Raw genomic sequence first — 144,179 nt, 5'->3', positions numbered from 1 at the left:
TAGCTAAGGACGTGAGGGTTTATGTTTCCTCCTGCTAGGTGAGCGCCCATGGTAAGGCTCCTAGACACCTGCCCAGAGGGAAATTGCAACCCCTACCTATTCCACAACGACCGTGGTCCCACCTATTGGTGGATTTCGTGACGGATCCTCCCCCCTCACAAGGGAACACCACGATCCTGGTCGTTGTGGATCAGTTTTCTAAGTCCTGTTGCCTCATTCCTCTGCCCGGTCTCCCTACAGACGGCACTATGGGGTACCTGAGGATATAGTGTCTGATCGGGGTTCCCAGTTCACCTCGAGGGTTTGGAGGGCGTTCATGGAACGTCTGGGAGTCTCGGTCAGCCTGACCTCAGGGTTTCACCCCGAAAGTAACGGGCAGGTGGAGAGAGTCAACCAGGAGGTGGGTAGGTTTCTGAGGTCGTATTGCCAGGACCGGCGGGGGGAGTGGTCGGTTTTCCTCCCCGGGGCAGAGATGGCCCAAAACTCACTCCGCCACTCCTCCACTAACCTTACTCCATTCCAGTGTGTATTAGGTTATCAGCCGGTTCTGGCACCTTGGCATCAGAGCCAGATCGAGGCACCTGTGGTGGATGAATGGTTTCGGCACTCGCAGGAGACCTGGAACGCTGCCCATGTGCGCCTGCGGCGGGCCATCGGGCGACAGAAGGCGAGCGCCGATCGCCACCGCAGTGAGGCTCCGGTGTATGCACCGGGGGACCGGGTCTGGCTCTCGACCCGAAACCTGCCCCTTCGCCTGCCCTGCCGGAAGCTGGGTTGGCGGTTTGTGAGGCCATTCAAAGTCCTGAGGAGATTGAACGAGGTATGTTATAGGTTACAGCTTCCTCCTGAGTATCGTATTAACCCCTCATTCCATGTGTCTCTCCTCAGGCCGGTGGTAGCTGGTCCACTCCAGGAGTCTGAGATACGGGAGGTTCCTCCGCCCCCACTGGACATCGAGGGGGCACCGGCGTACTTGGTTCGTTCCATCTTAGATTCGAGGCGTCGGGTGGGAGGCCTGCAGTATCTCGTGGAGTGGGAGGGGTACGGTCCGGAGGAGCGGTGCTGGGTCCCTAGGAGGGACATCCTCGTTCCCTCCATGTTGAAGGATTTCCACCGCAGTCATATGACTCGCCTCGCGCCGCGTCCTCCTGGCCGTCCCCGAGGCCGGTGTCGATGCACGGCTGGAGCCGCGCGTCAGGGGGTGTACTGTCATGGATTCTGCCGAGGCTGCCCCTCCTCCTTGCTCGGGCAGGCTTCGGCGTTCGTCGTCACCGGAATACTAGCTGCTGCCGATCTATGTTCTATGTTTCTATGTTGCACCTGTTGTCTAATTGTTACACACCTGTTGCCCATTATGTGAATACTCCTTCCCTATTTAACCCATTGGCTCCCAATGTGTTTTGTGCATGTTTGTTTTTTCATTTCGTGTGTCGTTGGTGAGCGGGTTAGTTCCTCCCTGTGTGGAGGTATTCTGTATTGTTGTCTTTACTTATTTCAGTAAAGTACGTTTCTGAGAGTTCTGTGTCCTGCGCCTGACTTCGATCCACCACATTACACTGACACTCGTGACAGTAACTCGAGGTCAGTTGTAACAGCCACATTACTCACTTTAGAAACCACTTAGAAAGCTGTGCTAATGCTTTTTTAGTGTATCTACATGCCTATGAGTTTTATTATTGACCTGTAAAATATTTTTTATGTATCTAAACATATAATTTGTATCTGTAAGATGGGGTCGTTTGATTGGTATAGTAGATGACAATAATTGTTATTGTGTTTTTATTTATTTACTGCATATTTGGATTTCTGTAACTTTCAAAGTTAATCAAATTAATTTGTGACATTACAAGTTTGCCACTTTACAAGTTTTGTATTTTGTATTATTATTGTTAAGTATTATTAATAATATTATTATTCATATTATTATTAATAGAATACATGGGACATAAAAGGTTCCTACAGGAACCTTAAAACCCTAGAAAGTTATTTGAGGTAAAAGGTTCCTCAGAGGAATTGTTCCTGGAGGCACCTTTAGGGGTTCCGCCTGTGTTGCAATCTGAGGAGCCCCTAAAGGTGCCTCCAGGAAACGTTTCTTTTTACAGTGTACATCCCATGTGATTGAGATCATGGATGTTATCCCTGATATTCTCTCACACTGTGTGTTCTCTGTCCCATGTTGCCTGTAAGAATGGCATGATATAGCACTATGATGACAAATTACATTCACCTGGCCTCCTCAGTACAAATGAGAGAGAGGGATGGGGCCTTTACCTACAGTATACAGTGCATTCGGAAAGTATTCAGACCTATTGACTTTTTCCACATTTTGTTACATTACAGTCTTATTCTAAAATAGATTAAATTGTTTTTTTCCCTCATCAATCTACACACAATACCCCATAATGACAAAGCAAAAACTGGTTTTTAGAAATGTTTGCACATTTACTACAAATCAAAAACTGAAATATCACATTTACATACACTCCCAGTCAAAAGTTTGGACACACCTATTCATTCAAGGGTTTTTCTTCATTTAAAAAAATGTTTTACATTGTAGAAAAATAGAGAAGACATCAAAACTATGAAATAACACATATGGAATCATGTAGTAACCAAAAAAGTGTTAAACAAATCAAAATATATTTTATATTGGAGCTTCTTCAAATAGCCACCCTTTGCCTTGATAACAGCTTTGCACAGTCTTGGCATTCTCTCAATCAGCTTCATGAGGAAGTCACCTGGAATGCATTTCAATTAACAGGTGTGCCTTCTTAAAAGTTAATTTGTGGAATTTATTTCCTTCTTAATGCGTTTGAGCAAATCAGTTGTGTTGTCACGGAAGAATACTGTACCAAGTTAGCTAGCTGAATAAACTAAGTTAGTCTATTCCTAGAAAACATTGAACCGCTGTAGTTTACAACAAGTATAGTTTCTGAGGTGGATGTTGGGAGAGTTTTATATTTGGGTGTTTCAGTGAAACGTAAGTGAGGGAGGCCCCGCTCTCTCCTTTCCCAGATGTTTAGTTCATTTCATTCCGATCTCCTTTGCATTATTGTAGCCATTTTCTGCAGCTTGTCAACTATGCCTCTGTCTATCCCTGTTCTCTCCTCTCCGCACAGGCTATACAAACGCCTCACACCGCGTGGCTGCTGCCTCTCTAACCTGGTGGTCCCTGCACGCACCACCCACGTGGAGTTCCAGGTCTCAGGCAGCCTCTGGAACTGCCGTTCTGCTGCCAACAAGGCAGAGTTCATCTCAGCCTATGCTACCCTCCAGTCCCTCGACTTCTTGGCGCTGACGGAAACATGGATTACCACTGAAAACACTGCTACTCCTACTGCTCTCTCCTCGTCTGACCATGTGTTCTCGCATACCCCGAGAGCATCTGGTCAGCGGGGTGGTGGCACAGGAATCCTCATCTCTCCCAAGTGGACATTCTCTCTTTTTCCCCTGACCCATCTGTCTATCTCCTCATTTGAATTCCATGCTGTCACTAGCCCATTCAAGCTTAACATCCTTGTCATTTATCGCCCTCCAGGTTCCCTTGGAGAGTTCATCAATGAGCTTGACGCCTTGATAAGTTCCTTTCCTGAGGATGGCTCACCCCTCACAGTTCTGGGTGACTTCAACCTCCCTACGTCTACTTTTGACTCATTTCTCTCTGCCTCCTTCTTTCCACTCCTCTCCTCTTTTGACCTCACCCTTTCACCGCCCCCCCCCTACTCACAAGGCAGGCAATACGCTTGACCTCATCTTTACTAGATGCTGTTCTTCTACTAATCTCACTGCAACTCCCCTCCATGTCTCCGACCACTACTTTGTATCCTTTTCTCTCTCGCTCTCCTCCAACACTACTCAGTCTGCCCCTACTCAGATGGTAATGCGCCGTCGCAACCTTCGCTCTCTCTCTCCCGCTACTCTCTCCTCTTCCATCCTATCATCTCTTCCCTCTGCTCAATCCTTCTCCCTCCAATCTCCTGATTCTGCCTCCTCAACCCTCCTCTCCTCCCTTTCTGCATCCTTTGACTCTCTATGTCCCCTATCCTCCCGGCCGGCTCGGTCCTCCCCTCCTGCTCCGTGGCATGATGACTCATTGCGAGCTCACAGAACAGGGCTCCGGGCAGCCGAGCGGAAATGGAGGAAAACTAGACTCCCTGCGGACCTGGCATCTTTTCACTCCCTCCTCTCTACATTTTCTTCATCTGATTCTGCTGCTAAAGCCACTTTCTACCACTCTAAATTCCAAGCATCTGCCTCTAACCATAGGAAGTTCTTTGCCACATTCTCCTCCCTGCTGAATCCTTCTCTCCCCCCCCCCCCTCCTCACTCTCTGTGGATGACTTCGTCAAACATTTTGAAAAGAAGGTTTGTTAAGTCAAATGACACTGCTGGTCCTGCTCACACTGCCCTACCCTATGCTTTGACTTCTTTCTCCCCTCTCTCTCCAGATAAAATCTTGCGACTTGTGACGGCCGGCCGCCCAACAACCTGCCCGCTTGACCCTATCCCCTCCTCTCTTCTCCAGAACATCTCCAGTGACGTTCTCCCTTACCTCACCTCGCTCATCAACTCATCCTTGACCGCTGGCTATGTCCCTTCCGTCTTCAAGAGAGCGAGAGTTGCACCCCTTCTCAAAAAACCAACACTCGATCCCTCTGATGTCAACAACTACAGACCAGTATCCCTTCTTTCTTTTCTCTCCAAAACTCTTGAGCGTGCCGTCTTTAGCCAACTCTCTTGCTAATTCTCTCAGAATGACCTTCTTGATCCAAACCAGTCAGGTTTCAAGACTGGTCATTCAACTGAGACTGCTCTTCTCTGTGTCACGGAGGCTCTCCGCACTGCTAAAGCTAACTCTCTCTCATCTGCTCTTGTCCTTCTAGACCTGTCTGCTGCCTTTGATACTGTGAACCATCAGATCCTCCTCTCCACCCTCTCCGAGCTGGGCATCTCCGGCGTGGCTCACTCTTGGATTGCGTCCTACCTGACCGGTCGCTCCTACCAAGTGGCGTGGCGAGAATCTGTCTCCGCACCATGTGCTCTCACCACTGGTGTCCCCCAGGGCTCAGTTCTAGGCCCTCTCCTATTCTCGCTATACACTAAGTCACTTGGCTCTGTCATATCCTCACATGGCCTCTCCTATCATTGCTACGCAGACGACACACAACTAATCTTCTCCTTTCCCCCTTCTGATAACCAGGTGGCGAATCGCATCTCTGCATGTCTGGCAGACATATCAGTGTGGATGACGGATCACCACCTCAAGCTGAACCTCGGCAAGACGGAGCTGCTCTTCCTCCCGGGGAAGGACTGCCCGTTCCATGATCTCGCCATCACGGTTGACAACTCCGTTGTGTCCTCCTCCCAGAGTGCGAAGAGCCTTGGCGTGACCCTGGACAACACCCTGTCGTTGTCCGCTAACATCAAGGCGGTGACCCGATCCTGTAGGTTCATGCTCTACAACATTCGGAGAGTACGGCCCTGCCTTACACAGGAAGCGGCACAGGTCCTAATCCAGGCACTTGTCATCTCCCGTCTGGATTACTGCAACTCGCTGTTGGCTGGGCTCCCTGCATGTGCCATTAAACCCCTACAACTCATCCAGAATGCCGCAGCCCGTCTGGTGTTCAACCTTCCCAAGTTCTCTCACGTCACCCCGCTCCTCCGCACACTCCACTGGCTTCCAGTTGAAGCTCGCATCTGCTACAAGACCATGGTGCTTGCCCACGGAGCTGTGAGGGGAACGGCACCTCCGTACCTTCAGGCTCTGATCAGTCCCTACACCCAAACGAGGGCATTGTGTTCATCCACCTCTGGCCTGCTGGCCCCCCTACCTCTGCGGAAGCACAGTTCCCGCTCAGCCCAGTCAAAACTGTTCGCTGCTCTGGCACCCCAATGGTGGAACAAGCTCCCTCACGACGTCCGGACAGCGGAGTCACTCACCACCTTCCGGAGACACTTGAAACCCCATATCTTTAAGGAATACCTGGGATAGGATAAAGTAATCATTCTACCCACCTTACCCCATCCCCCAAAATAATTAAAAAATTAATTAATTAAATAAATTACATATTGTAAAGTGGTTACCCACTGGCTATAAGGTGAATGCACCATTTTGTAAGTCGCTCTGGATAAATGACGTAAATGTAAATGTGGAAGGGTATACAGAAGATAGCCCTATTTGGTAAAAGACCAAGTCCATATTATGGCAAGAACAGCTCAAATAAGCAAAGAGAAACGACAGTCCATCATTACTTTAAGACATGAAGGTCAGTCAATACTGAACATTTCAAGAACTTTGAAAGTTTCTTCAAGTGCAGTTGCAAAACCCATCAAGAGCTATGATGAAACTGGCTCTCATGAGGACTGCCACAAGAATGGAAGACCAAGAGTTACCTCTGCTGCAGAGGATAAGTTAATTAGAGTTACCAGCCTCAGATATTGCAGCCCAAATAAATGCTTCACAGAGTTCAAGTCACAGACACATCTCAACATCAACTGTTCAGAGGGGACTGGGTGAATCAGGCCTCCATGGTCGTATTTCTGCAAAGAAACCACTACTAAAGGACACCAACAAGAAGAAGAGACCTGCTTGGGCCAAGAAACATGAGCAATGGACATTAGACCGATGGAAATGTGTCCTTTGGTCTGGAGTCCAAATTGGAGATTTTTGGTTACAACCGCCGTGTCTTTGTGAGACGGTGTGTGGGTGAACGGATGATCTCTGCATGTGTTTTTCCCACCGTAAAGCATGGAGGAGGAGGTGTTATGGTGTGGGGGTGCTTTGCTGGTGACACTGTCTGTGATTTATTTAGAATTCAAGGCACACTTAACCAGCATGGCTACCACAGCATTCTGCAGCGATACGCCATCCCATCTGGTTTGGGCTTAGTGGGACTATCATTTGTTTTTCAACAGGACAATGACACAACACACCTCCAGGCTGTGTAAGGGCTATTTTACCAAGAAGGAGAGTGATGGAGTGCTGCATCAGATGACCTGGCCTCCACAATCCCCCGACCTCAACCCAATTGAGATGGTTTGGGATGAGTCGGACGGCAGAGTGAAGGAAAAGCAGCCAACAAGTGCTCAGCATATGTGGGAACTCCTTCAAGACTGTTGGAAAAGCATTCCAGGTGAAGCTGGTTGAGAGAATGCCAAGAGTGTGCAAAGCTGTCATCAAGGGAAAGGGTGGCTATTTGAAGAATCTCAAATAGAAACTATATTTTGATTTGTTTAACACTTTTTTGTTTACTACATGATTCCATATGTGTTATTTCATAGTTTTGATGTCTTCACTATTATTCTACAATGTAAAATATAGTCAAAATAAAGAAAAATCCTTGAATGAGTAGGTGTGTCCAAACTTTTGACTGGTAGTGTAAGTATTCAGACCCTTTACTCAGTACTTTGTTGAAGCACCTTTGTCAGTGATTACAGTCTTGAGTCTTCTTGGTTATGACGCTACACGCTTGGCACACCTGTATTTGGGAAGTTTCTCCCATTCTTCTCTGCAGATCCTCGCAAGAACTGTCAGGTTGGATGGGGAGCGTCGCTGCACAGCTATTGTCAGGTCTCTTCAGAGATGTTCGATCTGGTTTAAGTCCGGGCTCTTGCTGGGCCACTCATGGACATTTAGAGACTTGTACCGAAGCCACTCGTACATTGTCTTGGCTGTGTGCTTAGGGTCGTTGTCCTGTTGGAAGGTGTACCTTTGCCCCAGTCTGAGGTCCTGAGCACTTTGGATTAGGTTTTCAACAAGGATCTCTCTGTACTTTGCTCCGTTCATCTTTCCCTCGATCCTGACTGGTCTCCCATTCTCTGCCGCTAAAAAACTTCCCCACAGCATTATGCTGCCACCACCATGCTTCACCGTAGGGATGGTGCCAGGTTTCCTCCAGACGTGACACTAGGCATTCAGGCCAAATAGTTCAATCTTGGCTTCATCAGACCAGGGTTTTGTTAACCTTACTCAGATATGTGCTTTGACACAATCCTGTCTTGTAGCTCTACGGACAATTCCTTCGACCTCATGGCTTGGTTTTTACTCTGACATGCACTGTCAACCTTGGGACCTTATATAGACATGTGTGTGCCTTTCCAAATCATGTCCAATCAATTGGATGTACCACAGGTGGACTCCAATCAAGTTGTAGAAACAGCTCTAGGATGATCAATGGAAACAGGATGCACCTTAGCCCAATTTCAAGTATCATAGCAAAGGGTCTGAATACTTATGTATATAAGGTATTTCTGTTTTGTTTTTTTGTTGCAAAAAAAACAAACAAAAAAAACCTGCTTTTGCTTTGTTATTATGGGGTATTGTTTGTAGATTGATAAATCTTTTTATTTATTTAATCTATTTTAGAATAAGGCTGTAACGTAACAAAATGTGGAAAAAGGGAAGGGGTCTGAATACTTTCTGAATGCACTGTATACCCCCATAGGAAATTGGAATGGATGTTAGTTTTTCATATGGGATTAAAGGACCTTTACTCTGTGTTTCCTAAAGATAACAAAGGCCTTACGGTCCATCATCGGTGCCAGTCGTGATGGATGAGGAAGGTCCATTTCTGGAGCTATTACGGTGCTGTGTCTCTATACTGTTCCCTCCTCTCCTCAGTGGTGGTGTGGTCCTGAGGATGTCACTGTCTGCTGAGGGAGAGGGGATGTCATCATCCAAACTCAGTAACCAGAGAACCATGTCCGTAGCCAGCGTGCCCATGCATAGTTGGCTAGTTTGACATGGAGCTGGCTGCAGGTTATTTCTTTATTTTTTATTTCACCTTTATTTAACCAGGTAAGCCTGTTGAGAACAAGTTCTCATTTACAACTGCGACCTGGCCAAGATAAAGCAAAGCAGTGCGATAAAAACAACAACACAGAGTTACATATGGGGTAAAACAAAACATAAAGTCAAAAATACAACAGAAAATATATATAGAGTGTGTGCAAATGTAGCAAGTTATGGGGGTAAGGCAATAAATAGGCCATAGTGCAAATAATTACAATTAGTATTAACACTGGAATGATAGATGTGCAAGAGATGATGTGCAAATAGAGATACTGGGGTGCAAATGAGCAAAATAAATAACAATATGGGGATGAGGTAGTTGAGTGGGCTAATTTCAGAAGGGCTGTGTACAGGTGCAGTTATCGGTAAGGTGCTCTGACAACTGATGCTTAAAGTTAGTGAGGGAGATAAGCGTCTCCAGCTTCAGAGATTTTTGCAGTTCATTCCAGTCATTGGCAGCAGAGAACTGGAAGGAATGGCAGCCAAAGGAGGTGTTGGCTTTGGGGATGACCAGTGAGATATACCTGCTGGAGCGCATACTACGGGTGGGTGTTGCTATGGTGACAAATGAGCTAAGATAAGGCGGAGATTTGCCTAGCAGTGATTTATAGATGGCCTGGAGCCAGTGGGTTTGGCAACGAATATGTATTGAGGACCAGCCAACAAGAGCGTACAGGTCACAGTGGTGGGTAGTATATGGGGCTTTGGTGACAAAACGGATGGCACTGTGATAGACTACATCCTATTTGCTGAGTAGAGTGTTGGAGGCTATTTTGTAAATGACATCGCCGAAGTCAAGGATTGGTAGGATAGTCAGTTTTATGAGGGCATGTTTGGCAGCATGAGTGAAGGAGGCTTTGTTGCGAAATAGGAAGCCGATTCTAGATGTAACTTTAGATTGGAGATGCTTAATGTGAGTCTGGAAGGAGAGTTTACAGTCTAACCAGACACCTAGGCATTTGTAGTTGTCCACATACTCTCGGTCAGACCCGTCGAGAGTAGTGATTCTAGTCGGGTGGGCGGGTGCCAGCAGTTTTCGATTGAAGAGCATGCATTTAGTTTTACTAGTGTTTAAGAGCAGTTGGAGGCTACGGAAGGAGTGTTGTATGGCATTGAAGCTCGTTTGGAGGTTTGTTAACACAGTGTCCAATGAAGGGCCAGATGTATACAAAATGGTGTCGTCTGCGTAGAGGTGGATCTGAGAGTCACCAGCAGCAAGAGCGACATCATTGATATACACAGAGAAAAGAGTCGGCCCAAGAATTGAACCCTGTGGCACCCCCATAGAGACTGCCAGAGGTCCAGACAACAGGCCCTCCGATTTGACACATTGAACTCTATCTGAGAAGTAGTTGGTGAACCAGGCGAGGCAGTCATTTGAGAAACCAAGGCTATTTAGTCTGCCAATAAGAATGCGGTGGTTGACAGAGTCGAAAGCCTTGGCCAGGTCAATGAAGACGGCTGTACAGTACTGTCTATTATCGATCGCGGTTATAATATCGTTTAGGACCTTGAGCGTGACTGAGGTGCACCCATGACCAGCTCGAAAACCGGATTGCATAGCGGAGAAGCTACGGTGGGTTTGAAATGGTCAGTGATCTGTTTGTTAACTTGGCTTTCAAAATTTTTCGAAAGGCAGGGCAGGATGGATATTGGTCTGTAACAGTTTGGATCTAGAGTGTCACCCCCTTTGAAGAGGGGGATGACCGCGGCAGCTTTCCAATCTCTGGGGATCTCAGACGTTACGAAAGAGAGGTTGAACAGGCTAGTAGTAGGGGTTGCGACAATTTCTGCGGCTATTTTTAGAAAGAAAGGGTCCAGATTGTCTAGCCCAGATGATTTGTAGGGGTCCAGATTTTGCAGCTCTTTCAGAACATCAGCTGTCTGAATTTGTGTGAAGGAGAAGTGGGGGGGGGCATGGGCAAGTTGCAGCGGAGGGTGCAGAGCTGGTGGCCGGGGTTGTGGTAGCCAGGTGGAAAGCAAGCCCAGCCGTAGCAAAATGCTTGTTGAAATTCTCGATTATTGTAGATTTATCAGTAATACCTCCGGACCATCTGCTACAGCCCGGAACGTCTGCTCTGCTGTACTTCAGCATGCAGCAAAGAACATTTGGCCTAACAGGATGTTGTCTGCACTGCTTGTCCTACAACTCTGTCTACATCTGTCTGTAGTCAGACCAGTGGCGAGAGAGACATCCACAGTCTATAGCTGGAGGTCTGACCCCACACAGCCCAGGGATGGATGCCTAACTGCGGGTCCAGTCCGGGAAACTCCACCCTGGGGCATTCCTCTGTAAGGGTTGGTGTGAGGTGTGACCCAGGTGCGGTGCAGGATATACAGTAGGCAGTAGACAGAGATGGTGAAACAAGGATCTTTACTGGTGGTCCCGAAGCCAGAATACAAAATAACGGACTTATCACGATAAAAGAAAGGCCAAGACAATAAGTCTCCAAAAACTGTCTGATAGCAAAAATACGAAATACTACCTAAGACTGAAACAAATAACGAAACAGGGAGAACACTTCTCAAGTACCTGTTCATAGGTCTCTGATCAGACACTGCATAGTACTGTTGGACATAGAGACACTATCAGAGAAAACTGAGCAAGGGAACACAGGGAAGTGAGGGCATAAATACACAGGCAAACAGGTAGACACAGGTGACACCAATAAGAGAATGATTAGTCCAGACTGTGAGTGAGGAGGTGCCTTAGGTTGTCGGAGGATGACACCTAGTGGGTCGCTCCGGAACTGCGACCCCTCCTGTAACATCCTCAGGTTCTGACTGGAATGTTGGAACCTCCCACAGGAGTACAGCTCCCAGTTTGCGGCCCATAGAAGTTGAATTATATTTATATTTCTATGGTGCAGCATGCATGGTGGAATGGGTGTTTGTTCTGAAATATTCAGTGGAACTGTGACACAATCCCAACTTGACTATACAGTGAGGGAAAAAAGTATTTGATCCCCTGCTGATTTTGTACGTTTGCCCACTGACAAAGAAATGATCAGTCTATAATTTTAATGTTAGGTTTATTTGAACAGTGAGAGACAGAATAACAACAAAAAAATCCAGACAAACGCATGTCAAAAATGTTATAAATTGATTTGCATTTTAATGAGGGAAATAAGTATTTGACCCCCTCTCAATCAGAAAGATTTCTGGCTCCCAGGTGTCTTTTATACAGGTAACGAGCTGAGATTAGGAGCACACTCTTAAAGGGAGTGCTCCTAATCTCAGTTTGTTACCTGTATAAAATACACCTGTCCACAGAAGCAATCAATCAATCAGATTCCAAACTCTCCACCATGGCCAATACCAAAGAGCTCTCCAAGGATGTCAGGGACAAGATTGTAGACCTACACAAGGCTGGAATGGGCTACAAGACCATCAGCAAGCAGCTTGGTGAGAAGGTGAATACATTTGGTGCGATTATTCGCAAATGGAAGAAACACAAAATTACTGTCAATCTCCCTCGGCCTGGGGCTCCATGCAAGATCTCACCACGTGGAGTTGTAATGATCATGAGAACGGTGAGGAATCAGCCCAGAACTACACAGGAGGATCTTGTCAATGATCTCAAGACAGCTGGGACCATAGTCACCAAGAAAACAATTGGTAACACACTACGCCGTGAAGGACTGAAATCCTGCAGCGCCCACAATGTCCCCCTGCTCAAGAAAGCACATATACAGGCCTGTCTGAAGTTTGCCAATGAACATCTGAATGATTCAGAGGAGAACTGGGTGAAAGTGTTGTGGTGAGATGAGAACAAAATCGAGCTCTTTGGCATCAACTCAACTCGCCGTGTTTGGAGGAGGAGGAATGCTGCCTATGACCCCAAGAACACCATCCCCACCGTCAAACATGGAGGTGGAAACATTATGCTTTGGGGGTGTTTTTCTGCTAAGGGGACAGGACAACTTCACCGCATCAAAGGGACGATGGACAGGCCATGTACCGTCAAATCTTGGGTGAGAACCTCCTTCCCTCAGCCAGGGCATTGAAAATGGGTCGTGGATGGGTATTCCAGCATGAAAATGACCCAAATCACACGGCCAAGGCAACAAAGGAGTGGCTCAACGAGAAGCACATTAAGGTCCTGGAGTGGCCTAGCCAGTCTCCAGACCTTAATCCCATAGAAAATCTGTGGAGGGAGCTGAAGGTTCGAGTTGCCAAACGTCAGCCTCAAAACCTTAATGACTTGGAGAAGATCTGCAAAGAGGAGTGGGACAAAATCCCTCCTGAGATGTGTGCAAACCTGGTGGCCAACTACGAGAAACGTCTGACCTCTATGATTGCCAACAAGGGTTTTGCCACCAAGTACTAAGTCATGTTTTGCAGAGGGGTCAAATACTTATTTCCCTCATTAAAATGCAAATCAATTTATAACATTTTTGACATGCGTTTTTCTGGATTTTTTTGTTGTTATTCTGTCTCTCACTGTTCAAATAAACCTACCATTAAAATTAAAGACTGATCATGTCTTTGTCAGTGGGCAAACGTACAAAATCAGCAGGGGATCAAATACCCTTTTCCCTCACTGTAACTAAGCAAAGGAGAAAAGAGATTAGAATAGTGAAGACATGGGATCGGTCAATTGCATGCTTTGAATGGTAGAGGTCTGGAGAGGGATCACTCCTGCAGCAGTGCCGAGTGCCCCTCAATAGACCAAAGATAAACATAATAACATGTAAACGGGCCTATCTATATAATGAATATGAATTCGGAGGGCAGAAATTATTCAATATTTAAGCATTAGACCTCTCACTAAAGGATTCAGTCATACAAAAACTATACTTAAATCCGAACTGGTTCTCTAGCAGATTAGTAAGAATGGCTCATCCCGTGTTCAAGATTGGCCTTTTTCCCTTCATTCAGATTACAACCTCTCACTTTCGATTATTTGAATATGAAATAATCTCCAAAATATCGCTATTTTTAAAACTAGCCATAGAAAGCTGGTTGCAATTTCAGTTTAATCCACCTGAAAAGACAGAACAAATATTACAACAAATATTATGGTTAAACTCAAATATACTAACTGATAAAAAAAACATAATAAAAATAAAATAAAAATAAATGGTACAATGTCTGCTCTATCCAAAATTACAACCAACTGATTGCAGCATTATCGCAAAAATGGAGGAAGCAAGTGGAAACGGGAGAAGGTAAGGAACTTGTCTGTCGGCCCTGCATTTGTCACACCCTGATCTGTTTCACCTGTCTTTGTGATTGTCTCTACCCCCCTCCAGGTGTCGCCCACCTTCCCCATTATCCCCAGTATATTTATACCTGTGTTCTCTGTTTGTCTGTTGCCAGTTCATTTTGTTTCGTCAAGCCTACCAGTGGCTTTCCCCTTGCTCCTGTCTTTCTCAAGTTCCTGTTTTCTAGTTTTCCCGGTTTTGACCATTCTGCCTGCCCTGAGCCTGCCTGCCATTCTGTACCTTGTCACACCACCCTGGATTATTGACCTCTGCCTGCCCTGACCCTGAGACTGCCTGCTGTTCTGTACCTTTTGGACTCTGATCTGGATTACTGACCTCTGCCTGCCCTTGACCTATCGGTTGCCTGCCCCCAATTTTTGTAATAAACTTTTGTTACTTCGACACTGTCTGCATCTGGGTGTTCTCCTGAAAAGTGACAGCAAAAATTGTGATAAATAAAAAAGTATACCAGTTTCATTTAAGGACCAAAAAATGTACAGCTGTGCCATACAGGTAGCAAAATAGCTGGGAGGAGATTTTTGATGTACTGAATCCATGGCACATGGTTTGTGAACTGATACACAAAACAACGCCGGATTCAAAACATATACTTTTTCAATTTAAAATATTATACAAAATTCTTGCAACCAATAGAATGTTATATATGTATGATTTTTTTTAAAATCTTTCATTTACAATCTGTAGAAACTATGAGAATAGAAAGATTCAGAACTTATGTGAAACATCACAGCACAGTGGGAAAATATATGGCAGCTAGAAATCAAAACTGGATGGTCTTCTGAGAGAGATGGGAGGGGTTGAGGGAAGCTGAAGGCTGGGACTAAAAACAAACAAAAGATAACTAATATAAAATATAATGTGTCCGTAAATTTATATAGTATGTATGAGCTGGAAGTAGACTTATTGTTGTCCATTAGTTTACTCCAATTAGGGTAGGGGTGTTAGGGTTAGGGGAAAATAACAACGGAGGAAAATATTTTTCCAAAAATATATATATTTCATAAAATTATATATATATTTACAAAAAATACAGTACCAGTCAAAAGTTTGGACACACCTACTCATTCAAGGGTTTTTCTCATTTTTACTATTTTCTACATTGTAGAATAATAGTGAAGACATCAAAACTATGAAATAACACTTATGGAATCATGTAGTAAACAAAAAAGTGTTAAACAAATCAAAATATAGTTGATATTTGAGATTCTTCAAATAGCCACCCTTTCCCTTGATGACAGCTTTGCACACTCTTGGCATTCTCTCAACCAGCTTTACCTGGAATGCTTTTCCAACCATTTTGAAGGAGTTCCCACATACGCTTAGCACTTGTTGGCTGCTTTTCCTTCACTCTGTCGTCCGACTCATCCCAAACCATCTCAATTGGGTTGAGGTCGGGAGATTGTGTAGGCCAGGTCATCTGATGCAGCACTCCATCACTCTTCTTCTTGGTAACATAGCCCTTACACAGCCTGGAGGTGTGTTGGGTCATTGTCCTGTTGAAAAACAAATTATAGTCCCACTAAGCCCAAACCACATGCGATGGCATATTGCTGCAGAATGCTGTGGTAGCCATGCTGGTTAAGTGTGCCTTGAATTCTAAATAAATCACAGACAGTGTCCCCAGCAAAGCACCCCCACACCATAACACCTCCTCCTCAATGCTTTACGGTGGGAACTGCACATGCGGAGATCATCCGTTCACCCACACCGTGGGTCCGGTTGGAACCAAAAATCTCCAATTTGGACTCCAGACCAAAGGACACATTTCCATCGGTCTAATGTCCATTGCTCGTGTTTCTTGGCCCAAGCAGGTCTCTTCTTATTATTGGTGTCCTTTAGTAGTGGTTTCTTTGCAGCAATTCGACCATGAAGGCCTGATTCACACAGTATCCTCTGAACAGTTGATGTTGAGATGTGTATGTGACTTGAACTCTGTGAACCATTAATTTGGCTGCAATTTCTGAGGCTGGTAACTCTAATTAACTTATCCTCTGCAGCAGAGGTAACTCTGGGTCTTCCATTCCTGTGGTGGTCCTCATGAGAGCCAGTTTCATCATAGCGATTGATGGTTTTTGCGAGTGCACTTTCAAAGTTCTTGAAATGTTCAGTATTGACTGACCTTCATGTCTTAAAGTAATGATGGACTGTTGTTTCTCTTTGCTTATTTGAGCTGTTCTTGCCATAATATGGACTTGGTCTTTTACCAAATAGGGCTATCTTCTGTATACCCCCCTACCTTGTCACAACACAACTGATTGACTCAAATGCATTAAGAAGGAAATCAATTCCACAAATTAACTTTTAAGAAGGCACACCTGTTAATTGAAATGCATTCCAGGTGACTACCTCATGAAGCTGGTTGAGAGAATGACAAGAGTGTGCAATGCTGTGTTCAAGGCAAAGGGTGGCTATTTAAGAATCTCAAATATAAAATATATTTTTGGTTACTACATGACTCCATATGTGTTATTTCATAGTTTTGATGTCTTCACTATTATTCTACAATGTAAAAAATACTAAAAATAAAGAAAAACCCTTGAATGAGTAGGTGTGCCCAAACATTTGACTGGTAGTGTATATACAGCGGCTTGCAAAAGTATTCACCCCCCTTGGCATTTTTCCTATTTTGTTGCCTTACAACCTGGAATTAAAATATATTTTTGGGGGTTTGTATCATTTGATTTACACAACATGCCATCCACTTTGAAGATGCAAAATATTTTTCTTTGTGAAACAAACAAGAAATAAGACAGAAAAACAGAAAACCTGAGCGTGCATAACTATTCACCCCCCCAAAGTCAATACTTTGTTTAGCCCCCTTTTGCAGCAATTACAGCTGCAAGTCTCTTGGGATATCTCTATAAGCTTGGCACATCTAGCTACTGGGATTTTTGCCCATTCTTCAAGGCAAAACTGCTCCAGCTCCTTCAAGTTGGATGGGTTCCGTTGGTGTACAGCAATCTTTAAGTCATACCACAGATTCTCAATTGGATTGAGGTCTGGGCTTTGACTAGGCCATTCCAAGACATTTAAATGTTTCCCCTTAAACCACTCAAGTGTTGCTTTAGCAGTATGCTTAGGGTCATTATCCTGCTGGAAGGTGAACATCCGTCCCAGTCTCAAATCTCTGGAAGACTGAAACAAGTTTCCATCAAGAATTTCCCTGTATTTAGCGCCATCCATCATTCCTTCAATTCTGACCAGTTTCCCAGTCCCTGCCGATGAAAAACATCCCCACAGCATGATGCTGCCACCACTATGGTGTTCTCGGGGTGATGAGAGGTGTTGGGTTTGCGCCAGACATAACGTTTTCCTTGATGGCCAAAAAGCTCGATTTTAGTCTCATCTTACCAGAGTATCTTCTTCCATATGTTTGGAGAGTCTCCCACATGCCTTTTGGCCAACACCAAACGTGTTTGCTTATTTTTTTCTTGAAGCAATGGCTTTTTTCTGGCCACTCTTCCATAAAGCACAGCTCTGTGGAGTATACGGCTTAAAGTGGTCCTATGGACAGACTCCAATCTCCGCTGTGGAGCTTTGCAGCTCCTTCAGGGTTATCTTTGGTTTCTTTGTTGCCTCTCTGATTAATGCCCTCCTTGCCTGGTCGATTAGTTTTGGTGGGCAGCCCTCTCTTGGCAGGTTTGTTGTGGTGCCATATTCTTTCCATTTTTTAATAATGGATTTAATGGTGCTCCGAGGGATGTTCAAAGTTTCTGATATTTTTTTATAACCCAACCCTGATCTGTACTTCTCCACAACTTTGTCCCTGACCTGTTTGGAGAGCTCCTTATTCTTCATGGTGCCCCTTGCTTAGTGGTGTTGTAGACTCTGGGGCCTTTCAGAACAGGTGTATATATACTGAGATCATGTGACAGATCATGTGACATTTAGATTGCACACAGGTGGACTTTATTTAACTAATTATGTGACTTCTGAAGGTAATTGGTTGCACCAGATCTTATTTAGGGGGTTCATAGCAAAGGGGGTGAATACACATGCACGTACCACTTCTCCATTATTAATTTTTTTGAATTTTTTGAAACAAGTTATTTTTTTCATTTCACTTCACCAATTTGGACTATTTTTTGTATGTCCATTACATGAAATCCAATTAAAAATCCATTTAAATTACAGGTTGTAATGCAACAAAATAGGAAAAACACCAAGGGGGATGAATACTTTTGCAAGGCACTGTATTTAGCAGCTCATGGCTTGGGTGTAGAAGTTGTACAGGGTCCTGTTGGTTCCAGACTTGGTGCATCGGTACCACTTGTCATGCGGTAGCAGAGAGAAGGGTCTATGACTTGGGTGGCCGGAGTCTTTGACAATTTTTAAGGCCTTCCTCTGACACCGCCTGATATAGAGGTCCTGGATGGCAGGGAGCTCGGCCCCAGTGATGTACTGAGCCGTACGCACTACCCTCTGTACTGCCTTGCGGTCAGATGCCAAAATCCACAAAGAAACTGTTAATTGGCCACAAAATCTACGTTTTGCAATGGCCATCTCAGTCTACGGACTTGAAACTCAATGGAAACCTGTGGTTTGAATTGAAGAGGGCAGTCCATAAGTGCAGATGAAGGATATCAATGATCTGGAAGGATTCTGTATGGAGAAAATCAGCTTCTTGATATGCCACTCCTGTCAGGTGGATGGATTATCTTCGCTAAAGGAGAAATGTTCACTAATAGGGATGTAAACAGGTCTGTGCACAAAATTTGAGAGAAATAAGCTTTTTGTGCGTATGGAAAATTTCTGGGATCTTTATGTTTCAGCTCATGAAACATGGGACCAGTACTTTACATGTCGTGTTTATATTTTTGATCAGTGTATATTGAAAATAAAATACAGAAATATCTAATTTACATAAGTATTCACATCCCTGAGTCAATACATTGTAGAAGCACCTTTGGTAGCGATTACAGCTGTGAGTCTTTCTGGGTACGTCTCTAAGAGCTATCCACACCTAGATTGTGCAACATTAGCCCATAATTATTTTCAAAATTCTTCAAGCTCTGTCAAATTGGTTGTTGATCATTGTTATACAACCATTTTCAGGTCTTGCAAAATATTTTCAAGTAGATTTAAAGTCAAAACTCCCGAGTGGCCAGCGGTCTAAGGCACTGCATCTCAGTGCCCTGGTTCGACCCTGGTTCGATTCCAGGCTGTATTACAATCCGGCCGTGATTGGGTGGCGCACAATTGGTCCAGCGTTGTCCGGGGTAGGCCATCATTGTAAATAAGAATTTGTTCTTAACTGACTTGCCTAGTTAAATAAAAAATGGCACTTCATTCTTTTGTCTTGCCCATTCTCCCTCTGAATGGCACACATACACAATCCATGTCTCAATTGTCTCAAGGCTTAAAAATCCTTCTTTAACCTGTCTACTCCCATTCATCTACACGGCTTGAAGTGGATTTAACAAGTGACGTCAATAAGGGATCATAGCTTTCAGCTGGATTCACTTGGTCAGTCTATGTCATGGAAAGAGCAGGTGTTCTTAATGTTTTGTATACTTAGTGTACATCACTTTGGATAAAAGCGTCTGCTAAATGGCATATTAATTAATAATCTCCAGTTTGGCATGTCTCTTCTGTTCCAGTTTGCAGCAGCACTGACAGATGTGTTGACATGACAACTGTGTGGGAGTTTTGAACGACTCTTCCCCCCCTTTTGCTCCATGATGGCTGAAGACCTAGCTAGCCCGTAACTAGCTAACACCAGACACAGATGAAAGGGGAAACCTATAAGTATCTTTGCCATAGATAAATAGCGAAAACCTGTAATTACATTTTCTGACAACCTACAGTAACATTTTGGCACCAGTGGACTAGCTAGCTAGCTATGTAAACCACACCCCTCTGCGAACATGCTTTCTGCAATGACGGTTACAAGGGGGTACTTATTTAAATTTGGTAAGAGAATAAGACGTTACCATTGATTTATTCAAATGAGGGGCTTCATGTGATGTCACACTAAGCCCTTAATAATCCTGCCTATTGAATTCAAGTTTTTGACACGGGGGAAGGGGCCAGTAACTTTATGATCAATCTTTATCAATGTACCAGCAACAGTAATGTTTTATACTTTTGTTATCCTACTTTGATCTGGTTTCATCCAAATATCATCCAATTTAGATTTTGACTGTGCGGGACATTTAAAGGTGCATTGCACTCTAATTGGTGTAATGCAGGGCTCTCCAACCCTGTTCCTGGAGAGCTAGCCTCCTGTAGGTTTTCGCTCCAGCCCCAGTTGTAATTAACCTGATTCAGCTTATCAACCAGCTAATTATTAGAATCAGGTGCGCTAGATTAGGGTTGGAGCAAAAACTTACAGGACGATAGCTCTCCAGGAACTGGGTCGGAGAGCTCTGGTGTAATGTGTATGTAGTATTTTTATTTTCTGTACCTTCATAATAAATGAAATAATATTACGTTGGCATCAAATTACCTGTTACGAAATAAAGTCGCTGAGGCGATCTGATTACATCATAAATATCCACTAAAGCAGGGGTTCTTAAACTTTTTCAGCCTGGGACCCAAATGAGAAATCCTGTGTTTTCCTGGGACCCAAGCTTATGAAAACATGCAACTATAAGTAAATATCGGTACATTTCATTGCCCTTATGCCTAACACAAATGCAATATAGACAAAAACAAATAACAATTAAATGAAATACCCATATAAATAGCAATTCATGTTTATTTTTCCCCATTAATAACACTTACATATCTGTCTAGGTTGGAACTGTTGGTGTTTTACCCAATCAATTACTGGGAGTTGATACATATGGAGTGTGCGACTCTCTTTGTTTTTATAGCTGTTAAAATACAATAAATAATTTTCATTCTGAACTGGAATAAACTGATTGATCACATCACACAGATGTATAACACACACATACACACACACACAGTCCTAATGAGAGGTGTGTGTCTGGTTGAAGTTTTCAGTCTATTCTGGCCTGTTTTTGACAGTGCAACCTTGAGGTCATGCTCAGCATTGAATCTGTTTCTGTACTTGTTTTTTAAGTACACCAGAGTTGCGAATCCTGACTAGCATATGTATGTGGTGCCAAACTGGATCAGAACATCTACTGCTTTCTCAGCCAGGCAAGAGACCGCTTCCTACTGTAGATGAGCAACCCAGAACTGTGTGAGTGTGTTTGCTTCAAAAAGCATCTTGGCAGACTTAGTCCTAGGTCTGATGAGGACACTGCTTGAAAGGGATACCTCACCCATTGAAGTTTTTGAGATCTCTGTGTGTTAGGGAAGCACCGGTCAAAGTTATGCTGCAGGCTGGCCATGTGCTCAGCCATGTCCTTCTTCACAGCTTCACACATAGGTGAATCGATCTGCTGCAGGTGAGCTGACAGAACAGGGAACATGCCATATGCTCTAGCATTCAGCTGTGACTGACACAATTCCAGGCATGCAGTGATTCCTCTGATGCAATCTGCAAGCTCCAAAATGGTTGATTCCTTGGAGGCTTGTGTTCAGCTCATTGAGCTTGCTTCAAGATGTCCACCATTGTTCTTGTACCCAAGAAAGAGAAGGTAACTGCACTAAATGGCTATCTCCCCATAGCACTCACTTCTGTCATCATGAAGTGCTTTGAAAGGCTAGTTAAGGATCATATCACCTACACCTTACCCAACACCCTAGACCCACTGCAATTTGCATACCACCCCAACAGATCCACAGATGATGCAATAGCCATCGCACTGCACACTGCCCTATCACATCTGGACAAGAGGAATACCTATGTAAGAATGCTGTTCATCGACTACAGCTCAGCCTTCAACACCATAGTGCCCTCCAAGCTCATCACTAAGCTCGGGGCCCTGGGTCTGAACCCCGCCCTGTGCAACTGGGTCCTGGACTTCCTGACGGGCTGATCTCTGTGGTGAAGGTAGGAAACAACACCTCCTCCACGCTGGCCCCCTCCTATACTCCCTGTTCACCCATGACTGCGTTGCCACGCATGTCTCCAACTCATTCATGAAGCTTGCTGACGACACAACAGTGGTAGGCCTGATTGCCAACAATGACAATACAGCCTACACGGAGGAGGTGAGGGCCCTGCCGGAGTGGCCTCAGGAAAATAACCTCTCCCTCAACGTCAACAAAACGAAGGAGCTGATCGTGGACTTCAGGAGACAGCAGAGAGAGCATGCCCCTATCCACATCGACCGCAGTGGAGAGGGTGAAAAGCTTCAAGTTCCTCGGCATGCACATCACAGACAACCTGAAATGGTCCATTCACACAGACAGTGTGGTGAAGAAGGCGCAATAGCGCCTCTTCAATCTCAGGTGCTGAAGAAATGTTGGCTTGGCCCCTAAGACCCTCTCGAACTTCTACAGATGCACCATTGAGAGCATCCTGTCGGGCTGTATCACTGCCTTGGTATGGCAATTGCACCGTCCACAACCGAAGGGCTCTCCAGAGGGTGGTGTGGTCAGCGCAACGCATCACCGGGAGCACACTGCCTGCCCTCCAGGACATCTACAGCACCCGGTGTTACAGGAAGGCCAAGAAGATCATCAAGGACCTCAGCCATCCGAGCCACAGCCTGTTCACTCCGTTACCATATAGAAGGCGAAGACAGTACAGGTGCATCAAAGCTGTGACCGAGAGACTGCAAAACAGCTTCTATCTCCGGGCCATCAGACTGTTAAACAGTCACCACTAGCCGGCTATCACCCGTTACTCCAGCCTGCACCTTAGAGACTGCTGCCCTATGTACATAGTCATTGATCACTGGTCACTTTAATAATGTTTACATACCGTTTTACCCACTTCATATGTATATACTGTATTCTAGTCAAGGCTCATTCTATATAACTACTGCTGTACACACTTTTTCTATTCATATACTGTCTATACACACCATTATAAACATACAGTGGGGAGAACAAGTATTTGATACACTGCCGATTTTGCATGTTTTCCTACTTACAAAGCATGTAGAGGTCTGTAATTTTTATCATACTTCAACTGTGAGATACGGAATCTAAAACAAAAATACAGAAAATCACATTGTATGATTTTTAAGTAATTAATTTGCATTTTATTGCATGACATAAGTATTTGATACATCAGAAAAGCAGAACTTAATATTTGGTACAGAAACCTTTGTTTGCAATTACAGAGATCATACGTTTCCTGTAGGTCTTGACCAGGTTTGCACACACTGCAGCAGGGATTTTGGCCCACTCCTCCATACAGACCTTCTCCAGATCCTTCAGGTTTCGGGGCTGTCGCTGGGCAATACGGACTTTCAGCTCCCTCCAAAGATTTTCTATTGGGTTCAGGTCTGTAGACTGGCTAGGCCACTCCAGGACCTTGAGATGTTTCTTACGGAGCCACTCCTTAGTTGCCCTGGCTGTGTGTTTCGGGTCGTTGTCATGCTGGAAGACCCAGCCACGACCCATCTTCAATGCTCTTACTGAGGGAAGGAGGTTGTTGGCCAAGATCTCGCGATACATGGCCCCATCCATCCTCCCCTCAATACGGTGCAGTCGTCCTGTCCCCTTTGCAGAAAAGCATCCCCAAAGAATGATGTTTCCACCTCCATGCTTCACGGTTGGGATGGTGTTCTTGGGGTTGTACTCATCCTTCTTCTTCCTCCAATCACGGCGAGTGGAGTTTAGACCAAAAAGCTCTATTTTTGTCTCATCAGACCACATGACCTTCTCCCATTCCTCCTCTGGATCATCCAGATGGTCATTGGCAAACTTCAGACGGGCCTGGACATGCGCTGGCTTGTGCAGAGGGACCTTGCGTGCGCTGCAGGATTTTAATCCATGACGGCGTAGTGTGTTACTAATGGTTTTCTTTGAGACTGTGGTCCCAGCTCTCTTCAGGACATTGACCAGGTCCTGCCGTGTAGTTCTGGGTAGATCCCTCACCTTCCTCATGATCATTGATGCCCCACAGGGTGAGATCTTGCATGGAGCCCCAGACCGAGGGTGATTGACCGTCATCTTGAACTTCTTCCATTTTCTAATAATTGCGCCAACAGTTGTTGCCTTCTCACCAAGCTGCTTGCCTATTGTCCTGTAGCCCATCCCAGCCTTGTACAGGTCTACAATTTTATCCCTGATGTCCTTACACAGCTCTCTGGTCTTGGCCATTGTGGAGAGGTTGGAGTCTGTTTGATTGAGTGTGTGGACAGGTGTCTTTTATACAGGTAACGAGTTCAAACAGGTGCAGTTAATACAGGTAATGAGTGGAGAACAGGAGGGCTTCTTAAAGAAAAACTAACAGGTTGTCACGCCCTGGCTCTGGGGACTCTTGTATGTTGAGCCAGGGTGTGGGTTTTCATTGTTTTGTGTTCTAGTTTGGTATTTCTATGTTGGCCAGGGTGGTTCCCAATCAGAGACGGCTGTAGCTCGTTGTCTCTGATTGGGAGCCATACTTAGGTAGCCGTTTGGCATTGTTTTGGGGTGGTATCTTGTTCCGTTTGGTTTGTGTAAACGTAGGACTTCACGTTTCGTATCGGTTGTTGTTTTGTTCGTTGTGTTGTACCTTCAATAAACATTATGTACGCATATCACGCTGCGCCTTGGCCCGCTTCTTCTCAGGACGATCGTGACAGAAGATACCACCTCGACTGGTTCAAGCAGCGTGAGGAGGAGAGAGGCTGGACTTGGGAGCAGAGGAGCGAGAGTCTGGCGAGAGCCATGGAGGCCTGGCCCACGGGGAGGAGAGACGCCCAGACATTTTTTAGGGGGGGCTCACGCCGTGGGACGACGGGGCAGCAGGAGGCCGGGATAGAGTGGTTCAGCGGGTTGGCAAAGGAGGCCGCCAGGTTACGGGAGTCACTGGTCACCAGGGGGAAGGAGAATGTAGAGGCACGGCGAGAGGTACTGGGGTGTGTTGACAGTCCGGTCCGGCCCGTTCCTGATCCCCGCGTAGGGCCAGTGGTGTGTGTCCCCAGTACGGTCCGGCTTGTTCCTGTCCCTCGCACCGAGCCTGTGGTGCGCGTCGCCAGCCCGGTCCGGCATGTTCCTGCCCCTCGCACCAAGTCTGTGGTGCGCGTCGCCAGCCCGGTCCGGCCTGTTCCTGGCCCTCGCACCAAGCCAGTGGTGCGCGTCGCCAGCCCGGTCCGGCCCGTTCCTGCTTCCCGCACCAAGCCAGTGGTGCGCGTCGTCAGCCCGGTCCGGCCTGTTCCTGCTCCCCGCACCAAGCCAGTGGTGCGCTTCGTCAGCCCGGTTCGGCCCGTCCCTGCTCCCCGCACCAAGCCAATGGTGCGCGTCGTCAGCCCGGTCCGGCCCGTCCCTGCTCCCCGCACCAAGCCTGTGGTGCGCGTCATCAGTCCGGCACAGCCCGTGCCTGTTCCACCGGTGCCTGGACCGGCACCGGTCAGCTGCTCCACTCCGGAGCTAGAGCAATCCGCTCCAACAGTGTTCAGTCCAGCTCCGGCCAGCAGGGCCAGACCGGACCAGGGGCGCTTTGGGGGGTTAGAGAGGGAGTGGGGGTCATGCCCGGAGCCGGATCCGCCGCCGAGGCGGAGTGCCCACCCGGCCCCTCCCCTGTTGTGTTTGGTTGGCGCGGTCGGAGTCCGTGCCTTTGGGGGGGGGGGGTACTGTCACGCCCTGGCTCTGGGGACTCTTGTATGTTGAGCCAGGGTGTGAGTTTTCATTGTTTTGTGTTCTAGTTTGGTATTTCTATGTTGACCAGGGTGGTTCCCAATCAGAGACGGCTGTAGCTCGTTGTCTCTGATTGGGAGCCATACTTAGGTAGCCGTTTGGCATTGTTTTGGGATGGTATCTTGTTCTGTTTGGTTTGTGTAACCGTAGGACTTCACGTTTCGTATCGTTTGTTGTTTTGTTCGTTGTGTTGTACCTTCAATAAACATTATGTACGCATATCACGCTGCGCCTTGGCCCGCTTCTTCTCAGGACGATCGTGACACAGGTCTGAGAGAGCCGGAATTCTTACTGGTTGGTAGGTGATCAAATACTTATGTCATGCAATAAAATGCAAATTAATTACTTAAAAATCATACAATGTGATTTTCTGGATTTTTGTTTTAGATTCCGTCTCTCACAGTTGAAGAATGACAGACCTCTACATGCTTTGTAAGTAGGAAAACCTGCAAAATCGGCAGTGTATCAAATACTTGTTCTCCCCACTGTATCTATATATTATATATATATATATATATATATATATATATATATATATATATATATATATATATATACACAAAACAGTACACACAAATCCCCCAAATAAAAATTGTGAAATTAAGAAATATTGATATGATGATATTTCTTAATTTTTATTTGGGGGATTTGTGTGTACTGTTTTGTATTGTTAGGCATTACTGCACTGTTGGAGCTAGAAACAAGCATTTCACTGCACCTGCGATAACATTTGAAAAATATGTGTGATTTGGTTTGATACAGTGCCTTCAGAAAGAATTCACAACCCTTGGATTTTTTCACATTTGTTGTGTTACAGCCTGAATTCAAACACAAATCCAACACAACACATCACTGAGTACCACTCTTCATATTTTCAAGCATGGTGGTGGCCACATCATGTTATGGGTATTGCTTGTCATTGGCAAGCTCTAGGGAGATTTTTATGATAAAAAGAAACGGAGTAGAGCTAAGCACAAGCAAAATCCTAGAGGAAAACCTGGTTCAGTCTGTTTCCAACAGACACTGGGAGACAAATTCACCTTTCAGCAGGGCAATAACCTAAAACACAAGGCCAAATATACACTGGAGTTGCTTACCAAGACGACATTGAATGTTCCTGAGTGACCTAGTAACAGTTTTGACTTAAATTGGCTTGGAAATCTATGGCAACACTTGAAAATGGTTGTTGACAGCCAACTTGACAGTGCTTGAATAATTTCAAAAAGAATAATGTGCAAATATTGTACAATCCAGGTGTGCCAAGCTATTAGAGACTTACCCAGAAAGACTCACAGCTGTAATCGCTGATTCTAACATGTATTGACTGAGGGGTGTGAATACTTATGTAAATTATATATCTGTATTTCATTGTCAATAAATGTAAATATATATATATATATATATATATTTAAAAAATGTTTAATTCAGGCTGTAACACAACAAAATGTGGAATAAGTCAAGGGGTATGAATTATTTCTGAAGGCACTGTATGTCCTTGCATTTCTAGGAAAGTAGGCTCGATCAATACATCTTAAGTGGACAGTTCTAATAGTTAGTTGAACCTCACAAATGAATGCAATTACAGAGCAGATCAGACAACAAACTGCATTGAGTCAGCAGATAGCATGGTCTGAATGTATAGCTAGGCTATATAGGTTGGGCAGTCAATAACTAAAGAGGCCCCACTCTCCTAATCAAAATGCAGTACAAAAAGTCAGAATTCACAATTGCTATACACAAAGCTGATATAGTTTACTGAAAACTGCATTGAGTGGTGGGTGCCACCCACTTGATAATTTCATGTCCATTTCAGGTTTTATATTTGTCATTTTGCTTTCTTTGTTGCCATTGTCTAACAAAAACAGAACATTCATGAATTTTAAGTGTGAAGATTGCAGGAATGAAAACAGACAGACGGGTCTAGGCGAGAAAGGACAGTGTGCTTCCCTGTTTCCTCCAAATAGAGTGATAATTACACACAAACGGCTGAGAAAGTACACGTTCAGATTTGTTAGCTTGGGGGAAGCAGAGTACATGATGACTTTCTCTGCCTCTCAAAAAGCTCCTCAGACTCTCTCTCTCTCTCCACTTCCAAATTCAATAACCTATTCGCAGCAGGAGAAAAGATGAGCTGCACTGTATTTCATTGTGCACCTCAGTAATATCTGTGTTACTATAGCAAAATGCACTGTAAAACAGCAATCAAAATGTAATCACATAACCTTTTTCTCCTAAGTAAGTCCTGAATGACTCGCTAGCATTGACAAATTGTAATGCCATTAAGATAATTCTATGGCCATTCTAATGATTTATACATGTGAAAAAAAGAATCCATTGGATTTCATATTCAACATGTACTAAGTTCTCCTGGCTGGGGGGCTCACCATTGCTAAACCGTTTCCACTGATTGACAGCGGTAGAGTCTTCTGGACTGAACACCCTGGCCCCCAAACAGCCAGAGCAAGAACAGAACAGGCCCAAGAGTGGGGTTCCATGGCACCAAATAGAGGGGCTCCCTTCACAAATAATTAGAATGAAAGTGGATGAGGGGATGATAGTGTTTCTAAAAGGAGGGCTGAAGAGGCCTTGATTGAGTTGTCTTTTATCTGCTAATTAACCTCTTGTCCATTTCATTAGCAAGTGTCTTGCCCCCGTTCCCCAGGCCCCTCCCCCTCTGCATCTTAACTAGCCGTGGGAGGAGGAGAGCTGACATGGGGGCTGAGGTTACGTACTGGAGCAGAGAGAGGTTCAGTCGGCTCATGTTAGACAGCTGACTCTAGGGAAACTGTCTCGCTTCATCATGTCTTTCCTGAATCACATCATTACCAGCTGTCATGTAGCCTTTCATAAAGCGTATGCCAGCAAATAAAGTCTTTGAGAGTCCTCTATCTATGGGAAACTGCCTATTCATCTTTGTTGATGTGTTATTACACAGTTGATGTGATAACAATAAGATAGATCTGGGAAGAAGAAAACACGAGGCAATAGTTTAATCACCAACTCCAATCATGAACTACTTTACGCGTTACTCATTGTGTTTATTCCTTGTGTTATAATTGTATCTATAATTTTTTTAATTTTCTCTCTGCATTGTTGGGAAGGTCCCGTAAGTAAGCATTTCACTGTAAGTCTACACCTGTTGTTTACAAAGCATGTGACACATACAATTTGATTTGATTTTGACAATCCAGTTTGTCTCTCTCGCTCTGCCAAGTAGCCAAAATGAAGTTTATCCCATGATGGTAAAGAATTCTGTCTTTCTTCTCTATCATTATCACTTCACCAGGTGAACATGGCAACAGTGTAGTCCAGCAGAGCTCTGGTCTGGGGAAATGACTGAGAGAACGCTTCATGCTTTGTAGCTTTTGGGAATCAGAGTCAATTACAGGCTGTCCAATGACTGATTGGAGAGGCACTACAGACATCCCTGGCACTAGACTGCTACACACTAAAATGGAACAGAAACCATCCACAAAGAAGTTTGGATGAGATCAATGGTGTCCGTGAGCCATTTGTAACAAGCATTTCTGCTAGTTACAAAACCCTTCTGATGAGTGCGACCAAACAATGAAATGAAATTGTTGAATACACATATTTTGCAGATGTTATTGCAGGTGCAGCGAAATGATTAAGTTTTTAGCTCCAACAGTACATTATACCTAACAATACATCCCCCCCACCCGCAACGATTTTACTGAGTTACATTTCATATAAGGAAATCAGTCACTTGAAATGAATTCATTAGTCCCTAATCTATGGATTTCACGACTGGAATACAGATATGCATCTGTTGGTCACAGATTCACTATATACAAAAGTATATGGACACCCCTTCAAATTAGTGGATTTGGCTATTTCAGCCACACCCATTGCCGACAGGTGTATAAAATCGAGCACACAGCCATGCAATCTCCATAGACAAACATTGGCAGTAGAATGGCCTTACTGAGGAGCTCAGTGACTTTCAACGTGGCACCATCATAGGATGCCACCTTTCTAACAAGTCAGTTTGTCAAATTTCTGCCCTGCCAGAGCTGCCCCGGTCAACTTTAAGTGCTGTTATTGTGAAATGGAAGCGTCTAGGAGCAACAATGGCTCAGCCGTGAAGTGTTAGGCCACTCAAGCTCACAGAATGAGACCGCCGTGTGCTGAAGCATATAGCGTGTAAAAATCGTCTGTCCTCAGTTGCAACACTCACTACCGAGTTCCAAACTGCCTCTGGAAGTAACGTCAGCACAAGAACTGTTCGTCTGGAGCTTCATGAAATGGGTTTCCATGGCCAAGCAGCCGCAAACAAACCTAAGATAACCATGCGCAATGCCAAGCGTCGGCTGGAGTGGTGTAAAGCTTGCCGCCATTAAACACTCTCTGGAGTGATGAATCACGCTTCACCATCTGGCAGTCCAACGGACGAATCTGGGTTTGGCGGATGCCAGGAGAACGCTACCTGCCACAATGCATAGTGCCAACAGTAAAGTTTGGTGGAGGAGGAATAATGGTCTGGGGCTGTTTTTCATGGTTCGGGCTAGGCCCCTTAGTTGTAGTGAAGGGAAATATTAACGTTACAGCATATAATGACATTCTAGACGATTCTGAGCTTCCAACGCACTCTCCCCCAAAACTTGAGACATCTGTGGCATTGTGTTGTGTGACAAAACTGCACATTTTAAAGTGGCCTTTTATTGTCCCCAGCACAAGGTGCACCTATGTAATGATCCTGTCAGGTGGATGGATTATCTTTGCAAAGGAGAACGGCTCACTAACAGGGATGTAAACAAATTTGTGTACAAGATTTGAGAGAAATAAGCTTTTTGTGCGCATTCAACATTTCTGGGATCTTTTATTTCAGCTGAAACATGGGACCAACACTTTACATTTTGTGTTAATATTTTTTCAGTGTAGATTTAAATGTATATAATGGTGTGTATTGACAGTATGGACAGTATATGAATAGGAATGGTATGTACAGCAGTAGTTACAGTTGAAGTCTGAAGTTTACATACACCTTAGCCAAATACATTTAAACTCAGATTTTCACAATTCCTGAAATTTAATCCTGGTAAACATTCCCTGTCTTAGGTCAGTTAGGATCACCACTTTATTTTAAGAATGTGAAATGTCAGAATAATTGTAGAGAGAATGTTTTATTTCAGCTTTTATTTATTTAATCACATTCCCAGTGGGTCAGAAGTTTACATACACTCAATTAGTATTTGGTAGCATTGCCTTTAAATTGTTTAACTTGGATCAAACGTTTTGGGTAGCCTTCCACAAGCTTCCCACAATAAGTTGGGTGAATTTTGGCCCATTCCTCCTGACAGAGCTGGTGTAACTGAGTCAGGTTTGTAGGCCTCCTTGCTCACACACGCTTTTCCAGTTCTGCCCACAAATTTTCTATAGGATTGAGGTCAGGTCTTTGTGATGGCCACTCCAATACCTTGACTTTGTTGTCCTTAAGCCATTTTGCCACAACTTTGGAAGTATGCTTGGGGCCACTGTCCATTTGGAAGACCCATTTGCGACCAAGCTTTAACTTCCTGACTGATGTCTTGAAATGCTGCTTCAATATATCCACATAATTTTCCTTCCTCATGATGCCATCTATTTTGTGAAGTGCACCAGTCCCTCCTGCAGCAAAGCACCCCCACAGCATGATGCTGCCACACCCGTGCTTCACGGTTGGGATGGTGTTCTTCGGCTTGCAAGCTCCCTCTTTTTCCTCCAAACATAACGATGGTCATTATGGCCAAACAGTTCTATTTTTGTTTCATCAGACCAGAGGACATTTCTCCAAAAAGTAAGATCTTTGTCCCCATGTGCAGTTGCAAACGTAGTCTTGCTTTTTTATGGCGGTTTTGGAGCAGTAGCGTCTTCCTTGCTGAGCGGCCTTTAAGGTTACGTCGATATAGGACTAGTTTTACTGTGGATATAGATACTTTTGTACCTGTTTCCTCCAGCATCTTCACAAGGTCCTTTGCTGTTGTTCTGGGATTAATTTGCACTTTTCGCACCAAAGTACGTTCAACTCTAGGAGACAGAATGCGTCTCCTTCCTGAGCGGTATGATGGCTGCGTGGTCCCATGGTGTTTATACTTGCGTACTATTGTTTGTACAGATGAATGTGGTACCTTCAGGCGTTTGGAAATTGCTCCCAAGGATGAACCAGACTTGTGGAGGTCTTCAAATTTGTTTCTGAGGTCTTGGCTGATTGCTTTTGATTTTCCCATGATGTCAAGCAAAGAGGCACTGAGTTTGAAGGTAGGCCTTGAAATACATCCACAGGTTCACCTCCAATTGACTCAAATTATGTCAATTAGCCTATCAGAAGCTTCTAAAGCCATGACATCATTTTCTGGAATTTTCCAAGCTGTTTAAAGGCACAGTCAACTTAGTGTATGTAAACTTCTGACCCACTGGAATTGTGATACAGTGAATTATAAGTGAAATAATCTGTCTGTAAACAATTGTTGGAAAAATTACTTGTGTCATGCACAAAGTAGATGTCCTAACCGACTTGCCAAAACTATAGTTTGTTAACAAGAAATGTATGGAGTGTTTGAAAAACGAGTTTTAATGACTCCAACCTAAGTGTATGTAAACTTCCGACATCAACTGTATATAGAAGCAGCCTTGACTACAATACAGTATATACAGTGCATTCGGAAAGTATTCAGACCCCTTGACTTTTTCCACATTTTGTTACGTTACAGCCTTATTCTAAAATTGATTAAATTGTTTTTTCCCTCATCAATCTACACACAATACCCCATAATGAGAAAGCAAAAACAGGTTTTTAGAAAAACAGATATATATCACATTTACATAAGTATTCAGACCCTTTACTCAGTACTTTGTTGAAGCACCTTTGGCATCGATTACAGCTTCGAGTCTTCTTGGGTATGACGCTACCAGCTTGGCACACCTGTATTTGGGGAGTTTCTCCCATTATTCTCTGCAGATCCTCTCAAGCTCTGTCCAGTTGGATGGGGAGCGTCACTGAACAGCTATTTTCAGATCTCTCTAGAGATGTTCGATCGGATTCTTGGTTTCATCAGACCAGAGAATCTTGTTTTCAGTGCCTTTTGGAAAACTCCAAGCGGGCTGTCATGTGCCTTTTACTGAGGAGTAGCTTCCGTCTGACCACTCTACCATAAAGGCCTGATTGGTGGAGTGCTGCAGAGATGGTTGTCCTTCTGGAAGGTTCTACCATCTCCACAGAGGAACTCTGGTGCTCTGTAAGGGTGACCATCGGGTTCTTGGTCACCTCCCTGATCAAAGCCCTCCTACCCCGATTGCTCAGTTTGGCCGGGCGGCCAGTTCTAGGAAGAGTCTTGGTGGTTCCAAACTTCTTCCACTTAAGAATGATGGAGGCCACTGTGTTCTTGGGGACCTTCAATGCTGCAGAACTGTTTTGGTACCCTTCCCCAGATCTGTGCCTCGACACAATCTTGTCTCGGAGCTCTACGGACAATTCCTTCGACCTCATGGCTTGGTTTCTGCTCTGACATGCACTGTCAACTGTGGGACCTTACATAGACAGGTGTGTGCCTTTCCAAATCATGTCCAATCAATTTAATTTACCACAGGTGGACTCCAATCAAGTTGTAGAAACATATCAAGGGTGATCAATGGAAACAGGATGCACATGAGCTCAATTTCGAGTCTCATAGCAAAGGGTCTGAATACTTATGTAAATAAAGTATTTCTGTTTTTTATTTGTAATATATTTGCAAAAAGTTCTGAAAACCTGTTTTCGCTTTGTGATTATGTGGTATTGTGTGTAGTTTGATGAGGAAAAAATATAATTGTATCCATTTCAGAGTAAGGCTGTAACGTAACAAAATGTGGAAAAAGTCAAGGCGTATGAATACTTTCCAAATGCACTGTACATATGAATTGGGTAAAACATTATTAAAGTGACCAGTGATCAATGACTATGTGCCTTCAGAAAGTATTCACACCCCTTGACTTTTTACACGTTTTGTTGTGTCACAACATACACATAATGTCAGTGGAAAATGTTTATATAAATTTTTACAAATTAATTAAAAGTGAAAAGCTGAAATATCTTGAGTCAATAAGTATTCAACCCCTTTGTTATGGCAAGCCTAAATAAGTTCAGGAGTAAACATTTGCTTAACAAGCCACAATAAGTTGCATGGACATAATAATAATAGTGTTTAACATGATTTTTGAATGACTACCTCATCTTTGTACCCCACACAATGCCTCGCAAAGAAGGGCACCTATTGGTAGATGTGTAAAACATTTTAAAAAGCACACATTGCATATCCTTTTGAGCATGGTGAAGTTATTAATTACTCTTTGGATGGTGTATAAATACACCCAAAACATGCATCCTGTTTGCAACAAGGCACTTAAGTAATAAATAAATAAATGTGGCCAAGCAATTAACTTCTTGTCCTCAATAGAAAGTGTTATATTTGGGGCAAATCCAACATAACACATTACTGAGTACCACTCTCCAAATGTTCAAGCGTAGTGGTGGCTGCATCATGTTATGAGTATGCCTGTAATCGTTAAGAACTGGGGAGTTGTTCTGAATAAAAAAGAAATGGAATGGAGCTAAGCACAGGCAAAATCCTAGAGAAAAACCTGGTTCATTCTGCTTTCCAGCAGACACCTGGAGATGAATTTACCTTTCAGCAGGACAATAACCTAAAACACAAGGCCAAATATGCACTGGAGTTGCTTACCAGGACGGCATTGAATGATCATGAGTGGCTTAGTTACAGTTTTAACTTAAGGCTTGAAAATCTATGGCAAGACTTGAAAATGACTGTCTAGCAGTGATCATCAACCAACTTGACAGAGCTTGAATAATTTTAAAAGGATAATGTGTAAATATTGTACAATCCAGGTGTGCAAAGCTCTTAGAGACTTACCCAGAAAGACTGACAGCTGTAATCGCTGCAAAGGTGATTCTAACATGTATTGACTGAGGCGTGTGAATACTTATGAAAATTAGATTTCTGTAATTCCTTTTTAATAAATTAGCAAGCATTAATTATGTGGTATTGTGTGTACAGTCGTGTTCAAAAGTTTTGAGAATGACAAAAATAATAATTTTCACAAGGTCTGCTGCCTCAGTTTTGATTATGGCAATTTGCACATACAGTGGGGGAAAAAAGTATTTAGTCAGCCACCAATTGTGCAAGTTCTCCCACTTAAAAAGATGAGAGAGGCCTGTAATTTTCATCATAGGTACACGTCAACTATGACAGACAAATAGAGATTTTTTTTCTCCAGAAAATCATATTGTAGGATTTGTAATGAATTTATTTGCAAATTATGGTGGAAAATAAGTATTTGGTGACCTACAAACAAGCAAGAATTTCTGGCTCTCACAGACCTGTAACTTCTTCTTTAAGAGGCTCCTCTGTCCTCCACTCGTTACCTGTATTAATGGCACCTGTTTGAACTTGTTATCAGTATAAAAGACACCTGTCCACAACCTCAAACAGTCACACTCCAAACTCCACTATGGCCAAGACCAAAGAGCTGTCAAAGGACACCAGAAACAAAATTGTAGACCTGCACCAGGCTGGGAAGACTAAATCTGCAATGGGTAAGCAGCTTGGTTTGAAGAAATCAACTGTGGGAGCAATTATTAGGAAATGGAAGAAATACAAGACCACTGATAATCTCCCTCTATCTGGGGCTCCACGCAAGATCTCACCCCGTGGGGTCAAAATGATCACAAGAACGGTGAGCAAAAATCCCAGAACCACACGGGGGGACCTAGTGAATGACCTGCAGAGAGCTGGGACCAAAGTAACAAAGCCTACCATCAGTAACACACTACGCCGCCAGGGACTCAAATCCTGCAGTGCCAGACGTGTCCCCCTGCTTAAGCCAGTACATGTCCAGGCCCGTCTGAAGTTTGCTAGAGTGCATTTGGATGATCCAGAAGAGGATTGGGAGAATGTCAGATGAAACCAAAATAGAACTTTTTGATAAAAACTCAACTCGTCAAGTTTGGAGGACAAAGAATTCTGAGTTGCATCCAAAGAACACAATACCTACTGTGAAGCATGGGGGTGGAAAAATCGTGCTTTGGGGCTGTTTTTCTGCAAAGGGACCAGGACGACTGATCTGTGTAAAGGAAAGAATGAATGGGGCCATGTATCGTGAGATTTTGAGTGAAAACCTCCTTCCATCATCAAGGGCATTGAAGATGAAATGTGGCTGGGTCTTTCAGCATGACAATGATCCCAAACACACCGCCCGGGCAACAAAGGAGTGGCTTCGTAAAAAGCATTTCAAGGTCCTGGAGTGGCCTAGCCAGTCTCCAGATCTCAACCCCATAGAAAATCTTTGGAGGGAGTTGAAAGTCTGTGTTGCCCAGCGACAGCCCCAAAACATCACTGCTCTAGAGGAGATCTGCATGGAGGAATGGGCCAAAATACCAGCAACAGTGTGTGAAAACCTTGTGAAGACTTACAGAAAACGTTTGACCTGTGTCATTGCCAACAAAGGGTATATAACAAAGTATTGAGAAACTTTTGTTATTGACCAAATACTTATTTTCCACCATAATTTGCTAATAAATTCATTAAAAATCCTACAATGTGATTTTCTGGAGAAAAAAACTCTCATTTTGTCTGTCATAGTTGACGTGTACCTATGATGAAAATTACAGGCCTCTCTCATATTTTTAAGTGGGAGAACTTGCACAATTGGTGGCTGACTAAATACTTTTTTTCCCCACTGTACTCCAGAATGTCATGAAGAGTGATCAGATGAATTGCAATTAATTGCAAACTCCCTCTTTGCCATGAAAATGAATTTAATCCCCAAAAAACATTTCCACTGCATTTCAGCCCTACCACAAAAGGACCAGCTGCCATCATGTCAGTGATTCTCGAGGACAAGGCTGGTGATCACTCTGTCATGCTGATTGAGTTAGAATAACAGACTGGAAGCTTTAAAAGGAGGGTGGTGCTTGAAATCATTGTTCTTCCTCTGTTAACCATAGATACCTGCAAGGAAACAGGTGTCGTCATCATTGCTTTGCACAAAAAGGGCTTCACAGGCAAGGATATTGCTGCTAGTAAGATTGCACCTAAATCAACCATTTATCGGATCATCAAGAACTTCAAGGAGAGAGGTTCAATTGTTGTGAAAAAGGCGTCAGGGCTCCCAAGAAAGTCCAGCAAGCGCCAGAACCGTCTCCTAAAGTTGATTCAGCTGTGGGATCGGGGCACCACCAGTGCAGAGCTTGCTCAGGAATGGCAGCAGGCAGGTGTGAGTGCATCTGCACGCACAGTGAGGCGAAGACTTTTGGAGGATGGCCTGGTGTCAAGAAGGGCAGCAAAGAAGCCACTTCTCTCCAGGAAAAACATCAGGGACAGACTGATATTCTGCAAAAGGTACAGGGATTGGACTGCTGAGGACTGGGGTAAAGTAATTTTCTCTGATGAATCCCCTTTCCGATTGTTTGGGGCATCCGGAAAACACCTTGTCCGGAGAAGACAAGGTGAGCGCTACCATCAGCCCTGTGTCATGCCAACAGTAAAGCATCCTGAGACCATTCATGTGTGGGGTTGCTTCTCAGCCAAGGGAGTGGGCTCACTCACAATTTTGCCTAAGAACACAGCCATGAATAAAGAATGGTACCAACACATCCTCCGAGAGCAACTTCTCCCAACCATCCAAGAACAGTTTGGTAACGACCAATGCCTTTTCCAGCATGATGGAGCACCTTGCCATAAGGCAAAAGTGATAACTAAGTGGCTCGGGGAACAAAACATCGACATTTTGGGTCCATGGCCAGGAAACTCCCCAGACCTTAATCCCATTGAGAACTTGTGGTCGATCCTCAAGAGGCGGGTGGACAAACAAAAACCCACAAATTCTGACAAACTCCAAGCATTGATTATGCAAGAATGGGTTGCCATCAGTCAGGATGTGGCCCAGAAGTTAAATGACAGCATACCAGGGCGGATTGCAGAGGTCTGGAAAAAGAAGGGTCAACACTGCAAATATTGACTCTTTGCATAAACTAAATGTAATTGTCAATAAAAGCCTTTGAATGCTTGTAATTATACTTCAGTATACCATAGTAACATCTGACAAAAATATCTCATCACACTGAAGCAGCGAACTTTGTGAAGACCAATACTTGTGTCATTTTCTAAACTTTTGACCACGATTGTAGATGGGTGAGGAAAACAAATATTTAATACATTTTGAATTCAGGCTGTAACACAACAAAATGTGGAATAAGTCAAGGGGCATGAATACTTTCTGAAGGGCAGCAGTCTCTAAGGTGCAGGGTAGAGGCCTCCTGTAGCTCAATTGGTAGAGCATGGCGCTTGCAACGCCAGGGTTGTGGGTTTGATTCCCACAGGGGGCCAGTATGAAAAATGTATGCACTCACTGACTGTAAGTCGCTCTGGATAAGAGCGTCTGCTAAATTACTAAAATGTAAAAATGTTGAGTACCGGGTGGTAGCTGGCTAGAAACAGTGACTAAGTTCAGGGCAGGGTACTGGGTGGAGGCTGGCTAGTGGTGACTATTTAACAGTCTGATGGCCTGGAGATAGAAGCTGTTTTTCAGTCTCTCGGTCCCAGCTTTGATGCACCTGTACTTCTAGATGGTAGCAGGGTGAACAGGCTGTGGCTCGGGTGGCTGAGGTCCTTGATGATCTTCTTGGCCTTCCTGTGACACCGGGTGCGGTAGATGTCCTGGAGGGCAGGCAGTGTGCCTCCGGTAATGAGTTGGACTGACCGCAACACCCTCTGAAGAGCCCTGCGGTTGAGGACGGTGCAATTGCCGTTCCAGGCGGTGATACAGCCCGACAGGATGCTCTCAATGGTGCATCTTTAGAAGTTCATGAGTGTATTAGGAGCCAAGACACATTTTTTCAGCCTCCTGAGGTTGAAGAGGCGCTGTTGTGCCTTCTTCACCACACTGTCTGTGTGGATGGACCATTTCAGTTTGTCATTGATGTGCACACCGAGGAACTTTTCACCCTCTCCTCTGCAGCCCTGTCAATGTGGATGGGGGTGTGCTCTCTTTGCTGCCTCCTAAAGTCCACGATCAGCTCCTTCGTTTTGTTGACGTTAAGGGAGAGATTATTTGCCTGACACCACTCTGCCAAAGCCCTCATCTCCTCCCTGTAGGATGTCTCGTCGTTGTTGGTAGTCAGGCCTACCACTGTTGTGTCGTCAGCAAACTTAATGATTGAGTTACCACAATCACACCATGAGTAGTTAATCATGAAACATACACCTCCATTGTTATTTTTCCTGGAGCGTTCTTTCTTCCTGTCCGTGCGATGGTCAGAATACCCCAGTGGCTTAATGGACGTGGACAGTATATCCGGTGAAAGCCATGATTATGTAAAACAGAGTATGTTACAGTCCCTGATGTCTCTCTGGAATGAAATCCTTGCCCTGAGCTCGTCTACTTTATTGTCCAGGGACTGAACGATAGCGAGTACTATACTCTGAAGCGGTGGATGGTGTTCACACCTGATTGGAATTGCCTCGGGTAGTTACAAACAAAGGATCAAATTATACTGTATCTGAATATCTAGACAACATGGAGACAATAAGGATCAAAACAAACAAGCCTGATGAGGATGTTTCGTAATTACAGGCTTCATTCTGCCTCTTTGTGTTGTATGCAGTCACAGTGAAGTACTGTCCAACGGCTCCAACCCAAACGCAGCTGTTGGTAAGGTTCAAAACCAAACACTAAGTGTAAATGAGGAAAGACTGAGGTTTGCATATCTACTTTCATTATCAGGATATAAAAGAACACCACAAATAATGTTCAGAAATCTCAATCAGGGTAATAGCGGACAAAAAACCACCAATCCTGTGTGTATGTTTGTGATATTAAATTCACAGTACTAGTCTATTCGGCGGTGGTGGGCACTATCTCTGAAAATTCCTCATTAATTTATTCTGCTGTTATTAGGGTTGCCAAGGGAGGGTTTATCTCTGGTAACTTTCGAAGTTTACCAGTTAACTACCATCATTTTTGTAACTTTAAAGGTTTTTTGGAATGTTAATACGTGACATCTAGTGGCCTTTTTGAGTACTTCAGATTATCACAGGGGTCTGTAATTATCTCTGGCCCTCTGTGTGGCATTATTACATGTAAAATATATAAAATAATGAAAGAAGATGTCTTTGTTATAAATGTTTTGGTGAAAAAAAGTATATATTTGAAAGAGTTGCAGAGCTGATTTTAAATAATGCCATTGTTGATTAGATACTTTCTTTTCATGAATTAGGCTATTATCTCTTGAACCATATGATCTATCAACTAGAAACTAATGGACAATATGGGCACAGTTACAATGGCTTGCGAAAGTATTCACCCCCCTTGGCATTTTTCCTATTTTGTTGCCTTACAACCTGGAATTAAAATATATTTTTTTTGGGGGGGGGTTGTATCATCTGATTTACACAACATGCCTATCACTTTGAAGATGTAAAATATTTTTTATTGTGGAACAACAGATAACTTGAGCGTGCATAACTATTCACCCCCCCCCCCCCAAAGTCAATACTTTGTAGAGCCACCTTTTGCAGCAATTACAGCTGCAAGTCTCTTGGAGTATGTTTCTATAAGCTTGGCACATCTAGCCACTGGGATTTCTGCCCATTCTTCAAGGCAAAACTGCTCCAGCGCCTTCAAGTTGGATGGGTTCCGCTGGTGTACAGCAATCTTTAAGTCATACCACAGATTCTCAATTGGATTGAGATCTGGGCTTTGACTAGGCCATTCCAAGACATTTCATTGTTTCCCCTTAAACCACTCGAGTGTTGCTTTAGCAGTATGCTTAGGGTCATTGTCCTGCTGGAAGGTGAACCCCCGTCCCAGTCTCAAATCTCTGGAAGACTGAAACAGGTTCCCCTCAAGATTTTCCCTGTATTTAGCGCCATCCACCATTCCTTCAATTCTGACCAGTTTCCCAGTCCCTGCCGATAAAAACCATCCCCACAGCATGATGCTGCCACCACCATGCTTCACTGTGGGGATGGAGTTCTCAGGGTGATGAGAGGTGTTGGGTTTGCGCCAGATATAGCGTTTTCCTTGATGGCTCAATTTTAGACTCATCTGACCAGAGCACATTCTTCTATATGTTTGGGGAGTCTCCCACATGCCTTTTGGCGAACACCAAACATGTTTGCTTATTTTTTTCTTTACGCAATGGCTTTTTTTCTGGCCACTCTTCTGTAAAGCCCAGCTCTGTGGAGTATACGGCTTAAAGTGGTCCTATGGAGAGATACTCCAATCTCCACTGTGGAGCGTTGCAGCTCCTTAAGGGTTATCTTTGGTCTCTTTGTTGCCTCTGATTAATGCCCTCCTTGCCTGGTCCGTGAGTTTTGGTGGGCGGCCCACTCTTGGCAGGTTTGTTGTGGTGCCATATTCTTTCCATTTTTCAATAATGGATTTAATGGTGCTCTGTGGGATGTTCAAAGTTTCAGATATTATTTTAGAACCCAACCCTGATCTGTACTTCTCCACAACTTTGTCCCTGACCTGTTTGGAGAGCTCCTTGGTCTTCATGGTGCCGCTTGCTTGGTGGTTCCCCTTGCATAGTGGTGTTGCAGGCTCTGGGGCCTTTCAGAACAGGTGTATATATACACTGAGATCATGTGACAGATCATGTGACACTTAGATTGCACACAGGTGGACTTTATTTAACTAATTATGTGACTTCTGAAGGTAATTGGTTGCACCAGGTCTTATTTAGGGGCTTCATAGCAAAGGGGGTGAATACATATGCACGAACCACTTTTCCGTAATTTATTTTTATAATTTTTGAAATAAGTTATTATTATCTATATCCACAGTAAAACAAGTCCTATATCGACATAACCTGAAAGGCCGCTCAGCAAGGAAGAAGCCACTGCTCCAAAACCGCCATAAAAAAGCCAGACTACACTTGGGGACAAAGATCTTACTTTTTGGAGAAATGTCCTCTGGTCTGATGAAACAAAAATAGAACTGTTTGGCCATAATGACCATTGTTATATTTGGAAACACAGGAAGCACGGGGTGGCAGCATCATGCTGTGGGGGTGCTTTGCTGCAGGAGGGACTGGTCCACTTCACAAAAAAGATGGCATCATGAGGAAGGAAAATTATGTGGATATATTGAAGCAACATCTCAAGACATCAGTCAGGAAGTTAAAGCTTGGTCACAAATGGGTCTTCCAAATGGACAATGACCCCAAACATACGTCCTAAGTTGTGGCAAAATGGCTTAAGGACTACAAAGTCAAGGTATTGGAGTGGCCATCACAAAGCCCTGACCTCAATCCTATAGAAAATGTGTGGGCAGAACTGAAAAAGTGTGTGCGAGCAAGGAGGCCTACAAACCTGACACAGTTACACCAGCTCTCTCAGGAGGAATGGGCCAAAATTCACCCAACTTATTGTGGGAAGCTTGTGGAAGGCTACCCGAAACGTTTGACCCAAGTTAAACAATTTAAAGGCAATGCTACCAAATACTAATTGAGTGTATGTAAACTTCTGACCCACTGAGAATGTGACGAAAGAAATAAAAGCTGAAATAAATCATTCTCTCCACTATTATTATGATATTACACATTCTTAAATTAAAGTGGTGATCCTAACTGATCCTTTTTACTAGGATTAAATGTCAAGAATTGTGAAAAACTGAGTTTAAATGTATTTGGATAACGTTTATGTAAACTTCCGACTTCAACTTATATATATATATATATACAGTGGGGAGAACAAGTATTTGATACACTGCCGATTTTGCAGGTTTTCCTACTTACAAAGCATGCAGAGGTCTGTAATTTTTATCATAGGTACACTTCAACTGCGAGAGACGGAATCTAAAACGAAAATCCAGAAAATCACATTGTATGATTTTTAAGTAATTAATTTGCATTTTATTGCATGACATAAGTATTTGATACATCAGAAAAGCAGAACTTAATATTTGGTACAGAAACCTATGTTTGCAATTACAGAGATCATGCGTTTCCTGTAGGTCTTGACCAGGTTTGCACACACTGCAGCAGGGATTTTGGCCCACTCCTCCATACAGACCTTCTCCAGATCCTTCAGGTTTCGGAGCTGTCGCTGGGCAATACGGACTTTCAGCTCCCTCCAAAGATTTTCTATTGGGTTCAGGTCTGGAGACTGGCTAGGCCACTCCAGGACCTTGAGATGCTTCTTACGGAGCCACTCCTTAGTTGCCCTGGCTGTGTGTTTCGGGTCGTTGTCATGCTGGAAGACCCAGCCACGACCCATCTTCAATGCTCTTACTGAGGGAAGGAGGTTGTTGGCCAAGATCTCGCGATACATGGCCCCATCCATCCTCCCCTCAATACGGTGCAGTTGTCCTGTCCCCTTTGCAGAAAAGCATCCCCAAAGAATGATGTTTCCACCTCCATGCTTCACAGTTGGGATGGTGTTCTTGGGGTTGTACTCATCCTTCTTCTTCCTCCAAACACAGCGAGTGGAGTTTAGACCAAAAAGCTCTATTTTCGTCTCATCAGACCACATGACCTTCTCCCATTCCTCCTCTGGATCATCCAGATGGTCATTGGCAAACTTCAGACGGGCCTGGACATGCGCTGGCTTGTGCAGAGGGACCTTGCGTGCGCTGCAGGATTTTAATCCATGACGGCGTAGTGTGTTACTAATGGTTTTCTTTGAGACTGTGGTCCCAGCTCTCTTCAGGTCATTGACCAGGTCCGGCCGTGTAGTTCTGGGCTGATCCCTCACCTTCCTCATGATCATTGATGCTCCACGAGGTGAGATCTTGCATGGAGTCCCAGACCGAGGGTGATTGACCGTCATCTTGAACTTCTTCCATTTTCTAATAATTGCGCCAACAGTTGTTGCCTTCTCACAGCCTTGTGCAGGTCTACAATTTTATCCCTGATGTCCTTACACAGCTCTCTGGTCTTGGCCATTTTGGAGAGGTTGGAGTCTGTTTGATTGAGTGTGTGGACAGGTGTCTTTTATACAGGTAACGAGTTCAAACAGATGCAGTTAATACAGGTAATGAGTGGAGAACAGGAGGGCTTCTTAAAGAAAAACTAACAGGTCTGTGAGAGCCGGAATTCTTACTGGTTGGTAGGTGATCAAATACTTATGTCATGCAATCAAATGCAAATTAATTACTTAAAAATCATACAATGTGATTTTCTGGATTTTTGTTTTAGATTCCGTCTCTCACAGTTGAAGTGTACCTATGATAAAAATTACAGACCTCTACATGCTTTGTAAGTAGGAAAACCTGCAACATCGGCAGTGTATCAAATACTTGTTCTCCCCACTGTTTGAATACATTTTTGTAAAGTTAGTCAAGTATAAATTACAAAATGTACTGTAGTGGGGTAATATGTATCATATAAATACAGTATTATATACACCTCATATGCAACTCGTTATAAGACTAAGCAATTAGCCCATTCAATTAATTATCTGACTCCATAAGATAAATAGCAATTTGGAAAAGACTATGCTTAAACCATGTGCAATCCAGTATTATGTGTTTAGCTGACTAAGATCAAGGAATGGTCATGAGGAGCGAATATTAAAGCAAGTATTATTTAATAACTTTGTAAAATTTATGAATTCACATACAAGGCATAAAGCTTAAGTTACAAGGCATTACTGACATTAACAAAGCATACTTCCAGGCATATTTGTGCATAGAGTAATTTAGAGTTCAACCTGTACAGAGATACAAGTTCCCACAGAGATCATACGTACTTTTATTTTTATTTCACCTTTATTTAACCAGGTCAGCCAGTTGAGAACAAGTTCTCATTTACAACTGTGACCTGGCCAAGATAATTCAAAGCAGTGCGATAAAAACAACAACACAGAGTTAAATATGGAATAAACAAAAACAAAACGTACAGTCAATAACACAATAGAAAATCTATATACAGTGTGTGCAAATGTAGTAAGTTATGGAGGTAAGGCAATACATAGGCCATAGTGCAAAATAATTACAATTTAATATTAACACTGGAGTGATATATGTGCAGAAGATGATGTGCAAATAGAGATACTGGGGTGCAAATGAGCAAAATAAATAACAATGTAAATAACAATATGGGGATGAGGTAGTTGGGTGGGCTAATTACAGATGGGCTGTGTACAGGTGCAGTGATCGGTAAGCTGCTCTGACAACTGATGCTTAAAGTTAGTGAGGGACATAAGTGTGTCACGGACGTTGAAGGACGGGTCAGACCAAGGCACAGCGTGAAATGCATCCATGTTTATTAAACCTATACACACACAAGCCAAACTCACCGAAACACAAACAAGATCCCATAACACAGGCAGGAAAACAGGCTGCCTAAGTATGATCCCCAATCAGAGACAACGAGCGACAGCTGCCTCTGATTGGGAATCACACCCGGCCAAACATAGACATACAAAACATAGATTTTCACACCCTGACCAAACTACCCAAATAATAACAGTCTCTCCAGGTCAGGGCGTGAAAAAGTGTCTCCAGCTTCAGAGATTTTTGCAGTTCGTTCCAGTCATTTGCAGCAGAGAACTGGAAGGAATGGCAGCCAAAGGAGGTGTTGGCTTTGGGGATGACCAGTGAGATATACCTGCTGGAATGCATACTACGAGTGGGTGTTGCTATGGTGACCAATGATCTAAGATAAGGCAGGGATTTGCCTAGAAGTGATTTATAGATGACCTGGAGCCAGTGGGTTTGGCGACGAATATGTAGTGAGGGCCAGCCAACAAGAGCGTACAGGTCACAATGGTGGGTAGTATATGGGGCCTTTGCTTTCCTTACTGATTGTGTATATTGGTTCCTGACTTCCCTGAAAAGTTGCATATCGCGGGGGCTGTTCGATGCTAATGCAGTACGCCACAGGATGTTTTTGTGCTGGTCAAGGGCAGTCAAGTCTGGGGTGAACCAGGGGCTATATCTGTTCTTAGTTCTGAATTTTTTGAATGGGGCATGCTTATTTAAGATGGAGAGGAAAGCACTTTTGAAGAACAACCAGGCATCCTCTACTGACGGAATGAGGTCAATATCCATCCAGGATACCCGGGCCAGGTCAATTAGAAAGGCCTGCTCGCTGAAGTGTTTTAGGGAGCGTTTGACAGTGATGAGGGGTGGAAGTTTGACCGCGGACCCATTACGGACGCAGGCAATGAGGCAGTGATCGCTGAGATCCTGGTTGAGCGGAGGTGTATTTAGAGGGTAAATTAGTCAGGATGATATCTATGAGGGTGCCCATGTTTACGGATTTAGGGTTCTACCTGGTAGGTTCCTTGATGATTTGTGTGAGATTGAGGGCATCTAGATGAGATTGTAGGACGGCCGGGGTGTTAAGCATATCCCAGTTTAGGTCACCAAGCAGTACAAACTCTGAGGATAGATGGGGGCAAGCAATTCACATATGGTGTCCAGGGCACAACTGGGGGCTGAGGGGGGTCTGTAGCAAGCAGCAACAGTGAGAGACTTATTTCTGGAAAGGTGTATTTTTAGAAGTAGAAGCTCAAACTGTTTGGGCACAGACCTGGATAGTATGATAGAGCTCTGCAGGCTATCTCTACAGTAGATTGCAACTCCGCCCCCTCTGGCAGTTCTATCTAGACGGAAAATGTTGTAGTTCAGAATGGACATTTCTGAACTTTTGGTGGCCTTCCTAAGCCAAGATTCCGACACTGCTAGAACATCAGGGTTGGCAGAGTGTGCTAACGCAGTGAATTTCTCAAACTTGGGGAGGAGACTTCTGATGTTAATATGCAAGAAACCAAGACTTTTACGGTTACAGAAGTCAACAAATGATTGGGCCTGGGGGGTAGGAGTGATACTGGGGACTACAGGGCCTGGGTTAACCTCTACATCACCAGAGGAACAGAGGAGGAATAGAATAAATAGCTAAAGGCTTTAAGAACTGGTCTTCTAGTGCGTTGGGTACAGAGAAAGGGGGCAGATTTCCGGGCATTGTAGAATAGATTCAGGGCATTATGTACAGACAAGGCTATGGAAGGATATGAGTACAGTGGAGGTACACCTAAGCATTGGGTAACTATGAAAGAGATAGCATCACTGGAGGTACCGATTGAGCCGGTCTCCGCGTGTATGGGGGTGGGACAAAGGAGCTCTCTGAGGCTGGATGGTGACGAAAGTTTGGGCTGAGGCTAAACAGATCAACAGGATGGGGTACCGTGTAAAGGAACAGTCCAGCAGGCATTATCTGTGTAGTTGAGTGATCATAAGGTCCAGTGAACAGCACTAAGTAAGTCCGGGAGCAGATCGTAGGCTGCTAAAGCACAGGCGAGCAGGAGGCACGGCTGTTGATTGCGCGTGCTAGCGGGCCGGGGCTAGCGGATGGATCTTCGTGGTCGTCGCAACGGGAAGCCTGTTGAAACCACATCAGACAATTACGTCGGCAGACCAGACGTGATGGATCAGCGGGGCTCCGTGTCGACACGAGGAGGTCCCGTCCGGTTGACAGAGAGGTAGATAGCCGGGAGATGGGCCTGGCTCAAGGCTAGCTCAAGGCTAACTGGTACGTCGGGAAGTGGATATTAGCCAACAACAGCCATTCGGTTGCAGCTAGCTAGTTGCGATGGTCCGGTGTTAATGTCCAGTGATTCCGGCAGAAAATCCGATATGCTCTGGGTCGATAGCACGCTGTGCAGACTGGCCGATAATTGTCCAGGCTAGAGTTCCTAGGAGACGTGCTGCTGGCACACAATATGATATCCTTCCCCTCTGACACACACACACAGGTCTGCAGGCCAATGGACAGCCCCAGGTGTTGCTAGGTGTATGTCTCCATTGATGCAGCACTGATTAGCCACCCATAATGACTCTGACCTTTCCTGTGAAACTCTTTACAGACTAAACATGACGCACAAACACCACTACCACACTGATAATAAAAAATTGGTAAAGGGACAAGAATAGTCCAATTCAACAGCAACAAAACAAATGCTCAGAGCCCTAGGCATAGAGACTATGACACCAGCTCTATGCTCCCAACAAAGAGTTTACTGCACTATTTCCATATTGCTATCAGCACTATTATGCTCCAGCACAGCTTACAGTGGGGAAAAAAAGTATTTAGTCAGCCACCAATTGTGCAAGTTCTCCCACTTAAAAAGATGAGAGAGGCCTGTAATTTTCATCATAGGTACACGTCAACTATGACAGACAAATTGAGGAAAAAAAATCCAGAAAATCACATTGTAGGATTTTAAATGAATTTATTTGCAAATTATGGTGGAAAATAAGTATTTGGTCACCCACAAACAAGCAAGATTTCTGTCTCTCACAGACCTGTAACTTCTTCTTTAAGAGGTTCCTCTGTCCTCCACTCTTTACCTGTATTAATGGCACCTGTTTGAACTTGTTATCAGTATAAAAGACACCTGTCCACAACCTCAAACAGTCACACTCCAAACTCCACTATGGCCAAGACCAAAGAGCTGTCAAAGGACACCAGAAACAAAATTGTAGACCTGCACCAGGCTGGGAAGACTGAATCTGCAATAGGTAAGCAGCTTGGTTTGAAGAAATCAACTGTGGGAGCAATTATTAGGAAATGGAAGACATACAAGACCACTGATAATCTCCCTCGATCTGGGGCTCCACGCAAGATCTCACCCCGTGGGGTCAAAATGATCACAAGAACGGTGAGCAAAAATACCAGAACCACACGGGGGGACCTAGTGAATGACCTGCAGAGAGCTGGGACCAAAGTAACAAAGCCTACCATCAGTAACACACTACGCCGCCAGGGACTCAAATCCTGCAGTGCCAGACGTGTCCCCCTGCTTAAGCCAGTACATGTCCAGGCCCGTTTGAAGTTTGCTAGAGTGCATTTGGATGATCCAGAAGAGGATTGGGAGAATGTAATATGGTCAGATGAAACCAAAATAGAACTTTTTGGTAAAAACTCAACTCGTCGTGTTTGGAGGACAAAGAATGCTGAGTTGCATCCAAATAACATCATACCTACTGTGAAGCATGGGGATGGAAACATCATGCTTTGGGACTGTTTTTCTGCAAAGGGACCAGGACGACTGATCCGTGTAAAGGAAAGAATGAATGGGGCCATGTATCGTGAGATTTTGAGTGAAAACCTCCTTCCATCAGCAAGGGCATTGAAGATGAAACCTGGCTGGGTCTTTCAGCATGACAATGATCCCAAACACACCGCCCGGGCAATGAAGGAGTGGCTTCGTAAGAAGCATTTCAAGGTCCTGGAGTGGCCTAGCCAGTCTCCAGATCTCAACCCCATAGAAAATATTTGTAGGGAGTTGAAAGTCTGTGTTGCCCAGCGACAGCCCCAAAACATCACTGCTCTAGAGGAGATCTGCATGGAGGAATGGGCCAAAATACCAGCAACAGTGTGTGAAAACCTTGTGAAGAATTACAGAAAACGTTTGACCTGTGTCATTGCCAACAAAGGGTATATAACAAAGTATTGAGAAACTTTTGTTATTGACCAAATACTTATTTTCCACCATAATTTGCAAATAAATTCATTAAAAATCCTACAATGTGATTTTCTGGATTTCTTTTCCTCATTTTGTCTGTCATAGTTGACGTGTACCTATGATGAAAATTACAGGCCTCTCTCATCTTTTTAAGTGGGAGAACTTGCACAATTGGTGGCTGACTAAATACTTTTTTCCCCCACTGTACATCATCCAGCACTGCATACATTATCCAGCACTGCATACATTATCCAGCACTGCATACATTATCCAGCACTGCATACATCATCCAGCACTGCATACATCATCCAGCACTGCATACAGTACCTTCACCTGGCCTTCTAATCTTTATTTGGCGATGCACAAGGCTGCAATATTTAGATAAATACAAAGGCTCCATGTCCATGGCTCCATGCTTAATGTTAAAGTGGAATCATGTGGTGTTGATTAACCATATTTGACCTGTGCTAGGCTAAAGATCTGGGCTCTGATAGCACATAACTCAGGCTGCTAACATGCCACTGGGGAATGCATAGCAATTCTGTGGCAATTAAATTGGGAACTTTTCATCACTCTGTAGTCCGTATCACAGCACACCACACACATATTCACCAGTCAGTCACAGGACGTCTAAAGTTTAAACAGGCTGTCAAACTCAGCCCCTCGCCTCAGAATTAAGTTATTACTGAGTTTCAGTTAAGTATTTGACTGCCTGCTTCATGTGTCATTACGCAGCATTTACAATATGCATCCGAAAATAAATGCAATTGGAAAAGGAGGAAAAGCAATAAACCGTAAATGAACCGCATGAACGTGGGTCAAATGCTTTTTCCATCTTAATTTCCCCATGATTTCAGGCTGAGCTATGGGTGGGGTGCTGAATGTGAGAAGAAGAGCAACACAGCGCTAAGACATACTGGGGCACTAAAGCAGGAACTCAATATAACCCCTCATAGCAATGTTAATAGTGTCTTTGTTTACAAAGTACTGGTTGTGCAAAAAGATTTGGCACATCTTATTCTGAAAATTGGAAATGTGAAACTGGGCCTTGAACTGTACTGTGTAAATTCTGCAATGCAGTAGTAATTGAATTGAGCCCATAATGTACTGCCACCCCAGCAGTGGAGGAGTTCAGCAGGGCAGGGCAGGGCAGACAGGGTGGTGTGGTGCGTGACTGGCTGTGTGTGAAGGAGAGTGGGACGAACTGGCCCTGCCCCAGGGAGAGATTGCTCTGATCCCTGACTGTGACATTGAGATTTGACACCCCTCTCTGGAGGCTCGTGGTCCCCCTGATGGTCTTAACTGGGACAACACAACTGTCTTCTAGGATATTCTTGTACCTTTTGTTACAGGTTTAGGTTTAGGTTTTCTAGGTTGGTTCTATTTGGGGGTGGACGTGCCATGATTGGAATCATCCTCGTTTGTCAGGATGTGTTGCACCTGTCGCCTCGTTAGTCAGTCATTAGTTTCACCTGTGCTGGCACAGGTGATATTTAAGAGCTGCCGAGCCAATGCTCCAGTTGGCATGAGAGATGTTGGAATGAGAGATGTTGGAAGAGCTAGACTGCTGTTTAACTCTCCCTCTTTAAAGCTGCACCATGTAACTTTTTGGGCAGCCGGAGCATATTCACATATAAATGTGTTATAGATGAGGTATTCTCATTGAAAGCAAGTCTAAGAAGCGGTAGGTGTTCTATGTGCACTATTTCTATGCTTCCCTTCAGTTTTGTTTTTGAGTCTTTTACTTTCTGTTTTGCACACCAGCTTCAAAGCTGAAAATATAATCTTTTTGGTTATGGAAAAGATACTTAACAGCGGTTTAGATGGTACAATTATTCTCTACACTATACTTGCTTGTTTTGTCACAAACTGAAATTAGGCAAACTATTTTGGCAACCAGGAAATGGCGGCACGATTTATGCATAGTGTGTCTAAGTTTGCTCTCCAGTGGAGCTGGACTGAGGGAGGAAAACTGGGGGAGAGAGTGAGGGAGAAGTTTGCCGGGATGAGCACGTCCCTTTGGTATTGGGCCAGTGTCTGTATCTCTGTGCTGCAGTGAGGTACCCCTGCCCGTCTTTGCTCAGTGTCCAGTCAGTGCAGTGGGCCCCTGCAGTGTGAGGGGCTGAGACGCCTGCCTACTCTGCCACAGTGACTGGAGCAACACCATATCACGGTCCTGCCTTGCTCCAGCTCTGTTTTCAATTAAGGTCAGGTCTCCAAAGTGCTCCTGCTTATTCACCCCTATATACAACACCGGCAGGCCTCCCCCTTACAGTTCTCTCTCGCTCCCTTTTCTTTCTGACCTTGACTACATATTGAATTATATCGGACCCCTCTGCTTTCAAACAAACCCAAAATCAATTTGAGAGCTGCTTATACATAGGCGCTCAGCGGGAATTGCAAATGACAGGCAAATCCAACGTGTCTCAGCTCCGGCTAATCTGTGGCAGCCAAACAGCAGGCCAGACATGGGAGCAAACACCTGATGCGGGGAATGAGGGTCGGGCAAACTAAAGGGACAGATTAACATTGAAACAACCACATCACACATCCAACCACTGCACAGGCACAGAGCTGGGGAAGGGCAAGGAGAATTACCAGAAGAATCATCCTGATCTTTCATGTAACTTTCCTCTTAAGCTTGTAGTCCCTGTGGTCATCTGCACAGCTACAATCTTAAAAGCAATCTAAAGCACAAGAGCAGAGCTCCTCTAGAGAACATCTCACCTAACCCCTGTAAATGTGTACCAGAGGTCTTTGTGCATAAGACCACCTTTATATTGAGTCCCTGGTGCATTGCTATGAGGGGCGTCATGCACAAAGTACGTGAGGATGGGGGAGGGGGGATCTCATTCTATAGCTAGAGGACTCCTGATATCTCCAAGTATAAGTAACGTTTTTATCTGTTGTCTAGTACTGTCTTTTTGCTAGCTAGGGCCATCTACTTTAAGTGCTGCCTGTCTTCCCAGTAGCCTACTTGGTGTGTGAACTGTTGAATGCTCATAATTTGCAGATTATTGTTGACACAACCAGGATTAAGGGGCAGGGCAATTTGCAACTGTTTTTGTTTTTGTAATCAGTTGCTGTATTGCAGGGGGAATGGTATCTCCTCTCCTAGGCAATCAGCAATTACACTGAACAAAAAATATAAACGCAACATGTAAAGTGTTGGTTCCATGTTTCATGAGCTGAAATAAAAGATCTCACTGCAACCCCCCTACAGGTCTCTGATCACTACTTTGTTTCCTTTTGTCTCCCTTTCCGCCAACCCTACCCACTCAGCCCCTACCCAGATGGTCATGTGCCGTCAAAATCTTCACTCTCTCTCTCCCACTACTCCCTCCTCTTCTATCCTATCATCTCTCTCCTTCTGCTAAATCCTTCTCCCTCCTGTCTCCTGATTCTGCCTCTTCGATCCTACTCTCCTCCCTTTCCGCATCCTATGACTCGCACTGTCCCCTTTCCTCCCGGCCGGCTCGGTCCTCCCCTCCTGCTCTGTGGCTGAGTGACTAATTGCGTGCTTACAGAACAGGGCTGCGGGTAGCTGAGTGAAAATGTAGGAAAACCCAACTTACGGAGGACCTATCATCCTTTCACTCTCTTCTCTCTACCTTCTCTTCCTTTGTATCTGCCGCTTTATCACAAAATGTCATGCTTCTGCCTCTGACCCTAGTTAACTATTTTCTACCTTCTCCTTAATCTTCCACCCCCTTCCCATCCCTTCTCCCTCTCTGTGGACGACTTTGTCAACCACTTTGAAAAGAAGGTTGACGACATCTGCTCCTCATTCACTCAACATATTGGTTCCACTGGTACCACTCACACATAATTACCCTACGCCTTGACCTCTTTCTCCAGATGAAATCCTGCGGCTAGTGAGGTCCGGCCGCCCGACAACCTGCCCACTCAAACCCATTCCCTCCTCCCTTCTCTAGACCATCGCTGGAGACCTTCTCCCATTCCTCACTTCCCTCAACTCATCCCTGAACACTGGCTGCGTCCCCTCTGACTTCAAAATGGCCAGAGTCGCTTCCCTCCTCAAGAAACCAACACTCGACTCCTCTGATGTCAAAAACTACAGACCGGTATCCCTTATTTTCTTTCCAAAACACTTGAGCGTGCTGTCTCTGACCAACTCTCTCACTATCTCTCTCAGAACGATCTTCTTGACCCTAACCAGTCAGGCTTCAAGACGGGTCACTCAACCGAGTCTGCTCTTCTCTGTGTCACAGAAGCTAACAGCACTGCCAAAGCTGACTCTTTCTCCCCTGTTCTCATACTCCTAGACCTATCCGCTACCTTCAACACCGTGAACCATCAGATCCTCCTTTCCACCCACTCAGGGCTGGGCGTCTCAGGCTCTGCAAAATCTTTGATTGCGTCCTACCTGGCAGGTAGGAGTTTCCTTGTTTGGCAGGTAATTAAGAATTTAGGCTTTCCAGACAATTGTGTCGAAAATAGGTTCATTACTCGGAATTCATTATCCGTTCACAAGGCACATTAGTGACATCTGCTGGTCAGCAATAAATAGCATTATCAAATGTTTTTTTCTCTCCACTGATTTTATCAAAACTCCATGGCGCAGCAGTAAGTCATTGGCCTTAATAGCCTACAATCAGTTAGATTACCAGGTTCGCATCTTACATTATGCTTCCCTTTCTTTCCTTCAAGTTTACTATGAAAAAAAATATGAATCTGTGGCATTATTTAGGATGCTTAAGACAGAAGGTAATTCTCTACTAGGTAAAACAAATTATTTGAACAACAGTGCAGAAAGTGTGGTTTTACATAAAAAAGACCTCTCCATCACGGTTGACAACTCCATAGTGTCCCCCTCCCAGAGTGAAAATAACCTTGGCATGACCCTGGAAAACACCCTGTCGTTATCTGCAAACATCAAAGCAGTGACTCGCTCCTGCAGGTTGATGTTCTACAACATCTGTAGAGTACAACCTACGTCACACAGGAAGTAGCGCAGGTCCTACTCCAGGCACTTGTCATCTCCCGTCTGGACTACTGCAACTCACTGTTGGCTGGGCTCCCCTTTGGTGCCATCAAACCCCTGCAACTTATCCAGAACGCTGCAGCCTGGCTGGTGTTCAACCTTCCCTTGTTCTTCCATGGCCTCCCGCTTGTCTGCACACTCCACTGGGTTCCAGTCGAAGCTCGCAGAAGACCATGGTACTTGCCTACGGAGCAGCAAGAGGATCTGCCCCTCCCTACCTTGAGGCTATGCTCAAACCATACACCCCAACCAGAGCATATGAGCGGAGTGGAGCGGTGAGAATCTCAGCTCCTCGCTCATGGAGCTGTTCACCCCTCCGCTCCCCCGCTCAAAGCCACATCAGGCCAGTCCGCTCATTATCGCTCAGCGCTCAACGCAGTTTGCATCGCGCTCCACTCAAATCGCCCCCCGCTCACTCCAAAAAAGGAACAAAATCTGCATGTATTTCACTTTTAGCTTAAACCACAGCCTTACTTTATCTCCCCGGATTATCCATTCTGTCTTGAACGGGGATCTAACACTGACGCTAAAATTAGATGTTAATCAGTATAGTATATTCCATAGCGAATTGACACGTTGTTTGCCAATGTTTCTGCAAAAGCAGCGATGCACATTGGAAGTGCAGCGTGAGTGTAATCGGTGAGCAGGGATTTGATTTCTGTGACAGCAGGGAGGATCATCCCCAGGTTCCCCAGCTCCTTCTGCATTTTGTCTGTGAGATCTGCTAGTGGTGTCAGCACACTGACAAGGTGCGCCAGCTGCCGTACTTGATTCAGGGTGATGTTAGCAACATTAGACTTGAGTTTGTTTTGCCATAACGGGTCTTTTTGGAACAACCGGATGAACAACTGAATCATCCGCAGCTGGCTGCTCCATCGAATGGCGCAGGCATTTGTGGGGCGGACACCTAATTGGTCGGTTTCCTCTGTGCTCTTGCGTACACTTTTCACCAGGTGCCCGACTTTCACTAACAGCCTATTAATGTTGTCGTGCTCGTTAAAGGCGTTTTTGATCGCCAGCTGAAGCATGTGAATGGGGCATCTCAGATGTAAATTTGACAAAGTAAAGTACTGATTTATCATAGTTTCTTGGGGGGTGTAGCCCGGTTGAGCTGCGCTGGCGAAGTGTTGCATCCCTTCGCGTTCTCCTTTACTCAGCGGTTCATAGTCCATGAAAATAATTTCAAAAAATGCTACATCCAGCTCTCTTTTTCTCTCCCTTGTTATGGTTGGGCCTTTGCGTGCAGTGAATAAACTTTTGAATTCCTCAACCCTTTTCTCTTGTTGCTGCTGCTGCTCCTCTCGCTCTATAAAATACAAATTCATGGACGACACAAATTAAATTAAACAGATGGATTCTGGGTCAGGCTTGAGCATGCTTCAGACTCGTGGTGTGAGCGAGCGAAATTGGAGCGGGACATAGGGCGACGCTCCGTCCTTTTAAAAATGCCGCTCTGCGCTCTGTTCAAAATCCGTCCGCTCACCCTCCACGCTCGCTCCCGCTCCACTCCGCTCATATGCTCTGACCCCAACCTGTGCACTACGTTCTGCCACCTCTGTCTCTTGGCTCTCCCATCCCTACAGCAGGGCAGCTCCCGCTTAGACCAGTCCAAGCTCTTCTCTGTCCTGGCACTCCAATGGTGGAAGCAGCTTCCCCCTGAAGCTAGAACAGTAGATTCCCTGCCCATCTTCCGAAAACATCTAAAACTCTACCTCTTCAAAGAGTATCTTAAATAATCCCACAGCACAACCCCTCGCCCCACAAAAAATAATGCCTTGTGAACGAACACTCGCACTTGACTTTCTTCGCCCATTACTAGCTCTGACTTTGCTGATAGTAAGTACATTTTTCCTCAACAATGTAGCTATGACTGTGATATGTGGTTGTCCCACCTAAAATGGGGAAAAAAAGTATTTAGTCAGCCACCAATTGTGCAAGTTCTCCCACTTAAAAAGATGAGAGAGGCCTGTAATTTTCATCATAGGTACACGTCAACTATGACAGACAAATTGAGGAAAAAAAATCCAGAAAATCACATTGTAGGATTTATGAATTTATTTGCAAATTATGGTGGAAAATAAGTATTTGGTCACCTACAAACAAGCAAGATTTCTGGCTCTCACAGACCTGTAACTTCTTCTTTAAGAGGCTCCTCTGTCCTCCACTCGTTACCTGTATTAATGGCACCTGTTTGAACTTGTTATCAGTATAAAAGACACCTGTCCACAACCTCAAACAGTCACACTCCAAACTCCACTATGGCCAAGACCAAAGAGCTGTCAAAGGACACCAGAAACAAAATTGTAGACCTGCACCAGGCTGGGAAGACTGAATCTGCAATAGGTAAGCAGCTTGGTTTGAAGAAATCAACTGTGGGAGCAATTATTAGGAAATGGAAGAAATACAAGACCACTGATAATCTCCCTCTATCTGGGGCTCCACGCAAGATCTCACCCCGTGGGGTCAAAATGATCCCAAGAACGGTGAGCAAAAATCCCAGAACCACACGGTGGGACCTAGTGAATGATCTGCAGAGAGCTGGGACCAAAGTAACAAAGCCTACCATCAGTAACACACTACGCTGCCAGGGACTCAAATCCTGCAGTGCCAGACGTGTCCCCCTGCTTAAGCCAGTAAATGTCCAGGCCCGTCTGATGTTTGCTAGAGTGCATTTGGATGATCCAGAAGAGGATTGGGAGAATGTCATATGGTCAGATGAAACCAAAATATAACTTTTTGGTAAAAACTCAACTCGTCGTGTTTGGAGGACAAAGAATGCTGAGTTGCATCCAAAGAACACCATACCTACTGTGAAGCATGGGAGTGGAAACATCATGCTTTGGGGCTTTTTTTCTGCAAAGGGACCAGGACGACTGATCCGTGTAAAGGAAAGAATGAATGGGGCCATGTATCATGAGATTTTGAGTGAAAACCTCCTTCCATCAGCAAGGGCATTGAAGATGAAACGTGGCTGGGTCTTTCAGCATGACAATGATCCCAAACACACCGCCCGGGCAACGAAGGAGTGGCTTCGTAAGAAGCATTTCAAGGTCCTGGAGTGGCCTAGCCAGTCTCCAGATCTCAACCCCATAGAAAATGTTTGGAAGGAGTTGAAAGTCCGTGTTGCCCAGCAACAGCCCCAAAACATCACTGCTCTAGAGGAGATCTGCATGGAGGAATGGGCCAAAATACCAGCAACAGTGTGTGAAAACCTTGTGAAGACTTACAGAAAACGTTTGACCTGTGTCATTGCCAACAAAGGGTATATAACAAAGTATTGAGAAACTTTTGTTATTGACCAAATACTTATTTTCCACAATAATTTGCAAATAAATTCATTAAAAATCCTACAATGTGATTTTCTGGATTTTTTTTCTCAGTTTGTCTGTCATAGTTGATGTGTACCTATGATGAAAATTATAGGCCTCTCTCATCTTTTTAAGTGGGAGAACTTGCACAATTGGTGGCTGACTAAATACTTGTTTTCCCCACTGTAGCTATCTTAAGATGAATGCACTAACTGTAAATCGCTCTGGATAAGAGCGTCTGCTAAATTACTCAAATGTAAATGTCTGTCCCCCCTCATGAAGTCGGAAAATTAGGCATTTTTCAAACACCTGAAACCACTTTTTCCTGTAATCTAGAGCCATAATCATTATGCCTAATTCTATGTCAAAAATGTATATTTTTCTGCATAGGTTATCTAAGCATACTGTGACGACCCTCCCACTCTGTCTGCCGTATTCTCTCTTTGCTCTTGTTTCCTTATTAGGATGCCGGTGGGCGGAGTTGGGAGGGTCGTCAGCTACATGGGAAACACCTGGGCCGGGTGTGTCCCAGCATAAATGGACCTCTTCCACATTCATTGAGGAGACTCTCTCCAGGCAGATACTTTGACTTTGGTTGTGGTATTTTTGTGGCCTTTTTGGTTGTTTGCTTTGGCACCTCTCAACACTTTTCCATATTACATTTATGCATGCAAACACTCACTTACACTACTGATTACTGATTACACACACCATTGTTATTTGATTTAGTTTACTTTAGTTAATAAATATATACTTTGAGTATTCCTTGTCTCCACGTGTCTCCCTTTTGTTACGAACTTGAGCCGGTTCGTGACAAGTGGGGGCTCGTCTGGGATCTTGAACTGGTTGTGTTTGGGAGAACGTGGAGTTAATGTCCAATTCTGTAGGGTCTTTCTTTGTAAATTTTGTTAGTTTGTTTGCGTTTGATAGGCCCAGTATTGGTTGCCTTTGGGTTGTGTACTGCGTTGGAGAGAGTACATTGGTTAGTTTCCAGTCCCTGCCCAGCCTGGAAACTCTTGCTCGACTCGCTGTTGGGACATCGGTCTGAGGAGGTGAGTACAATCGGCTGCGTACCTCAGTGGGAGATTGGGTAGGGTAGTGACATTTTCTACCCGGAGCTATAGCTTTTTCCCCTGATAGGCTTAGCGACGTGTTTTGTTTTGGGATACGTTGGGCATGGTTAAATGTTTGTTATTTTTGTGTGGTGTCTGTGGACTGAGCAGTTGTCTCGGGGGCACATCTGTGGCTTGGGGGAATCTACCAGCGTGCTGGGGGGTTTAATTCCTTGCCAGCGGGCTACAGTGCGTAATTACCCACCGCGAATCTGCACGAAGACTAGGGTTGAGTTATTGTAGGTTTTGGGGAAGCTCCATATCCCAGCTCTCTTCTGTGGTACTCGGTGTGATTGTCATTTCTCTTGTGTCTGGTGTGCTCAGCAGATGGGTTGAGCAAGATTATTATGATATATATATATTTTTTTTTCCTGATTATGGCATCTAATGTAGACGAGTTCATTCGCTTTCCATCAGAAGAACTGTTAGAATTATGTACTAAAGAACAGCTGTTGAAGGTTGCTGAACACTGCAAGGTTGAAATTAGTGATAAACGTCTAAAAAATTCTATTAGGTTAATATTGAAGGCCAATTTGATGGAGAGTGGTATTCTGGATGTTACCACTGGGGCAGCCTCTGCTGAGGACACGTTGTCTCCCCGATATGTTACAATGACCGCTCCATCGGTTAGTCATAGTAGTCTTCTTTTTGAACAGCAGAAAGAACTGCTTCTGTTACAGCTAGGGCATGATCGGGTAAAATATGAAAGGGAATTGGAATTTAAACAGGATATGGAGCGTGCTAAAATCAAGCTGCAACAAGAGCGACTAGAGTTGGTTAAGGAAGGAAAGCTCTCAGGGGAGAGTTTGCTCTGGGAAGGGGATCCAGAGTTACCTAGGGGTCGTTCCTCTTTTGGTCGTAATCCAGACACATTTGATATTGTTGGGAATTTACGGTTGTTGCCCCAGTTTAATGAAATGGACCCGGAGACATTCTTTTTGTTGTTTGAGCGTGTTGCTGACGCTAGGAGTTGGCCTGATTCTGATCGCACTTTGATGTTGCAGTGTGTGCTGACTGGTAAAGCGCAAGAAGCATATTCAGCTCTTAGTGTAGCAGACAGTGTTAGTTATGAGAAGGTTAAAACGGCTGTGTTACAGAGTTACGAATTGGTCCCTGAGGCTTACCGCCAACGATTTAGAACTTTAAAAAGGGATGATCAGCAGACTCATGTTGAGTTTGCGCGAATATTATCTTCACAGTTCAATCGCTGGTGTTCCGCCTCTGCAGTTATGACTTTCCAAGGGCTGTGTGATCTGATTATGTTAGAACAATTTAAGGACACAATCCCTGATCGTATAGCGACGTACATTAACAAACGAAAAATAAAGACTGTCGCTGAAGCTGCGGTTTTGGCAGATGAATATGTGTTGACTCACAAAAATGTTTTTGCAGAACCCCGTATTCGGAGTGAGTGGGGGGCGTTCGCAGAGATTTGGGCCTCGCTCGCCGAGATACTTCGGTTCCCGGGCAGAGTTTCATTCAACTAGGGTTGAGCCTGATACCCGTGGTAAAACTGACTTTGGTCAAGAGTGTCACTACTGTCAAGAATTAGGTCATTGGAAAAATGAATGTCCGATTCTTAGGTCTAGGGGTAAATTCAGTACAGGTGCTTATGGTAAATCGAGGCCTGCAGCGTTAGCAGCGCCTGTTCCACATCAGTTCACTCCTGACGCATTGTCTCATGCCCAGAGCCAGGTGAAGGGCTACATTGATCCCGACTATTTACCTTTCGTTACGGAGGGTTTTGTGTCTATGGTAGGAAGTAAGAACCTAGTGCCAGTAAAGATCTTAAGAGACACAGGTGCCTCTGAATCATTTGTGTTGGAATCTGTGTTACCCTTCTCTGCGGAGACTGATTCGGGGAATAGTGTTCTAATTAGGGGAATAGGTTTGAACACTCTGTCAGTTCCATTGCATAAACTGAGGTTGGATTGTGGACTGGTGAAAGGTGAGGTTGTTGTGGGGGTGCGTCCTTCATTGCCTATTGAGGGTATTGACGTGATCCTTGGAAATAACTTGGCTGGGGAGCGTGTGTGGCCTATCGCGTTTCCATCTTTAGGGGTTTCCACTAAGCTGTCAATTGTAGGGATTCCTGATGAGAGTGCGCAGAATTTCCCAGAGGTGTTTTCTGCGTGTGCAGTGACGCGTTCTATGATCCATGACGACCTGGTCACGGAACTGGCTAACGAGAATACCACAAAGAAGTCGGTTACTGTTTTCCCTGTTATCCCGTTATCTATATCCCGCTCCGATTTAATCGAGGCGCAACGGACTGACCCTACATTAGAAGAGTTGCGGGACCAAATTGTGCCTGTGGAACAGTTGGGAGATGTCGCACAGGGCTATTTTCTCCAAGAGGAGGTCCTGATGAGAAAGTGGATGTCTCATGGTAGTTGTTTTCTGGGGGAGGCGATTAGTCAGGTGGTGGTACCAGTTAAGCTTCGTGAGTTGGTGCTAACAACTTCTCACAATGACGTTGCTGGGCATATGGGTGTGAGAAAACCTACAATCGTATATTACGACATTTCTTTTGGCCAAGATTAAAGAGGGATGTTTCTGATTCCATCAAAACTTGTCACACCTGTCAATTAACTGGTAAACCTAATCAAGCTATTAAGCCGGTACCACTGTTCCCTATTCCTGTACTCAGTAAACCTTTTGAGTATTTGATTATTGACTGTGTTGGTCCTCTGCCTCGTTCTAGAAAGGGTAGTAATTATTTGTTGACTGTGATGTGTCAGACCACTAGGTTTCCTGCTGCCTATCCTCTCCGGTCTATCACGACTAAGGCTGTGTTAAAAGCTTTGACTCAGTTTCTCTCACTGTTTGGAATCCCTAAGGTCATTCAAAGTGATCAAGGATCTAATTTCACCTCTAATCTCTTTGGTCAGGTTCTCCAACAACTCCATATTAAACACAACTTGTCTAGCGCCTATCATGCCCAAAGTCAAGGAGCACTGGAACGTTTCCATCAAACACTTAAGTCGTTGTTGAGAGCTTATTGTACTGAGATGGAAAAGGATTGGGAGGAGGGGTTGCCTTGGTTTATTGTTAGCAGCTAGGGAGGTTTCACAGGAGAGCACGGGTTTTAGCCCAAATGACCTAGTGTTTGGACATCGGGTGCGTGGGCTTTTATCTGTTCTCCAGGATGATTGGAAGTCTCCCGAGCCTCCTCAGTCCCTGTTATCATATGTGGGTGATTTTCGGTGACGCTTGTATGCCGCTGGTGAAATGACTAAAGAGAAGCTATCATCTTCACAAGACAGGATGAAGAGCATATATGATCGCCGAGCTGAGCCTCGTCACTTTAGTCCAGGTGATCAGGTTCTGGCTCTGCTGCCAATTGTTGGTTCTCCTTTTCAAGCCAAGTTTCAAGGTCCATATACAGTGGTGCGCCAGTACACTGAGCAAAATTATCTAGTTGCCACTCCAGAACGGAGGAAAGCAAACCAACTGTGCCATGTAAATTTGTTAAAACCCTATTATGCACGTTCCTCTGAGACTGAACAGGGGGAGTCTACAGAGGACGGTAAGGCTGTTATTTTGGCTGATACTGTTTATTCCCTGAGTTCTGGTCATGCTAGGTCTGTGCAGGAGCAGGAAGATGTTTCTGGTCCTGATGATTGCATACTGCAGGGTAGATTGAAAAATTCAGAGACACTGGAGATTTTAGATAGCCTTCTTACTCATCTACCTGTTGATGAGCGGAAAGAGATGGTTGGTTTGATTCGGAGATTTCCAGGGTTGTTTTCTGATACACCTACACGTACAAACTTAATAGAACATGATATTGACATTGGAGATGCTGACCCCATTCGTCAACGGTTCTATAGAGTTTCTTCAGAGAAACTGCGTTGTCTGGATGCTGAGGTCAGGTACATGCTGGAGAGTAAAATAGCCGAGCCTTCTTTCTCCAGTTGGGCTTCTCCCTGTATCTTGGTCAGTAAATCGGATGGAACAAATAGATTTTGTACGGACTACCGTAAGGTAAACGATGTCACTAAGCCGGATTCATTTCCTCTTCCTCGGATGGAGGACTGCGTTGATCAAGTCGGCGCAGCTAAGTTTGTGAGCAAATTTGACCTGTTAAAGGGGTATTGGCAGGTGCCACTGACGAGTAGGGCACGTGAAATCTCTGCCTTTATTACACCTTTTGGTCTGTACTCGTATTCGGTTATGAGTTTCGGACTGCGTAATGCGCCTGCCACTTTTCAGCGACTTATGAACAGGGTTGTCTCTGGTCTGGCCGGGTGCGCTGTTTATCTGGACGATGTAGTGATATATGCAGATACTTGGGAGGAACATCTGTCCCGTATTCAAGCCTTGTTCGGACGTCTGGCTGCGGGTCGCCTCACGATAAATTTGGCTAAATGTGAGTTTGCTCAGGCGACTGTTACATACCTTGGAAAGGTGGTTGGGCAGGGTGAAGTGCGTCCTGTTCGGGCTAAAGTGGTAGCTATTGATGCTTTTCCACTACCAACTACTAAAAAGGAACTGATGCGTTTCTTGGGAATGATTGGGTATTATCGTGGTTTTTGTAGGAACTTCTCTACTGTGGTCGCTCCCTTGACAGTATTGATGTGACCGACCATTGTTTGATTTTGTCATGTTCTATCTTTCCTGTTTGTCCCCTCCTAGTCTTGGGTTCTTCTTTCCTCTTAAAGGTTGCTTCCTGTGTAAAGGTTGCTGAGGTCTGGAGAGGAGGATGATGGGTGGGGCAAGTGGAGGTGTGAACATGTACAATTTGTCGGTTTGGGACGCAGGGGGCTGGTACGTTGGTCCGGGGTCCTTGTTGGTCCCCGGTCTTATGGGGGGGGTGTGACGACCCTCCCACTCTGTCTGCCGTATTCTCTCTTTGCTCTTGTTTCCTTATTAGGATGCCGGTGGGCGGAGTTGGGAGGGTCGTCAGCTACATGGGAAACACCTGGGCCGGGTGTGTCCCAGCATAAATGGACCTCTTCCACATTCATTGAGGAGACTCTCTCCAGGCAGATACTTTGACTTTGGTTGTGGTATTTTTGTGGCCTTTTTGGTTGTTTGCTTTGGCACCTCTCAACACTTTTCCATATTACATTTATGCATGCAAACACTCACTTACACTACTGATTACTGATTACACACACCATTGTTATTTGATTTAGTTTACTTTAGTTAATAAATATATACTTTGAGTATTCCTTGTCTCCACGTGTCTCCCTTTTGTTACGAACTTGAGCCGGTTCGTGACAATACCTCTATCTGTTAAAGAGATTCTCCGGTACTTTTGTATACTTTTTAGCCAGTAGTTCTGAAAGTAGCCATAAGTGGTCCCCAAAAATAGCGTACTACTGTGCATTCGGAAAGTTTTCAGACATTTACATTTTAGTCATTTAGCAGACGCTCTTATCCAGAGCGATTTACAGTTAGTGAGTGCATACATTTTTTATAATTTTTTCAAACCATACGCCATGGCCGTCTCAGTCACCAGATCTCAACCCAATTGAACACTTATGGGAGATTCTGGAGCGGCGCCTGAGACAGTGTTTTCCACCACCATCAACAAAACACCAAATTATGGAATTCCTTGTGGAAGAATGGTGTCGCATCCCTCCAATAGAGCTCTAGACACTTGTAGAATATATGCCAAGGTGCATTGAAGCTGTTCTGACTCGTGGTGGCCCTAATAAGACACTTTATGTTGGTGTGTCACGAATTCTGCCGAGACTGCTCCTCCTCCTTGCTCGGGCAGGCTTCGGCGTTCGTCGTCCCCGGAGTACTAGCTGCCACCGTTGAATGTTTCGATGTGCGTTTGGTTTGGTCTGTCTGTTACACCTGTGTCCGTTTGAGTCTGATTATGTGCCCTATAAGTTTCCTGTGTTTTCGTTAGTTTGTGTGTTATTGTCCGCCTGTCCGTTGGTGTAACCTGTGCAGTACTCTGGACTTTGTTTATTGTTACGCACTGTGTTGCGTTGTCGCTCGCCTCCTTTGTTGAGGCCCTTTATTTTTGGTACTGTTTTACAGTTAGTAAAGTCTTGTTTGACTCAGCCTATGCGTCCTGCGTCTGACTCCTCAACCGCATCCACATCAACACTGACATGGTGTTTCCTTTATTTAGGCAGTTACCTGTATGTCCAAATGAAGACTATGGCAAGGATTACACCTTGCCATGTTTAGCTGTGATGACTTTAAAGATGAACTTCCCCTTTTCCACATTTTGTTATGTTACAGCCTTATTCTAAAATATATGAAAGTATTTTTTTCCCTCATCAATCTACACACAATACCACATAATGACAAAGCGAAAACAGGTTTTTAGAAATGCTATTTACATAAGTATTCAGACCCTTTGCTATGAGACTCGAAATTGAGCTCAGGTGAATCCTATTTCCATTGATCATCCTTGAGATGTTTCTACAACTTCATTGGAGTCCACCTGTGGTAAATTCAATTCATTTGGAAAGGCACACATCTGTATATATAAGGTCCCACAGTTGACAGTGCATGTCAGAGCAAAAACCAAGCCATGAGGTCGAAGGAATTGTCCGTAGAGCTCCGAGACAGGATTATGTCGAGGCACAGATCTTGGGAAGGGTACCAAAAAATGTCTGCAGCATTGAAGGTCCCCAAGAACACAGTGGCCTCCATCATTCTTAAACGGAAGAAGTTTGGAACCACCAAGACTCTTCCTAGAGCTGGCCGCCTGGCCAAACTGAGCAATCGGGAGAGAAGGGCCTTGGTCAGGGAGGTCACCAAGAACCGGATGGTAACTTTGACAGAGCTCCAGAGTTCCACTGTGGAGATGGGAGAACCTTCCAGAAGGACAACCATCTCTTCAGCACCCCACCAATCAGGCCTTTATGGTAGAGTGGCCAGACGGAAGCCACTCCTCAGTAAAAAGCACATGACAGCCAGCTAGGAGTTTGCCAAAAGGCATCTAAAGGACTCTCAGACCATGAGAAACAAGATTCTCTGGTCTGATAAAACCAAGATTTGGCCTGAATGCCAAGCATCACGTCTGGAGGAAACCTAACACCATCCCTACGGTGAAGCATGGTGGTGGCAGCATCATGCCGTGGGGATGTTTTTCAGCAGCAGGGACTGGGAGACTAGTCAGGATCGAGGGAAAGATGAATGGAGCAAAGTACAGAGAGATCCTTGATGAAAACCTGCTCCAGAGCACTCAGGACCTCAGACTGGGGCGAAGGTTCACCTTCCAACAGGACAACGACCCTAAGCACACAGCCAAGACAACGCAGGAGTGGCTTCGGGACAAGTCTCTGAATGTCCTTGATTGGCCCAGCCAGAGCCCGGACTTGAACCCGATCTAACATCTGGAGAGACCTGAAAATAGCTGTGCAGTGACGCTCCCCATCCAACCTGACAGAGCTTGAGAGGATCTGCAGAGAACAATGGGAGAAACTCCCCAAATACAGGTGTGCCAAGCTTGTAGCATCATACCCAAGAAGACTTGAGGCTGTAATCGCTGCCAAAGGTGCTTCGACAAAGTACTGAGTAAAGGGTAATACGTAAATGTAATATTTCTGTTTTTTAAAGTGTTTTATACATTTGTTCTTCATGGTGCCGCCCCTTGCTTAGTGGTGTTGCAGACTCTGGGGCCTTTCAGAAAAGGTGTATATATATATATTTTTTTCATTTCACTTCACCGATTTGGAATATTTTGTGTATGTCCATTACATGAAATCCAAATAAAAATCAATTTAAAATTACAGGTTGTAATGCAACAAAACAGAAAAAACGCCTAGGGGGATGAATACTTTTGCAAGGTACTGTAGCCCTTTTGCTTTACTGGTGTAGTTGAGGCTTGGATAGTGCAGTCATGCCATTGTGTTGTAAGCATCTCAAAGAGTGAGAGCGACAATCACACACATCTATAAGGTTGTTAAATGTCATTCAAATGTCATGCCTCTATTATAGACCAATGCACCCATAAATCCTTGATTAATTGAATATAGGCTAACAATGAATTCGAAAATAGTTAGACCAACATCAAGTACAGAACAAATGCCTTGTGATTGCAACCAACGCATTTCCAACAAATGAGTAGAATTTATAAGCCCCTTAGACCTAAGACTTAACACCGGAACACTAAGCATATACAGTGGGGAGAACAAGTATTTGATACACTGCCGATTTCGCAGGTTTTCCTACTTACAAAGCATGTAGAGGTCTGTAATTTTTATCATAGGTACACTTCAACTGTGAGAGACAGAATCTAAAACAAAAATCCAGAAAATCACATTGTATGATTTTTAAGCAATTAATTTGCATTTTATTGCATGACATAAGTATTTGATACATCAGAAAAGCAGAACTTAATATTTGGTACAGAAACCTTTGTTTGCAATTACAGAAATCATACGTTTCCTGTAGGTCTTGACCAGGTTTTCACACACTGCAGCAGGGATTATGGCCCACTCCTCCATACAGACCTTCTCCAGATCCTTCAGGTTTCGGGGCTGTCGCTGGGCAATACGGACTTTCAGCTCCCTCCAAAGATTTTCTATTGGGTTCAGGTCTGGAGACTGGCTAGGCCACTCCAGGACCTTGAGATGCTTCTTACGGAGCCACTCCTTAGTTGCCCTGGCTGTGTGTTTCGGGTCGTTGTCATGCTGGAAGACCCAGCCACGACCCATCTTCAATGCTCTTACTGAGGGAAGGAGGTTGTTGGCCAAGATCTCGCGATACATGGCCCCATCTACCCTCCCCTCAATACGGTGCAGTCGTCCTGTCCCCTTTGCAGAACAGCATCCCCAAAGAATGATGTTTCCACCTCCATGCTTCACGGTTGGGATGGTGTTCTTGGGGTTGTACTCATCCTTCTTCTTACTCCAAACACGGCGAGTGGAGTTTAGACTAAAAAGCTCTATTTTTGTCTCATCAGACCACATGACCTTCTCCCATTCCTCCTCTGGATCATCCAGATGGTCATTGGCAAACTTCAGACGGGCCTGGACATGCGCTGGCTTGAGCAGGGGGACCTTGCGTGCGCTGCAGGATTTTAATCCATGTCGACGTAGTGTGTTACTAATGGTTTTCTTTGAGACTGTGGTCCAAGCTCTCTTCAGGTCATCGACCAGGTCCTGCCGTGTAGTTCTGGGCTGATCCCTCACCTTCCTCATGATCATTGATGCCCCACGAGGTGAGATCTTGCATGGAGCCCCAGACCGAGGGTGATTGACCGTCATCTTGAACTTCTTCCATTTTCTAATAATTGCACCAACAGTTGTTGCCTTCTCACCAAGCTGCTTGCTTATTGTCCTGTAGCCCAGCCTTGTGCAGGTCTACAATTTTATCCCTGATGTCCTTACACAGCTCTCTGGTCTTGGCCATTGTGGAGAGGTTGGAGTCTGTTTGATTGAGTGTGTGGACAGGTGTCTTTTTATACAGGTAACGAGTTCAAACAGGTGCAGTTAATACAGGTAATGAGTGGAGAACATGAGGGCTTCTTATAGAAAAAATAACAGGTCTGTGAGAGCCGGAATTCTTACTGGTTGGTAGGTGATCAAATACTTATGTCATGCAATAAAATGCAAATTAATTACTAGATTTTTGTTTTAGATTCCGTCTCTCACAGTTGAAGTGTACCTATGATAAAAATTACAGACCTCTACATGCTTTGTAAGTAGGAAAACCTGCAAAATCGGCAGTGTATCAAATACTTGTTCTCCCCACTGTATAGTCTCTTGTGACAGACTTAACATTAGCTGGCCAGTGCGCACACAAGATTTGGTTCTGGGTGCCGAGATTATAATGTATAGTGAATAGTAATGCTGTCCTACATACTAACTCACCTGTCCTCCTGACCCAATCAATCTAACCTAAGCACATCTACACCAGCAGTTAAGAGGCAATTAGCATCTTTCATTGCCAAAATTAACCTGTCAGCACACACACTCTCTCAACACACTCACTCTCTGTTGGTGTTATGAAGGGATAAGGCACCAGACAAGCAGATTTAATTGATCTGTCTTCTACAACGCCAGTGTTAGGGCTGTTGAGCCCAGCTCCCCCCAGGGCAGTAAAGTTCCCACCATGTTTACTTTAACCTCAGCCTATGGCTTTATAATGAAGCACACATTGGGAGCACAGTATCCCTCACAGGGACTTAGCATGCAAAGCCTCCTCTATTTGTTTTTTATTATATGTAAATACTTCTGCATTAGTTTCATCTGAAATATTTATTACAAAGTTAATATGTATGTACACCCAACAGTACATGTAAAGTAAGAACACTTAGCATCTAGACCATGAAAAAATACAAAATTCTAAAAATAAATCAATACTTGGGTCATTCCACGAAATGAGTGCCTTTTGCGTCCTTTTGATATTTTAAGTAGAAATTGTGCACAAATATTGAATTTTAAAAGCCTATTATATTAAATGAAGTGCCCTTTAATATAGACCACATGGAAAATTCAATAAAACAGATTGCTACTCTGTGCATCATCTGTGACTTGGAAGATTTTAACCCACTTAATCCCAACATTTACCCAACTTTTCACCATCATTGTAAAGCCCTAGTTACTGTGTTGCTTTGATTAAGTCATTTCTGAAGATTATTATTTATTTTATGTGATTAGTGATTCATTAAGGTAAAAAAAAACTACCTGTCCCTCATTTAAAGGTCAATCCTGTTATGTGAATTGAACTCTCGTTTTAATATGGTGAAACTATTACTTAAAAAAAAAGATTTTCTTTGAAGAAACATCAAATAGTCAAATCACAATCATAATCATGTAAAAGCAGGTAGGTTGGTTCCATTTTCTGGTATTTTGTGGTAGAAAACTGAACAGGTGGAGCATAACACATCAACCTTGTTACCCATAGATGGATAGGCTTGAAATGTTAACAATTAATTTTTTTGTGAAGCTTGCATTCAATTGCACCCAAAAAGCTTCCATTCCCCGTCACAAGGGGATTTATGGATGATTTAAGACGAAGTCATCAACTCTGTTACAGCCAACCTGGTTACTTTATTTGGAACTTTAAAAAATAATACAATAAGTGCCTATTATTTAACCTTTTGAGATGGGAAAACATTATTTTTTATTAAGTTGAATACAGTGAGGGAAAAAAGTATTTGATCCCCTGCTGTTTTTGTACGTTTGCCCACTGACAAAGAAATTATCAGTCTATAATTTTAATGGTAGGTTTATTTGAACAGTGAGAGACAGAATAACAACAAAAAAATCCAGAAAGACGCATGTCAAAAATGTTATCAATTTATTTGCATTTTAATGAGGGAAATAAGTATTTGACCCCCTCTCAATCAGAACGATTTCTGGCTCCCAGGTGTCTTTTATACAGGTAGCGAGCTGAGATTAGGAGCACACTCTTAAAGGGAGTGCTCCTAATCTCAGCTTGTTACCTGTATAAAAGACACCTGTCCACAGAAGCAATCAATCAATCAGATTCCAAACTCTCCACCATGGCCAAGATCAAAGACCTCTCCAAGGATGTCAGGGACAAGATTGTAGACCTACACAAGGCTGGAATGGGCTACAAGACCATCGCCAAGCAGCTTGGTGAGAAGGTGACAACAGTTGGTGTGATTATTCGCAAATGGAAGAAACACAAAATAACTGTCAATCTCCCTCAGCCTGGGGCTCCATGCAAGATCTCACCTCGTGGAGTTGCAATGATCATGAGAATGGTGAGGAATCAGCCCAGAACTACACGGGAGGATCTTGTCATGATCTCAAGTCACCAAGAAAACAATTGCTAACACACTACGCCGTGAATGACTGAAATCCTGCAGTGCCCACAAGGTCCCCCTGCTCAAGAAAGCACATATACAGGGCCATCTGAAGTTTGCCAATGAACATCTGAATGATTCAGAGGAGAACTGGGTGAAAGTGTTGTGGTCAGATGAGACCAAAATCGAGCTCTTTGGCATCAACTCAACTCGCCGTGTTTGGAGGAGGAGGAATGCTGCCTATGACCCCAAGAACACCATCCCCACCGTCAAACATGGAGATGGAAACATTATGCTTTGTGGTGTTTTTCTGCTAAGGGCACAGGACAACTTCACCGCATCAAAGGGACGATGGACGGGGCCATGTACTGTCAAATCTTGGGTGAGAACCACCTTCCCTCAGCCAGGGCATTGAAAATGGGTCGTGGATGGGTATTCCAGCATGACAATGACCCAAAACACACAACCAAGGCAACAAAGGAGTGGCTCAAGAAGAAGCACATTAAGGTCCTGGAGTGGCCTAGCCAGTCTCCAGACCTTAATCCCCTAGAAAATATGTGGAGGGAGCTGAAGGTTCGAGTTGCAAAACGTCAGCCTCGAAACCTTAATGACTAGCCAACTACAAGAAACGTCTGACCTCTGATTGCCAACAAGGGTTTTGCCACCAAGTACTAAGTCATGTTTTGCAGAGGGGTCAAATACTTATTTCCCTCATTAAAATGCAAATCAATTTATAACATTTTTGACATGCGTTTTTCTGGATTTTTTTGTTGTTATTCTGTCTCTCACTGTTCAAATAAACCTACCATTAAAATTATAGACTGATCATGTCTTTGTCAGTGGGCAAACGTACAAAATCAGCAGGGGATCAAATACTTTTTTCCCTCACTGTATGTGCTCTTTATGACAGAATGTTAAATTAGGTAGATAAACTGGGTTTTTCTCCACCAAGTTACACTACTCAAAATGCATCTAATTGGTGGAACAACCCACTTATAAAATGACAAATATGTATAAAATGTATTGCATAACTTGCCATATCCTGAAAATTAGCTTAACGTAATTAGATAGAAAGGTGAAGGCATTTAACAGAGTTCAGCTCGACTCCTTCCTGTCCTCTTCCCAGCATTCCTCCTCAGGTTTTCCGGGCTCGTTTTCCCAGGACAAGTGGCGGAGAAGAGTCTTCCTCCTTGGAGCAGGAAGCCCGCTTCCCACTCGAGGCGTTCTCCAAAACTCTGGGGAGAGAAATTCTCAGAAGTGAGTCTGGGGCCTTTGATCATATATCAAGCCCCAGGTTAATGGAGCACAAAGGCCAAATCACATTATTAGAAAATAATAAAGTAGGACAATTCATGACTTCTATGGAGATATTCTCTCACAGACAAATGGAACAGCAACAGGTGTCTATTTTAGCCGGATGAGTCCTGGTTCATGTGGTTGTTCCGGGGGAAAGAACAGTAGAACATTATGGTTCTCTCTCCCATCCCTATGTATATCACCACTAATGATATAGCTAGATTAAAGCACTACTTGACAACAGTGTGTTTCCAGGGAAACGGTGCTGATGTGTTGAAGTGTTGGTCATGGTGGTCTGGATGCAGTTTAGTGCAGATCCTAATTGACTGTCTACGGTCACTGCAGATGGCTAATAACATAAAGGATCTCTCTCTCTGTTCTCTTCTCACATTCCCCTTTGGCCACATACCCATGAACACAAACAGAAGGTCAAGTCTCTGCAGGGGGCAGCAGGTCACAGACCCCTCTACACTGTCAGGCTCAGTATGGCCCTGTGGGGTGCATATAAAAGCATCACTACATGTAAAGCAGGGATGGGCAACTGTGATGGGGGTGGGGGCCACAGAAAAACGGAACTCATCATGAGGGGCCGCAGTGGCTCATGGGTCTGCGTACCCACATCCATACACCCCTCATGCAATTCAACACATTTTGCCATGGGGCAGAGAGAAGATTAGCAATTTTATAACACATTTCATGCAATTGTACTCAATTTGCCATGGGGCGAATATTTTTTTTGCAGTTTTACAGCTAATTTCCTGCAATTCTACACATTTTGCCATAGGGTGGATGCAAATGTTTGCAGTTTTTAATATGATAACTGATGATCAATGGGCTCCACCCCGGTTGGTAATTCAACCATTCTTGCTACAGGTTTACATAGCTGGCCGCTGGACTAACTTACCAATCTAAAATTGTTTTTCTGACATGGGCTAATTAAGTGACTGCTGATGCACAACCAAATTTCGAAATTGCACCTTGTGTATTCTATTATTTTAACTCTCAACAGTAAGTTATTAGTCCACAGGCCTACAAAAGGGGGGCCGCCAGTTGCCCATCCCTGATGTAAAGCATTGGCCTGGCAGGGTGCTGCAGGTCAAAGGGCACAGTCTCAATAAGAGCTATGGTGACCCTTCAGGTCACCCTCCTAGGATTATTTGTATTCTATTTCACCTTTATTTTAGCAGGGAGTCCAATTGAGACCAAGGCCTCTTTTTCAAGGGAGCCTTGCATGAACACAATATATAAAATGTACAACATACAAACATACAATGTAATAAAAGCATTCAATACTACAATCAATTTAAGAAGCAAACACATTCCTCAACAATGAGGTCCTCCATTATGAACTTCAACTGCCCTAAAGGCACCAGAGCATCAAGGTGCAGAGGAGCTCTGCAGATCATTCCATATACAGGGCGCAAAATAACTATGCAGATATACTTAATTCCGAAGAGATCAACGGGACATCTAGAGTTAACCATCCCTGTGATCGGGTCTGCTGACTGGTATGTCTGTAATTTAACAAGAAGCCTTTGTGACCACTGCTATAAAAGAAGCCCATTTTAATTCTTAACTAACTCATCAATATGCTTTTTTGAAAGTTAGCTTTTCGTCAATCCAGATACCCAGATATTTATAAGCCGGGACATGAACAATGTGGGAACCATCCAAATTACATATGCATAAACCAGCTTTTAGGAAAATAACATATACTTAATTTTACCTGCATTAAGTACCTAGTCCAGTTCAACAAAGGCTTTCTGCAAAGCATAAAAGGGAGAATGTAGTTCTGAAAGAGCCTGGTCAACAGAAGGGCCAACAGAATACACAAAAGTATCATCCGCATACAAGGGGAGGTTACAATTTCTTACAGACAAACCAATATTGTTTATATAGATAGTAAAAGTACAGGGTCCAAAATCGACCATTGGGGGACACATTTAGGTAATATCAAGAAAACCTAATTTAACATCATCAGAAGAAACACATTGTGTCCTGTCTGTCAGGTAGTTGTGCTCCAGGGAGCACATGAGGAGCCTTCCAGACCCTAGGGATCACACCCGAAATACAGTCAGGTCCATAATTATTATGTCCAAGACCAAAGAGCTCTCCAAGGATGTCAGGGACAAGATTGTAGACCTACACAAGGCTGGAATGGGCTACAAGACCATCGCCAAGCAGCTTGGTGAGAAGGTGACAACAGTTGGTGCGATTATTCGCAAATGGAAGAAACACAAAAGACCTGTCAATCTCCCTCGGCCTGGGGCTCTATGCAAGATCTCACCTCGTGGAGCTGCAATGATCATGAGAAAGGTGAGGAATCAGCCCAGAACTACACGGGAGGATCTTGTCAATGATAAGGCAGCTGGGACCATAGTCACCAAGAAAACAATTGGTAACACACTACGCCGTGAAGGACTGAAATCCTGCAGCGCCCGCAAGGTCCACCTGCTCAAGAAAGCACATATACAGGCCCGTCTGAAGTTTGCCAATGAACATCTGAATGATTCAGAGGAGAACTGGGTGAAAGTGTTGTGGTCAGATGAGACCAAAATCGAGCTCTTTGGCATCAACTCAACTCGCCGTGTTTGGAGGAGGAGGAATGCTGCCTATGACCCCAAGAACACCATCCCCACCGTCAAACATGGAGATGGAAACATTATGCTTTGTGGTGTTTTTCTGCTAAGGGCACAGGACAACTTCACCGCATCAAAGGGACGATGGACGGGGCCATGTACTGTCAAATCTTGGGTGAGAACCACCTTCCCTCAGCCAGGGCATTGAAAATGGGTCGTGGATGGGTATTCCAGCATGACAATGACCCAAAACACACAACCAAGGCAACAAAGGAGTGGCTCAAGAAGAAGCACATTAAGGTCCTGGAGTGGCCTAGCCAGTCTCCAGACCTTAATCCCATAGAAAATATGTGGAGGGTGCTGAAGGTTCGTGTTGCCAAACGTCAGCCTCGAAAACCTTAATGACTTGGAGAAGATCTGCAAAGAGGAGTGGGACAAAATCCCTCCTGAGATGTGTGCAAACCTGGTGGCCAACTACAAGAAACATCTGACCTCTGTGATTGCCAACAAGGGTTTTGCCACCAAGTACTAAGTCATGTTTTGCAGAGGGGTCAAATACTTATTTCCCTCATTAAAATGCAAATCAATTTATAACATTTTTGACATGCGTTTTTCTGGATTTTTTTGTTGTTATTCTGTCTCTCAATGTTCAAATAAACCTACCATTAAAATTATAGACTGATCATGTCTTTGTAAGTGGGCACATCTTACAAAATCAGCAGGGGATCAAATACTTTTTCCCCTCACTGTATGTATGTATGTATGTATGTATGTATATGTATATATACAGTGGGGAGAACAAGTATTTGATACACTGCCGATTTTGCAGGTTTTCCTACTTACAAAGCATGTAGAGGTCTGTAATATTTATCATAGGTACACTTCAACCGTGAGAGACGGAATCTAAAACAAAAATCCAGAAAATCACATTGTATGATTTTTAAGTAATTAATTTGCATTTTATTGCATGACATAAGTATTTGATCACCTACCAACCAGTAAGAATTCCGTCTCTCACAGACCTGTTAGTTTTTCTTTAAGAAGCCCTCCTGTTCTCCACTCATTACCTGTATTAACTGCACCTGTTTGAACTCGTTACCTGTATAAAAGACACCTGTCCACACACTCAATCAAACAGACTCCAACCTCTCCACAATGGCCAAGACCAGAGAGCTGTGTAAGGACATCAGGGATAAAATTGTAGACCTGCACAAGGCTGGGATGGGCTACAGGACAATAGGCAAGCAGCTTGGTGAGAAGGCAACAACTGTTGGTGCAATTATTAGAAAATGGAAGAAGTTCAAGATGACGGTCAATCACCCTCGGTCTGGGGCTCCATGCAAGATCTCACCTCGTGGGGCATCAATGATCATGAGGAAGGTGAGGGATCAGCCCAGAACTACACGGCAGGACCTGGTCGATGACCTGAAGAGAGCTTGGACCACAGTCTCAAAGAAAACCATTAGTAACACACTACGTCGACGTGGATTAAAATCCTGCAGCGCACGCAAGGTCCCCCTGCTCAAGCCAGCGCATGTCCAGGCCCGTCTGAAGTTTGCCAATGACCATCTGGATGATCCAGAGGAGGAATGGGAGAAGGTCATGTGGTCCGATGAGACAAAAATATAGCTTTTTTTTCTAAACTCCACTCGCCATGTTTGGAGGAAGAAGAAGGATGAGTACAACCCCAAGAACACCATCCCAACCATGAAGCATGGAGGTGGAAACATAATTTTTTGGGGATGCTTTTCTGCAAAGGGGACAGGACGACTGCACCGTATTGAGGGGAGGATGGATGGGGCCATGTATCGCGAGATCTTGGCCAACAACCTCCTTCCCTCAGTAAGAGCATTGAAGATGGGTTGTGGCTGGGTCTTCCAGCATGACAACGACCTGAAACACACAGCCAGGGCAACTAAGGAGTGGCTCCGTAAGAAGCATCTCAAGGTCCTGGAGTGGCCTAGCCAGTCTCCAGACCTGAACCCAATAGAAAATATTTGGAGGGAGCTGATAGTCTGTATTGCCCAGCGACAGCCCCGAAACCTGAAGGATCTGGAGAAGGTCTGTATGGAGGAGTGGGCCAAAATCCCTGCTGCAGTGTGTGCAAACCTGGTCAAGACCTACAGGAAACGTATGATCTCTGTAATTACAAACAAAGGTTTCTGTACCAAATATTAAGTTCTGCTTTTCTGATGTATCAAATACTTATGTCATGCAATAAAATGCAAATTAATTACTTAAAAATCATACAATGTGATTTTCTGGATTTTTGTTTTCGATTCAGTCTCTCACAGTTGAAGTGTATCTATGATAAAAATTACAGACCTCTACATGCTTTGTAAGTAGGAAAACCTGCGAAATCGGCAGTGTATTAAATACTTGTTCTCCCCACTGTATGTATATATCTATACACAGTGGGGAGAACAAGTATTTGATACACTGCCGAATTTGCAGGTTTTCCTACTTACAAAGCATTCTTCCATTTTCTAATAACTGCGCCAAAAGTTGTTGCCTTCTCACCAAGCTGCTTGCCTATTGTCCTGTAGCCCATCCCAGCCTTGTGCATGTCTACAATTTTATCCCTGATGTCCTTACACAGCTCTCTGGTCTTGGCCATTGTGGAGAGGTTGGAGTCTGTTTGATTGAGTGTGTGGACAGGTGTCTTTTATACAGGTAACGAGTTCAAACAGGTGCAGTTAATACAGGTAATGAGTGGAGAACAGGAGGGCTTCTTGAAGAAAAACTAACAGGTCTGTGAGAGCCGGAATTCTTACTGGTTGGTAGGTGATCAAATACTTATGTCATGCAATAAAATGCAAATTAATTACTTAAAAATCATACAATGTGATTTTCTGGAATTTTGTTTTCGATTCAGTCTCTCACAGTTGAAGTGTATCTATGATAAAAATTACAGACCTCTACATGCTTTGTAAGTAGGAAAACCTGCAAAATCGGCAGTGTATCAAATACTTGTTCTCCCCACTGTGTGTGTGTGTGTGTGTATATATATATATATATATATATATATATATACACACACACACACACAGTGGGGGAAAAAAAAGTATTTAGTAAGCCACCAATTGTGCAAGTTCTCCCACTTAAAAAGATGAGAGAGGCCTGTAATTTTCATCATAGGTACACGTGAACTATGACAGACAAATTGAGAATTTTTTTCTCCAGAAAATCACATTGTAGAAGAAATCAACTGTGGGAGCAATTATTAGGATATGGAAGACATACAAGACCACTGATAATCTCCCTCGATCTGGGGCTCCACGCAAGATCTCACCCCGTGGGGTCAAAATGATCACAAGAACGGTGAGCAAAAATCCCAGAACCACACGGGGGGACCTAGTGAATGACCTGCAGAGAGCTGGGACCAAAGTAACAAAGCCTACCATCAGTAACACACTACGCCGCCAGGGACTCAAATCCTGCAGTGCCAGACGTGCCCCCCTGCTTAAGCCAGTACATGTCCAGGCCCATCTGAAGTTTGCTAGAGTGCATTTGGATGATCCAGAAGAGGATTGGGAGAATGTCATATGGTCAGATGAAACCAAAATATAACTTTTTGGTAAAAACTCAACTCGTCGTGTTTGGAGGACAAAGATTGCTGAGTTGCATCCAAAGAACACCATACCTACTGTGAAGCATGGGGGTGGAAACATCATGCTTTGGGGCTGTTTTTCTGCAAAGGGACCAGGACGACTGATCCGTGTAAAGGAAAGAATGAATGGGGCCATGTATCGTGAGATTTTGAGTGAAAACCTCCTTCATCAGCAAGGGCATTGAAGATGAAACGTGGCTGGGTCTTTCAGCATGACAATGATCCCAAACACACCACCCGGGCAACGAAGGAGTGGCTTCGTAAGAAGCATTTCAAGGTCCTGGAGTGGCCTAGCCAGTCTCCAGATCTCAACCCCATAGAAAATCTTTGGAGGGAGTTGAAAGTCTGTGTTGCCCAGCGACAGCCCCAAAACATCACTGCTCTAGAGGAGATCTGCATGGAGGAATGGGCCAAAATACCAGCAACAGTGTGTGAAAACCTTGTGAAGACTTACAGAAAACGTTTGACCTGTGTCATTGCCAACAAAGGGTATATAACAAAGTATTGAGAAACTTTTGTTATTGACCAAATACTTATTTTCCACCATAATTTGCAAATAAATTCATTAAAAATCCTACAATGTGATTTTCTGGATTTTTTTCCCTAATTTTGTCTGTCATAGTTGACGTGTACCTATGATGAAAATTACAGGCCTCTCTCATCTTTTTAAGTGGGAGAACTTGCATAATTGGTGGCTGACTAAATACTTTTTTTTACCCCCACTGTATGTATGTATGTATATAAACCGTGAAGCATGGAGGTGGAAACATCATTCTTTGGGGATGCTTTTCTGCAAAGGGGACAGGACGACTGCACCGTATTGAGGGGAGGATGGATGGGGCCATGTATCGCAAGATCTTGGCCAACAACCTCCTTCCCTCAGTAAGAGCATTGAAGATGGGTCATGGCTGGGTCTTCCAGCATGACAACGACCCGAAACACACAGCCAGGGCAACTAAGGAGTGTCTCCGTAAGAAGCATCTCAAGGTCCTGGAGTGGCCTAGCCAGTCTCCAGACCTGAACACAATAGAAAATCTTTGGAGGGAGCTGAAAGTCCGTATTGCCCAGCGACAGCCCCAAAACCTGAAGGATCTGGAGAAGGTCTGTATGGAGGAGTGGGCCAAAATCCCTGCTGCAGTGTGTGCAAACCTGGTCAAGACCTACAGGAAACGTATGATCTCTGTAATTGCAAACAATGGTTTCTGTACCAAATATTAAGTTCTGCTTTTCTGATGTATCAAATACTTATGTCATGCAATAAAATGCAAATTAATTACTTAAAAATCATACAATGTGATTTTTTGGATTTTTGTTTTAGATTCCGTCTCTCAAAGTTGAAGTGTACCTATTATAAAAATGACAGACCTCCACATGCTTTGTAAGTAGGAAAACCTGCAAAATCGGCAGTGTATCAAATACTTGTTCTCCCCACTGTATATATATAAAACATGGGGGATTGGAAGTGATGCAGACAATTACATTGATGGAAGTTACAATCTATCTGCAATATTAAGCTGATCTTACCCACATCCCCCCCAAAAAAGAAAAAATAAATGATTAATTGGCCACAAAATGTACATTTTAAAATGGCCATCTCAGTCTGAAAACAGGGGTGTCAATACGTTTGACCCCTACCATTGAGGAAAAAAAAGATTACTTGTTAAACAAAATATTTTTCTCTTAGCAATTGTATTAGTATAAAATTGTACACTGTGTGTACAAACATTAAGAACACCTTCCTACTATTGAGTTGTACACTCAGTGTATAATTCCCAATTTTTTTAGCCTACAATATAGCTCATTATTTGAATAATTTATTTTATACAGTCATTTATGCTCATCTTTATCAAGGGTGTCAATAATTTTGGACCCCACTATCTGTGCTCCAGGTCTGAATGAAATCGCCCCACCTGACCTTCCAAGGCCTGATTTCAAATGATGAAATCTCAGAGACGGCGTGCATTTCCTATTGCTTTCTCCTGAACTTTCTCACCTCTTCCTCTCCATGTCTGCTCGGCCTCTTATCGCCAGGGTGATGTAGAGAAACCTGAGAAGCAGTCACACGATGTTCTCTCCGAGAAAAAACGCATTTAAATTAATTAACACCAAGGGTAAGCTGGTTTTCGGGTCGACAATCTGCCCAAATAATTTTCCACCATCTACGTTTCATGTGGAATAACCGGAATAGACTGTCGCCTCTAAGAAGAGAAGTTATGTGCTCCCCTCCCTCTCATAGCAACTTTGTTACAATGAGAGAGGACACTTGCCAGGAAAAACTCAAATTAATAGTTCATTTTGAACGCTGCCTAGTTTATCACATTTTGTAGGCCACCTCCTCATCATACCAATTATACAAAGTTTTACTCTTATACACCAACACAAACACACACTAGAGTCCTGCATCGTGTCGGATACCCACGGTTCCCTGCAGCCATATCTCAGACTGCCCATCTTAATGTTTTATTTTTATTGGCCAGTCTGAGATATGGCTTTTTCTTTGCAACTCTGCCTAGGTCAGCATCCCGGAGTCGCCTCTTCACTGTTGACGTTGAGACTGGTGATTTGCAGGTACTATTAAATGAAGCTGCCAGTTGAGGACCTGTGAGGTGTCTGTTTCTCAAACTAGACACTAATGTATTTGTCCTTTTGCTCAGTTGTGCACCGGGGCCTCCCACTCCTCATTCTATTCTGGTTAGAGCCAGTTTGTGCTGTTCTGTGAAGGGAGTAGTACACAGCGTTGTACGAGATCTTCAGTTTCTTGGCAATTTCTCGCATGGAAAAGCCTTAATTTCTCAGAACAAGAATAGACTGACGAGTTTCAGAAGAAAGTTATTTGTTTCTGGCCATTTTGAGCCTGTAATCGAACCCACAATTGCTGATGCTCCAGATACTCAACTAGTCTCAAGAAGGCTAGTTTTATTGCTTCTTTAATCAGCACAATAGTTTTCAGCTGTGCTAACATAATTGCAAAAGGGTTTTCTAATGATCAATTTGCCTTTTAAAACGATCAACTTGGATTAGCAAACACAACGTGCCATTGGAACACAGGACTGATGGTTGCTGATAATGGGCCTCTGTATGCCTATGTAGATATTCCATTAAAAATCTGCCGTTTCCAGCTACAATAGCCATTTACAACATTAACAATGTCTACACTGTATTTCTGATCAATTTTATGTTATTTTAATGGACAAAAAAATTGCTTTTCTTTCGTAAACAAGGAAATGTCTAAGGGATCCCAAACTTTTGAACGGTAGTGTATGTGTATATATATATATATATATATATATATAGTTTTTTTAGGAACTCAGTCGGGGTGTCGACTTACTGTTGAGAGTTAGAATAGTAGAATACACAAGGTGCAATTTCTAAATTTGGTTGTGCACAAGCAGTTTTTATCTTATGTCAGTCACTCAATTAGCCCATGTCAGTTAACATTTTTTAGATTGGTAAATTCATCTAGCCAGCTACCTAAACTTGTAGTATTCATGGTTGAATTACCGACCGTGGGACCCCCATTGATTTAGTTAGTCCCTCTCACTCATATATGATTAAAAACCGCAAATAAAATCTTCACCCAAGGCAAAATGTGTACAATTGCAGGAAATTATCTGCAAAACTGCATTTTTTTTGCAACTGAATGAAATTTGTTATAAAATTCCAAAGAATCTTCTCTGCACCCCATGGCAAAATGTGTAGAATTAGAGCAAACTTGCTTTAAAATGCACAATTTTCTCTACACCCCATGGCAAAATGTGTAGAATTGCAGGAAATGAACTGTAATACTTCAAATATTTCCTCTGTGCTGTCAAGAGGGGGACCGCTAAAATGTTTTGCCCCAAAAGGCTAGGGCCGGCTCTGACTGCATGTGTGGGTATGCAGACCCGCGAGCCACTGCGGCCCCTCATGGTAAGTTCAGATTTTTTGTGGCCCCCACCCTAATCAAAGTTGCCATCCCTGAGCTAGATGGAAGGAGCTATTGATAGCATGCAGCAAAGACATGACGTATATAAACTTAAAAAAATACAACTATAGTGTAGCAGTTTGGTAATGGAAAAAGCATTCATTTGTGTCAAGTCAAGCGAGACAGCTGTCCTGGCAGATGCCTTAGTAATTTCACAAGGAGGCCTACAATTACCTGCTTTTGGTAATGGTAATTTCCCTGCATCAGCTAACTCCAAATGACAAAAACCCAGCAGAGTGAACTGAGCAGAAGAATGCATTTCTCCAACAGATGACAACAGTGGCAACATGGCTGGAGCTGACATGGATGATAATGATGATGAACATCAGGAGTGTGTTTTGTTATTAACTTTGTCTGAAGAGCAGTCACTTACTCAAAGCATCTGCCAGCGAAGATGTTGGAGACGGAGCTGAAAAAACAGAACATACCATTAATAAACTTCTCAGAGCATCAGTCAGTCATCACAGAAGAGCATCACTTCATTGGAACAAAGAGGTGAGAGAGCAAGCTAGCACCTGATAGCAACGCAGTACAAAAGTACCACTGAGAGAGAGAGAGAGAGAGAGACAGTCATTGGCACCAACACCACCAGGCTATAGGACCATAACACTCCTGAATCTGTCACTGATGTCTGTGGACTTTCACTTCTCTTAGCTCAGCATTTATCACACATCTCATCAGCAGCCCTCCCTTGCCATAGGAGGGTGGGGATGAATCAGCAGGTCCCTCACTGCAGCCGGCTGGAGACTGGGTCGGGCTGAGGAGGCAGAAGACCTATGCTCAGGCAGAGGTTGGGCTGGGCTCTGTGACCCAGTGGGCTGGGCTGAGGGATCAAGGCTCTCGGCTAGGTTGGCCTGTGAGATGATTGCTTTAATGAAAAGCCCAGGAATAATGAGCAGCAGCCCTGCGGTGGAAATTGGCAAGCTGGAGGCCGCATCCTAACGAGGTACAGCCTGCCACAGGGAACACTGTAAAACGTTGCTAAAAAAGTCATGCCTCTAAAGGCCATGGTGACTCACAGCTCTGGGTCTGGGAAAGAAAGGGCATAAGCTGTAGGATTTATACCAGCCAGGCTTCACATGGCTGACTGAACCTGGGGGATGATATGGGATTCAGAGATCAGTGAACCTGGGGGATGATATGGGATTCAGAGATCAGCATGGGGCACACAAACAAGATAAAAGGTCAACCCAGCTTTCAGGAAATGTTGGATCCTACGCAAACAAGAGGAAAGTGTAGGTACAAAGTAGATTTTCTTCCACTCTCTGGCATTCCTTATGGCCAGAGGTGATGACAAAAATCACACTTGGCGATGCTAACCCTTTCGATTTTATCATGTTGAGTTCAAATATCAGGAAAATGAAAGCACTTCACAGAGTAATTTCTTCCCTGGTTTCTGTAGAAGCACCTTTGGCAGCATTTACAGCTGTGTGTCTTTCTGGGTAAATCTCTAAGAGCTTTCCACACCTGGATTGTGCAATATTTGCCATTATTCTTTTCAAAATTCTTCAAGCTCTGTCAAATTGGTTGTTGATCATTGCTAGACAACCATTTTCAGGTCTTGACATACAGTTTTAACTTAAATCTACTTGAAAATCTAACTCGGCAGCTCAGGAACATTCACTGTCTTCTTGGTAAGCAAATTGTAGATTTGTCCTTGTGTTTTAGATTATTGTCCTGCTGAAAGATGAATTCATCTAACAGTGTCTGGGGGAAAGCAGACTGAACCAGGTTTTCATCTAAGATTTTGCCTGTGCAAAATTCAGTTTATTTTTTATCCTGAAAAACTCCCCAGTCCTTAACCATTACAAGCACACCCATAACATGATGTAGCCACCACCATTCTTGAAAATGTGGAGAGTGGTACTCAGAGTATTCCCCAAACATAACACTGTATTCAGGACAAAAAGTGAATTGCTTTGCCACATATTTTGCAGTATTACTTTAGTGCCTTGTTGCAAACAGGATGCATGTTTTGGAATATTCTGTACAGGCTTCGTTCTTTTCACTCTGTCAATTAGGTTAGTATTGTGGAGTAACTACAATGTTGTTGATCCATCCATCCACTAAACTCTGCAACTGTTTTAAAGTCACCATTGGCCTCACAGGGAAATCCCTGAGTGGTTTCCTTCCTCTCCGGCAACTGAGTTAGGAAGGACGCCTGCATTTTTGTAGTGACTGAGTGTATTGATACACCATCCAAAGTGTAATTAATAACTTACCCATGCTCAAATGGATATTCAATGTCTGCTTTTTTTTTACCCATCTACCAACAGGTGCCCTACTTTCCAAGGCATTGGAAAACCTCCCTGGTCTTTGTGGTTGAAATTCACTGCTTGACTGAGATACCTTAAAGATATTTGTATGTGGGGTACAGAGATGAGGTAGTCATTCAAAAATCATGTTAAACACTATTATTTTACACAGAGCGAGTCCATGCAACTTATTATGTAACTTGTTAAGTACATTTTTACTCCTGAACTTATTTAGGCTTGCCATAACAAAGGGGTTGAATACTTATTGACTGAAGACATTTCAGCTTTTCATTTTATTTAAATTGTTAAAAAAATTGAAGGGCATCCCGAGTGGCGCAGCGGTCTAAAGCAATGCATCACAGTGGTTGAGGCGTCACTACAGATCCGGGTTCGATCCCGGGCTGTGTTACAGCCGGCCGCGACCTGGAGACCCAGAAGGCGGTGCACAATTGGCCCAGTGTCGTCCGGGTCAGGGGAGGATTTGGCCGGCCGGAATGTCCTTGTCCCATCGCGCTCTAGTGACTCCTGTGGCGGGCCGGGCGCATGCACGCTAACACGGTTGGCAGTTGTACGGTGTTTCCTCTGACACATTGGTGCGGCTAGCTTCCGGGTTAAGTGAGCAGTGTGTCAAGAAGCAGTGCGGCTTGGCAGGGTCGTGTTTCGGAGGACGCATGGCTCTCGACCTCCGCCTCTCCCGAGTCCATACGGGAGTTGCAGCGATGGGAAAAGACTAACTACCAATTGGATACCAAAAAATTAGGGAGAAAAAGGGGTAAAAAATTAAAAACAATTTGACATTATGGGGTATTGTGTGTAGGCCAGTGACAAAGAATCTCGATTAAATTTTTCAGGATGTAAAAAGTCAAGGGGTGTAAAAACTTTCTGAAGGCACCGTATATAAATACTAGTGCATTATGCCACATGGAAGACACACACTGAGTATACCAAACATTTGGAACACCTTCCAAATATTGACACACACCGGTGCGCCTGGCACCTACTACCATACCCCGTTCAAAGGCACTTAAATATTTTGTCTTGCCCATTGACCCTCAATGGCACACATACACAATCCATGTATCAATTGTCTCAAGGCTTAAAAATCCTTCTTTAACCTGTCTCCTCCCCTTAATCTACACTGATTGAAGTGGATTTAACAAGTGACATCAATAAGGGATCATAGCGTTCACCTGGTCAGTCTGTATAATGGCATGAACAGGTTTTCCTAATGTTGTGTATGGGAGTCATTTTGGACAGGAGGAATTTAAGGGCCAAGAGAAACCGAGCACCCCCCAGGCCAGACTTGAGGGTCTTTAGAATTGTACAGCTCCCAAATATTTATCAGGAGTGATCATTATGACGTACCCCAACATCAACACAGTATAGCCCGAGGCCCACATACAGTGCATTCGGAAAGTATTCAGACCCATTAACTTTTTCCACTTTGTTACGTTACAGCCTTACTCTAAAATGGATTAAAGATAAATACAGTACCCGTCAAAAGTTTGGACACACCAACTCATTCAAGGGTTTTTCTTTATTTTCACTATTTTTTATATTGTATAATAATAGTGAAGACATCAAAACTATGAAATAACACATATGGAATCATGTAGTAACAAAAACAGTGTTAAACAAATCCAAATATATTTTATATTTGAGATTCTTCAAATAGCCACCCTTTGCCTTGATGACAGCTTTGCACACTCTTGGCATTCTCTCAACCAGCTTTATGAGGTAGTCACCTGGAATGCATTTAAATTAACAGGTGGTGCCTTCTTAAAAAAGTTAATTTGTGGAATTTCTTTCCTTCTTAATGCGTTTGAGACAATCAGTTGTGTAGGGGTGGGGGTGGGGTGGGGTGGGGGGGTGGGGGGGGTGTATACTGAAGATAGCCCTATTTGGTAAAATACCAAGTCTATATTATGGCAAGAAAAGCTCAAATAAGCAAAGAGAAATGACAGTCCATCATTATTTTAGGACATGAAGGTCAGTCAATACGGAACATTTCAAGAACTTTGAAAGTTTCTTCAAGTGCAGTCGCAAAAACGATCAAGCGCTATGATGAAACTGACTCTAATGAGGACCGCCACAGGAATGGAAGACCCAGAGTTACCTCTGCTGCAGAGAATGTTCAATAGAGTTACCAGCCTCAGAAATTGCAGCGCAAATAGATGCTTCACAGAGTTCAAGTAACAGACACATCTCAACATGTTCAGAGGAGACTGTGTGAATCAGGCCTTCATGAACGAATTGCTGCAAAGAAACCATTACTAAAGGACACCAATAAGAAGAAGAGACTTGCTTGGACCAGTTTAAATTTGTTCTTTGGTCTGGAGTCCAAATTTGAAATGTTTGGTTCCAACAGCTGTGTCTTTGTGAGACGCGGTGTGGGTGAACGGATGATCTCCGCATGTGTATTTCCCACAGTAAAGCATGGAGGAGGTGGTGTTATGGTGTGGGGGTGCTTTGCTGGTGACACGGTCTGTGATTTAATTAGAATTCAAGGCACACTTAACCAGCATGGCTACCACAGCATTCTGCAGCGATACGCCATCCCATCTGGTTTGGGCTTAGTGGGACTATCATTTGTTTTTCAACAGTACAATGACCCAACACACCTCCAGGCTGTGTAAGGGCTATTTTACGAAGAAGGAGATTGATGGAGTGCTGCATCAGATGACCTGGTCTCCACAATCCCCCGACCTCAACCCAATTGAGATGGTTTGGGATGAGTCAGACCGCAGAGTGAAGGTAAAGCAGCCAACAATTACTCAGAATATGTGGGAACTCCTTCAAGACTGTTGGAATGCCAAGAGTGTGCAAAGCTGTCATCAAGGGTGGATATTTGAAGAATCTCAAATATAAAATATATTTTGATTTGTTTAACATTTTTTTGATTAATACATGGTTCCATATGTGTTATTTCATAATTTTGATGTCTTCACTATTATTCTACAACATAGAAAATACTAAAAATTACTAAGCTAAGGATCTTGGACTAAACACCTCCCTCTGCAACTGGATCCTGGACTTCCTGACGGGCCGCCCCCAGGTGGTACGGTAGGTAACAACACATCTGCCACGCTGATCCACAACACGGGGGCCCCTCAGGGGTGCGTGCTCAGTCCCCCCCTGTACTCCCTGTTCACCCATGACTGCATGGTCAGGCACGACTCCAACACCATCATTAAGTTTGCTGACGACACAACAGTGGTAGGCCTGATCACCGACAACGATGAGACAGCCTATAGGGAAGAGGTATGAGACCTGGCCGTGTGGTGCCAGGATAACAACCTCTCCCTCAAAGTGATCAAGACAAAGGAGATGATTGTGGACTACAGGAAAAAAAGAGGACTGAGCACGCCCCCATTCTCATCAACAGGGCTGTAGTGGAACAGGTTGAGAGCTTCAAGTTCCTTGGTGTCCACATCACCAACGAACTATCATGGTCCAAACACACACCAAGACAGTCGTGAAGAGGTCACGACAAAGCCTATTCCACCTCAGGAGACTGAAAAGATTTGGCATGGGTCCTCAGATCCTCAAAAAGTTCTACAGCTGCACCAGAGAGCATCCTGACTGGTTGCATCAACGCCTGGTATGGCAACTGCTCGGCTTCCGACCGCAAGGCACTACAGAGGGTGGTGCGTACGGCCCAGTACATCACTGGGGCCAAGCTTCCTGCCATCCAGGACCTCTATACCATGCGGTGTCAGAGGAAGGCCGCTTTGTCAAAGACTCCAGCCACCCTAGTCATAGACTGTTCTCTCTGCTACTGCACGGCAAGCGGTACCGGAGTGCCAAGTCTAGGTCCAAAAGGCTTCTCAACAGCTTCTACCCGTACTATTTGCACTGCCCACCCACCCCCATCCCCCTCTTTTACGCTGCTGCTACTCTGTCTATTATTTATGCATGGTCACTTTAACTCTACCCACATGTACATATTACATCTTTAGTTATTTGCAAAACATTTTTTTACTTAACACTTCAAAAAAAACAAATCTTTAAAAAATACATTGCTGGTTAAGGGCTTGTAAGTAAGCATTTCACTGCAATGTCTACACCTGTTGTATTTGGCGCATGTGGCAAATTATTTGATTTGCTTTGATATAAAGAAAAACCATTGAATCAGTAGGTGTGTCCAAACTTTTGACTGGTACTGTATATTCTCATCAATCTACACACAATACCCCATAATGACGAAGCGAAAACAGGTTTTTATAAATTGTTGCAAATCTATTAAAAATAAAAAACAGAAATACCTTATTTTCATAAGCATTCAGGCCCTTCGCGATGAGACTCGAAATTGAGCTCAGGTGCATCCTGTTTCCATTGATCATCCTTGAGTTGTTTCTACAACTTAATTGGAGTTAATCTGTGGTAAATTCAATTGATTGGACATGATTTGGAAAGGCACACACCTGTCTATATAAGGTCCCACAGTTGACAGTGCCAAGAGGTCGAAGGAATTGACCGTAGAGCTCTGAGACAAGATTGTGTCGAGGCACATATCTGAGGAAGGGTACCAAAACATTTCTGCAGCGTTGAAGGTCCCCAAGAACAGAGTGGCCTTCATCATTCTTAAATGGAAAATGTTTGCAACCACCAAGACTCTTCCTAGAGCTGGCTGCCCGGCCAAACTGAGCAATCGGGGGAGATGGGCATTGGTCAGGGAGGTGACCAAGAACCCGATGGTCACTCTGACAGAGCTCCAGAGTTCCTCTGTGGCGATAGGAGAACCTTCCAGAAGGACAACCATCTCTGCAGCACTCCACCAATCAGGGCATTATGGTGGAGTGGCCAGATGGAAGCTACTCCTCAGCAAAAGGCACATGATAGCCCGCTTGGAGTTTGCCAAAAGGCACCTAAAGGACTCTCAGATCATAAGAAATAAGATTCTCTGGTCTGATGAAACCAAGATTGAACTCTTTGGCCTGAATGCCAAGCATCACGTCTTGAGGAAAGCAGGCACCGCTCATACCATCCCTGCGGTGAAGCATGGTGGTGGCAGCATCATGCAGCAGGGACTGGGAGACTAGTCAGGATCGAGGGAAAGATGAACGGAGCAAAGTACAGAGAGATCTTTGATGAAAACCTGCTCCAGAGCACTCAGGACCTCAGACTTGGGGCAAAGGTTCACCTTTCAACAGGACAACGACCATAAGCACACAGCCAAGACAACGCAGGAGTGGATTCGGGACAAGTCTCTGAATGTCCTTGATTGGCCCAGCTAGAGCTCGGACTTGAACCCGATCGAACATCTCTGGAGAGACCTGAAAATAGCTGTGCAGTGACGCTCCCCATCCAACCTGACAGAGCTTGAGAGGATCTGCAGAGAAGAATGGGAGAAACTCCCCCAAATACAGGTGTGCCAAGCTTGTAGCGTCATACTCAAGAAGACTCAAGGCTGTAATCGCTGCCAAAGGTGCTTCAACAAAGTACTGAGTAAAAGTGATATTTCCATTTTTTATTTGTTATAAATTTGCAAAAATTTATAAAAACCTGTTTTTGCTTTGTCATAAAAAAAAAGATTTAATACTTTTTACAATAACGCTGTAACGTAACAAATTGTGGAAAAAGCGAAGGGGTCTGAATACTTTCCGAATGCACTGTAAGTAATTGAGTAAGAGGGAGTTGCATGCACAGATCTGTTATCAAAGAAAATATCGAATGAAATGTTATTGGTCGCATACACATATTCTGCAGATGTTATCACAGGTGCGTCGAAATGCTTATGTTTCTAGCTCCAACCGTGCAGTAATACCTAACAATACAAAACAATACACACAAAATAATAAAGAAATGTCAGAAAGAGCAATGTCAGAAATATCAGAAAGAGCAATGTCAGAGTCAGGAATATAAATATATCAGTGGGCTGCTGAGGAATGGTATCAAACACATCAAACACGTGGTTTCCATGTGGTTGATACCACTCCATTGATTCCATTCCAGCCATTATTATGAGCTGTCCTCCGCTCAGCAGCTTCCACTGATGTATATGATGGTGTGTATAGACAGTATATGAATAGAAAAGTTGTGTACAGCAGTAGTTACAGTGAGGGAAAAAAGTATTTGATCCCCTGCTGATTTTGTACGTTTGCCCACTGACAAAGAAATGATCAGTCTATAATTTTAATGGTAGGTTTATTTGAACAGTGAGAGACAGAATAACAACAAACAAATCCAGAAAAACGCATGTAGAAAATGTTATAAATTGATTTGCATTTTAATGAGGGAAATAAGTATTTGAACCCTCTGCAAAACATGACTTAGTACTTGGTGGCAAAACCCTTGTTGGCAATCACAGAGGTCAGACGTTTCTTGTAGTTGGCCACCAGGTTTGCACACATCTCAGGAGGGATTTTGTTCCACTCCTCTTTGCAGATCTTCTCCAAGTCATTAAGGTTTCGAGGCTGACGTTTGGCAACTCGAACCTTCAGCTCCCTCCACAGATTTTCTATGGGATTAAGGTCTGGAGACTGGCTAGGCCACTCCAGGACCTTAATGTGCTTCTTCTTGAGCCACTCCTTTGTTGCTTTGGCCGTGTGTTTTGGGTCATTGTCATGCTGGAATACCCATCCACGACCCATTTTCAATGCCCTGGCTGAGGGAAGGAGGTTCTCACCCAAGATTTTACGGTACATGGCCCCGTCCATCGTCCCTTTGATGCGGTGAAGTTCAAGTACAATCTTGTCCCTGACATCCTTGGAGAGCTCTTTGGTCTTGGCCATAGTGGAGAGTTTGGAATCCGGTATGTAAACATTATTAAAGTGACCAGTGATCAATGACTATGTACATAGGGCAGCAGTCTCTAAGTGATAGCCGGCTAGTAACAGTGACTAAGTTTAAGGCAGGGTACTGGGCAGAGGCCGGCTAGTGGTGACTATTTAACAGTCAGATGACCTGGAGAAGCTGTTTTTCAGTCTCTCGGTCCCAGCTTTGATGCGCTTGTACAGCATGATCATTACACAGGTGGACCTTGTGCTGTAAAAGGCCACTTTAAAATGTGCAAGTTTAGTCACACAACACAATGCCACAGGTGTCTCAAGTTGAGGGAGCGTGCAATTGGCATGCTGACTGCAGGAATGTCCACCAGCGCTGTTGCCAGAGAATTGAATGTTCATATCTCTACCATAAGCCAAATCCAATGTCATTTTAGAGAATTTGGCAGTACATCCAACCGGCCTCACAACCGCAGACCACATGTAACAACACCAGCCCAGGTCCTCCACATCCAGCTTCTTCATCTGCGGGATGGTCTGAGACCAGCCACCCGGACAGCTGATGAAACTGTGGGTTTGCATAATCGAAGAATTTCAGCACAAACTGTCAGAAACTGTCTCAGGGAAGATCATCTGTGTGCTCGTCGTCCTCACCAGGGTCTTGACCTGACTGCAGTTCGACTTCGTAACCGACTCCAGTGGGCAAATGCTCACCTTTGATGGCCCTGGCACGCTGGAGAAGTGTGCCCTTCACAGATTAATCCCAGTTCAAACTGTACTGGGCAGATGGCAGACAGCGTGTATGGCGTTGTGTGGGCGAGCGGTTTGCTGATGTCAACGTTATGAACAGACAGCCCCATGGTGGCGGTGGGGTTATGGTATGGGCAGGCATAAGCTACGGACAACGAACACACTTGCATTTTATCAATGGCAATTTGAATGTGACGAGATCCTGAGGCCCATTGTTGTGCCATTGATCTACCGTCATTACCTCATGTGTCAGCATGATAACGCACAGCCCCATGTCGCAAGGATCTGTACACAATTCCTGGAAGCTGAAAATGTCCCAGTTCTTCCATGGCCTGCATACTCACCAGACATCTCAACTATTGAGCATGTTTGGGATGCTCTGGATCGACAGCGTGTTCCAGTTCCCGCCAATATCCAGCTACTTTGCACAGCCATTGAAGAGGACTGGGACAACATCCCACAGGACACAATCAACAGCCTGATCAACTCTATGCGAAGGAGATGTGTCAAGCTGCATGAGGCAAATGGTGGTCACACCAGATAATGACTGGTTCTCTGATCCATGCCCCTACTTATTTTTTAAAGGTATCTGTGACCAACAGGTGCATATCTGTATTCCCAGTCATGTGAAATCCATAGATTAGGGCAGAATGAATTTATTTAAGTTTACATGGCATTTTAAAACAGCCCAGTAGGATCAAGCAGCAATTCATCAGGTCTATGCAGAGTGCCATAGGGCAGACTATTTGACTGGCTGCTGGCGTTGGTTTGTTTAGCTCATGACTATTCCTGATGATAATTATCGCCAATTGAGCGTCAGTCCCTCTCTGGAGAAGATCAGTGGCCTTTTAGCTTTATTGGATGGTCTTACATCTGCTGATCAGACATTACAGGGTGCAGTGCAGACTAGCTGCAGCGGCCCTCAGCTCATTTACATTTACATTTTAGTCATTTAGCAGACGCTCTTATCCAGAGCGACTTACATGAGCAATTAGGGTTAAGTGCCTTGCTTAAGGGCACATCGGCAGATGTTTCACCTAGTCGGCACAGGGATTAGAACCAGCGACCTTTCGGTTACTGGAACAACAGACATGGGGATGTTTATTTTCTCTGCAAAAGACCAGCTCCAGTCAATGGTAGTAAATAGCAAGAGGCATGGGCAATATGGATCCTAAATAGTTATATAAGGCAGCTATTACTCAAAGTGAAACACCACAGCTGCATAGAACAAGTAAAGCAGCAGCATTAAAGGGAGAATAATCACTCTAGCAAGTTTCTGCCACAATCCAATAAGATGTCTATTTCATTGGTCTGCTTTACTCATTACTCTCCACAGACAATTCAACGGTTGCCACTTATGGTAACCTTCTCACCTTTTGAGACAGAGGGGAAGGTGTATGGGCGCACATGCGTGTCTCCTGCAATTGTGTGTGGAAAAATCTAATTAAAAGATACAAACTAAGTAAAGCTAGTTGTCAAGGCTAGGACAATACAAGAAAGTAATGCAATCTTTTCCAGGGTGCACCTAAGTAGATGTAGATCAGATTTTTTATATTAAAACATTGCACTGTTTGTCTCTATGAGGTGACTCCTATATACTTTACACTCTCCAGCTCCGACAGACGGAGACCAATGATAGACGAGATGGCTAAACTGAAAGGAGCAGGTCTGAGCCTACTGTTTAGGCTCATTCAGTGTCGGGTCATCTCACTGGAACCCAGTATTTTCCATTAGCACCGGCTGACGACTAATCAGCCGGTTACAGACTCATTTTCAGACAGCTACTTTTTCCACTTCATATTAACTAGGCAACTTTTCATTTAAAAGTTTCAATTCGCTAGTTGGTCGAACCCTCTCCAGCTAGAATGAATGATATGCATCTTCTAGCGATTGATAGGATAGGTGCCTGTCAAAGCGAGTGATAACAGGGAAACACAGTGCGCTGTCTGTCCCGCCTCCTGGTACAATTTGTGTGTGCTGTGGTTGGTTGCAGTCAAATTTCTTTAAAGAGAGATGCTCGTGAATTTGCACGTCCCATGTAATGTAAGTGTTAACGATGAGTTGAAATCCATGACTTAATTATTGTTTTCTGGCACATTCATTTATTTTATTTTGCGTGTTTCACATAGCCAACCACATGGAGTCGTGGCGCATAGTAGTCCATTTACTGTGCTTTGATTGACAACTGAACAGCAAGTGTTGACTAGTTTATAAAAGGGGTCGAACTGACTGAATAAAGTCGATCTCCTATATCCCTTTGCCATTCATAAATCATGCAACGTGGTTATATGTCCATAGTATAGCATCAGGACAAATAAACCAAAGGATTTCCTAAGTTTCCTTCCTAGGATGTCGGGGCTTGCCAGACAGTGACGCAAAGTGAGTGACTTGTCTGTCAGTGTCGCCGACCGAATCGCATTGGCTACCGGTAGGCCTTTTTGTCAATTATCTTCAGATAATTTATGAAAACATTTGATGAAGATGGTGAATCATCACTGCAGGAACAATAGGTAGTGGAGAGCCTCATTCTGGTCCAAATATGATAATTAGGGCCCTCACAGAATCCAGGCATTAAAACGGAATTCAACAATATAAAAAAATGTATTGACCTTAGTAGGGTATCAACTAAATGTATTGAAAATTAATTAATTAGCCCAAGTTTATCATAAGACATGAACATAATGCATCAGTGATTCGTATTTCCTGCAACTTTCTGAAGAGGCAATGTGAATGCCCCTGTCTGTGTGTGTGCGGTGCGCTACTTTGTGTAGCCATGAGCGATTATGCTAATTTAAACAGTCTTCTGGTAGATGTAAAGGCTTTCCCAAAAACCTTCTAAATTCAATGTTAACTAGAAAGTAGCCTTACTTGGCAGAATGATGTCATGATTATTTTCATAATACCAGTGGGTATTTGTTTAGCAAACTCTGCCATTACATGTGCGCTACAAAAACGCAGCTAAACAACAGCCTCTTGCTTGGTGCACACTTTAATTGAAGGGTAACTAAACCCAAAAATCTAAATTTCTCAGATTTTCCCAGACCTCAAAAGTAGTTTCCTGATGTGGTTTAAAGCTGCAATATGTAACTTTTTGGGCGAACAGATCAAATTCATATAGAAATATGAGTTATAGATCTGTAATTCTCATTGAAAGCAAGTCTAACAAGCAGTATATATGTTCTATGTGCGCTATTTCTATGCTTCCCGTTCTTAAGTTTTGTTTTTGCGTCTTTTACATTCGGTTTTGTACACAAGCGTCAAACAGCTGAAAATACAATATTTTTGGTTGTGGAAAAGACTTTTCGCAGCGGTTTGGACGGTACAATGATTCCCTACACTATACTTGCTTGTTTTATCACATATACTGAAATTAGGCGAACTACTCACATTTTTGCAAACAGGAAATGGCAGAGCGATTTCTGCATAGTGCACCTTTAAGCATTGTTGTAGACTTAGAACATCCAATTTTGTTGTTATTCTATTTTAAAAAGTGTGATTTTGAGAGTGAAAACGGAAACCTGCCAAAAAAAAAAACTATTTGATTTTTCAAGATAGTGGTTTATTTACTTAATTTTTCTGTTTTAATAAAATACATAATTTGAAGAACAAACATCACAAATAATACTTTAATCTCAAGAGAAAACAGGTTAAAGGTTTCATGTTCTATTAGAAAATATCCAAAAATAACTAACAATAGACTGAATTCATACATTTGCTGCCATTTAAATTCTAAAGTCATGTCTTCCCACACAATATCACAACACATTTTTCCAATCTGGGAGGTAAACTCAATAAAGTATTCAATAATTTCTCTGTGTATTTTTGATGGAATCAAGGCATTAGAATGTACCAGAGGCCACCAAAATAGATCTCCTTCGGCAAAAATAGAGCACCCCCTGCCTGGCCACTTTTTCTATTTGGCTGGCTTCTCTATGTACTTGTGGAAAACACTGGGAACCCTAATGCAATTAGATATCTGGGCCATTTCTCACCACTCAGAACTTCAACCAGATTGAAAACGCCTATGTGACCCCCATCGACCTCAGAAACAAATGAGTTATATGCGTGTGGGGAATGTGCTGGGAGCAAAGTGACATCCAGCAGCAAACATATCAAAATGAAATCAAGCAAACAAAAACGAAGGAGAATAAAAATAAAAAAAACATTTTGGAATAAAATGACCTCCAGCGGTATGACAGTCTGTGTGTGGAAGGGGTGCGTTATAGAGTATGTGATATGATTTTTTTTCATGGTGCGCATCCAAAAGAGTTTCTGAGATCTTCCAAGGACACATGCCAACTGCGGACAGACAACCATATCCCATGGTCATCATATCAAGCAGATAGTTTTTGTCTGAATGAAATAGAAAAGCCGGGATGATGTGAGGTCCACTGAGTACTTTATCCCCAAACAGCAGCTGAAATGATGAATCGAACTTGGCCGTGGAACAGAGGAACGGAGAGTGTGTGGCACGAGGCATAATCAAATATGACCCCTTATCTACTGAGATCAGTGTCTTGGAGCCACGGAGGGCCTGGGAGGCAGGTAAGGACAACCAAGGACTAGGAGCACGTCTGGGGATTTAAGCAAGTCTTTTTGAAGCTGGTTCCAGTGTCATTGGAAAGCTATTAATAATGAAAAGACCAGCGTGAATGCTTCGAGGCCATACATTTTTATTTATTTTATAAATGAACTAACAGAGAGGAACCTCTAGTGAACTACTGAGTGCTAATAAAGCACACTTCTTCAGGGGATTAACTCTGGCTTTGTAAAAACGACAAAGTCCCTCAGAGTCCATTAAATGAATGAGTCGTTATACTGGGATGGGAGGTGTTAACACATTTTGATTGCCTAATTCAAAGAAACCTAGGTGATTTGACATATACTGTATATTACATGCATATACTGTACACTCAATGGCCAGTTTATTAGATGCATCCAGCTAGTACCGGGTTGGACCCTCCTTTGTCACCAGAACAGCCTGAATTCTTCAGGGCATGGAAACGTTGCTCAATTGGTATCAAGGGACCTACCATGTGCCAGTAAAACATTCCCCACACCATTACACCACCAGCCTGTACCATTGACGCCAGGCAGGAAGGGGCCATGGACTCATGCTGCTTACGACAAATCCTAACTCTGCCATCAGCATGACACAACAGGAACTGGGATTCGTCGGACCAGGCAATGTTTTTCCACTCCTCAATTGTCCAGTGTTGGTGATTATGTGTACACTGGAGCCGCTTTGTATTGTTTTTAGCTGATAGGAGTGGAACACGGTGTGGTCATCTGCTGCAATAGCTCATCCGTGACAAGGATCGACGAGTTGTCCATTCCGAGATACTGTTCTGCATCTGTTTGTGGCCCGCCTGCAAGCTTGCACGATTCTTGCCATTCTCGAACAGTAATTGAATGCCTTGATGCCTGTCTTCCTGCTTTATATAGCAAGCCACGGCCATGTGACTCACTGTCTGTAGGAGTGAACCATTTTCGTGAACGGGGTGGAGTACCTAATAAACTGGCCACTGAGTGTATTTCACTAAATTGTTGTTTGGTTTTATCTTCATACAGTGGTACATCCCTGAGAGAAATGTATCGGTAAAGTTAATCTTTATCTTACATTGTGTTGCCCATGCTGCTCATAAGTAGATTGAAGAGGAAGTCCTTGGCTTAAGCTGGCCTTTGAACTCAGTCATTACTCTCTCAACACTGAAGCGGTTTCGTCTTCATGTTTGATGAATGTGTTAGGCCCTCATTATAAACTCTTACCGAAGGCCAAAAGGCTAACATTTACACATTCTCTTTTATTTTAACTTTCAGTCTCCAAATGTTGTGGAAGAGACAGTCTAAACTTCCCTGTCATGCAGAGTGTAGCATGACCACAACCCTGATGGAAGACCTGACAGGATCCTACTGTAGTTGGTACCATGCTCTGTGGACCAGGTATCAGACAGACAGACAGAGTGAGAGTGGTGAAGAACATCAGGGTGTGTCTATCCGCTGTGACTGCAGGACATACACCTCCAAGCATGATGGCGTTCTGCCCTCCTGTGTGTTCCCTGCGGGCTGTGTCCTGATGTGACTGCTTAGACCCTGCTTGGATGCACTGCAGATATACTGAGAGCTGATGTAACACAATGACTGAGGGCTTAATACTGACTGTGGAAATAGTACTTTGCAGAAGCTTAAGCTGGCTATCTAAGTTCAAATGATTCCAGCTCTAAGTTGGCCTTATTCACCTGGCTATAATTGTTGAAGCCTATGCCTACTCACTGTTTGTGTTATTTTTGCATGCTCTTTGCTATATTACTCTCCTCTCTGCTCATGGAAGTAAATCAATGCATGTCTGGGGAGCGCAACTTAAAAGTAAAATCAATAAAGCAAATGTAGGCAGAAGAATCTGTAGTAGTGCCCAGAGGGAATGAGATTCACCAGAAAGAAAAACCGGAGAGAACCACAAAAAAGCAAATACATTGGATCAATCTATTCCTAACAGCTGCTGTGAGCATCCCTGATTTATCCCATAATGGGCAGAAAGCTGGAAGTAATGAGTCTCTCCTAAACATTCAATCAAAACCAAACAAGGCCCTGCTTTTAGTACGCTTAGTATGCACCTCCCTAAGATGGCCTTTCTATGATTAGAAGACTGCATTAAATGTTCTCTTCAGAGACACTCTAAACACCCAACACCTGCGGAGAGCTCAGTACCACTTCTATGGAAACTTCAACAAAACCCACCACCACTCCAAGCCTATGCATATTGAATAAATTAAAGGGATAACCCACTTCAGAAATGAACCCTCCTGGCAATTAGGTAATAGTCTATGTTCTATGAGTGGGTAAAATAACTATTTCAACCATGATTTAACTTCTAAGTGGTTTGTCTGTGAAATAAGGAAATCGTGTAGTAATGCGTCATCACATTAATGTTCTTGTCACTAGAGATAGGGAATAACAAACTATGACATTTCATAACGCTTTTAAAACAATTACCTGCATTCCAGATCGCCAAATCAACCAATAGATGGTATGGGCATACTTGTCTAGAACACATCCATCGGTCTACACTACCCGTCAAAAGTTTTAGAACACCTACTCATTAAATGTTTACTATTTTCTACATTGTAGAATAATAGTGAAGACATCAAAACTATGAAATAACACATATGGAATCATGTAATAACCAAACAAGTGTTAAACAAATCAAAATATATTTTAAATTTAGATTCTTCAAATAGCCACCCTTTGCCTTGATGACAGCTTTACACACTCCTGGCATTCTCTCGGCATTCTCTCAACATTCTCTCAACCAGCTTCATGAGGTAGTCACCTGGAATGCATTTCAATTAACAGGTGTGCCTTGTTAAAAGTTAATTTGTGGAATTTATTTCCTTCTTAATGCGTTTGAGACAATCAGTTGTGTTGTGACAAGGTAGGGGGGTATACAGAAGATAGCCCTATTTGGTAAAAGACCAAGTCCATATTATGGCAAGAACAGCTCAAATAAGCAAAGAGAAACGACAGTCCATCATTACTTTAAGACATGAAGGTCAGTCAACACGGAACATTTCAAGAACTTTGAAAGTTTCTTCAAGTGCAGTCGCAAAAACCATCCGGCACTATGATGAAACTGGCTCTCTTGAGGACCCCCACAGGAATGGAAGACCCAGAGTTACCTCTACTGCAAAGGATAAGTTCATTAGAGTTACCAGCCTCAGAAATTGCAGGCCAAATAAATGCTTCACAGAGTTCAAGTAACAGACACATCTCAACATCAACTGTTCAGAGGAGACTGTGTGAATCAGGCCTTCATGGTTGAATTGCTGCAAAGAAAGCACTACTAAAGGACACCAATAAGAAGAAGAGACCTGCTTGGGCCAAGAAACACAAGCAATGGACATTAGACCGGTGGAAATGTGTCCTTTGGTCTGGAGTCCAAATTGGTTCCAACCGCCGTATCTTTGTGAGACGCAGTGTAGGTGAATGGATGATCTCCACATGTGTATTTCCCACCGTAAAGCATGGAGGATGAGGTGTTATGGTGTGGGGGTGCTTTGCTGGTGACACTGTCTGATTTATTTAGAATTCAAGGCACACTTAACCAGCATGGCTACCACAGCATTCTGCAGCAATACGCCATCCCATCTGGTTTGGGCTTAGTGGGACTATCGTTTGTTTTTCAACAGGACAATGACACAACACACCTCCAGGCTGTGTAAGGGCTATTTGACCAAGAATGAGAGTGATGGAGTGCTGCATGACCTGGCCTCCACAATCCCCTGACCTCAACCAAATTGACATGGTTTGGGATGAGTCGGACCGCAGAGTGAAGGAAAAGCAGCCAATAAGTGCTCAGCATATGTGGGAACTCCTTCAAGACTGTTGGAAAAGCATTCCAGGTGAACTCCTTCAAGACTGTTGGAAAAGCATTCCAGGTGAAGCTGGTTGAGAGAATGCCAAGAGTGTGCAAAGCTGTCATCAAGGGAAAGGGTGGCTATTTGAAGAATCTCAAATATAAATATATTTTCATTTGTTTAACACTTTTTGGGTTACTACATGATTCCATGTGACTTCACTGTTATTCTACAATGTAGAAAATAGTAAAAATAAAGAAAAACACTTGAATGAGTAGGTGTTCTAAAACTTTTGACCGGTAGTGTATATTATCATGACAAAGTATATAATGGGATGTCCCTACCCATTGAAGTTTAAAATGGTTAAGTCAGTGCTTAATTTGACCAGGATCCGGCACCTCTCTGTTTTGGACTGTTTTGTTCCGGAACCTATTTGGCCGGATCCGGTACCTCTCGTCACTTTTTGCAATGAAAAAATTCAAAATAAAAGCAATCAAAGTTCATTCGAGTTGCCTCTTCATTAATTCTCCTGCCGCCACAAAAAAAACATAATGTGAAAAAGTTGATTTTCAGCCCGGGCCTAATATTCTATTTCCTTGGAAAGATAACTGCCCTGTGCCTACTCCATTTAATTGAGACCACACCGCACCTGATCACGCACATACAGTGAGGGAAAAAAGTATTTGATCCCCTACTGATTTTGTACGTTTGCCCACTGACAAAGACATGATCAGTCTATAATTTTAATGGTAGGTTTATTTGAACAGTGAGAGACAGAATAACAACATAACATTTTTTATAAATTGATTTGCATTTTAATGAGGGAAATAAGTATTTGACCCCTCTGCAAAACATGACTTAGTACTTGGTGGCAAAACCCTTGTTGGCAATCACAGAGGTCAGACGTTTCTTGTAGTTGGCCACCAGGTTTGCACACATCTCAGGAGGGAATTTGTTCCACTCCTCTTTGCAGATCTTCTCCAAGTTATTATGGTTTCGAGGCTGACGTTTGGCAACTCGAACCTTCAGCTCCCTCCACAGATTTTCTATGGGATTAAGGTCTGGAGACTGGCTAGGCCACTCCAGGACCTTAATGTGCTTCTTCTTGAGCCACTCCTTTGTTGCCTTGGCAGTGTGTTTTGGGTCATTGTCATGCTGGAATACACATCCACGACCCATTTTCAATGCCCTGGCTGAGGGAAGGAGGTTATCACCCAAGATTTGACGGTACATGGCCCCGTCCATCGTCCCTTTGATGCGGTGAAGATGTCCTGTCCCCTTAGCAGAAAAACACCCCGAAAGCATAATGTTTCCATCTCCATGTTTGACGGTATGGATGGTGTTCTTGGGGTCATAGGCAGCATTCCTCCTCCTCCAAACACGGCGAGTTGAGTTGATGCCAAAGAGCTCAATTTTGGTCTCATCTGACCACAACACTTTCACCCAGTTCTCCTCTAAATCATTCAGATATTCATTGGCAAACTTCAGACGGCCCTGTATATGTGCTTTCTTGAGCAGGGGGACCTTGCGGGCGCTGCAGGATTTCAGTCCTTCACGGCGTAGTGTGTTACCAATTGTTTTCTTGGTGACTATGGTCCCAGCTGCCTTGAGATCATTGACAAGATCCTCCCGTATAGTTCTGGTCTGATTCCTCACCGTTCTCATGATCATTGCAACTCCACGAGGTGAGATCTTGCATGGAGCCCCAGGCCGAGGAAGATTGACAGTTCTTTTGTGTTTCTTCCATTTGCGAATAATCGCACCAACTGTTGTCACCTTCTCACCAAGCTGCTTGGCGATGGTCTTGTAGCCCATTCCAGCCTTGTGTAGGTCTACAATCTTGTCCCTGACATCCTTGGAGAGCTCTTTGGTCTTGGCCATGGTGGAGAGTTTGGAATCTGATTGATTAATTGCTTCTGTGGACAGGTGTCTTTTATACAGGTAACAAGCTGAGATTAGGAACACTCCCTTTAAGAGTGTGCTCCTAATCTCAGCTCGTTACCTGTATAAAAGACACCTGGGAGCCAGAAATCTTTCTGATTGAGAGGGGGTCAAATACTTATTTCCCTCATTAAAATGCAAATCAATTTATAAAAATTTTTACATGCGTTTTTCTGGATTTTTTGGTTGTTATTCTGTCTCTCACTGTTCAAATAAACCTACCATTAAAATTATAGACTGATAATTTCTTTGTCAGTGGGCAAACGAACAAAATCAGCAGGGGATCAAATACTTTTTTCCCTCACTGTATGGCTACTGAACTGGAAGCAGCAAGAATTATGAGATCGGACACTTGCACTTTCTCTTGAGCTACGTTTTGCATATAGGATATGGCCTACGTTTTAGGATTATTTGCAGGCAGAGACAAATAAATGGGTAATAAATATTTAATGAAAATCAAAATGCGCAACGCTCGCTCACCATGGTAGCCTATGCACGCGTTGCGCCTTTTCCTGTTCAATGATGATCACATTTTTTTATTGCACCTTGACTGACGTTGGTTGAGCGCCCTCCACTTTTTTCCATTATCCATATTTATTTACAGACACTGTAGTAAAATATAGTCAGCCTACTCTATTTTATTGAGACCACACTATTACTAGGCACACTTGATCTCACAAGCCCAACTAGGAAAGGAGAGGTAGGCTACTTAACTTCAAGCAGCAAATTCTGCAAGTGTGTGAATAATGTGACAAAGATGTGCTTTTAATACAATAAGTAGGCTAACGCATACAATGCAGAAAGACGACCATTTCCAAATAATCTGCGGGACAACAAAAATATTTTAATCCCAAAATTGTCAGTCTGACTGCCCACTCCCAACCGCAGCATGAAAAATGTTGACCGTGCTGAAATGTTCCACGGGCATCCAGCGGGAATGCAGCCCTCTACCTCTGACCTTATTTTCGGCGTTTATCCCAAAACCCTATTCTTTCCCATTCAATTGATTTCCCCATAGGAATCGCTGAACGAACCAGAGGTAACTTCATTTCAGTTTTTTTGTAAAGCAAACTCTTTGCCCAGTGAGAGAGCATTGCATTTTGGATTTTATAGGTCGACTTGAGCTGCAATAGATTTCCACATGTTGCTACCAACCTTATTATTTAACGACAAAATGAAACATGTTGAACAGAGTGGTATGTTCAACAAGTACAGTAACTTTAGTATTCAACTAGCCCACGTTGGAGCGTCTTTCTAAAGTAAAGTCAATTTGAACTATTCTGGGCTATAGTGCAGGCAGGCTGTGGGGGTATGATCCTGATATAACTATTTCCAGAGGCCCATGTTGAGCTGTGTGTGAGCACCAACAAAATACTCCTGCTGGGAGTCCAATTTAAGCTTCATTCAACATTTCTCAGTAATACTACGCACAGGACAGCTCTCCTGTTTTGAGAAGTGTGACGCACTGACACATAGAAACCCTGAAAAGACATGTAAAATGTCTGCTTGTTGAGGAGCGGAGCATCAGCTATTCAGCTTGCACAGGATAAAGTTTCCCCAAGGTACAGATCTAGGATCAAATTCAGGATATCCTCCTAGGGCTGTGGCGGTCACAAAATTTTGTCAGCCGGTGATTGTCAAGCAAATAACTGGTCGATCTCACGGTAACTTACCATTCATTAACAAACACATTTAGCATCTCCTGGCTTCCACACCAAGCCACTGATGCAGACCTTTGGAACATCTACATTTTAAAAGTTTACTAAATCCATGTAATATAGCCTACACCTTAAAAATAAATCCATTATTTATTTTAGACAGGTCTAAAGAAACATGATATGAAGAAAATGTAGTCTATTTCAGAAGAACAGAATAGCATACTCTGAGTTGTCCTTATGTTAGGTCCTGATCTGGCTATGCCTTATGGCTGTGGGCTACACTAGTTCATTTAGCAGACAAGATTTGCTTAGAATTCTGTGGCATTATTTTATATTATTTTATAGTATGAAGAATACAATTGAACAAAGCTGAATAAAATAGAAAGGATATTTTCTCCAAACGATTTGAGGGAGTGCGCACATGCGGCTATTCTGTGTTGAGCGGTTAACAAAGAAATAGGTACTCCTATATGCTTAATTTAGTTATTATTGTAACTTTAGATGAGTAGGCCTAACGAACAGCAAAAGCACTAGCCTATGTAAATCTACTTTCCCTCATAGTACAAAAGTTGACCTATTATATTCTGTGAGAAATAAATATTCCAATCATAGCCTGGGACAGTTGTGGGATGTGATAGATCCCAAATTAATACAACCATTAGCATCCCAAAAACTTTTTTTACGCAATGACGCTAACGCAACAGATCAGAATGTTTAGCTTAAAATGTTGATCAACTATTAGGCTATTACTTCACATTATAAGTGCAGCAAAGCGCACACGGCAGTAGGCTATAAGCGCGAATGTGCCATTAGCGGGAAAACACCATTCTCAAAAGTGACCACAAAGGCGATTATGCATGTAATGCTTTTATCATAAAGGTGCATTTTTATGGTGAAAATTATCTTCCCCAAACTTGAAACTCAAGCGCTACTTATGTATGCCAGTTAGACTCTACACCCCTTGTAAAGCGGATTTTAAAAAGTTATTTGGCCACTTTAGTTGTGATACAAACCTTATCAAAACATATAGGCCTATGGGCTAGGCTACATGAGGTGTGCGACTATGATTCGAGATTTTTTTTTATTTTTTAATTGCATTGTTTCTTGCCTTAAGTTGGGCATCATTCACAAGTGATAATATATAATTCACAAGTGATAGGCTAATATTGTCACCCATCAGACTATTCTTGATTTAATCTTGTCTTTACATATACTAAATAATATACAGTGGGGGGAAAAAGTATTTAGTCAGCCACCAATTGTGCAAGTTCTCCCACTTAAAAAGATGAGAGAGGCCTGTAATTTTCATCATAGGTACACGTCAACTATGACAGACAAAATGAGAAGGAAAAAAATCCAGAAAATCACATTGTAGCATTTTTAATGAATTATTTGCAAATTATGGTGGAAATTAAGTATTTGGTCAATAACAAAAGTTTCTCAATACTTTGTTATATACCCTTTGTTGGCAATGACACAGGTCAAACGTTTTCTGTAAGTCTTCACAAGGTTTTCACACACTGTTGCTGGTATTTTGGCCCATTCGTCCATGCAGATCTCCTCTAGAGCAGTGATGTTTTGGGGCTGTCGCTGGGCAACACGGACTTTCAACTCCCTCCAAAGATTTTCTATGGGGTTGAGATCTGGAGACTGGTTAGGCCACTCCAGGACCTTGAAATGCTTCTTACGAAGCCACTCCTTCGTTGCCCGGGCGGTGTGTTTGGGATCACCGCCTTCCATCTTCAATGCCCTTGCTGATGGAAGGCGGTTTTCACTCAAAATCTCACGATACATGGCCCCATTCATTCTTTCCTTTACACGGATCAGTTGTCCTGGTCCCTTTGCAGAAAAACAGCCCCAAAGCATGATGTTTCCACCCCCATGCTTCACAGTAGGTATGGTGTTCTTTGGATGCAACTCAGCATTCTTTGTCCTACAAACACGACGAGTTGAGTTTTTACCAAAAAGTTCTATTTTGGTTTCATCTGACCATATGACATTCTCCCAATCCTCTTCTGGATCATCCAAATGCACTCTAGCAAACTTCAGACGGACATGTACTGGCTTAAGCAGGGGGACACGTCTGGCACTGCAGGATTCGAGTCCCTGGCGGCGTAGTGTGTTACTGATGGTAGGCTTTGTTACTCTGGTCCCAGCTCTCTGCAGGTCATTCACTAGGTCCCCCCGTGTGGTTCTGGGATTTTTGCTCACCGTTCTTGTGATCATTTTGACCCCACGGGGTGAGATCTTGCGTGGAGCCCCAGATCGAGGGAGATTAACAGTGGTCTTGTATGTCTTCCATTTCCTAATAATTGCTCCCACAGTTGATTTCTTCAAACCAAGCTGCTTACCTATTGCAGATTCAGTCTTCCCAGCCTGGTGCAGGTCTACAATTTTGTTTCTGGTGTCCTTTGACAGCTCTTTGGTCTTGGCCATAGTGGAGTTTGGAGTGTGACTGTTTGAGGTTGTGGACAGGTGTCTTTTATACTGATAACAAGTTCAAACAGGTGCCATTAATACAGGTAACGAGTGGAGGACAGAGGAGCCTCTTAAAGAAGAAGTTACAGGTCTGTGAGAGCCAGAAATCTTGCTTGTTTGTAGGTGACCAATTGGTGGCTGACTAAATACTTTTTCCCCCCACTGTATGTGTGAAATTCGTTTTGATTTAGAATGGACCATTATCATGCACCTGTCTCGAAACAGGGGCAGGGGAAGAAATGCACGTCATCTCTGCACTTAAATAGCGAATGGAGGATGCTTTCCCTGTGGTTCATTTTCATGCCAGCCAGGTAGGCTATACTCCTGTTGTAAAGATAAGCAATGTGTTTAATATTAGGAAAGTTGAGAAATAAATATAGTAGGCCTAGCCTATAGAAAGCTGATGGGATCCTCCTCTTTTTAATAGAGGCCAACACTGTTTTCTCGCGCAATTGCATAGCCTATAGAAATGTTGCGCAACATGAGCTCATGGGCTTTCATGACGTGTTTGATTAGATTTTTGATTACATTTGCATTGATGTCAGAGTGATTAGAGGGACAATAGAGTGCTGAGTTCCAGGCAGTTAGCAAGTTTAGTAGGCTACTAATGACCATCAGCAGCATCAGAGCTTGGAGAAGCTAATTACCATGACTAAACGGTCACATGGAATTTGACTGACTTCATGACTCCATGACTCGTGAACGCCGGTGTGGCGGTAATACGGCCACCGCAACAGCCCTCCCCCAATCCTAACCTTAACCATTAGCGGGGAAAATGCAACTTCACCCTACTCAATTCTGCCATCTCCTGGGCTCCCTCACCTGCTGATGGACACGTCACTGAGACAGGGGCTGGGTGACCTGGAGATGACCTCTACAACAGAAGGCTGCTGCTGCTCCTCAGAGGGCTCCTCCACTGGTGATGTCATCAATACGCAGCAGGCCTCTGAGTCACTGAGACTGGGATCACTCTGTTCCTGTTCTGCTGCCTTATCTACAGGAAGGAGGGAAAAGAACATGGACTGTACACACGATCAAGTCATAAAACTGATAGAAAATCATTTAGTGGTGAAAATGAGCTATGAGGAATATGTGCTGGGAAACTGTCCTTGACATCCATGTCATGGCTTTTAATCTGGATCGGTCCTGTTTTAACGTTGTACACATGATTTGAGCAGACTGTGTGATAGATGCTAAAGTCATCCATGTCAAATTATATCTTATCCCACAGCATGCTAGGTAGTGCTAGGTATCAACAGCCAATCCAGCCCAGGCAGGAAGCTATAGCGAGCCGCGATTAGTCAATCTTGCTTCCATATTGCCAATCATTTGCAACTTGAAGCCTGCCCTGTTCATGCTCTGTTTGACGAGCTCCACTAGCTTCAATCACTTCGGCGCTGGTTTCGGCGCTAGGTCTTGCCTTCCATTGCAAATTACTAGGCACCATCATTTTGTGACCAAGTGTGACCTTTTTCAAGACATACTGGGCGTGAATCCCAATAGAGCTCTTGGGTGTGATGCATGTCAGCAAAAAATCATATACATAATAAATCATGTGGCAATATGTTCCCAAATGTTATGCAATGCATATGTTTATTTCTTTGCTTGCGTGCCAAAGATGAACAACACATGCAGAGGTAACAGTGTGTGTATTGTCTTTTATAATGAATTGTACTCTGGGGCTGTAATTCCCTGCACCACATGAAAAACAGGGCATGGGTATGGTGGTGTCATGAATCTTTAAAAGGGGTATGACTAATGCCCACATTGAGACAACACTATGACAAAACACGGATCAGAGCCAATATGAGAGGGCTGGCTGGGGTCATAGAGGTTTGAATAAGCTGCCTCCTAATAAAGAAGAAGCATTGGATTAAAACAAATCTATTGGCGCAAACAGCCTTGTGGCCATGCTGCAGGGTGTAATGTTGAACCCTGGCCCTGATTAGGGCTGTTGTGGTGATCGTATTACCAAAACACCGGCGGTCACGAGTCATGAAGGCAGTCAAATTCCACGCGACCGTTTAGTCAAGGTAATTCTCCAAGCTCTGATGCTGCTGATGGTCATTAGCAGCCTACCAAACTTGCTAACTGCCTGGTATTCAGCACCCTCTAATCACTCTGACATCAATGCAAATGTAATCGTAAATCTAATCAAACAATCATGAGAGACCATGAGCTCATGTTGCGCAACATTTCTATAGGCTATACAATTGCGTGAGAAAAAAGAGTGACGGTCTCTATCAAAAAGAGGAGAATCTCATCAGCTTTCTATAAGCTAGGCCTACTATATTTATTTCTCAACTTTCCTAATATTAAGCACATTGCTTCTCTTTACAACAGGAGTGGTTGTCATGAAAATTTACCACGGGAAAAGCGTCCTCCATTCGCTATTTCAGTGCATAGATTACATGTATTTTTTCCACTGCTCCTGTTTCGAGACAGGTGCATGATAATGGTTCATTCTAAATCAAAACAAATTTCACACATATATTATTTAGTATATGTAAAGACAAAATTAAATCAAGAATAGTCTGATGTGTGACAATATTAGCCTATCATTTGTGAATGATATACAGTGGGGAAAAAAAGTATTTAGTCAGCCACCAATTGTGCAAGTTCTCCCACTTAAAAAGATGAGAGAGGCCTGTAATTTTCATCATAGGTACACGTCAACTATGACAGACAAAATTATAATTTTCTTTCCAGAAAATCACATTGTAGAATTTTTAATGAATTTATTTGCAAATGATGGTGGAAAATAAGTATTGTCAATAACAAAAGTTTCTCAATACTTTGTTATATACCCTTTGTTGGCAATGACACAGGTCAAACGTTTTCTGTAAGTCTTCACAAGGTTTTCACACACTGTTGCTGGTATTTTGGCCCATTCCTCCATGCAGATCTCCTCTAGAGCAGTGATGTTTTGGGGCTGTCGCTGGGCAACACAGACTTTCAACTCCCTCCAAAGATTTTCTATGGGGTTGAGATCTGGAGACTGGCTAGGCCACTCCAGGACCATGAAATGCTGGTCTGTTACGAGCCAGAAAGTTACAGGTCTGTGAAGCCAGAAATCTTGCTTGTTTGTAGGTGACCAAATACTTATTTTCCACCATAATTTGCAAATAAATTCATTAAAAATCCTACAATGTGATTTTCTGGATTTTTTTTCTCAATTTGTCTGTCATAGTTGACGTGTACGTATGATGAAAATTACAGGCCTCTCTCATCTTTTTAAGTGGGAGAACTTGCACAATTGGTGGCTGACTAAATACTTTTCCCCCCCACTGTATTGCCCAGCTTAAGGCAAGAAACAATGCTTTTTTTGTGTGACTTTTTCGAATCATAGTCGCACACCTCATGTAGCCTAGCCTATAGGCCTATATGTTTTGATAAGGTTTGTATCACAACTAAAGTGGCCAAATAAATTAAATTAAGCACATTAATCCGCTTTACAAGGGGTGTAGAGCCTAACTGGCATACATGCGCAGCACATGAGTTTCAAGTTTGGGGAAGATAATTTCCACCATAAAAATGCACCTTTATGATAAAAGCATTACATGCATAATCACGTTTGCGGTCACTTTTGAGAATGGTGTTTTCCCGCTATTGGAACATTTGCGATTATATCTTACTGCCGTGTGCGCATTGCTGCGCTTATAATGTGAAGAAATAGCCTAATAGTTGATCAACATTTTAAGCTAAACATTCTGATCTGTTGCGTCAGCCTCATTAGGTAAAAAAGGTTTTTTGATTCTAGTGGTTGTATTAATTTGGGATCTATCGCATCCCACAACTGTCCCAAACTATGTTTGGAATATTTATTTCTCGCACAGAATAGGTCAACTTTTGTACTATGGGGGATAGTAGATTGACATAGGCTAGTGCTACTGTTGTTCGTTAGGCCTACTCATCTTGTTGGCTGATGAAAAGTAAAATGTGGACAGTTCTTCCAATAACTTCAATATGCACCTCGGAATTGGAGAAGGACGCGCGCAGTTGCGTCCCCGATGTGTCTGTCTTCACTTGTAGCCTGTGAGAAAGACCCGATCATGTGACGGAGAGCCATGTGAGCGAGAGGTACTTCAGAGCAAGCAGCACTCAGGGAATTATTATTATTATTATTATTATTATTATTATTATATTTAGCCCAAGGGCACAACGGCCACTGGCTGCAAAAGGCATGGATTTTTTTTGTGTGCATTACGGCCACACAAATGGGGATGCCGCTGGGAAATTCGAGGCATTATCAAGTGCTTGTCAAAATGTGAATAAGAGACTGATGAAGTGTGTGCAGCCTGCGCAAAAAAACAAAGCAGAGCTCATGCCTTTCAAGTTCCCACGGGGGGCCAGTATATATAAAAAAAAAATGTATTCACTAACTGTAAGTCGCTCTGGATAAGAGCGTCTGCTAAATGACTAAAATGTAAAATGTAAGTGACTTTTTTCAAATCATCATTAGAGTTGCATCATGCAGCCTTACAATGTTTTAAAAATCAAAACATATAGCCCAACTTTTGTAGAACAACTGAAGTTACATTAATAACTAAATTAAGAATATAGGAGTACCTATTTCTTTGTTAACCCCTCAACACAGAATAGCCGCATGTGCGCACTCCCTCAAATCGTATTTTCTATTTTATTCAGCTTTGTTCAATTGTTTTCTTCATACTATAAAAGAATGCCACAGAATTCAAAGCAAATCTTGTCTGCTAAATGAACTTGTGTAGCCCACAGCCATATGGCATAGCCAGATCAGGACCTAACATAAGGACAACTCAGAGTAGGCTATTCTGTTCTTCTGAAATAGACTACATAAAATAAATAATGGATTTATTGTGATGGTGTAGGCTATATTACGTGGATGTATTAGACTTTTTAAAATGTAGATGTTCCAAAGGTCTGCATCAGCGGCTTGTAGGCTGTGTGTGGAAGCCAGGAGATGCTAAATGTCTCTATGTTAATTAACAGTAAATTCCCGTGAGACCAGCAATTACAGTGAGGGAAAAAAGTATTTGATCCCCTGCTGATTTTGTACGTTTGCCACTGACAAAGAAATGATCAGTCTATAATTTTAATGGTAGGTTTATTTGAAAAGTGAGAGACAATAACAACAACAAAATCTAGAAAAACGCATGTAAAATTTTTTATAAATTGATTTGCATTTTAAATGAGGGAAAAAAGTATTTGACCCCCTCTCAATCAGAAAGATTTCTGGCTCCCAAGTGTCTTTTATACAGGTAACGAGCTGAGATTAGGAGCACACTCTTAAAGGGAGTGCTCCTAATCTCAGCTTGTTACCTGTATAAGACACCTGTCCACAGAAGCAATCAATCAATCAGATTCCAAACTCTCCACCATGGCCAAGACCAAAGAGCTCTCCAAGGATGTCAGGGACAAGATTGTAGACCTACACAAGACTGGAATGGGCTAAAAGACCATCGCCAAGCAGCTTGGTGAGAAGGTGACAACAGTTGGTGCGATTATTCGCAAATGGAAGAAACACAAAAGAACTGTCAATCTCCCTCGGCCTGGGGCTCCATGCAAGATCTCACCTCGTGGAGTTGCAATGATCAGGAGAACGGTGAGGAATCAGACCAGAACTACACGGGAGGATCTTGTCAATGATAAGGCAGCTGGGACCATAGTCACCAAGAAAACAATTGGTAACACACTACGCCGTGAAGGACTGAAATCCTGCAGCGCCCGCAAGGTCCCCCTGCTCAAGAAAGCACATATACAGGCCCGTCTGAAGTTTGCCAATGAACAGCTGAATGATTCAGAGGAGAACTGGGTGAAAGTATTGTGGTCAGATGAGACCAAAATCGAGTTCTTTGGCATCAACTCAACTCGCCGTGTTTGGAGGAGGAGGAATGCTGCCTATGACCCCAAGAACACCATCCCCACCGTCAATCATGGAGGTGGAAACATTATGCTTTGGGGGTGTTTTTCTGCTAAGGGGACAGGACAACTTCACCGCATCAAAGGGACGATGGATGGGGCCATGTACCAACAAATCTTGGGTGAGAACCTCCTTCCCTCAGTCAGGGCATTGAAAATGGGTCGTGGATGGGTATTCCAGCATGACAATGAATCAAAAAACACATTTACATTTTACATTTTCGTCATTTAGCAGACGCTCTTATCCAGAGCGACTTACAAATTGGTGCATTCACCTTATGATAGCCAGTGGGACAACCACTTTACAATACACTTTATTTATTTTATTTTTTTAATTTGGGGGGGTGGGGTAGACCATGGCACACGGCCAAAGCAACAAAGGAGTGGCTCAAGAAGAAGCACATTAAGGTCCTGGAGTGGCCTAGCCAGTCTCCAGACCTTAATCCCATAGAAAATCTGTGGAGGGAGCTGAAGGTTCGAATTGCCAAACGTCAGCCTCGAAAATCTGCAAAGAGGAGTGGGACAAAATCCCTCCTGAGATGTGTGCAAACCTGGTGGCCAACTACAAGAAACATTTGACCTCTGTGATTTCCAACAAGGGTTTTGCCACCAAGTACTAAGTCATGTTTTGCAGAGGGGTCAAATACCTATTTCCTTCATTAAAATGCAAATCAATTTATAACATTTTTGACATGCGTTTTTCTGGATTTTGTTGTTGTTATTCTGTCTCTCACTGTTCAAATAAACCTACCATTAAAATTATAGACTGATCATTTCTTTGTCAGTGGGCAAACGTACAAAATCAGCAGGGGATCAAATACTTTTTTCCCCTCACTGTATTTGCTTGACAATCACCGGCTGACGAAATTTGGTGACCGCCACAGCCCTAATCAAGTGACTACCTGAAGAGAGGAGCCATCAGAGAGGTCTGGGGCTGAATGATGATGGGAAGGTTGTGATAGCAAATCCCCTGATCAGGAATACAGAGAGGGTACGACATACAGGAACCAGCCCTGCGCCTCTATTATTTTGCAAGTTGCTTATTGACTGAGCTCTTCTGAGAAGGCTGGGGGCTTTAAGATCTCCTGTGGTGACGGTGCTAACCCTCCTGTTTCATCCCCTCGGAATGCTAATAAGGGTTACGGTGGTACCTGCAGAGCTGGAGCCCACTCCCTGGTCCTCCTCTCCTCCCTCATCCCTCACTTCCTGCTTCATCTCACTCTTCTTCGCCGTCTCCAGGCGACCCCGGACCTGGGCGATAAGGCAGGAGAACTCACTGTTATGCAGCTTCCCTGCAAGACAGAGGAGAAGGAGGGGTGAGAAGCCAGGCCTGGCACAAAGAGTATAGACATGCACATACTCAGTCACACACCCAGGCAGACATATCCTGTTTCTGAACATTCCATAGCGGGAGACCTGCATTTCGATTCCCTTTTACACTCGAAGAAAAACACACAGATGATATGGCGCCGGAGGCGATGGCTGCAGTTTTACGGGCTCCTAACCAAATTTGCTATTGTGTGTGTTATTTTGCATTATTTGTATCTTATTTTGTACATAATGTTTCTGCCACCGTCTCTTATGACCTAAAAGAGCTTCTGGATATCAAGACAGCGATTACTCACCTCGTACTGGACAAAGATCTTTTCTTTAACGAGTCAGACGCAAAGGATTTTCTTCACACACCCGACAAGGCCCAAATTCCCGCCATTTGCATGAGAAAGAGACTGAGCTAAAAGCTCCCTGTCATCCAGGACCTCTATACCAGGCGGTGTCAGGCGGTGTCAGAGGAAGGCCCTACAAATTGTCAAAGACTCCAGCCACCCTAGTCATATACATTTTAGAATGAGGCTGTAACGTAACAAAATGTGGAAAAAGTAAATGGGTCTGAATACTTTCTGAATGCACTGTATATTATAACTAGAGGCATGTGCTCTGGAAGAGAGACAATGTTAATGTAAGTCCTGGTGGGAGTTAGAATTTAGGGGCCCTCTCTGTGTACATTGTTGAGAACAGCCCTATATCCAGTTGCAGTGATGGGGAAGGACAGTGTGTCATGGGAGGTTTGGGGGGAGGTTTTTGTTTTGAATAGCAAAAGACAAAGACACTCAGGGTTTTACTAATATGACATTTCAACTGACGAGGGAGAGCTCCATAAAAAGGCCTCTCCGAGAGCTTATCAGCCTACGCAGATTCGGTCAAATGATAACTCAAATCAAATCACAAGTTCCTGCTGGAGAAACAAATTCATCAAAACACTGGCCGATTTAGGCAGACAAAGCTATTGGATCAAGTTTGCAGAAGGGATTCAAGTAGAGGGCCAAAACAGATGGGTTCAGTTCAGCAGAACAAAAACATAAAATATGGTGGGGGGGTAAAAAATACAATAATAGAACTGAGCACAAACTCCAGAGAATGTAAAACCAAGAGTATGGAATCGCAATTTCAGGGCTGTTATGGCGAAACAATGGATCTGAGAGAAACAAAAAAGGACAACATATTTCTGCTCAGACCTCATACCTGGTTCCAGATTTAACTGAAAGGACAGTTTCATTCCTATGCAAATTAAACTCCTCATACCATACGTGTCCTGTCAATACAACTTAGGCCCAAAGTAGTCCAGATCACACAGAGAACACGCACCGGGACAGAATTGCATTACAACCGCCTGTGTAGTTAAGTGATTTCAACATGAGATTCCCTTCCTCTGCCATGCCTGTTATAGCCGTATTCTGCAGGACATTGTGTTCTCTCAGCCAGAGCACAGCTGACCTCCACTCATCTATTGTGATCTGACTATCTGACTAAAGCAGATCCTAATGATAACTGAAATAAAATCACAAGTTCCTGCTGGAGAAACAAACTCATCAAAACACTGGCCGATTTAGGCAGACAAAGCTATTGGATCAAGTTTGCAGAAGGGATTCAAGTAGAGGGCCAAAACAGATATAATATAATAATATGCCATTTAGCAGACGCTTTTATCCAAAGCGACTTACAGTCATGCGTGCATACATTTTTGTGTATGGGTGGTCCCGGGGATCGAACCCACTACCTTGGCGTTACAAGCGCCGTGCTCTACCAGCTGAGCTACAGAGGACCACAGATGGGTTCAGTTCAGCAGAACAAAAACATAAAATATGGTGGGGGGGGGGGTAAAAAATACAATAATAGAACTGAGCACAAACTCCAGAGAATGTAAAACCAAGAGTATGGAATCGCAATTTCAGGGCTGTTATGGCGAAACAATGGATCTGAGAGAAACAAAAAGGACAACATATTTCTGCTCAGACCTCATACCTGGTTCCAGATTTAACTGAAAGGACAGTTTCATTCCTATGCAAATTAAACTCCTCATACCATACGTGTCCTGTCAATACAACTTAGGCCCAAAGTAGTCCAGATCACACAGAGAACACGCACCGGGACAGAATTGCATTACAACCGCCTGTGTAGTTAAGTGATTTCAACATGAGATTCCCTTCCTCTGCCATGCCTGTTATAGCCGTATTCTGCAGGACATTGTGTTCTCTCAGCCAGAGCACAGCTGACCTCCACTCATCTATTGTGATCTGACTATCTGACTAAAGCAGATCCTATGGATAGTAGTGATGGGGACAAAATCGATACAGTTACATATCGGGATATTATTTTTGACGATGTATCATTTTGACAATATCGCAATATTATTTTTGCGCTAGTTGGCTGTACCAGCAGCAAAACTCCAGTATTTTTCCTTCATAGCTTGTTCTCCATCTTCTTTTTAAATAGGTAGCCAATTTGTTTTCAGCACTTTTATTTCCATGACTGATAAGTTCTCATGGCTCTCTGCAGCATACATAAGGTGAGCAATAGTTTTGGATCATCACAGTATTGAATTGCAATACATATAGAATCGTGAGGACCGTGAGAATCGCAATACATATCGGCACCTAAGTATCTTGATAATATCGTATCATGAGGTCCTTGGCAATTCCTAACCCCCTGGAATCTGCTTTAAATAAAATCTCATTCTGATCTATATAACATCTTGTACTGTAAACCAGTCTCTAAAATAACTCTAATAAATCCCCATAAGACAAGACCAGACAAGAGATAAGAGTTCTCCCATCGAAGAACATAGTGGATAGATACTGCAGCTGCTTAGGCCATTCTTTCGGCACCAAACATTCCAGGATGGAATTGAGGAGTGTGCGTGCATGTGCCGCTGCATGGTCCGAATTAGGCCTCCATTTCACGCCGCCTCCTTTCCCCGAACCCTGACTCAGCAGTACTGTTCTGTTTGCACATGTACTGTACAGTAAATTAGATTCACCAGGCTCACCAACCTGGGATATTCAGCGGCAGAACACTGAAAAATTGTACCCGTTTGCTTGCTTATCAGCAGGACTTTACAAAGCAAGAACGAAGAGGGCTATCATTGTGTTTTGGATTCCGAGGTATAAATATTTATTACAAAAGACACTCATTTTTCTTTTTACTCAGATTAGGCCTACAAGACCAGTGGCTGAATCAAACTATTATTCTAAGGACTGTTTCTGACGTGGCTATGACAGGTTTCCACCTTGAAGAGTCTTGAGTGTGGCTACTGAATGAAGGTCAAAGAACCCAAGTTTTATTGGAAGGTCACTGTGGTCTGATTGCGTGTAATATTTGAATATCTTTGGAGGAATGAAAATAGACTTCAGTATATTACACCACCCAGTTAGAGCAGCATTCAGAAAGCCAAGGAGAATACACACAATCCATGGGTTGATTACTTACTTGCCCGTGACTAATCTCGTTTTGGCCAGAGCTTTTGCTCTATTTAGATGTCAATACAATCCCTGCTCATAGCTATTTGTTGGGTTTGAAATCAAGACATGCATATTTAATTCTGACATTCATTCTGCATATTAGTCTACATTAAGCAAATTATAGTTTAACTGAATTAACTTCCATCACTTATTTGTTTCGTAGACAGGGACATTCTATGTACAGAGCGAACTCTAATGCGTGCAATGCCTGCTATCAAAGGTTTGTGCCAAAAAAAATATGTTTCATATGCAGCCCCAGAGCGGCAAAGCACTTTCTTTGGCTGTAGTTCGAGTCTAAGCTGTAATGAAAAAATGACAGTTGCATGGACAAATACTGATCATTATCAAACCAGTAATTTACATCTAAACGAGCTCAAGACCTGTTATCTGTTCCAACTACTATCTGTGTGACATCCTGTCAGCATCTGTTGAAGACCCATACTGCTGCCTTGCTTTTTCCTGTAGACTAACTGACTCAAAGCGGAGTACATCTTCCTCAGTAGCAGGAGGACTGTCTCCAGGAAATGACATGTTTGACGTGGCTCCCAATATCGTGAGAGGATCAGCTGTTGCTTCAAACAGTAAAAAAGAAAAGGGATTTAAGCTGTACATGTCGAGTTACATCAACAACTACAAGGGTGAGTATTTACAGCTAGCTAGCTAGCTGCAAGCTCTGTCTCTGCTTGACTAACATTTGCAATTTATCTCACTAGCTATACTTTACATCATTTTCTTAGTTATCTATCTAGCGGGTTTAAAACTACCCATTTGTTGTTGTGTCAGTTCCCCTTGATTTTGATATTCAGTAATTTTTCTAAAAGGATAAGTTGTTTTATTTGTATTTCTCAGTTTCCAGCAAAGATCTTGTGACAGGAGAGATCAGTGTGAGGGCAACTTGTTACAGGTCAATGAGGAAATCCGAGAAGCCACACAGTTTGAGAGTAGGATGAATATAGCAAGCACAAAGCTCATCCTGGCCCACTGCCGCTGCTCCTGTGTTGCTAGGACTAGTTTGTGTAACCTCACAGTTGCACTGCTCTACCAGACAGCACACTACTGTCAACTTGGGATTGGTGGGGTTACCCCTGTCCATAGTTGCACTGAGAGTGAGCAGAGGTGGCACAAGCCAAGAACAATGGTAAGGTTGTGTGAATGGTTATTGAAGGCTAATATGAATAATATAAATGAGTGATGTGAATGTGAGGATCTAAGTGCCCCTTGGTATTCCTAGGGTGTGAAGTCAGGCCCTGTTAACAGGATGGTGGTCCTGTCAGCAAGACCCAAAGAGAGGAGACTGGCTGAGGGAATGAGGTAAAATGTTGAGCATTTATCACAATCTGAGCTAATCTTTGACAAACACTTTAAAAATAAAAACATTTGTGTAGCCAATATGCCTCGATTACAAGAGATACAGTACATGAGATTATGCCAATCCAGAAACAATCCCTAGTGGTTCCTGAACTCTAGACACTTCTGTAGATCCAAAAGGGATAGGTAAAAGCAGCCAATCAATGGGCAAGGTGGAGTTATTAGCAAAACCCAAGGCTCCCATTTCACTGCATTATTGCCATCTTGCTTATACCTACAGTGGGGAGAACAAGTATTTGATACACTGCCGATTTTGCAGGTTTTCCTACTTACAAAGCATGTAGAGGTCTGTCATTTTTATCATAGGTACACTTCATCAGTGAGAGACGGAATCTAAAACAAAAATCCAGAAAATCACATTGTATGATTTTTAAGTAATTCATTTGCATTTTATTGCATGACATAAGTATTTGATACATCAGAAAAGCAGAACTTAATATTTGGTACAGAAACCTTTGTTTGCAACTACAGAGATCATACGTTTCCTGTAGGTCTTGACCAGGTTTGCACACACTGCAGCTGGGATTTTGGCCCAATCCTCCATACAGACCTTCTCCAGATCCTTCAGGTTTCGGGGCTGTCGCTGGGCAATACGGACTTTCAGCTCCCTCCAAAGATTTTCTATTGGGTTCAGGTCTGGAGACTGGCTAGGCCACTCCAGGACCTTGAGATGCTTCTTACGGAGCCACTCCTTAGTTGCCCTGGCTGTGTGTTTCGGGTCGTTGTCATGCTGGAAGACCCAGCCACGACCAATCTTCAATGCTCTTACTGAGGGAAGGAGAATGTTGGCAAAGATCTCGCGATACATGGCCCCATCCATCCTCCCCTAAATACGGTGCAGTCGTCCTGTCCCCTTTGCAGAAAAGCATCCCCAAAGAATGATGTTTCCACCTCCATGCTTCACGGTTGGGATGGTGTTCTTGAGGTTGTACTCATCCTTCTTCTTACTCCAAACACGGCGAGTGGAGTTTAGACCAAAAAGCTCTATTTCTGTCTCATCAGACCACATGACCTTCTCCCATTCCTCCTCTGGATCATCCAGATGGTCATTGGCAAACTTCAGACGGGCCTGGACATGCGCTGGCTTGAGCAGGGGGATCTTGCGTGCGCTGCAGGATTTTAATCCATGACGGCGTAGTGTGTTACTAATGGTTTTCTTTGAGACTGTGGTCTCAGCTCTCTTCAGGTCATTGACCAGGTCCTGCCGTGTAGTTCTGGGCTGATCCCTCACCTTCCTCATGATCATTGATGCCCCATGAGGTGAGATCTTGCATGGAGCCCCAGACCGAGGGTGATTGACCGTCGTCTTGAACTTCTTCCATTTTCTAATAATTGCGCCAACAGTTGTTGCCTTCTCACCAAGCTGCTTGCCTATTGTCCTGTAGCCCATCCCAGCCTTGTGCAGTTCTACAATTTTATCCCTGATGTCCTTACACAGCTCTCTGGTCTTGGCCATTGTGGAGAGGTTGGAGTCTGTTTGATTGAGTGTGTGGACAGGTGTCTTTTATACAGGTAACAAGTTCAAACAGGTGCAGTTAATACAGGTAATGAGTGGAGAACAGGAGGGCTTCTTAAAGAAAAACTAACAGGTCTGTGAGAGCCAGAATTCTTACTGGTTGGTAGGTGATCAAATACTTATGTCATGCAATAAAATGCAAATTAATTACTTAAAAATCATACAATGTGATTTTCTGGATTTTTGTTTTAGATTCCGTCTCTCGCAGTTGAAGTGTACCTATGATAAAAATTACAGACCTCTACATGCTTTGTATGTAGGAAAACCTGCAAAATCGGCAGTGTATCAAATACTTGTTCTCCCCACTGTATATCCAATCCTTCTGAATCGCCACAAGTGTCTAGGCAGCAGGAACTAGGGGTTGTTTCCTGATAGGGCCTGACTGAAATGTTTTGTATATATCACGAGTACCTTCTATAACACAGAGTTACTGTATCTCGTTAGCATGCTTCCTAGCCTGACTGCTACATCCCAAATAATAGTGTTTGAAACAATAACAGCCAAGTTTCACCTTAGCGACTGTCTTAAACAACAGACCAAACAACATGTAGGCCTGTTAGAAGAACACAACATTATGAAATGTACAGGCAAATCATTACGGAATCCTAGTCTCTCAGTCTGTATCTTTCGTGCTAACATTTGCCTGCTGCTACTGGGCAAAGGGTGACTACTTTGAAGAATCTCAAATATAAAATATATTTTGATTTGTTGAACACTTTTTTGGTTACTACATGATTCCGTATGTGTTATTTCATAGTTTTTATGTTTTCACTATTATTCTACAATGTAGAAAATAGTAAAAATAAAGAAAAACCCTTGAATGAGTAGGTGTGTCCAAACTTTTGACTGGTACTGTATTTTTTACATTTCTTATATCTGCCACTGTACTATTTCCTTTAATGAGCATAGAACCTGTGTCTAACGTTTAGATGTTACAATTGTAATAAATATTTTATATTTTGTTAAGGTGTTGTCTGGTCCATTGCATTGCTCAGAACTGTTGACCCAACTCAATAGGTGGCCTGTTGCGAACCAGTGTTTTATGTTCTGGTTGAGGTGTTCCACTCATTAAACAGTAACTGCCGTAGTCTGGTAGTTGTGCCTTTTTAACTAACCCTATTCAGCAGGTGTTACTACAATATACTAAAGTCATGTATGCAAAAACACTACAGTAAATACTACAGTCACGTCTGCAAAAAACACTACAGTGAATACTATATCGTGTACTAGTGCCGGAAATTGCCAGGGATTTCACAATATTATCACGATTCTTAGGTGCCGATACAATATTTATTACGATTCTCACAATTCTATATGTTTTGCTATTCGATACTTATTTTATTACGATTCGATGTTCCAAACAAATTAATTGCTCATCATATGTCTGCTGCAGCGGGACAAGAGAGCCATGAGAAAACAAGTTTTAATCAGTCTCCCTATTTAAAAAGGAGAACAAACTATGAAGGAAAAATACTGGCGTTTTGGTACAGGTACAGCCATCTAGCGCAAAAATAATATTGGGATATTGTCCAAATGATACGATATATTGTCAAAAAGAATATCCCGATATGTAACTATCGATTTTTCTCCCATCACTATAGTATACTACAGTCATGTCCACAAAAACAATAGTGAATATTACAGTAAAGTCTGCAAAACACTGCAGCAAATACTATAGTATATAAATAGTAATACTACAGTATTTAGACCATAGTGTACTATAGTTTTTTTTCATGTGGGTCAGCTGTAAATGTGTAACATGTTTGATGTTTGAATGAGGACCACAATGGAAATACATTTTAAACTTCTGTTGTTATTCCAAAAAAAAAAAGTCTAAATGAATTGTATCCACATTTGTGCTTGTATTGTTTTTTTAAATAGTCAAATGAAATCAATGAAGGGATCAGAGCCTAAAATTAACACCCGCAGGTAGATTTTAGCATTGGCGGGTAAGATGTCAATTTCACCAGCCACGTTGGCGGTGGTCAGGGCTCCAAAGTGCGAGCATTTCATACAAATAGTCAAGTACGATCACATTTATAGTAAAATAAATGCTGCAGTAGCTGTTATCAAAGTATTTCTAACGTTTTGTTTCATAGCTGGTAAATGAATCGCACAAAGTCAAAGAACTACGAATCCTATACAGCCTATTCCACCTGGCGCTGCAACACTGCCTGGCTGGGGGCTGTGCGCAAGTGAAGAGCTGAGTGAAAGATTCCATTTTAGAAGCATTGTGCACAGGCATAAAAGTTGGTCTAATTTACTTGAAACAAAAGTCTATTGAAGTTGGGTTTCTTGGCTATTTACGTTGTTTTGTTCACAAGCTACAGTGAGGGAAAAAAGTATTTGATCCCCTGCTGATTTTGTACGTTTGCCCACTGACAAAGAAATGATCAGTCTATAATTTTAATGGTAGGTTTATTTGAACAGTGAGAGACAGAATAACAACAAAAAAATCCAGAAAAACGCATGTAAAAAAATTTATAAATTGATTTGCATTTTAATGAGGGAAATAAGTATTTGACCCCTCTGCAAAACATGACTTAGTACTTGGTGGCAAAACCCTTGTTGGCAATCACAGAGGTCAAATGTTTCTTGTAGTTGGCCACCAGGTTTGCACACATCTCAGGAGGGATTTTGTCCCACTCCTCTTTGCAGATTTTCTCCACGTTTGGCAACTCGAACCTTCAGCTCCTTCCACAGATTTTCTATGGGATTAAGGTCTGGAGACTGGCTAGGCCACTCCAGGACCTTAATGTGCTTCTTCTTGAGCCACTCCTTTGTTGCTTTGGCCGTGTGCCATGGTCTACCCCCCCCAAAAAAAAGTAAAGTGTATTGTAAAGTGGTTGTCCCACTGGCTATCATAAGGTGAATGCACCAATTTGTAAGTCGCTCTGGATAAGAGCATCTGCTAAATGACAAAAATGTAAATGTGTGTTTTGGGTCATTTTCATGCTGGAATACCCATCCACGACCCATTTTCAATGCCCTGGCTGAGGGAAGGAGGTTCTCACCCAAGATTTGACGGTACATGGCCCCATCCATCGTCCCTTTGATGCGGTGAAGTTGTCCTGTCCCCTTAGCAGAAAAACACCCCCAAAGCATAATGTTTCCACCTCCATGATTGACGGTGGGGATGGTGTTCTTGGGGTCATAGGCAGCATTCCTCCTCCTCCAAACACGGCGAGTTGATTGCTTCTGTGGACAGGTGTCTTTTATACAGGTAACAAGCTGAGATTAGGAGCACTCCCTTTAAGAGTGTGCTCCTAATCTCAGCTCGTTACCTGTATAAAAGACAGACACCTGGGAGCCAGAAATCTTTCTGATTGAGAGGGGGTCAAATACTTATTTCCCTCATTTAAAATGCAAATCAATTAATAAAAATTTTTACATGCGTTTTTCTGGATGCGTTTTTCATTCTTAAATCTACCTGCCACAGTGGCTGGTGGACCAAAAAGTTAATTATATGCCCTGCAAGGGATACTACAGTGTGGAGTATAGTATACTACAGTATACTACAACATTCTATAGTAAGCACTACATGATCGAGATACTACAGTGTGTAATATAGAATTCTCCAGTATATTACAGCATTCTATAGTACGCACTATACGATCGAGAGGGATACTACAGTTTGTAGTATAGTATTCTCCAGTATACAACAAAATTCTATAGTAATCAGTCCACAATCGAGGGATACTACAGTGTTTAGTATAGAATTCTCCTGTATCTTACAACATTCTATAGTAAGTACTACATGATCGAGAGGGATATTAGTGTGTAGCATAGTATTCTCCAGTTGGTACACAATTCTAAAGTAAGCACAACATGATCGAGGGATACTACAGTGTGGAGTATAGGATTCTACAGTATACTACAGAATTCCATAGTAAGTACTTTAATATTCTATAGTAAACTGTAGTATTTTTTTATGTGGGAGGTTTACTATGCATGAATTCATGAATACTTTGCACCAGTGCTAATGCAAACAGAGTGAGAATACACTCAGAACCCAGTGATGCTGCTAAACTAAACTATTTCCATGCCAACCCCTCACTGGGGTAACGTCAGCTCTGACTCACCAGGAGAAATCATTCAGATTCACTGAGACAAAACAGGAATCCACGGTCAACTTAGTCAATATCACACACATCCATTGTAGACAACAATACACATCAGTGCTAAAGTCAATTGAGAAAATAAAATACCAAACACAGCGCTAAAGTCAATGGTGAAAAGGCTGTCAGAAAACAATTCTGAACTCACACAGCATGTTTCCATCCACAGTTTTTATGCGAGTCATTCTGTATAAAAAGAAATCACGACATCTGTGATGGAAACAGGACGTTTCGGTACAATTTTATAAGTGCTGACAGATATTTGTTTGTTCGACATGCAGGGGATCTTTTTGTGTCTGTAAAATGTATTATGCGAGAAATGATGGAGGAAACACTTTTATGTGCAAATATTCATATAATAACCATCATATCGAAGTAAACTTGGAGTTACGCGATGATATGGAGTGTGATCCTCCCACTACGACTCGGGAAACCATCCAATTTCTTAGGCTACAGATGAAATAACTTATGATGAACTTCACAGGGTGGTGAAAGTGAACAGTGATCTTGATGCCTTATTACAATAAATATTGAGGGTCTTATTCTGGTGACATGATGATCGATGCTTGACTGCCGTTTGACAAATAAAAATATTCTCACTCTTATCCATAATAATCTCATCATGTAGACTAGCCTACCTACACTATATGCTGTTGGCTAGAGCAGGCACATTTGCTATTTAACGCAACAGTTTTTGTGGCAGAACTATTGGTAGAGTTGAAAATGCGATGGAAACACATTGAACTTTAGATGTTTTATTTGGTACATGAAAACTTAAGGGGAAAAGTACATTTTGTGTGCACTACGTCATCACGCACTGATTTATATCCATAACAAGTCAGTTTGGTGGAAACACACCACTGGTGGGAAAATGCGAATATTTTCTTTATGCAGATTTTAGAATATTAGCATTAAAATCTGTTGCCAATTGGATAAAAACCTAGCTACTGACAACGGATCAATGGAGGAAGCGCACCAGTCAGACATGACTTACTGTAAGTTGAATGCATCTCATCGATTTCCCCCAGACTTTGGTTCTTAGAGAAGACCATGGCCTGCAACACAATTGGACAACAAAAAGACCATGTAGAGTGATCATTTGCACTTCAAGAACACACTAGACCAGGTTGTTTACGAGGGACAACACCTTTTATTGGACATACTGTCCTGTTGGGAACAACAGAAACTATCCGGTGGTCCTGTGGCGCTAGTCAATGATGCTTTGATCCTGTTTTGGTACGTACACATTTTGTTTTCCCCTGCAGTTGGTTCCTGGCCTTCTCATTGGCCTCCACTTCTTTGGCAATGTCTTTGGCTGTTGAAAGAGGATGAACAGAGACCTTTATGACCCTACGGATCACAGACATGGCTTGTTTATGTAAACTGTTGTTGTTACCACATTAAGGTCTCTGCACCGGAGACCACTACTGAGGAAATGAAGCATCCCCAGAGATGCACATTAACTATCAAGTGTTAAAACAGTTTTGGGTGATTTGCACACACACGTCTCCTGGGAATTTCATGTCTATTAGTCTGAGCAGGTGCTGTTGGATTGGAGGCCCTGTCCTCCGAGTTCAAAGATATAAAGTAGAGTGTTGTTAACAGCCTTTATCCTCTGAGATCTGTTATGCCCAACTACTGACTGGATAGTAGTACAGGCCAAGAGCTAGGAGGACATGTCATTATACACCTTGCATGATCATGTATCAAGGTCACTCACTGACATTCTTAGAGCATGTACAAGTACTGTAATAAACACCATCAAGACATCACAGAAGCATGGCTAAAATCATTTCAGCTCTAGCGAGTATTTCAAGTCTTGATAACAGTGGACTCTCAAATCATGTGCTAGGCTCAAAGCAGGCATTGGTGTTTCATTCAAACACTGCATCCCATCAGAGATGTGTCTTCTGTTCTGTTCTGTTCTGCTGAACCTCTGACCGTTCCATGCAGAGGCAGGTTCTGGGTCATCAGAGAGGACTTGGCAGGGCCGTGACATGGCCTGCAGTGCTCTCCCCAAACACAGCCGTCAGTGGGTCTGGCTCTGTACACACCACACTGGGCTGCTGTAAATTACCTCCGCTACACACGCACGCACAAACTGGAACTAGCAGGTGTGATTTCACATTTTTCTTGTAATGGATGTCAATCGTGAATGATAGCTTGGAGTCAATAATGTCCAGAAATGTCTAAAGCTTTCTAACAGTTATACAATGATGGCTTTGAATGGAAGAAACTACATTTATGGTGGTCAGAAGATTTTTACCATGAGCCAAGGTTGACTCCCTGGCATCTTCATTATTTTTCACAGTGAAAATGGCGCTCTTACCTGATTTTGGTTCGAGGGCGTCACACTGGGCATTGTAGAAGTGTACAAAATCCTGGTGCCTCTTGACCAGCTGGTCTCTGGTACCCTGGGCAGAGAGGTGGCACTCCTTCAGCCTCCTCTTCAGCTCCTGCATGGACAGCAGCGTGTACACCAGCTTCCCCATCGGCCTCCTCTTGGCACCTACGGAGCTGTGACATATGAAGCCATAGAGAAGATCAGTTTACAACTTATAACATGGTCATTAGACTATTATTCATTCCATGATGAACTACAGTGAGGAAGTGTTGTTATTGCAGCACTCAAGACCTCTGGCTGGCCCAAAAAGAGTCCATCATAGGGAGGGCACCACAGAGGAAGACAACATTCATTTAATGGAGATGTCCGTTGTTAACCTTCCAAACTATATAAACTAGTGACCCGCAGTGTTTGTCATTATACCCTGATGAAGACAGCTTGTCTGTCGAAACCTTGGTTATTAAATGATTGCATCTGAGCTCTCCTTTTCTTTTTCATGGTTAACCTAAGGCCTGATATGCAGGGGGGAGCGAGTCTCTGTAATGAAATGATATTAGAGGCCGGAGTCACTCGGCTACCACTTGTAAGAACAGACACATATTTGGAGCCAGGCGTCTTGGCAGCAGCATATGGTATAAAGCTCTTCGCTATCACTGACCCAGTGGTGTAAAGTACTTACGTAAAAATACTTTAAAGTACTACTTAAGTTGTTTTTTGGGGTATCTGTACTTTACTATTTCTATTTGACAACTTTCACTTCATTACATTCCTACAACATTTTACATTTACATTTACATTTTAGTCATTTAGCAGACGCTCTTATCCAGAGCGACTTACAGTTAGTGAGTGCATACATTATTTTTATTTTTCATACTGGCCCCCATGAGAATCAAACCCACAACCCTGGCGTTGCAAACGCCATGCTCTACCAACTGAGCTACATCCCTGCCGGCCATGCTCTCCCCTACCCTGGACGACGCTGGGCCAATTGTGCGCCACCCCATGGGTCTCCCGGTCGCGGCCGGCTACGACAGAGCCTGGATCTACAACAATGTACTTTTTACTCCATACATTTTTCCCTGACACCCAAAAGTACACGTTACATTTCAAATGCTTAGCAGGACAGGAAAATGGTCCAACTCACACACTTATCAAGAGAACATCACTGGTATTCCCTACTGCCTCTGATCTGGGGGACACCCTAACCACAAATGCTGAGTTTGTAAATAATGTCTGAGTGTTGGAGTGCCCCTGGCTATCCGTAAATAAAAGAAAAAAATAACATTGTGCTGTCAGGTTGGCATAATATAAGGAATGTGAAATTAGTTATAATTTAGTTTTACTTTTGGTACTTATGTATATTTTTGCAATTACATTTACTTTTGATACTTTGATAAAACCAAATACTTTTAGACTTTTACTCAAGTAGGATTTTACTGGGTGACTTTCACTTTTACTCAAGTTTGACAATTGGGGTTTTCCACCCCTGCACTGACCACCCTGTAAGGCTAATACATCTATTGAGGTTTTAACTGGGCTTTCCAAGTAATTCTGTTTCAGTTCTGTTGTTGTTGTTCCCCTCTCCTACTAAGCATTATGTAGAGTAGACTTTCAAATATCTGCTTTTCAGATAGAAAGTCCATGAGGAAGATTCAGGACAGGACAAGGCTCTGCCCACATGGCATCTTTTCATCACCAAGACGCAATGCCTGTACAGTAGCATTGAAAACTCATCACCAGCTCCTATTCAGAGCTGTGTGGCAGGTCAAATGTGTGGATGAGTATAGAAACTTGTGTAATCCATCACTTTGACATCAAGGTCACGAATCAAGGGTTCCGTGCTGTCATGTACACTCCGCCTGTTTCTGATGGAGAATAAAATGGCTCAGGCCTACATTAATCATACTGTGGAACTTTGCATTAGATTTTTGCAGAAAGAACCATTTCCAGGTTGACTGCAAATTTGAAGGTAGAGTAGACAGTAATTTCAGCAGAGGAAGGGATATTACATCTCCCCAAACATAAATCTAAACATAATATACAACACAGAGACACGTCAAAATATATCAAAACATAAGTCATATACCTGGCCTAGTGCTAGCTTTACATCAAGGTTAATATAAAATGTTATGAGAATTATTTAAAGGGACCCTTTTTTGAAGTTTCAGCTTACTTCGGACGTCATTAGTGTTGTTGTTTCAGGGAAGCCGAAAATAAGTAGAAACCTCAAAAAAGTGAACTCTCTCTTGAACCCCTGTGAGATGTGTGTCCACTGGTACCTCCTAAGGCTCTCCTTCTTTTCCCCCTGGGTCAGACAGCTGTCCAGGTGCTTGTTGATGAACTGTTCAGGGATGCCCACAGAACACACAGGACACTCCACTGCAAAACACACACAGACAGGATTTATAGACAAACACACATATAGAAAAGGAGAGACACATTGTGAAATGGCCACAGTTCCATGTAGCATTGAAATCATCCATAATTTTTAAGGGATTATCCAGTATTTTTGTATGCTTTTTAGCCAGTAGTTCTGAAGGTAGTGCTCACGACCCAAAAGTGGTCCCCGAAAATTGGTTACTACATCACATACGTGCAGATATGTGCACCATGTCATTGCTCTCTCGCTCTGCTGTGTGTGTGTATCTTGCTAGCTGTCACTCAAATGGTGAGGGGCTGAAGCTCATTGGCTAGAACTCGAATTGCTAGGGGGCTGTCCCACATGGGGGAAAATGTAAGAAAAATGGTGCAGCACAGCTTCCAGAAAAACAGTCACTGTGGCTAATTGAGGTTAGACAGTAATTCTGCTCATAAATTATGCATGTATGAACTACACATCCAGCTCAAACTGGGAGGTTTAAGAAATACTTAGTAGTCGCCAAAGGTCCGGAGCATGTCTTTAAAGGACAAGAATATTCTATGCAACTAGTAATATGAAAAACAGTACAACCAACATTGCTTTCCCTATGGAGGGCATTTCCATTTTAAGCATAGGCCCATACTGTATGCATTAGAAATACTGTATGTTTTGGAAGCCAAGTCTCTCAAATTCAAAATGTTCCAGTGGAAAATATAATTAGTGTCTCCACACACCACACACACTGAAGAATTCCTGGAGACAGTCAGTCAGCAGGCAGGCCTCACCTTTAACTAGAGGCTTCAGGTTCTGTGATGAGGACTGTGAATCAGCCAGGGGCGCCAGCCCTGTCACGGAGATGTCAATCTTCTCCATCTTCACAGACACCAGCACCTTGGCCGGTATGTCCTCAATGGGCTCCTCCTTCACAGAGACCTGATGATCAGGGTCTACTTTCACAGTCTGTGTATGACGAGGGCTCTCCTTCACAGTTTGAGTGCCAGACAGTCTATTTCTGCAGGGAATAGGCTGCTGTGCTGGCGGGGCCTCTGTAGTGAGAGACGTTGTGGAGGTGGTGGGCCCCTTTCGGAAAAAGTGACTGAGGATTGAGGCCTCCTTCTTGGTGCCCCTGGTCTGTCTGGGTGTTTTACACTTGACAGACAAGGCCGGGGTCTTCGGGGATATTGGAGGCGAGTCGAAATTAGCTTTTGACAACTGCTGTCTGGGATAAGAACATCAGAGCTTTAGTGTGAATAAATACAGTCAATCAGTCACAGCAGAGAAACAAGAGGACAGAGCTGACAAATCCTCCAGCTCCAAGTAGTCTGATAAAATTAATTCACAATTTCACACAAATATGTACAACCAAAAATTACACACACACACACACACACACACACACACACACACACTGAAACAAACATTTTTAAAAAACAGTTGCATCTATTGAGGTGCAGGATTTCTTGAGGAGAGGTTTTGGGGCCCATTGGAAAGAGGAGAGGGTTATCTGCCAATGAATGCTGCTGACAGTAATGTGAGCCCCTTGACAGAAACTGCACATGTCCAATTATCTTGCACTTTCCTGCGAGCGAGAAAGAGTGGGCCAGTTGGCCACAATCTTGGAAATGTGGAGAGCAAACAAATACAGCTGGTGCCTGGTAGCTGCAGAGCCATTACTGGGCCATAAAGTGGAATCAATGAGGTGTGCAATGCTCTGCTTTCCATATTGAAACCCTTTTATTTGTCTTCGCTCTGAGCATTAGAGCAGGTCACAGCACACTCCTGCACACAGGGCAGCCAGCACCCTCACAGCACACACTATGTGGTGCAGGAAAAGCCATAAATCCCCCACTAGGACTGCTCACAGTACCGTACACCTTAGTTAAATACAATAGGGTTAGAGCCTTGGGCCAGTAACTAGTTCAAATCCCAGAGCCAACTAGGTAAAAAAATCTTTCAATCTGGCCTTGAGCAAGGCACTTAACCCTAATTGCTCCCAGGTCGCAGTCAATAATGGCTGATCCCATGTCGTGACCCCACTCTCCGAGGGTGTCTCAGGTGGAGTGGGATATGCAAAAAACGAATTTCCATTTCAATACACACTGTACAGGTTACACACGTGTACATGTGTGAAACAGGACAAATATAAGCACCCCCTATTTGACCTTTTTGACAAAGCCAGACACATGTAGTATTATGTACATCCAGTCTAAATGAAATGCACTAAATGAAGAGGTGGGGGGGGCTCGCTCCTTCAAATGCTCTCACGGTAAAAAAAACAAACATCTAGTGGCACCAGTACCACCATTAGGTAAAACTGCCAGGGTATCAGGAGGGCATCTTGTGCTTTGAGGAACAGATGGCTTCACTCCAGAGACTACTGTGCAAAACAAAGTAGAGCCTTATTGAACGATACGTCTGTCTGTTCCCATTTCAGAAGCAGGGGAAAGCATACATAAACAATAAGCAGCAGTAGACTGGCCGTACAGACCATGCACAGACCAAACATATCAAACCAAAGACTGAATAAATAGAAGTAGGGAAGTGTTGAAACAGAGCCTTTAAGGTACCAAAGAAGGTCAAGGTGTTTACATCCTTTAGACATGATTGTGTCATGGTGGTTAAATAACTGCTTGCTAACTGTGCTAATGTGTTATTGTAATGGATGGTATCTTACATTTCATGAAATAATTCCAATATTTAGGCCTAGGCTAATGCAATAGTTTAATAGAGGCTGACAATAAGGCTAAGTATTGACACACAAATGCAAAGCTTTTTTTCTAATTATGTTAGTTTTATTATGTACCCCTTTAAAACCAAAGCAGTAGCAGTATTGTTGTGTAAAAAGTATTGGTTACCATATCAATTTCAGTGATACTGAGCCCAACATTACTTGGTAGATATCAGATCAAAGTCAGAATTGGCAAAGTCCCATCCCTATTCAATAGTAGAAATGCCTCTCCATACAAAGAGCACAACATTGCCTGCTCTACCTAACCTCATTGAAAGCTAGTTCATCAAAATGCCAATTCTGGGGTTATGAGAGTCGATAAAACAGCATGCCACATCACAGGTAATGAGCATAGAGACCATTCAATGACTGCCTACCGCCTTCTAATCAGAGTTACATCCTAGAACTTTCGTCCACTATATTTAATACAGCACCCAATAGGAACATCGTAATACTTTGAAAAACCATTAGCTACACTTTTCAAAAGGTTGAAAGAGGCAGAGGTTGAAAGATAATCTGCCAAAGTAGAGAATAGTGAAGTTAATTGAACATTAAATAATCTCTTCCCTTTCTGCCTAAATACTGTTCATAGACTCTAAATGAATGTGTCTGTAATTAGAGGAGAGAGCCAATGAGTTATCGGCGTTATTAGCACAGTGAAACGCACACACACAGTAGAGTTGGGCGATGTCAACCTTTGTCCTATCGTGATTATGTACGTATAAAACATTGTGATATACGATAGTGTCAACCCCTATCTGCCAACCTCCCCCCCCAAAAATAAACGACCGTTGGGCTATAGAGCGAAATCGAATGCTACAACTGGACGAATCATGACGAAATAATGTTGTTGAAAGCATAGCAGGGCTCCAGACTGCAACCATTTAGTCGCATTTTGTGACCCTTTGAGTTACATTTCTAATTGGTCGCATCGATGCGAGAGGCACATTCTACATGGTCACTTCACTCAAAACGTCACATTTTTTAAGAGGCTAAAACCATGATTTGGTAAAACAGTAAAGAACATTATCCTCATGAAAGTGTCTGCCTGCCCCTGTAGGATACATGTTTTGTTGGGGCCTGCTGCTGTGTCTAGCAAGCCACACTCTTCTTCCGGGAGAAAAAAGGTATTCTGATTGTATAACATTTTAAAATCCAATTGCTGGCAAAACACAGCTATCATGTTGTCACAGTTGAAGAGAGGGTGTTCTCAGCTTTCTATATGTACAGTGCATTCGGAAAGTAGCGACGCTCCCCATCCAACCTGACAGAGCTTGAAAGGATCTGCAGAGAAGAATGGGATAAACTCCCCAAATACAGGTGTGCCAAGCTTGTAACGTCCTACCCAAGAAGATGCGAGGCTGTAATTGCTGCCAAAGGTGCTTCAACAAAGTACTGAGTAAAGGGTCTGAATACTTATGTAAATGTGATATTTTCGTTATTTAGTTGTAATACATTTGCAAAAAATTTACAAACCTGTTTTTGCTTTGTCATTATGGGGTATTGTGTGTAGATTGATGAGGGGAAAAAACAATTTAATCCATGTTAGAATAAGGCTGTAACGTAACAAAATGTGGAAAAAGCCAAAGGGGTCTGAATACTTTTTCGAATGCACTGTATAATTTTTATTTTTCAACTCTCAATTTTGTGCTAAATAGAAACGATTTTACAACCAAGATATTTGATGTGGATTTGAGATAGGGAGCGCGCAAAATGATAATTTGCATTGGCCATTGTGATAGCATAGGCCTCATTGGGCGGTATGCTACAACTGCAACGTCTTTTGGGCCATTACATTTACTGTTAGATTAATACATGTTACTAGCAGTGGATATTATACTTAGAGTTAGCGATCTCGCATATGTGTTTAGAGTTTCCATTTACTCAGGTGGTGAATTAGCCCCGAATAAATGATCCTATGATTTTTGTGCACATACAGTAAAGATGCAGGCAAATTCATCTCTACTGAACAAAAAAAACAATGACAATCACTGGGTTAGGTTGCACATTAAAATATTTAAAATCACAGGTTCTTCTCTGGATAAGAAAATGGGCTTAGGTGGTGGGCGTGGCAGGGGGCAGGGCAATGGGCCGGGTCAGCAGGTCTGAAGTTTAGAGAAAATTTAAGAGGCCCCCATCTTGGCGGTGTATGCAATTTTTAGCAAATGTTCTGCAATTCCAGACATTTTGCCATGGAGGTGAGAGAAAACGTTGCAGTTTTTAAAGCTAATTTCCTTCAATTCTATGCATTTTGCCATGGCTAATGCTGTGATATTGTGCTCAAACATAATAACAAAATCAATACTACTAAATTAATTGTTTTAATTAAATTGTTTTCAATTCTCCCGGACTGTCTAGCTTTTATTTTGGTGTTAGCCTAGTGATTATAATATATACAGTGGGGAGAACAAGTATTTGATACACTGCCGATTTAGCAGGTCTTGACCAGGTTTGCACACACTGCAGCAGGGATTTTGGCCCACTCCTCCATACAGACCTTCTCCAGATCCTTCAGGTTTCGGGGCTGTCGCTGGGCAATACGGACTTTCAGCTCCCTCCAAAGATTTTCTATTGGGTTCAGGTCTGGAGACTGGCTAGGCACTCCAGGACCTTGAGATGCTTCTTACGGAGCCACTCCTTAGTTGCCCTGGCTGTGTGTTTCGGGTCGTTGTCATGCTGGAAGACCCAGCCACGACCCATCTTCAATGCTCTTACTGAGGGAAGGAGGTTGTTGGCCAAGATCTCGCGATACATGGCCCCATCCATCCTCCCCTCAATACGGTGCAGTCGTCATGTCTCCTTTGCAGAAAAGCATCCCCAAAGAATGATGTTTCCACCTCCATGCTTCACGGTTGGGATGGTGTTCTTGAGGTTGTACTCATCCTTCTTCTTCCTCCAAACACAGCGAGTGGAGTTTAGACCAAAAAGCTCTATGTTTGTCTCATCAGACCACATGACCTTCTCCCATTCCTCCTCTGGATCATCCAGATGGTCATTGGCAAACTTCAGACGGGCCTGGACATGCGCTGGCTTGAGCAGGGGGACCTTGCGTGCGCTGCAGGATTTTAATCCATGACGGCGTAGTGTGTTACTAATGGTTTTCTTTGAGACTGTGGTCCCAGCTCTCTTCAGGTCATTGGCCAGGTCCTGCCGTGTAGTTCTGGGCTGATCCCTCACCTTCCTTATGATCATTGATGCCCCACGAGGTGAGATCTTGCATGGAGCCCCAGACTGAGGGTGATTGACCGTCATCTTGAACTTCTTCCATTCCCTAATTATTGCGCCAACAGTTGTTGCCTTCTCACCAAGCTGCTTGCCTATTGTCCTGTAGCCCATCCCAGCCTTGTGCAGGTCTACAATTTTATCCCTGATGTCCTTACACAGCTCTCTGGTATTAGCCATTGTGGATAGGTTAGAGTCTTTGATTGAGTGTGTGGACAGGTGTCTTTTATACAGGTAACGAGTTCAAACAGGTGCAGTTAATACAGGTAATGAGTGGAGAACAGGAGGGCTTCTTAAAGAAAAACTAACAGGTCTGTGAGAGCCGGAATTCTTACTGGTTGGTAGGTCATCAAATACTTATGTCATGCAATAAAATGCAAATTAATTACTTAAAAATCATACAATGTGATTTTCTAGATTTTTGTTTTAGATTCCGTCTCTCACAGTTGAAGTGTACCTATGATAAAAATTACAGACCTCTACATGCTTTGTAAGTAGGAAAACCTGCAAAATCGGCAGTGTATCAAATACTTGTTCTCCCCACTGTAGGTCTATTACCTCTTCTACATACTTTAGATTGTTCAAGTTAACACTGAAATCATTTTTCCATCCGAAAAAGATATACAAGTCGGAAGTTTACATACACCTTAGCCAAATACATTTAAACTCAGTTTTTCACAATTCCTGACATTTAATCCTAGTAAAATGTCCCTGTCTTAGGTCAGTTAGGATCACCACTTTATTTGAAGAATGTGAAATGTCAGAATAATAGTAGAGATAATTATTTATTTCAGCTTTTATTTCTTTCATCACATTCCCAGTGGGTCAGAAGTTTACATACACTCAATTAGTATTTGGTAGCATTGTCTTTAAATTGTTTAACTTGGGTCAAAGATTTTTGGGTAGCCTTCCACAAGCTTCCCACAATAAGTTGGATGAATTTTGGCCCATTTCTCCTGACAGAGCTGTGTAACTGAGTCAGGTTTGTAGGCCAACTTGCTCGCACATGCCTTTTCAGTTCTGCCCACAAATGTTCTATAGGATTGAGGTCAGGGCTTTGTGATGGCCACTCCAATACCTTGACTTTGTTGTCCTTAAGCCATTTTGCCACAACTTTGGAAGTATGTCCATTTGGAAAACCCATTTGTGACCAAGCTTTAACTTCCTGACTGATGTCTTGAGATGTTGCTTCAATATATCCACATAATTTTCCTTCCTCATGATGCCATCTATTTTGTGAAGTGCACCAGTCCCTCCTGCAGCAAAGCACCCCCACAGCATGATGCTGCCACCCCCGTTCTTCACGGTTGGGATGGTGTTCTTCGGCTTGCAAGCAACCCCCTTTTTCCTCCAAACACAACAATGGTCATTATGGCCAAACAGTTCTATTTTTGTTTCATCAGACCAGAGGACATTTCTCCAAAAAGTACGATCTTTGTCCCCATGTGCAGTTGCAAACCGTAGTCTGTCTTTTTTATGGCGGTTTTGGAGCAGTGGCTTCTTCCTTGCTGAGCGGCCTTTCAGGTTTGGAAATTGCTCCCAAGGATGAACCAGACTTGTGGAGGTCTACACATATTTTCCTGAGGTCTTGGCTGATTTCTTTTGATTTTCCCATGATGTCAAGCAAAGAGGCACTGAGTTTGAAGGTAGGCCTTGAAATACATTCACAGGTACACCTCCAATTAACTCAAATTATGTCAATTAGCCTATCAGAAGCTTCTAAAGCCATGACATCATTTTCTGGAATTTTCCAAACTGTTTAAAGGCACAGTCAACTTAGTGTATGTAAACTTCTGACCCACTGGAATTGTGATACAGTTAATTATAATTGAAATAATCTGTCTGTAAACAATTGTTGGAAAAATTACTTGTGTCATGCACAAAGTAGATGTCCTAACCGACTTGCCAAAACTATAGTTTGTTAACAAGAAATTTGTGGAGTGGTTGAAAAACAAGTTTTAATGACTCCAACCTAAGAGTATGTAAACTTCCGACTTCAACTGTATGTGTGAAATTTGTTTTGATTTAGAATGGACTATTATCATGCACCTGTCTCGAAACAGGAGCAGGGGGAAAAAACACTTAATCTATGCATTTAAATAGCGAATGGAGGACGCTTTTCCCGTGGTTCCTTTTCTTGCCAGCCAGGTAGGCTATACTCCTGTTGTAAAGAAAAGTGCTTAATATTAGGAAAGTTAAGAAATAAATATATTGGGCCTAGCCTATAGAAAGCTGATGGGATCCTCCTCTTTTTAATAGAGGCCATCACTCTGTTTTCTCACGCAATTGCATAGCCTATAGAAATGTCGTGCAACATGAGCTCATTGGCTTTCATTAAGTGTTTGATTATATTTTCGATCACATTTGCATTGATGTCAGAGTGATTAGAGGGACAATAGAGTGCGGGGTACCAGGCAGTTAGCAAGTTTGGTAGGCTACTAATGACCATCAGCAGCATCAGAGCTTGGAGAAACCTAATTACCGTGACTAAACGGTCATGTGGAATTTGACTGTGGTCATGACTCGTGACCGCTGGTGTGGCGGTGAGTAATATGGTCACCGTAATAGCCCTAGTCATGCCCCTCCCTACACACTGCCTGCCCTCCAGGACATCTACAGCACCTGGTGTCGCAGGAAGGCCAAGAAGATCAAAGACCTCAGCCATCCGAGCCACGGCCTGTTCAACCCGAAGGCGGAGACAGTACAGGTGCATCAAAGCTGGGACCGAGAGACTGAAAACAGCTTCAATCTCCAGGCCATCGGACTGTTAAACAGTCATCACTAGCCTGCCTCCGCCCAATACTCTGCCCTGAACCGTAGAGACTGCTGCTCTATGTACATAGTCATTGAACACTGTACAGTATATATTGTATTATAGTCATGGCTAATTCTATAAAACTTTTTTTTCTTTCTGGATTATGTGTGTATTGTTTCGTTTTTTTGCTATGTATAACTGCACTGTTGGAGCTAGAAACACAAGCATTTCACTGCACCTGCGATAACATCTGCAAATCTGTGGACATGACCAATAAACTTTGATTTGATGATGGAGGAGTGACAGTCTGATGAGGAATGGGCTCTTACCGTAGTGAGTTTGTTTCTATCAGCCAATGATGTATAACCTGTCTACCGTCTTCAGAACTGGATAATAATTGCTTTATTTGCCTCAAAATAATGCTGTTTGTTCTATCACTTAGTTTAGTTTATTAATTTGACCATTTTAAAAAACAAGCACACAGAAAACTTGAAAAGCTATACATGCACATGAGTAAAATCATGGAGGATAACACACAATAAAGTCTGAGACTTATTTCCATTGTGGTCCTCGAGACAAGATGGCTAGGCAAGATCCAACACGGTTGCAAACAGTATGACAGCGAGATAATAAAACATAAAAACAAAGAAGAAGAACATCTATCTCATCATTGCAGTTATATCGTAAGGTACATTCAAATGAGCACAGAAGACAAAAAGTTTTTTTTACTGTATTTTTAAAGCTGCTCCGAGAGGACGTATTTTTTATGGGCAGAGGCAACACATTCCACTCTGAAGCTCCAGCATACAAGAAAGTACCTTTCCCAGCATTACTCCTGAACCTGTACAGTGAGGGAAAAAAGTATTTGATCCCCTGCTGATTTTGCACGTTTGCCCATTGACAAAGAAATGATCAGTCTATAATTTTAATGGTAGGTTTATTTGAACAGTGAGAGACAGAATAACAACAAAAACATCCAGAAAAACACATGTCAAAAATGTTATTAATTGATTTGCATTTTAATGAGGGAAATAAGTATTTAACCCCTCTGCAAAACATGACTTAGTACTTGGTGGCAAAACCCCTGTTGGCAATCACAGAGGTCAGACGTTTCTTGTAGTTGGCCATCAGGTTTGCACACATCTCAGGAGGGATTTTGTCCCACTCCTCTTTGCAGATCTTCTCCAAGTCATTAAGGTTTCGAGGCTGACGTTTGGCAAGTCGAACCTTCAGCTCCCTCCACATATTGTCTATGGGAATAAGGTCTGGAGACTGCCTAGGCCACTCCAGGTCCTTAATGTGCTTCTTCTTGAGCCACTCCTTTGTTGCCTTGGCCGTGTGTTTTGGGTCTTGTCATGCTGGAATACCCATCCACGACCCATTTTCAATGCTCTGGCTGAGGGAAGGAGGTTCTCACCCAAGATTTGACGGTACATGGCCCCGTCCATCGTCCCTTTGATGCGGCGAAGTTGTCCTGTCCGCTTAGCAGAAAAACACCCCCAAAGCATAATGTTTCCACCTCCGTGTTTGACGGTGGGGATGGTGTTCTTGGGGTCATAGGCAGCATTCCTCCTCCTCCAAACACAGTGAGTTGAGTTGATGCCAAAGAGCTCCATTTTGGTCTCATCTGACCACAACACTTTCACCCAGTTTTCCTCTGAATCATTCAGATGTTCATTGGCAAACTGCAGACGGGCATATATATGTGCTTTCTTGAGCAGGGGGACCTTGCGGGCGCTGCAGGATTTCAGTCCTTCACGGCGTAGTGTGTTACCAATTGTTTTCTTGGTGACTATGGTCCCAGCTGCCTTGAGATCATTGACAAGATCCTCCCGTGTAGTTCTGGGCTGATTCCTCACCGTTCTCATGATCATTGCAACTCCACGAGGTGAGATCTTGCATGGCTTTTGTGTTTCTTCCATTTGCTAATAATCGCACCAACTGTTGTCACCTTCTCACCAAGCTGCTTGGCAATGGTCTTGTAGCCCATTCCAGCCTTGTGTAGGTCTACAATCTTGTCCCTGACATCCTTGGAGAGCTCTTTGGTCTTGGCCATGGTGGAGAGTTTGGAATCTGATTGATTGATTGCTTCTGTGGACAGGTGTCTTTTATACAGGTAATAAGCTGAGATTAGGAGCACTCCCTTTAAGAGTGTACTCCTAATCTCAGCTCTTTACCTGTATAAAATACACCTGGGAGCCAGAAATCATTCTGATTGAGAGGGGGTCAAATACTTATTTCCCTCATTAAAATGGAAATCAATTTATAAAAATTTTGACAAAATCCCTCCTGAGATGTGTGCAAACCTGGTGGCCAACTACAAGAAACGTCTGACCTCTGTGATTGCCAACAAGGGTTTTGCCACCAAGTACTAAGTCATGTTTTGCAGAGGGGTCAAATACTTATTTCCCTCATTAAAATGCAAATCAATTAATAACATTTTTGACATGCGTTTTTCTGGATTTTTTTGTTGTTATGCTGTCTCTCACTGTTCAAATAAACCTACCATTAAAATTATAGACTGATCATTTCTTTGTCAGTGGGCAAACATACAAAATCAGCAGGGGATCAAATACTTTTTCCCCCTCACTGTATAAGCACACATTAGTGACACCTGATCTGGTGCTGTGATTGTGTGCGTCCCTAACATGGGGAAAGTAATCAGTTAGATATGTGCGCAGAACCATACATACTCCTGTAAACCAAACCCAGTCTAATCTGGGAAACGCTAAACAGGCAGCCAGTTGAGTTCCTGAAAGCAGCTCCTGCCTATGCGAGTACGTGGACTCACCTTCAATACTACCCTGATCAGCTTATTCTGGGCTATCTGGATCTTCCCCTTCAGAAGCATAGATAAGCCCCCAAACCAGGAAGTACTAGCGTAGTCAAAATGGCATTGAATGAGGGCAGTGGCTAGCACTCTAATGGAGTCCTTATCAAGCAGATTGTACTTTCTAACCAAAAACTTAGTCCTTGCATTAACCTTCACTAGCACTTTAGTGGCCATGCTCACACCTCCCAAGCTTCCATCAAGGACGCATCCCAGGTTGCTAACAGAGGTTTTAGTAGTCACTCCCTAACTCCACTCTGATTTCAGAGGACCTACATAAAGCTGTGATTGAGAATAGCCTAGGCTATAGACTTTCATTCTTGTTATTTTTGAAAGCGGCAACTTCAGGACAACACCTTCTTAGGCTAGAATATTTGGTAAATAAGATACTGTTCATTACTTTAACTTGTCTTAAAGCTTATGATAGGAATCGTAGGTAGTGATGTGCAGTTGATTAGTCATGATTCGAGAGTCATGAGAGTCATGATTTAGTACTTGGGAGTCTCGAGAGTCATGATTCGTTTTACTGAGTGACTCGTTCATTTTAGTTGTTCGTTTGACCTGTGATTGCTGGCCACAAGGAGTCCTACAGCAAGATTAATACACACTCCTTCAGCTCAGCGGCTCCAGAGACGTGCGCCGACCACCAACTGTGTCATATGCGTGCAGGAAAATAGATCATGAGCATAGAGAAGAAAAATACATGTTTAAAACTGATAATTGATCACATGGTGCAAGAATGACTGCAATTCATTGATTATTGAATGTTATGATGGACACAACTCGAGAAGAGACCGAATCGTTTGGAGGGCTGCAGTTAGCCAACGACTGTGCTTATCACCGTCAAGGCAGTCAAGCAATGTATTCCGCCAAGAATCGTTCACAATCTAGTCCGGTAGCAGCCACAACTAGACCTCGTTTAAAATGTATCAAGAAAATCTTATTTGTATAATTGTATGCCTTGCAATCAACAAAATGTAGGCCTACATTGTTTAAAGCACATGTTTACAAGTCTCAGTCACAAATGACAGCTCCAATAACCCAACTATGATGAACGACATGTGAACGAGAGGCTCGTAGAATCATATTCCCATCCTCCTCCACCTGGGCTCAACCCATGCCAAAGCACTTCGTGGGAGAAAATTATAAATCTACAGTGTCCTCCGACTCCTCGCTCTTCACAAGAGGGCATAGGGGTACATAATGTGTGTGTGTTAGGGGTTGGGCAATATTAGGATAGCATCGTCTATCGACTATGATTGACAGCTGTCGTTGATGGTGACGACATCGTGATGTGACAGACGATGGTTTAGCCTATTTGAACTTGACTGGCGCCGCGCAGTAAAGAACAGAGTCTCACAGCGCACGTGACATTCAGCACACGTGACATTCATATTCTACGAGCCTCTCGTTCACATGTCTTTTTTTTTTAACAGCTAGTGTCCTTTATAAAAAACAACATGTTTTATAGGTTTAGGCTATAGCCTAAGGCCCATGCATCTGACAGAGAGAGAGAGAAAAACAATGTTTTCTGACTGCCCATTTTGTGCTGCTTTGGTGGAATTCTCCATTCTGTCTGGCCTACATCCCTCTCTTGCGTTCTGAATATAACATATTTACTGAATTAGGGAAATTACTCAGAATGTCACGTGTGCTGCCCTGCTGTGCGCTGCGAGACTCCGTTCTTTACTGCGTGGCGGCAGTCAAGTTCAAATAGGCTAAACCATCGTCTGTCACATCGTCACCATCAATGACAGCTGTCAATCATCGTCGATAGACGATGCTATCCTAATATTGCCCAACCCCTAACACACACACATTAAGTACCCCTATGCCCTCTTGTGAAGAGCGAGGAGACGGAGGACACTGTAGATTTATAATTTTCCCCCACGAGGTGTGCTTTGGCATGGGTTGAGCCCAGGTGGAGGAGGATGGGTTGGAGATGATCTAAGCCTACATTACAATTTGATTTGATTGCCTGCCTGATTTACTATTCAGACGCACAGAGTCCAGGCCAGTTCCATTGTGAATAACGGGGAGGAATGCAGAGCCATGGTTTTAGAGGAGGCATGAATCACCCAGTTCCCAGAGGAAAGGGCATACTGATGGTCACATTCACAACATCCATATAGGAAGGGAAATACATTACCCTAAAGGCCAAAGTAAAGTATTCCACGCTTTTTGCTTTTTTTTGTTGTAATTTTATTGACATAACGCTATGCAACTGTTACACAAAGTGTTAGAGAAATGGTATTAACAGTGGGCTTTAGATTAATGAGCTGACAAATCGCAGGCAAGGTGAAGCCTCCAGAGGGAAAGGGATCTGTGTTATCATTCCTTCCACTTTATCCTCAGTATAATCCTTCTAACATGACAAATTGTAATTGCATCCCTAAACATCGGAACAAAACGTATATTTAGAATATTTATGTAAATGTGATATTTCCGATTGTATTTTAATATAAATTTGCAACAATTTCTAAAACCTGTTTTTGCTTTGTCATTATGGGGTATTGTGTGTAGATTGATGAGGGGGGAAAAACAATTTCATCAATTTTAGAATACGGCTGTAACGTAACGAAATGTGGAAAAGGTCAAGGGGTCTGAATACTTTCCGAATACACTTTTTCAGTCTATGTCCTGGAAAGAGCAGGTGTTCTTAATGTTTTGTACACTCAGTGCATAATTCACATGTTTTGAAAATAATATGCACTTTTCAAAGACAAAGATTTAAAGCAAAGATTGTCCTTTTCTACTGAGAAAGAAACTAATGAAACCTGGCAGTTGGGCGTATGGTATCAGGCATTGTTTCAACCTTGAGACACTGAGCGTCGTGGCCTTTTCAAAATACAAAGTGTTGTGGTTTCTCTATTATGAATTGGCAGTTCATCTATGGTATCGGTAGGCACAGTTATCAGGGCTCAGTTGAGCTACATGTTGCCTGAATAGATATTTCAAGAAATAGGCTAGATACATTATGGATTTTTTCTCAATTTCTCTGTTTTTCTACCAGCATATCATGCAAGTATTTAATACACAATAGGTACCTTGCAGATTTAAAGTTTGTGACCAGGTCATCCAGTATCCGGTTGTTTCTTAGGTCCTGTTCTGTTGTAGCCTAAAATAGAGAAAAAGACATGCTTGTCTGATTTTGACATGTTCAAGCCACCTAAACAGATTCAATTTGAAAGATAGCTTTATTGTCGTGAAGCAGTGCATTCAGTGCCACCATGCATCATACTTACGGAATTGCATACTGGACATTGCAATTTGTAGGACAGAAATTTTCTTATGCACAAAGAGCAGACTGTAATGAGAAATGCACATAATCAGTTGTTATGAGACAAGTGTTGTCATCTTCTATAGCCTACTCCTAACGGTAAGGATAGTTTGTGTTTGGTGACGACAATATCCGTGTAACTTACAGTTGTGAGAGCATCTGGTCATCATTGCGATACTCAGGAATTCGAAACAAATGGGACATCGGAGAATGGTATCAACATTCTGCATACAGAAAGAATACTGTCAGGTAGGCTAAATTAGTATGATAGCTACATGGTGAGCATCACATTAACAAACTGCTTTTAGTAACGCGTTGTTAAAAGCATCTAGCTACACATTTACATTATTGTTATACACACTGCTGGGCTAACTAGCTAGCTGTATGCATCATGTTTAAAAAGGCAAAACAATAAAAGCAAGTAAATTAGCTAGCTAACTGGCTGACACATATGTTAAACTCGGGTTTAGACTATTTTGCGAAAATAGTTAGCTAGCTAACTAGCGTTAGCTTGTCGGTGTGGGAGTTGTTTTGAACCAGCACTTACTTTGAGGCAAGTCAGATTTGGTGGTAAATCTGCTTCATTCAAATTGGCCATGATGACAGTTCTCGATAAGCAGTAGTTAGTTTCTTACAGTTTTGGTTAGCTAAACCAAAGTGAGGAAAGAAATAAGAAACTCTGTGACGATTAGCTATGTTTCGTTGAATAATCCCGCGTAGATGTATTTTCCTACCAAATGCACACTTCCGGGAGGATGTTCTTCTTCGATTAGGTTTAACGGCGGTTGGCATCAAATTCATGTTGCATTACCGCCACCTATTAGACTGGAGAATAACTCCCTTATACTTTGCGTGAAAAAAACATAAATAGACAAATACCCTACCGTCTAACACTACACTCAGAAAATAATAAATATATATACACTACCGGTCAAAAGTATTAGAACACCTACTCATTCAAGGGTTTTTCTTTATTTTTACTATTTTCTACATTGTAGAATAATAGTTAAGACATTAACACTATGAAATAACACATATGGAATCATGTAGTAACCAAAAAAGTGTTAAACAACTCAAAATATATTTTATA

General features: G+C 43.2%; 1 protein-coding gene across 3 annotated transcripts; it reads right to left on the bottom strand.

Moving 5' to 3' along the window:
- Nucleotides 1-71,110: 71,110 nt before the first annotated feature.
- Nucleotides 71,111-143,834, bottom strand: LOC121577577 (E3 ubiquitin-protein ligase RAD18). 3 transcript variants are annotated; one of them, XM_041891304.2, is made up of 13 exons: nucleotides 143,637-143,834; nucleotides 143,235-143,313; nucleotides 143,055-143,116; nucleotides 142,857-142,927; nucleotides 129,060-129,493; nucleotides 128,195-128,294; nucleotides 125,901-126,088; nucleotides 124,816-124,886; nucleotides 124,566-124,626; nucleotides 112,925-113,065; nucleotides 106,695-106,866; nucleotides 82,085-82,120; nucleotides 71,111-71,497 (listed from the first exon to the last, which is right to left on the bottom strand). In XM_041891304.2, the coding sequence occupies exons 1-13, from the start codon at nucleotides 143,685-143,687 to the stop codon at nucleotides 71,398-71,400; spliced, it is 1,566 nt and encodes a 521-aa protein (XP_041747238.1). In that variant the 5' UTR covers nucleotides 143,688-143,834; the 3' UTR covers nucleotides 71,111-71,397. The 3 variants fall into 3 exon arrangements, with proteins under 3 accessions (XP_041747238.1, XP_041747239.1, XP_041747240.1); XM_041891305.2 differs by lacking the exon at nucleotides 82,085-82,120; XM_041891306.2 differs by lacking the exon at nucleotides 106,695-106,866.
- Nucleotides 143,835-144,179: the final 345 nt, after the last annotated feature.

Source organism: Coregonus clupeaformis, chromosome 12 (assembly GCF_020615455.1).
Source record: "Coregonus clupeaformis isolate EN_2021a chromosome 12, ASM2061545v1, whole genome shotgun sequence".
NCBI classification, from domain to species: domain Eukaryota; kingdom Metazoa; phylum Chordata; class Actinopteri; order Salmoniformes; family Salmonidae; genus Coregonus; species Coregonus clupeaformis.
This window is presented reverse-complemented; position numbering and strand designations above follow the sequence as displayed.

What these genes read in the sequence shown, in the direction of transcription:
- LOC121577577 (XM_041891304.2), bottom strand. Translation starts at nt 143,687, where the DNA reads ATGGCCAATTTGAATGAAGCAGATTTACCACCAAATCTGACTTGCCTC. An exon ending in TGAGATGCATTCAACTTACA is followed by an intron (nt 113,066 to 124,565) that starts GTAAGTCATGTC and finishes TCTGTCTTGCAG; the next exon opens with GGAAGCTGCATAACAGTGAG. An exon ending in TTCGCTGGCAGATGCTTTGA is followed by an intron (nt 71,498 to 82,084) that starts GTAAGTGACTGC and finishes TTCTCTCCCCAG; the next exon opens with AGTTTTGGAGAACGCCTCGA.